Source organism: Epinephelus moara, chromosome 24 (assembly GCF_006386435.1).
Source record: "Epinephelus moara isolate mb chromosome 24, YSFRI_EMoa_1.0, whole genome shotgun sequence".
Taxonomy (NCBI): domain Eukaryota; kingdom Metazoa; phylum Chordata; class Actinopteri; order Perciformes; family Serranidae; genus Epinephelus; species Epinephelus moara.
Window position 1 is genome coordinate 26,193,595 of NC_065529.1, and position 143,720 is coordinate 26,337,314.

General features: G+C 41.1%; 8 protein-coding genes across 10 annotated transcripts; 5 read left to right on the forward strand and 3 right to left on the reverse strand.

Annotated features, from left to right (window-relative positions):
- Positions 1-348: 348 nt before the first annotated feature.
- Positions 349-11,170, forward strand: thumpd3 (THUMP domain containing 3). The gene is made up of 10 exons (XM_050038958.1): positions 349-430; positions 832-1,157; positions 1,345-1,422; positions 1,505-1,933; positions 2,715-2,845; positions 6,028-6,097; positions 6,181-6,296; positions 6,397-6,501; positions 6,730-6,853; positions 10,593-11,170. Exons 2-10 carry the CDS (start codon positions 939-941, stop codon positions 10,773-10,775), a joined length of 1,455 nt encoding a protein of 484 aa, XP_049894915.1. The 5' UTR covers positions 349-430; positions 832-938; the 3' UTR covers positions 10,776-11,170.
- Positions 11,171-13,140: 1,970 nt separating this feature from the next.
- Positions 13,141-21,877, forward strand: LOC126386543 (prostacyclin synthase-like). The gene is made up of 10 exons (XM_050038942.1): positions 13,141-13,244; positions 14,019-14,142; positions 14,793-14,968; positions 15,536-15,679; positions 16,206-16,333; positions 16,991-17,172; positions 19,823-19,976; positions 20,700-20,881; positions 21,291-21,442; positions 21,582-21,877. Exons 1-10 carry the CDS (start codon positions 13,177-13,179, stop codon positions 21,730-21,732), a joined length of 1,461 nt encoding a protein of 486 aa, XP_049894899.1. The 5' UTR covers positions 13,141-13,176; the 3' UTR covers positions 21,733-21,877.
- A 1,496-nt stretch (positions 21,878-23,373) lies between these two features.
- On the forward strand, positions 23,374-78,469 carry LOC126386542 (potassium voltage-gated channel subfamily B member 1-like). Its single transcript, XM_050038941.1, has 3 exons — positions 23,374-23,660; positions 24,356-25,024; positions 72,783-78,469. Exons 2-3 carry the CDS (start codon positions 24,470-24,472, stop codon positions 74,637-74,639), a joined length of 2,412 nt encoding a protein of 803 aa, XP_049894898.1. The 5' UTR covers positions 23,374-23,660; positions 24,356-24,469; the 3' UTR covers positions 74,640-78,469.
- Positions 78,470-86,215: 7,746 nt separating this feature from the next.
- Positions 86,216-90,109, forward strand: LOC126386298 (retinol dehydrogenase 10-B-like). Its single transcript, XM_050038548.1, has 5 exons — positions 86,216-86,705; positions 89,111-89,209; positions 89,312-89,457; positions 89,553-89,684; positions 89,791-90,109. Exons 1-5 carry the CDS (start codon positions 86,256-86,258, stop codon positions 89,909-89,911), a joined length of 948 nt encoding a protein of 315 aa, XP_049894505.1. The 5' UTR covers positions 86,216-86,255; the 3' UTR covers positions 89,912-90,109.
- Positions 90,110-90,264: 155 nt separating this feature from the next.
- cse1l (CSE1 chromosome segregation 1-like (yeast)) lies at positions 90,265-100,128 on the reverse strand. 3 transcript variants are annotated; one of them, XM_050038545.1, is made up of 25 exons: positions 99,989-100,128; positions 99,016-99,114; positions 98,728-98,870; positions 98,416-98,517; positions 98,172-98,317; positions 97,984-98,074; positions 97,741-97,848; positions 96,412-96,504; positions 96,139-96,306; positions 95,922-96,051; positions 95,718-95,783; positions 95,253-95,455; positions 95,041-95,125; positions 94,809-94,870; positions 94,580-94,716; positions 94,104-94,207; positions 93,879-93,976; positions 93,621-93,771; positions 93,298-93,506; positions 93,070-93,167; positions 92,862-92,947; positions 92,235-92,316; positions 91,588-91,734; positions 91,094-91,325; positions 90,265-90,932 (listed from the first exon to the last, which is right to left on the reverse strand). In XM_050038545.1, the coding sequence occupies exons 2-25, from the start codon at positions 99,098-99,100 to the stop codon at positions 90,843-90,845; spliced, it is 2,916 nt and encodes a 971-aa protein (XP_049894502.1). In that variant the 5' UTR covers positions 99,101-99,114; positions 99,989-100,128; the 3' UTR covers positions 90,265-90,842. The 3 variants fall into 3 exon arrangements, 2 of the variants coding, with proteins under 2 accessions (XP_049894502.1, XP_049894503.1); XM_050038546.1 differs by having other exon boundaries at positions 99,964-100,061; XR_007569484.1 differs by lacking the exon at positions 90,265-90,932 and having other exon boundaries at positions 91,189-91,325; positions 91,468-91,734.
- Positions 100,129-100,501: 373 nt separating this feature from the next.
- On the reverse strand, positions 100,502-116,770 carry pbrm1 (polybromo 1). The gene is made up of 30 exons (XM_050038721.1): positions 116,673-116,770; positions 113,401-113,550; positions 113,173-113,270; positions 112,927-113,074; positions 112,673-112,822; positions 112,413-112,529; positions 112,258-112,326; positions 112,072-112,170; positions 111,890-111,975; positions 111,725-111,810; positions 111,420-111,636; positions 109,841-109,982; positions 109,658-109,752; positions 109,291-109,570; positions 109,089-109,194; positions 107,319-107,958; positions 106,979-107,190; positions 106,684-106,869; positions 106,379-106,536; positions 106,027-106,278; positions 105,805-105,950; positions 105,439-105,596; positions 105,157-105,340; positions 104,674-104,875; positions 104,356-104,557; positions 104,111-104,263; positions 103,468-103,629; positions 103,027-103,079; positions 101,206-101,416; positions 100,502-100,914 (listed from the first exon to the last, which is right to left on the reverse strand). The coding sequence occupies exons 2-30, from the start codon at positions 113,539-113,541 to the stop codon at positions 100,751-100,753; spliced, it is 4,917 nt and encodes a 1,638-aa protein (XP_049894678.1). The 5' UTR covers positions 113,542-113,550; positions 116,673-116,770; the 3' UTR covers positions 100,502-100,750.
- Positions 116,771-119,216: 2,446 nt separating this feature from the next.
- wdr77 (WD repeat domain 77) lies at positions 119,217-123,636 on the forward strand. The gene is made up of 10 exons (XM_050038929.1): positions 119,217-119,610; positions 119,998-120,183; positions 120,275-120,416; positions 120,546-120,595; positions 121,669-121,739; positions 122,014-122,071; positions 122,658-122,729; positions 122,814-122,922; positions 123,005-123,073; positions 123,158-123,636. The coding sequence occupies exons 1-10, from the start codon at positions 119,502-119,504 to the stop codon at positions 123,303-123,305; spliced, it is 1,014 nt and encodes a 337-aa protein (XP_049894886.1). The 5' UTR covers positions 119,217-119,501; the 3' UTR covers positions 123,306-123,636.
- A 2,951-nt stretch (positions 123,637-126,587) lies between these two features.
- On the reverse strand, positions 126,588-139,275 carry LOC126386540 (uncharacterized protein C6orf132 homolog). The gene is made up of 5 exons (XM_050038939.1): positions 138,494-139,275; positions 135,379-135,467; positions 132,046-132,136; positions 129,197-131,288; positions 126,588-128,228 (listed from the first exon to the last, which is right to left on the reverse strand). The coding sequence occupies exons 1-5, from the start codon at positions 138,573-138,575 to the stop codon at positions 128,132-128,134; spliced, it is 2,451 nt and encodes an 816-aa protein (XP_049894896.1). The 5' UTR covers positions 138,576-139,275; the 3' UTR covers positions 126,588-128,131.
- Positions 139,276-143,720: the final 4,445 nt, after the last annotated feature.

Genomic DNA, 143,720 nt, shown 5'->3' on the forward strand with positions numbered 1-143,720 from the left:
AATAAATATTGGTGGAACCCTATTGCTACTGCCAAAACTTTTGATTTGTAAATGGTTTGTGAGGCAGGGAAAGACTCAACATGCTTCCTCAATAGCTTCCACTTTAGTTTGGTGTTGTGATGTCAGGATTACTACACAGGAGTGGAAATGTACAGAAAAATGCAAAACTGAGACATGTTGTTCAAATTGCATTTATTCCTCTGAGGAAATCACAGGCTGTTTGTCATCGTCGGACCGTATGTGGCTCATGAACTAAAATTAGTTTGACACCCCTGATTTAGACATTTAGTTTGTTGAAATTCTCAGATTAAATAAGTGGAGGTGAGTCTTTTATTCTGGAGGACTTCCACCGGAAGTCTCCGTGTTGTTGCTGCTGCTCATGGTGAGTTCAAACATCCATGATGAAAACATGTCGCCTCGTGTTTGACAGGTTGGTCTGGCTGTAGTCAGCAAGTTTATTATAAATTACTCTTCTACTATTGTCATTAACTGGTACAGTTCAACCGGTGTGTCCATTATACAAACACGTAGCATGATGTGGCGGCGGTGTCTGAGGCTAACGTTAGCTTGTTCTGTATTTGCAACAACTTTTTAGCTCCTTTAAGCTAACGTTAGCTAGCTAAGTTAAACGGCAACGTTGCGTTTACGACAATAACGTTAACGTTACAGGTTTAATCACCGTGTTTAAACGAATATAATTTATTGCTAATTTATGACGACATGATAGCATGATAGAGGTCTCTATAACACGTTGCTCCCTTGCTAATTATCTTACCTGTGTATGGCAGAATATGCTGTGCTGACAGTTTGAATGTCTCTGTCTCTCTCCAGGTGTCACACATGAGCCTCTGAGTTTGGCACCAGCTGTGATACATATATACATATACATCCTCTAGTTACACCTCTGTGTCTAGTGAGGTGCAGCCCACTTATTCAGCATGTCCTCCCAGGAAGATGTGGCTGCAGAGCCAGGCCCTGCCACTGAGGATGATGCCACCACTGGGGACGTCATCACTGTCACCATTGGAGCAACCGTGCCCACAGGGTTTGAGCACACTGCTGCAGAGGAGGTCAAGGAGAAAATTGGGGTTGATGCACAAATCAGCAAAGATCGTGGCCGTATATACTTTCCAATAACTACTGACAAGCTTTTTCAGGTAGGGAACCTGGAGCCAATGCATGCCTTGTTCTTCCAAGGTGTGTCTCACTGTCAAATTGTATTATACCCTTAGGGAACTTTGCTTTAATGTTGAATGGTTAAAGAGTCAAAACCTCTGTTTAATTTGGCCAGGTGTAAAAACAGCATAGAAATCACAGTGTTGTTCATTGAATTCCGCACTCAAGGTCCATCTTCTGAGGTCTGTGGACAACCTGTTTGTCGTGGTTGAGGAATTCGATAATTACCAGTTCAAAGAATCAAAGGTAACTTGCAGCCAGCTTCGTTCTGTTGTATCTGATGTCGAGCACATTATCATCAGGGTAATAAACTGTGTTTCTTTTGCAGGAGGAGACTTTGATGGAGTTGCAGCAGCTTGCCTCCAAACTCCCCTGGACTAATGCTTTAGAGGTTTGGAAACTAAATGGCACCCTAAAAAAGAAGAAAGGCTTCCGGAGAGGAGGAAATAGCACCAAAGTCAAACCGAATAGTGAGGCCACTGATGCAACTGTGGCTGACAGCGAGCAGCAAGAGCCATCTCAGGAGGCGTCTGATGCTGAGAGCCAGATGCAGGCAGAGAGCACGCCTGACGCAGAGGCCAGCACACAGGACTCAGAGGAGACAGCACCTGAGGCCAAGCTCATCAAGTTTCGCGTGACGTGCAACAGGGCCGGTGACAAACACAGCTTTTCCTCTAATGAGGTAGCCAGAGACTTTGGTGGAGCCGTGCAGGAATTCTTCCAGTGGAAAGCAGACATGACAAAGTTTGACATCGAGGTAGGCGTGCTTGGACTGGCGCAAAGTGAATACCATCACTCTGGCCAAAACAAACTCTGCCTGTTCAGATATTTAGAAGGCATAACCTAATGTTTAGTTTAAGGAGTAACAAAAGAAAAACTAACAACTCCCTTGAGTGATATTTTCCATTAAGATAACCTGCTCACGTTATGTGACAAGTTGACAAATGCTGCATTGTATCAAATGGCATAGATGTCTGTTTTTTAAATTGAGTTAAAATGGTGTTCACACACTGATGACAATCTGTGGCTGTTACAAGATGTTTGTAATTTGACTTCCACAGTAATTTAGTTTTAGTGCTGATTCTGGGTCAGCTGATATTTATATGCATATTTAGATGAATAATAATAATTACTAAATTGCCCTATGTAGGATGGATGCTTTGTGTTTGCTTGTGTATTAGAGATAATAGACTGGAATATCAGGCCTGAAACTATTTTTTTCAATATTAATCAGCAGATTAGTTTCTCAATTTATCAATTATTAATCATCGTCAAAAAATATTTAAAAAAAATGACCATATCAAGTTTTCAGAGCCGAAGATGATGTTTTCAGCTGCTTGGTTTGTCAAAGCAACAGTCCAAAACCACAAGATATTTTATTGACATATATTGAATTCAGAATAAATCCAAACTAAAATAGTTGGTGATTAATTTTCTGACGTTCTTTCAGTTTCACAGAATATAAAACTGTATTCGTGGTTACATGAATAATTGTTTTGGTATTTTTTAATTATGAACTGTATGCTTCTCTACTGTAGGTGTTGGTAAACATACACAATGTAGAGGTGGTGATCGGCATTGCGCTCACAGAAGAGAGTCTTCACAGGAGAAACATCAGTCACTTTGGACCTACGACTCTGCGGTCCACCTTGTGCTACGGCATGCTCAGGTAATTCTACAACACTGTTGAAGCTCTGTCAGAGATTTTATGTGGATGTTGTTGAGATCCTGAATTTGTTTAAAAGTCCACATTGATCAGCCAAAACATTTAAACCACCGGTGGGTGAAGTGAATAACATTGATCATCTTGTTCGTAAAGTCAAGTAAACCCCCTGATGGCAATAGCGCTTGGCAATGGTGCTTGTCAATGGCAGTGCCCCCCCCCCCCCAGCAGGACAATGCACCCTGCCACACCATAAACACTGCTCAGGAATGACCCCAGGAATGAGAAAGAGCTCAAGGTGTCAACCTGGCCTTCAAATACCTCAGATCCCAATCTGATCGAACCTTTAAGGGATGTGCTGGTACCCCAGAGGTACCCCTGATCCATGGTGGGTCCTACTTGGACTGGGCTTGGCTCTGACCAGTCAAGATATGAACGCAGGACCTCTGGAGAGTGTTCTTTGGTGTCTGGCACCAACACATTGGCTTCAGATTTTTTGAGTCCCAAGGGTTGCGAGGTGGGGTAACAGGACATCCCACAGATGTTGGATCAGACTGGAATTTGGGGAATTTGGAGGTCAAGTCAATGCCTTGAGGTCTCTGTCACGTTCCTCGGGCCACTCTTGAGCAGTTTTTGTGGTGTGGCATGGTGCATTGTCCCGCTGGGGGGCCAATGCTACTGGGGAGTCCGGCTGCCATAAGGGGAGGTACCTTGTCTGTACTGGTGTTTAGGTGGGTGGAGCATGTCTGGTGGCAACCAAATGAATGTCCCACCCAAACCCAAAGGTTTCCCAATAGAACATTGCATTGTAGCAAGATGATCAGTGTTGTTCACGTCACCTTTTAGTGGTTTTAATGTTTTGGCTGATCGGTGTAGTATTTAGTTAATATCTATATTATTTAAAGGGATACTTACTTTGCTGATGTTCAGCCAGCTTTGTGTCATTACAATGTGGGTAGTATGTGTAAATGAACTCTGGTAAACTTCCCTCCATCTTATCAGCGCCCAGATCCCCGCTCATCTCCCAGCTCAAATCTGATTTTCAAATCGATTTTCGCTGGCACCGAGGCTGTTGATTAAACTACAGATTGTACTTCCTCACTTCCTAGGCAGCGCTAATCAAATACAAACTAAGAGTCTGTTACTGCGTCCCCTATTTCACGCCTCAGATGTTTTCAGAAACATATTCTAGCTCGCTGTAATTTGAGATCACCAGCTGGCTGTCATATTGTTTCCCGTGTCAGAATGGACATGCGTGCATTTCGTTACCCACCAGTATTTATTGGTCCGGTGTGGCGCCATGCATTCTCGTAGTTGCAGGCTTTATATCTCTTGAGCAAAAGCGAATGCTACAGTCCCTTTTCTCTGTTCTCTCTGGTCATATAGCACCAATTTCAAAAGTATTTATGTCTTTCTACTGAATAGTCAGCCTAGTTATACCAAAAGACCATCTTTCCAGCAGTGAAATACGTCTTTATTTCCAAATTTGATGATTTTTGGTTCACAAAGTGAAGGTCATGTTGATATGACAAAGTTTAAGCCATAAAAACAAATTTCCACTTTCATGATGACACTGTCGATAACAGGTGTGATCACCTTGGACCGCTACCAAAGTTTCGGAGGAAGGAGGAAGAGTTGGTGACAAAACAAGTGCTGAGCAACAATTGCAGACTGAAGGAAAAGGTGCAATGAGCCGAAGATAAGGGACAAACAAACACTAAATTTTCATCTTCGCCTTTGTCTGTGAACACATACAAAGAAAAGTTGACAAAAGCGTAAAAGGATAAGTACACTGTTACGGATCATTTGCAAAGGAATATTTTCAAAACACGTTGATGGGGTTGTGCAACAATTCTTCCATCTAAATGCGACATGACTAAGTACTTCCCCTGACTGAATACCAGGAATATCCAATATCATCACACTAGCCAAGAACAACTCTTCTCTGTTGAGATAAATATGCAAGTCACACCTTGTGGTCATTTTTGGACGTAACAAAATAGACAAAAAAAACACTTCTGCTAAGTAACATTTTCCATAAAGAGGAGCACGTAACTCAGTTTGCTCATGGATTCAGTTCAGTTTTATTACTTGTTCTGGTTCAGACAATATTTGGATGTTCTTGTTTCAGCATCATCAGACTTATAAATGAAGCATGAACAGTAGTAGTGGGACCACAACAGGGCCCTGTGGTGCTTTTAAGCCCACAGTAGAAAGTAGGAATAGCGCTGAGTTTGAATTGGGTACAGTAGTTGGTGGAGATTATTGACAGAGTTCAAAGCCTTCGGTAATTTCAGTCACAATAGAGGAAGGGCAGTGGTTTGTGGTTTGGACTGAGGAAATTAGTTCACACATATGAGTCATTACTGTAATATTCCAATTAGACAGTACGCAAGAACTGTGTTATGAGTCCCTCCCAAGTTAAAACACAAAGTGCTGTTATTAGGTAGTGCTACAATTCAAGTATTTCACATTTAAAGACTCTCCTTGTTCCAATTTTATTTGGTTCTTAATGAAGTGATTGTTGTTATTTTGGAAGTGAAGGGTGCATCAGATACAAATTATGATGTTGAGGGAGGAAAGGTGTGGATGGGTGTGATGTAAAATGTCTTAGGGCAGTATTGTTCACTCATTTATCCACTTTGTTTTTACTAGTCATGTTCAGTGTTCTGGCAGTTCAAACTGTTTCTGCTGGTGCTAAGTGCAGTTATTAGACATTGTTACAAACAATTGAGTCAAGCTCATTCTCGGAACCCATCGGCTGTATTCGGCGTCTGACTTCCGGCAGACGGCGATACACCCTCTGGGGGCAGACCCCCGATTTTTTGGCATTCTGGTTTGATTTGGGTGAAGGAGGCGAATTTCCTTTTCCGACTTCCGTTTATAAGTAATTATGCTGAACCATTGCAATGGATTCAGAGTTTGCAGTGACGCCAATTATGTTCCGCCTCGTTAGTTCACCGCACGGACTGTTTAACCTGGCAACAGCTGCAGCTGGCTCAAACATGATTGGTCAATATCACGCGGACTACAAACAGCCTACAACCGGAAACCAGGGCTCTTCCGCTCTTCTTCTGGAGGCAAGATCTCCGGGGTTTGCTTACATTCACTGAATGTGGAGTCTGTATATAGAGACTAACCATCATATTGCTTTGGTGTTGTATTCACACTGTATCATCTGTTGACAGGCTGTGTAAACCTCGGTTATCAGATATAATATTTGATCCAATGTGCGGGACTGGAGCTATACCATTGGAGGTGAGTCATATCTGTGCCTAGACTATAATATTCTAACAGTATGTTTGCAGTATAAAATAGTGTGTTTTGCTTTTCTTCACCAGGGGGCCATTGAATTTAACAGCTCATTCTACGTTGCTGGTGACAACAACGACATGGCAGTTAACCGCACTGTCAATAATATATGTCACATCCAAAAACGGAGGGCAGACAAGGGCAGGTGAGAGCTGACTATGTCATGACGAGGTAGTTTTGATGTACAATTTTGTGTAGTTACTGACTGTCATGCTCTTCATTCCTTTCTGGATCTTTTCAAACAGCGCATCTGGATTGCCCATTGACACAGTGCAGTGGGATCTGTGCAATTTACCCATAAGGACCGGCTCTGTTGACATTATCATCACTGACATGCCCTTTGGGAAGAGGTAATAACAGTGGTGTACACTACATGGTTGATTATATGTAGAAATGATGCTGAGTGAGTTTTGAATACTTAAATGCCTCAGCCGAGGTCTAAGCTGACTCTAATGTGACCTTGGTGTTTTAGCTGTTGGTTGAAATATATTTTGAACAGAAAATATGTAATAGTGTATTTATCTTTCAGCACTTTCACGCCAACCATGAAGTAAAATCTTTCCATTGTTTTCTTGAAGAATGGGCTCTAGGAAGAAGAACTGGGACCTTTATCCCTCCTGTCTGAGAGAAATGGCCCGTGTGTGCACACCAGGCTCAGGGAAGGCTGTCCTGTTGACACAGGACAAGAAATGCTTTGCCAAGGTAACTGCTGTGCTCATGCACATAACAGGATTTTCAGCTAAGATGTTACACAATTTTTCCAGGAAAGTAAGATACCATTACATGAGAACTTTCTAATAAATCACAGTGCGAGTCCTAGCCTGCCACCGTCTTCCTGATAACGAAATCGTGCTCGCTGTTCTTCACTCGAACCAAATGTTAATCCGGATGTTGGCAGCCTATGCACACAGCAGACCACCTGATAAGGCTGCAACAACTGCCTTTCCCAGTAGCCTTATAATCTATAAAGCAGCACGTACCCCACACTAGTAAACAAACGGCTGAATGAACAACAATAAGTTCTTAAACCTATGTGGACGACACAAATTGGGTGTAACTGGGTGCATCAACTAACACTGAGGCAACATACTTAATACTGTCACCAGCTGCGTTTGTTGTGCCTCTTGACTTTAATTCATAAACAAAAAAAGAATCCAGTTTCTCGAGTTTGAACACGTGTTGCCTCTTTTGAGCCCTTCATTAAGGCTGCATCATATCGGACACACGTGATCACTATTTGAGAGATTCAACATGCAACTGATTCAATTCATGTCATGGAACATGCTCCATACGTGATGCTTTAATCAGTGATAATTAAGGTAAAGATACAACCTTTTTCCTATGCCAAGCTAATAATAGTAATAATAATAGGTATTGCGGAACAAAAAATTTATTCATTACTCTATGGTCACAACGGGTAGCTGGACCTGCTCAGCAGTACAATAAAGTGTTGTAATTATCCTTAACCGTCGCTGGGGGCTGGGGTGTGGCTAAAACCTGCGTGCCCTCTAATGCACTGCCATTTGCGTGGAGTAGACGCGTGTTCCTTGCACAGTAAGACAATGCATAATGTGTTCCGCCCATGAACAGTTTGATTTCTTTGTATCTCCACCCTTATATAATCAGTGGTTGTGCTTTTTCTACATCTCAGTGAGCTTGAGATGGAGGCGTGTCAAGAATAAACGAAATAGTACACTGTGTGTACAAGGACACAACCTGTTGCCATGGTAGCGATTCTAAAAATAAGTCATTTAAAAGTTGTTTGTTTTTTGGTGCTCCTCAGTGGTCAACTTGTCAGCCGGTATGGTGAGGCTGACCACAGTCACTTTATGCGTCTGTATATCTGAGCAGTAATCCTTTTTTGGTAACAAATGTTCACCAACAGGGCTGGACATGACCACAGTTTAAATGGAAGAAATAGTGGTAGCCAGCATGTGTAACATTATTTGCTATATTCAGTAGAAATGAATGACAGGCTGAGGCCACAGAGTGAAGGAGACAAAAGTCTCATTCCTTAAATGGACAGGCTTCCTAAACCACAAAGTGCAACACACGCTAACCATGTTGTGTAGTGTTGAGTAATTTCACAGTAACCACAATGTGCCAACCCAGACAGTGAAAGAACGTTCATCACTGAGGGCTGACACATGCCAGCGTCATAGTATGGCATATGGCATGAAGCACTTTTGTTGCTATGGTTACCTGCAGTTTAACTTGCTGCACAATGCTCCCTGATTTATATTAATGGTTAAACCACTGACTGGAACAACACTTTAAGTGTCCTGATACACCATATCCTCAGACTGCTAGCTACAAAGAGTCTCATCAAACAATCTCATAATCTGAGCAAAGCCTTCCTCTTCCAGGTGCAGTCATTGTTTACAGTCAGATTAGCAACTTGAGGTGCAAGAATTGAGTTGGAGTTCATCTCGCACTAATCTCTCTAAATAGATATCTGCATATGAATGAAGATAAAAGAAAAGAAGCAAATAAAAAGTTAAATCGTCAGACGAGATTCCGGGTGTCCAGATTGCATTTCATTTTATGGGTCCTGCCTATTTTGCTCTCCACACGGACTGTTTACCTGCTTGCAACCAAAGCCCGCTCAAACATGGTCATTAGATTCTACTCGGACTACAAACAAAAACCAGAACGGTTCAGTTACAAAAACATTGTCCTGTTGCCTTCAGATTCTGCATTCATATGCAGATATATGTTAGAAGGATCAGTCATCACAGCACTCTTATCACATCTGTATGAGTATTTGTCAAACTTAAATACCTGTGGTTTTGCAAATCATCAACCAACAGTCTGAATCTGTCAAAAAGAGTGTAAAAAGTGTGCATTTAGACCTCAACAACATACTGTATGCACACCTCTCTCAGTGGTTGTAGACTTTGCTTAGTAACCAGTCATGTCCTATAAGATGTAGACTGAACATCTGTTCTTTACACATAAATGAGACACACCTATATGGCTTTCAGTAGAGTAGAGCAATCAGTGTATCTCATTCTTTCTTAGGATAAGGCATTCTCAGAACCCATCGGCTGTATTCGGCGTCTGACTTCCGGCTGACGGCGATACAGCCTCTGGGGGCAGACCCCCGATTTTTTGGCATTCCGGTTTGATTTGGGCGGAGGAGGCGAATTTCCGTTTCCGACTTCCGTTTATATATAAGTAAATATGCTGAACCATTGCGATGGATTCAGAGTTTGCAGTGACGCCAATTATGTTCCGCCTCGTTAGTTCACCGCACGGACCGTTTAACCTGGCAACAACTGCAGCCGGCTCAAACGTGATTGGTCAGTATCACGCGGACTACAAACAGCCTACAACCGGAAACCAGGGCTCTTCCGCTCTTCTTCCGGAGGCAAGATCTCCGGGGTTTGCCTACAGACTCTTCATTCACTGAATGTGGAGTCTGTATATAGAGACTAAGGATAAGGAGACTAAGTGTCCACTGCCATGCTAGTGACCCTCTGAGGCTGTAATGCAGCACAGCGTTGCTTTGAGCTAAATACAAAGGTTAGCATGCTAACATGCTGATGATAAGCAGGTCTAATGGTCACCATCTTTATTTAGCATGTTAGCGTGCTAACAGTTGTGACTTGGTACTTAACACAGTACAGGTGGGGCAGCTGAAAATTGTATCAGTTTTGCAAGTATATGGTTCTAAACCAAAGTCTTGCGAAAATTATAATTTTGACAAGATAGTGGTGTTAGAGATAAAGTCAGAGGGTTACCAAAGTCCATCATCTGAGGACCAGATATTTAAGTCTGGACAGAAGTGGCGAACTCATAGACAGACTGATAGTGCCAACCAAGAGCAATTTTGCAAAAAAGCTTATCTATAAGGTCAATGAGTTGATGGTGAGTTTTTTTTATGTTTAAAATTAACAATACACTTCTGAGAGTAAAATAGTAAAATGGTAAATCAGGTTAAGAGAAGAAGCTATGAAAATTTTGGACATCGAAATCGGGTCATGAGTCACTTCAGTCAGTGGCACAGTTTACTGCTGACTGTTGTGGTAAATGGGATTCCCCAGATTTGGTCAAATTTAAAAAGTGATTAATATTATATAATAAATGGTGTGAAATGGAAAATTCCAGTGTTACTGGTTTTGATTTCCTCTTCTTCAGTCCATCAATTGTGATCATTTGTAAATGCCACTGAGCTTTTTTATGTTTATGCAGCTCTCCATCAACTTTAAACAATCTAATGTGGCCCTTCTGCTTAAAAGCTTGCGTGCACACTCAATTTACCCCAAAATCATCTCTAAATAATCTCCCCACAGTTTGAGTGATGCAGGTTTAACTCAGCTCAGTCTCTTGAGTCATGGAAAAAGACTTTAACCAGCTGTGTTTGTGCAGAGATCATGTTTTACACAAAACAAATGTCTCATTTGTTAGTTTGTCCTTAAAAGATTTATGTCGTCTCCAGGCTGTCTCCAGGATGGGAGGGCTGTGGAGGAAGCTGCACATTGTTTGGGTCAACGTCGGGGGTTTACATGCTGGAGTCTACCTCCTCAAGCGGACCGCGGCCTTGTTTGGCCAAACTCCGGAGGACGTCTATGAATCACGGGGAACGACTAACGCAAAGGGGGATGACAAGGAGCTCTCTTAAGTCACATCCTGTATTTTAAGTTCTGGAGTCATATCTGAGGCCATGTAGGATCAACATTATTTATATTCTCTTTACTGATTTAATGGGTTTTTTTTGTTTGTTTTTTTCAGGTTTCAGGTTCTCTGGTGAAGCTTGCCAAACAGTTTTAGTGTATCGTTTTTGTATTTCATATTAAGTTCGATGGCTAACTGGAAAGTGAAAAGCTATTGTAATGCTTAGCAGCAGTTTAATGGTTCTCACACATACTGTTTGATTGAGTTCATGTGTCATATTGCTGCTCAGAGACATGCTGAAGGTTGTTTCACTGCACACCTCAGACCTGCTGTGTCCACGTCACAGGACAACTGCACATTGCCATATTGTTCTGATTAACAAATAAAATTAATCAAACAAAATGTCACTTGATCTAAATATTCTTCACATTACATAAGTTTGTCAGTGATACATTTACAACAAACACACCAGTGCTGAGTAGAATGGGAAGTTGTACTTTTATTTTTATTATTTTATAATTGATGTGCTGGGAAACAAAGTAGGGGAAAGCCACACAGTGTGAGTGTGTGCTTTCCCCTACTTTTGCTTTAAAGGTATGCTATGCAGGAAATGTCAGGTACAGTTTGTAAACAGTACGGGCACAGAAAGTGAAAGCCAGCCCCAGATTCACTCTTGTTCACCATGTTCTTTTTCTGTCAAATTCTGTAGCTTCCTCTTAGACGGTCTGACAAGTTTGCTACCTTTTTAAAATAAGAAGAAAATAAGAAAATTCAGGGAGAGGGCAGGATCTCTGTGGATAAACACTCTGCCACACACCTCTAGAGGGATGATTGAGAGGGATAACTGAGAGGGGCGGCTGTAGCTAAGTCCATAGGGACTTGGGTTCGGCACCGGAGGGTCACAGGCTTAAGTCCCCATACCAAATATGGAGGGAGGACTGGCAGCTGGAGAGGTGCCAGTTGGTCTCCTGGGCACTGCCAATGTGCCCAGCCCTCTTACTCTGACATACCTTAATTCATTCCATGTACAGGTCCTGTATGTACACGTGGGCATTTCAGGCCTGTGTGCAAATGACAACAGAGTGGAAAAATTTAATTTCTCCATGGGGATTAATAAAGTCTATCTTCCTCTTCTTCCAGTTAAAACATAGTGTTTAAAAAAAAAAATACTGCATAGTACACCTTTAATTTCCAGCTACCTGCCAGTCAGCACGTCAAGAAAAGGTGTGCCTCTTTTTTTTCCAGTTCCTCCATATTTACGTGCTGACCTGAGCACACAGCAGGAGCACAGGACCTGTGGAGGTAATAAGAGAAAAGGAAGTGTTTGCGTGTGACTCAGAGTGAGTTTCAGTTGCAACTTGCAGGCTTCGTGAACATTTGCATGCAGGATTTCACTTCCTTAAACCTCCAATAAAATATTACCAAGGTTAAAGCCCTGAGGGGAAAACAATGGGGAAAATACAGTAGAATTGTTCAGCAGTTCATGTCATAATTATTAGAAAGAAGAAACATGAGAAAGCCATAACATGTATGCGTAGAAGTTTCTGCTGCGAATTTAATGTAGATTTAATTTGGGTCTTGATAGGAATGAATCACAGATGCAATTTTTATTAGTATTTCTTTACACTGTTGTAGGGTTGACTGTTTTTATTTAGATTTTTTTTTTGCAGTTTGAGAATAACAGATACAGATGGGTGACAAATTAAAGGTAAAATTAACATGAAGTATGGAGTGAGGCCACCAGGAGCCTCCAAAACAGTTTCAGTGCTCGTTGCCAAGTCTGTGAAACTATTTGAGTTCCTCCACAAGATATTTCCTCATTTATGTACCTTTATTTAGTCACATAATCTTATTGAGATGGAGAGTTCCATTGCAAAATAGGGAAAGAAACACTAACTATATTTAAAGATATATGCGTCAGATGGTTTTAGTCATATGGAGATGGTGGCAGAGCGCATTGTTTTATTTGTTGGCCCCAAATCTGCTGATTTAAAAAGCATTTTATTCTCGTCATGTTCCAAACTCACCATTCAGTGATTGGTGCACAGAAACATCTGTATTTGGTGTGTTTATCAACTCTGTTATCCAGGTTTTGCCTTTAATTTGCCTCCCATCTGTGTAAGTGCTTAACTAAAGCATGATGTTATTATAGGATTTAACTTTTCAAAGTCACCACCTTCATGTGTTGGCACAAACAACATTAATAAATAATATCTAACAGCTGCCTGTTAACGTGGTGGGGAATAACAGCGTTTCGTCTCGTCCAGTCAGTCACTGGGTCGAAGGCAGGTTACTCACGAGATGGCGTCAGCAGCAAGATAGCATGACGTAATGCGGGCTCATAAAGAGCCACGTGAGGACCGAGGGGACTCAATTGACTCTGCGCGGCCGGGACGTAAACACACGAGATGATCTGGACCGTTTTCCTGCTTGTCCAAGCTGTGCTGCTTTATTTTATCCTTACACACAGGTCGAGGTGAGTGACTGCTTGGTTCACTTGTGTTATGTGTGCATGTTTAAATACTGTCATGTTTCCCAGCAGTGGAAATACTCCTTATCAACATTTTCTAATACTATATGTGTTTTTGTTGAGTGTTGTGATGTAAATCAGAGGCTGCTTTAAAACCCACTTGACCTACTTCTGCTCCTAAATAACTATAAAACTTTGGTGACAACAATAAAAACTATTATAGTCTAGTAAACTGATGTGTGTTTTCATCACCTCAAGCAAACCCATTTATTTTATTAGTTTAGTTTGGTCCTACTCCAGTCTGAGGAATGTGGTTAAACTACTACAGTGTTAAATTTAGAAGTGTCTCTTCACACTTGAAGTGTTTTTTGTTTTCTTTTGAGCAGATTACAAATAACAAAATAATGCTGTGATGAATCTGTGATGTCATTATATTCTTTTAACTAATCCCTTTTATTGTTATGTATGACCTTTACCTCTGTGACTATAATCTCTTGATAAAAGTTAGTCATAAAAACAGACTGCACTGTGTGTACACTGACAACAAATACTAATGTTATTGCAATGTGGCAGGGAACAAAGGATATGATGTTTCAAAAGACAGAGACGCAGTGTTGTTTGTTGTGCAGGACTGTATGTTTAGTTTGCGTCCCCACCTTTAATACTGTCATGTCAGATAAGATTAAGTGCCAAACAGACATATGTGCCTCTTAAAAGAAGCAACTTTATGTAATTAAAATCAATTTAATGTTGTTGGGGTTTTTTTAAAAATGTTTTTAGATCCAAGACAGATCCACCTTTAGACAAAGGAGTGATCCCATGGTTAGGCCATGCACTTGAGTTTGGAAAAGATGCCTCCAAGTTCTTGAATCGAATGAAGCAGAAACATGGAGACATTTTCACAGTGAGTAGGAGAAACATGATGTTCATTTGACAACAATCTCACATCTGTAGATACTTAAATGTTTATTTTTCATAGCACTTTAAGGACCTCATATTAGTGTAAAAGTTCATCTTTGAAGTCTGTAAAGTACTCAGAAAAAAAGTGGAAGTTTACAGTTTCATGACATGGCAAATTTAAAGGGTTGCATCAGGAGAGAAGAGAAGTCCTGTTTTTAAATTAGACTTTTTTGCTTGGTTTTAGTCCATAAAATCTGATGTGGAAGATGTTACTGTAGAATACTATAGAGATTTAGAAATATGCTTATATTCATGTAACAGCAGGTTACGGATAACATCATGACTTTACATCAGGATACACTATGATTTCCAGTCATCCTGACACAAAATGCAGTTTGATATTTGAGTGGTTGTAAGAAGTTGTTTTCCAGGAAATGTGATCCTGAGTAAAGGAATACTGCACTTCGTTAGAAACCAGATAAACTTGCTTGCTTCAGAACTAGTTCAGATATAAGCTACGTTACAATAAGTATAATAAAGTGTTGTGATATAAGATATTATTGCTGTGTTTACAACATTTTAGGAAACAGTTTAACACTCAGAAATAGCTGTATGCACCTCATACATTTTCCCTTCTGCACTGATGACCTACAGGTGCGTGTTGCTGGGCGTTACGTGACAGTGCTGCTTGACCCGCACTCCTACGACACGGTCATCAATGACTCAGACTCCCTGGACTTCAGTCGCTACGCCCAGGTCCTCATGGAGAGGATCTTCAACCTGCGGCTGCCGCATCACCAGCCAGCCAGAGCAAAAGAGATGATGAAAAAGTATGTGCTGATTTCTTAATGCCGCAAACTGAAAGCTCGTTTTGTATATTTTCATTTTCATTTCATGTAAATGTAGAAACGAAATTTGTCTCTGGAAATCAGGCCACTCCGCTCTGATGAATAGTGTCATTGTGGATATTTCTGAAAAACACCCCACCTATTTTTGGAAACCTATTTTTAAGGCGTCTAGTTTTGTTATTGTTCAGTTGTGTATGACTGAAAGATACAGGGTGAGATGCTGGCAGACTTCAAGGAAATCAGGGGAAAACCACACACTCCATGCCATCATTTTTATTTTTAGACTGACATTTGGGCACACTGCCTTCTTCAGGTTGCATCAGATTGAATGTACAGTCTTCCTTTCCCTTTTTGCTCATTGTGTTACCACCCAAATTTGCTTAATATAAAACCTTACATTACCTCAGGGAAAATAAGGCCAACAAGAAGTTTTAATAACAAGTGTCATGTCAACACCGTCAATCAGTGTGACATGATTTACAAGACTCCCACCTTAATGCAGCGGTAAACATTGATTAACCTTGTTGCCACCTTCTTTTTTGTCCGCAGGCACTTCCAGAGAATGAATTTGGCCGCCCTGAACGGCACCATGAGCAGACACCTGCAGGCCTCGCTGAATGCCGACATGCCTCAGAACCAGAAAGACTGGAAAGAGAAGGGACTCTTCGACTTATCTTACAGCGTACTTTTCAAGTAAGAGTGCCCCTCACTTCCGCCTACACACACTCACACACTTAACTATGTGAAAAGAAGCATGCATTCATGTCAAAAGCTTTCAGCTAAACAGTTTACACACCCGTCAGTCCTGTGATCCTCTGTTTGTAAACAGGGCAAGAAAAATGTAGGATGACTTCGCTGCTTCACTCTAATGTTCGAGGTCACATTTCCGGTGGAGCATTTTGGCAGATTCAAAATGTAGCCATCTCTCATGATATGAAGTGCCACTGGTAAACACAGGAGAGAGTAGATATCTGGGATGTGAAACACTATATGGTAGCAGTGTTTCCGGTGACATGGTGACATCCAGTGTGACGAGATGCTGCACCTTGTGCGGGCCAGTGGAAAAGTACAAGTTAAAAGGGGATTGCTTGTGTGCTTTCAAGAGGAAAATCTGTGTGGGCTGGTAATCTCTCCATCAGGACAAAAAAAAAAAGGGCCACCATTCATCAACCAGAGAGTCCCGCACATTCCCACACTTTGTCTCTTTTTATCTCTGCAGGGCGGGGTACCTGACGCTGTTCGGAGGAGAGCAGAACAACAACGGCACTGATCCCTCAAGCGTCTACGAGGAGTACAAGAAGTTTGATGAACTCTTGACCAAAATGGCCAGAGGCACGCTGAAGCCAGGTAGTGACGCCTTGAACACCTCTCACGTTTAAATGCCTCAAAACTTTATGTGTCTGCTGCAGCCGGCGGTTATCTGAGATCACACATGACAACGTGAATGAAAATAAAAATGTATGTCAGTTATGATGTAGCATGGGTTTGTGTCACCATTACAAAGCATGAGTCAGGAGAAGGTGTAACATGTGTTTTCACTGTTTACGTTGTCACTAACGTGCTTTGACATCATCAATAGATGCTCCTTCACATTTGTTTTGCCGTTGCCATGGCGAGTTTCACTCACTCAATTGCTTACATAGCGTCTACTGTAGGAGCCTGTTTTGTCTTTTAAAGACTTTCACAATACATCATCGCAGCGCTCTGCAGACTCTGATCTAACTTGTACTGGTAACTCACTGCATACACCTTATTTCCCCAGGCTTTGTCTTTCCTTGTGAGCTTTGTTTGTAATTGCATTTGTTCCACACACAGAAGTCAGCCAATTACAATATTATTGCTCACCGCCCCAAATCGTGCCTGTCATACCTGACATAATGTTCCTCTCCCACCTCTTACGCACAATTATATCTGTTTATGTATCTTTCATTCACGTTGAGCTCATCTGTTTATGTTCGGCCTGTGACTCACTCACTCTCTTTGTGGTGTTTATCTGTGCGACAGAGGAGAAGAGGACAGCCCACAGTGTTCGCCAGAGACTGTGGGAGCTTCTGGCTCCAGCAGGTCTGACTGAGGATTCGGGGTCGAGCCCTTGGCTTCACGCCTACAGGCAGCTCCTGCACGAGGAGGGGACGGATGAAGAGACACAGAAGAAAGCGGTGCTAATGCAACTGTGGGCCACACAGGTGAGTCAGATATCAGTGTGTACTGTGTGTGAAAGGTAGGAATTTCAGTTGCTGATCACCTATAGAGATTAGGAAAGCTGCCTGCTCAATCAGGTGAACTTGATGCCACTGTACCTCTGTGGTGTCCCCAGGGGCCGGAAGTAACTGAGAACATTTACTCAAGTACTGTGCGTAGGCACAGTTTTGAGGTACTTTACACAAGTATTTAAATTGTCTGCTACTTTATACTTTGGCCAACAAGTATCAGAATGAAATACTGTACTTTTTACTCAACCACTTTTTCACCTGCTAAGTACAGCACATTGTTTCAGATTTAACCAACAGCTCTTCGCTCTTGCGGAGTGTAACCTTTAACACTTTAACATTCTATTACGTACTTTACTGTGTTGCTTGTTTTATTAACCACGTGTTGTACTTATTATAGGCTTTTAGGTTATTTAATTCTTTAATATAGGTCTGTCTTAAATGTTATTTATTCTATACACTGCAGGACCTGGGTAACAAATAATGCTCCCACATGTTTTTAACATATTTGAATGACAATTAACCCAGGACAAAAAAATAAAAAATCAATCAAGGTCTCAATCAAGTCTCAGATATCTATGGGAGACATTTCCCCTCTAAACGGCTCAAACAGTTTCATTTAAATAGCAGTTTTAGGCCCAAAGATGTAGAATGATCCAATATTTCACAAAGAACAGCAAATATTAGAGAAAAGCCAAAGAAATTAGTAGAATTTTGTGCAGCGGAACTTTTCTTTTTTCTTCTTTCCAGCCCCATTAATTATCTGAGGACCATTTAGATTCATCTTATTACCCTGGACTAAACTAACTGTATTTAAAGCAGTTAAAACTTACTCCACCTTGACCAGCGGCTACAGTAAAGTGCTACTGACACATTTGCATCAGTATGAACAGTCTAGTAAATTGACATCACATAATATGAAAGAATATTAAAGTACATTTTGCTGATGATACTCTTATACTTTTTGTACTTGTCAGGGTTCATATGGAGGACTATGGTATTGGTACCTCTACTTAAAGAATAAAAATGGAGCACTTCCTCCACCACTGTGCAGTACTCTTATTCAGCACATGAGTGTGCTGTTCACTTCTGCTTTCACAGCCGTTGTTCTGCCTCTGAGGGTAAAAGCCAATAAAGGGTTTCAGGACTGTGAGATATATGACTGTAATTGAACTCAGTGTCTTGAGACTACTTTTAATGGTTTTAGACTTAAAAAAGCTGAATGTTGTCATGTCTTGGCTCAAAATATAACAAAATGGCAACTTTACTGATATTCTTCTCTGTCCCTGGAGTACACAGTTTGCGGTATATCTCCTGAAAATGTAAAAACCTTTCAATTGGTTTGTCAGATGTTTTAATGTTAGGTTATGGAACAGTGCACACACACCTTCGTGTCTTCCTTATTTCTTAATTTGCAAAACAAAATCTAGGTTATCAGTTATATTGGTTTTAGTCTTGACCGATTTGACCTGGTCTTGACTTTATACTCACATATAACTGGACCCAGTATGTGCTCCTACAGTCGTGCCTGCAGCCCTGCTGGAGGGGTTTATTGCATCAAAGGCCTTAATCAGATATTTACTTCATGTGCCTTTATCTGCAGGCTGCTTACTCATCCTCTCTTTGTACTTGTCACGACAGTTTATTTCCATTTGATTACGAGTTTTGAGTCATAACTTAAGTTCTGTCTCTGAGTCACATTTTTTATCTTTCCTAAAACTTTGGTGAGAGAAATTAACATGTATTTGCATGACACTTACTTCAGTAATGACACACAGTATTATGATCACAGTCAGTATAGTATTACTAAAGGAATACTCCACGCCCCAAATGACCATGTGTATACAAATCACCCCAAATTTGAATTTTCAACAACACTAGGGTGAGTGACTGATATACACATGGTCATTTTGAGGGTGACGTATTCCTTTAGATTAAAGGTAGTTAAAAGTGAAATATGTCAGTGTCTAAGGAAGCTCTGCCACTTTGAAGTCTGTGATATGTTTGCCCAAAGTCTGGATAATGTCACGATCTTGTGACGTGTGTTGTAATGGATACAAAACTTCTATCATCAGCAGTGTTAATGTATTTTTAATAAGCATTAATTAAACTTTTTGGTGCATCTGCAGTGACGTGAGAGACAATTCTGTGGGGATTTATTCACTGTGTTAAATTTCCAGTGTCATGTCTCTACTCCTGGCAGACAGCGCTGCAGTTTGCTGTAAAACCAAATAGCTTCATAGCTTGTCCTGCCCTTGGATGCAGGCAGATGGCAGGGGACCTCAGGTTTCCAATGGCTTTCCTTATTAAGTAAACCATTACCGCGCTGAGCTTTGCCAGCAGTGAGACTTTCCAGAGCTTGGCTCCTCTCATCCCAGACACATGAAAGGAAGCTGCTCTTTTTTATCTCGTCAGCACTAAAGATTCATTAGGTCTTTTTCCCTTAATAAAATTTAACTTTAATTATAACAACTCTAACTAAAAGACAGACATGAGTACTGTGGGTGTCCTGATGTATTCTTATTTGCTATCACCAAACAAACCACCTGTGCTGTCACTATGCAACGCCAGAGTGACAGAGACAACCTTATCATCATGGTCATGTGAGACTTTGTTTGTTTTTTAGGGTAATGTTGGTCCTGCTGCATTTTGGCTGCTGGGCTACTTGCTGATAAATCCCGAAGCTCTGGCAGCAGTGAAGAAGGAGTTCAGCGGGATCTCGCCGATGGAAACCTCGGAGACCTCATTACTGGACGGACCTGTGAACACCCCTGTGTTTGGTGAGGGCTTGATCCCAGCTTGTGTAAACAGAGAGACATTTACTGGTTGTAGGTAGAAACCAAAGTCTGGATTCACATTTCAAGACTGGAATAATACACATTATGTATGTTTATAGTGCAGAAAAACACAATGTAATGATGCAAAAGAATAATATTTGAGGGAAAATTCTACAGCTAAGTGTTAAGTTTAAAGGAATGGGATTTATAAATCCAAATAGACATGACGTGTATTACAATATAGATGAAATTCATAAAGAGTAGAGAAATATTGCAGATGAAGCTTGTAGAAAAGATGGGAAATTCTTCATTCTGTCAGTATGCAAAGATGGCTCCCTGACTTCATAGACATAGTAAGCATGGAACACTGGGCTGCCAACATGCACCCAAGAAAAAAAGGAAAATATTTCACACTGGAGACAAGCTATAATAAAATCCTAAATACAACTGTTCTCAGTGTCCATAAGGTCAAGGAAAGGTGGGGTGGTAGGGAGCTAAATGGAGGGATATGGATGTTTGTGGTTGCCTTGTTACCAAATCTATCATGATTAATGTATTGACATATATATTTATCTTCTTCATTTGCAATCTATCAACTTGTCATACTCCCAGAAATGTGAAAATATCAATAAGAAATTGATCACAAAGAAATATTGCAGATGAAGAAAAATGCTGCTACTCTTTTGCTGTTATTAACAACATCTCTCTCTGCCCTCTTCTTTCCAGACAGCGTCTTGGAAGAGACACTCAGACTCACCGCTGCCCCCTTCATCACCAGAGAGGTAGTGCAGGAAAAGACCCTCCACATGGCTGATGGCCAAGAGTACCTGCTGAGGAAAGGAGACAGGGTGTGTTTGTTCCCCTTCAACAGCCCCCAGATGGACCCTGAGATCTACCACGAGCCACAGGTTTGTCATCCTGTCTACTTTTCTACAACCTCCTCTCCCTGTCAAAACTTTCCCGTACTGCCAACAGGAACAGTAGTAATTGTCTTTGGGACGAGTTGGAGGCAGACTTAAGTGTAATTAGCGTAGTTGTTTATGCAAGGTGGAATCAACGCCTACACAGAGCTGACCCTGTATTACCCAGTGAGAGGTCAAACCCAGAGCTGTGGACCAATGAGGGATTAGCCGAGCAGGGGAACATAAACAGGGCTAATGGGCGTGGGAAGGACATTGCAGTTCGGCTGCATTAAGAATCTCTGTTTTCCAGAAATGAGGCCAAAAAACAGATATTAAAACTGTGTGATCAAGCTAATTCTCTTAAATAAATCTGCCCTTTCTAATTGGTTCGACTCTGAATGTGTTTCCTTTTCAGAAATACAAGTATGATCGCTTCCTGAACCAAGATGGATCGCTGAGGAGAGATTTTTATAAAGGAGGGAGGCGGCTGAAATATTACACCATGCCATGGGGCGCAGGGACCAATGGCTGTGTGGGAAAGCAGTTTGCCATCAATACCATCAGACAGTGAGTGTCCTAAAATGAGTTCAGCATGTAACTTTACGACTGGTTAAGACCTCAAATATTCCACTCTGGAGGAATTTGTTACGTTTAGTTTCTGCTTCAGTGCTCTAATATCATGTTTCATTTGTGCTTTGCTCTTCAGGTTTGTTTACATGGTGTTGACTAACTATGATTTGGAGCTGTGTGACCCAAATGCTCACATGCCGGAAGTAAATGCCAGTCGTTATGGATTTGGGATGCTACAACCAGAGGGGGACTTGCCTGTCCGATACAAGCCTAAGAATAAACACTAGGACTTTGAAAACAACAACACATTATCTTGTATGCACATTTCAACACTGTTTATAGTGTCAATATGCCATTTGTACTTTTGTATTCCATATTTATATTGTAAAGTATATAATTATTTTGTTATTTATCAATAAATGTAAATAATATGTTGTGTATGAGCTTGTGTTGTCACGTTTCTCTGAGGTTTTGGGGTAATTAATATGCGTTTGAGTTGCACCCCACATTGTTAATCTGTGAGTAAATATAAATATAAGACGATAGATTTATATTCCCTAGGTGTCATTTTTAGGAGCTTTGGAGCATGGGTCTGTGTGTTACATAGAGAGTACGTTATAATGAGGGGACTGTCTGTACTGTAAACAGAGCAGGCTGCACATCTGTCACACTGACACGTGCCCACTGTTTGCAGAATGAAGCTGAGTGGAAAGTTTAGATTTATATGTCATGTGGAGAGTAACTTACTAGTACGGGCAGATCCACCATGGGCCGCAGACTGTAAGGTGCAGTGCAGGTTAGCGGAGGAACAGCAAAGAATATGCTCTTATTTATACTCACAGTTTTAGAAGTTGACACCCTGTTTAAGCCATTAAGGCACAATTATGGACAAAATTGGCCCCAGTAAATCTGGCTTCAGTTTAAATGTGTGTGATAAATGTTGAGCTCTTTTGTGTGGATTAATGAGTAAGTTATCCACGGAGTCTGACTGTGTGCCGCTTAGGTCAGGGGTTCCCAACTGGTGGGTCACAGGCCCATTCTGAATGGACCACAAGTGACTTGCGAACTTGTCAACTTTGTAAGAAAAAAAAAAAAAAAAACACACTTTATTTTGAAGTACACTGAATTTCCAGCACAGAGCTTTTACTTTAAGTATGACGCTGAATATATTAAACTATGTGGACCTTAAACTAATCCCAAAGGAGAAATCTGGACCCTGTGGCTGGACCAGTTGGGAACCACTGAGTTAAGTTATCTCTGCAGAGAACAAACAATTGAACAAACACCATCCAGATGGGACCAAGATCACAGACAGGGGACGACACAATGGACACCTGGTCCTGGATACAAAAAAGTCCCCTTACCTACAGTTTTTCTTTTATTAAGGACTTCTGGGGCTCTGTTACTGACATGAATGACTAAACCTGACATAGGGTCTACCTGAGCCTTTGGGCCCCCGGGCATGGGCCCTCTAGGCCTGTACAGTGATACAGCCATGACAAAGATCACTATAATATTCCTTGGAGGCCTCATACTATGTCTGCCTGTAAGAGTAGGGTGAATGTGTGGCACTTTTTTTTACCCCTGTTCCTAAAGGGATATGTGGTGTATTGAACTAATAGCCTTACTTTAAATTTGATCTATAATATACTCCCTATAGAATTAGTTTTGCTCTAATAGTTATAGATCTGAAGTAACTTCTGAAGACGCCTTTGATCCAGTCCTGCCTAATGATGTGAGTTCTTCCAACACTGTTCACTGACCTATAACACTGCTGCACACAGCAGACACCCAGAATAGATGCACCGAGCTGTGGCTCGCTGGCTCTGTGAGGGTTAAACTCACTCAGGCTGCAGCCGCTGGAGGAGCCTGAGTGAAATCAGCCCCCTGCAGGATCCCGTTCACAGTCACAGGCGCCGGCCAGCACGCACTCACACGGTGAGCAGGTGGAGGAGAGGTACCCACAACATTACTGGCTACTCTCAAGAGTCTACTTGTTGATTCGCCTCCAGGAGGGGTGGACAGGGCGGACTGGACATGCTGATATTTCTGTAAAAGACTTAGGTTTTTCACCATGTCGCCACGCAGCTCATGATGCCTCCATCAGCTCCCAGCAGAGCACCGGAGACCAGGACGGACTTAAGTTTTTACGCGTTTACTCTTGAAATGTTGCTGATGTGCGTCCATGAGGTGAATCGGGATAAACGAGAGACACGTATGTATCATTATCTCTCTACTGTGTTCATGCCAGGTTACTTGTTTCCACTTTGATATTCATCTCCTGTCTATTTGGCGTAACTTCATATAGTTCCCCAAAATGCCCTTGTGTTGCATGACTCAGATATGCGCAAAATAGTGTAGTTATTATTTGCCCAGCTTAAATTAACTTTATAAATTGCTTGAAAGTTGATCAAACAGCCGCACCTGCACGGGCAGACTGCACACCTGTCTCAGAGGCTGATATAATGTGTGACAGGCTCTTAATCAAAGTTGATAATCGGTGTTAGTTGTAGTCCAGCTTAATATCCCTCAAGAGGACAGTTCATATTCACATGAGTCGCTCCTTGGTGCCTTTGCATCGGGATTGATCGCTGTCCCACCCGAGCTGAGGCGTTTCAGCACCGGTGTCTGCGGACAGCGACAGACAGACAGCGGTCCGCAGACTGACAGACAGGCGCTTCAGCACCGGACAGCGCTCACAAGTGGAGTCCAGTTTATCATTGGCCGGGCTCTCCACCCCCCTCACCGCCACCCTTGTCAGCAAGAAAAGCGGCTGTGCCTGTTAAAGCTGATTAAAATATCTATTTGCTTCTCTGATGAGTGGATAAACCACCTGACATTGCTACTGTAGGACACCGGCACTCACTGTGCAACTGCGCCTCAATTATTTCTTTTTCCTTTTTATTGCAGCCACAAGATGAACTGAGGAGAGACCCTGATGCGGTCAGCTGCAGGACCATGTCTTCTTAATCTGCCGGACTGTATCACCCAGACTTGTAAAGTGACCGAGTGACTTGTGTGAAGATGATCAAAGCGGGGGCTCGGTCGGCCACCTCGCTGCCGCCGGATACCATGGACATCATCCGCAGTAAGACCCACACCCGCCGCGTGAGACTCAACGTCGGCGGCCTCCTCCACGAAGTCCTGTGGAGGACGCTGGACAGGCTGCCCCGCACCAGACTGGGCAAACTGAGAGACTGCAACACCCACGACTCTATCATGGAGATATGCGACGACTACAGCTTGGATACCAACGAGTACTTTTTCGACAGACACCCCGGCGCCTTCACCTCCATCCTCAACTTCTACCGCACCGGGAAGTTGCACATGATGGAGGAGATGTGCGCCCTCTCCTTCAGTCAGGAGCTGGACTTCTGGGGCATCGATGAGATCTACCTGGAGTCCTGCTGCCAGGCCAGGTACCACCAAAAGAAGGAGCAGATGAACGAGGAGCTGAAAAGAGAGGCGGAGAACATGAGGGAGAGGGATGGAGAGGAGTTTACAACCACGTGTTGTTCAGAGAAGAGGAAGAAACTCTGGGACCTCCTGGAGAAGCCGAGCTCGTCGTTTGCTGCTAAGGTAATGTCCCAAACAGACACACTGTCAGAGGAAGGCAGATTTTCCAGTGAGGAGTTTTTCCTCTTTCTGTTAAAAGTGCCGTTTGTGCTCAACCCCCACTTTCAAATACTTTTTTAGCCACAAAAATCATGCTTAAAGGTCCAGTGTCTAGGATTTAGGGTGATATACAGGCAGAAATGTTTTCTTTAGTGAAGAATCACCTGTGTTTTCATTACCTTGCAATGAGCTATTTACATCTACATAGGGAGCGGGTCCTTGTCCATGGAGTCTGCCATGTTGCACCGCCATGTTTCTACAGTAGCCCAGCACAGTCAAAACACTGGGGTTAGTTTGGGCCATTCGTGTTGTCACAGCCCCTCTGTGACAAGAGCATCGTAAAAAGGCAGATTTTTTTTTAAACTAGAAACATATTTTTCCATGTTTTCACCGGTTTGAATCACTGGGTGATCTTGATATGGGGAGCAAGAGACCTTTTCGGATAATTTGGTTCATGGTCAAAACCTCCTGAATGTCTGGATCAGAAAATAGGTGAGCACACATTAGCAGGTTCTGGACTAGTGGCCCATCTGCAACATGCCACACAGTGTCATGTCACAGTTTTTTTATGTGAATCTGGACTGAAAGTGTTTTTGTGTTGTTGTTTTTTAAAATATTTTTGCTTGTTTTAATCATCACCTTATTCATTTGTTTAGGAGAGGAAGAGACGTCTGCAAATAATTTGACTCCGACTTAAAATTTCCTTAACATCTAGATCTTAAGTTATAAGAGAAAAATGATGAGCACACAGTAGGTGTTGGCTAAAGACCCGTCTCCGACATGCCGAACAGTTTTAGAGAAACACTGATCTGTAATGTGAAACTGCTTTATTCAGTGTTTTTAGTCTGTTTGTTTGGGAGAGGAGGAGACCTCTGGGGATAACTCATGTTAAAAACATTCTGAATGTCTGGATCCGAAATGAGGTGAGCACAAATTAGCGGGTGCTGGACTAGCGGCCTTTCTACGACATACCAAAGAGCGTCACAGAAACACAGATTTTTACATGACACTGCATTCATTGTTTTTACTAGTTTTAATTACCTGATCCATTTGTTTTGGGAAAGAAAGAGACCTCTGTGGATAATTCGGCAAAATGACCAACATTCAAGGAATTCTAACCAGGAGGGGTTTCAGCTGGTTGCAATGTGCAATCCTCCCCTCTAGATGCCACTATATCCCCCTAAATATTACACACTGGACCTTTAACACACTACTGTTTGGTCAGCTGTCAGATTCTGGTTAAGAATGTGACTTGAGCTACTGATTATGATCTGATATACCCCAAAAAACACCATGCAGAAGTAGAATATATAGCATATTTAGTACTATTATAATAGAATTTAGCATGATGACCAACTTCATTATTTCCCAGATTTTGTTTTGGTTTCTGTGGTTTTTGAATGTATGTTGAAATGCAGGAAATGGGATTCAAATCGTAATTTTTTTTCTGGGGGAGGACTCTCGGACCCACAGTTTTATTGTGCCCCACCACCTCTCAAACCAAAGTTACACCCCTGGTGACAGCAGTAGGTAACCTGAGAGAGGGTAGCATTGGCACACAGCCAACAGGCCTATGTTACTTAATTTTTAAAGAACAATTCATCCATCAAGAAGTAGAGGGACGGTAGCTGAGCAGAGATTGGTCCTGATGAATAGGATTTAATTTTAGAAAAATAGTTAAAGACACAAGGAAGGGAGCATGGGAAATTTTGTTTAACATCCAGAGGCTCTTTGAGATTGGCTTAATCTGATGTCTGACTTTCTTTTAACCCAAACCAGTGCTTTTCATCTGTCACTTTCAGCAGCTGGAGGAAGAGAGACAGAGAAATAGATGTTGTTGTACTCAGAGGTGAACGTCAAAGCTGTCTGCAGCCTTTTGCTCATTCATCAGCATGCATTGAAAAGCATGACTTTGGAAACTATTTTTGTTACTCCACTTTAATCAATAATCTTAACTAGGTGTTCTATCCTGAGAAGAAAAGACCTGGGTGCTGTTTTTCTGGCAAGTCAATTAAAACCCCCTTTTTTGTTGCTGGTGAGAACATGACAGCCCTCATTGTCTCCCTTCATTGGTTTCAGTCAGATAGTTGTTCCTGAGCGAGTATTGTCTGCACGCTGGTCTCTTGGGCTAATTATTGAATGTTTGTTTTTCATTAGCAACACCAGAGAGGACATAAAGAATGGCACTTATTGTTAGAGTTTAATCCATATCACGACCACAATAGACTACTTCACGGAATATATATTTTTAGATCACCACTAACACCCCTGATCCTCCTCTCCTTTTAACAATCACCCCCTCTTGGCTTCATTAGCCACCCCTGCCTCATTTCCAGATCAGTATTCAATCATCCAGCTCATTAACAGGCTCATAGCTCACACTCCAGGAACAAGAGTACTTCACTTTGCTGGATCAATGCCTATAGGCATGTTAACAGCATTTTAAAGTGAAGTGACTTAAAGATGTGACTGGGTCAATATTCAATTAAAAATGTTAAATAACTACAAATATAATCAATACAACAACTGTTTCAAGGATCTGCACATTAAGTGGTGTTTTAGTCACTCTACATTTACCAGAGAGCGAAAAAGAAATGTGCAACAGTTCAACTGAGCACATCAAGCTTATATTTTCAGATGCATTTGAGATTTTTTTTATTTTATTTTTTTTTTACCACTGATGTATCAGTTAAAAATGCCTGAAGCTGTCACATTTGTGTGCACAGAAACATGTAAGATATTATGGTCAAATCATTACTCAGAGACATTTCAAACACCTCCTTGAACAGGAGTTCCTGCATAATTCATTCAGCTCATCTATTGAAAAAAAAACCCTGCTCCATCTCTGACCTTGAATTGCAGAGGCTCTTAATTATTTTTTCTTAAATATTCAATCACATTGCTTCAGGGCATTCTCCATTTATGACACTCTATGCCCCACAGTTCTCTAATTAACCACACAGACAAAGAGTCATCCAACACCAGGTCCTCTGGTATTCATGCCGACTGGCAGACCTCCCGGCATCAGAGGAAATAAGTGTGTTGGATTAACCAGGAAGAACAGTCTGGGTTTTACCTTTCCTTTCTGTCAAACTGTAATGTTAATACATCTTCCCCACATTTTATCTATAAAACAACTCTTGTCTTCAAGAGAAATGACATAGCTGAAGCTATTGATCATCATTTTATGTCTGAAATTTAAATTTAAAGGCCTAGTGTGTAGGATTTAGTAGCATCAAGTGGCAAAGTTGCAGATTGCAACAAAGTGAAACTTTTCCCGTGCACATTCAATAGTTTGTTACATATGAAACAAATTAGCCTTCCACAAATGGCATCATCATGAAATATCAAGTTACATACTTAGCGTGAAGTTCCATAGATTAAGTTTGGGAAAAGAAACATGGTGATGACGAACCTAAAATAACTCAAAGTTCACGTGGTTTCACACAGGACACTAACACCGGTCTCCTTGGGGAACATTTTGTGTCTGTTTGACCCATCTACCACTCCAACCTGCCTCCTTACACCGACTTTCACTCTTTATCTACTTTCCCCTTTACTCCTGTCCATGTATGGGCCACATAATTGCAGCCTTCCTGATTACATGGGTTAAACACAAATTCTGGTGCAGTACTTTTCATAGGTAGCTTGCCAAGCGTGTGGGAGAACTACGGTGGCCGACACGAAAAAACTCAAATGGCCCTATCTGCAGCCAGTGTTTGGTTAGTCTGTTCTGGTCTACTGTAGAAACAACATGGTGAGCTCCATGGAAGAGGACCCGCTCCATATGTAGATATAAACGACTGATTCTAAGGTAACAAAAACAGAACTACTCTTATTTTCAGGTGATTAAACACTTAAGAAAACATAGTCAATAATATTAAATTAATATTAAATTTCTGCTAGTATATCCCCCAAATCCAACACTCTGGACAAGCAAATATTCTCTTGGGTGATCACTTATATAAAGGTTTCAACCACAGGGAATCTACTGCCGTCTTACAAAAAAGCCCTAGAATAATCAGATCATGAATCAGCCACTGCCCCATTAAGATTATAACATAGTAATTTTAACTCTAGAGATAAAAACAAACAAACAAACAAATGATTACCACACTAATCGACCAAAGGCTTTTAATATTGTCCACCACAGTGTTGATGTTGTTGTTGTTGTTGAATTTAATGAGTCACATTGGCTGATTTTGATGAAAGCTGGTGTGTTGCATCCAATAACTCAGGTTATTGTTGCTGATATTAATTTAGCCCCCCTTAAAACTGAAAGTGGCGTTCCTCAGGGATGTATGCTGGGTCCGCTATTACTGCCAGTGTAAATGAATGACATAATCTTCCAACACAGACTCATTTACACACAGATGACACCATCTTGTTTTCACAAGATCCTCTGTTTTAAATGTAGACAACAAATTTTCTAATTCTAAATTCTGCTGAGGTAAGCTCAAATGTAAAATGCGAATATAAGCAAAGTACAAAAAATACAATTTAGATTCAGACTCCAAATACTGTTTTGATCCCTGGGAGGAAATTGGGAGACAGTTACTCTCATACTATGTATAGACACTGAGAAAGAAAATAGTATTAGAAATAAGAAATATGACAATAACAATAACAATGTGCATTATGCTACAATATATAACACAATATAAAAATATAAGAAAAAGATATGTTGTATAAGAAACAAAAAAATGAAACAAGTGCATTGTACCAAAAGTGTGCTAACTATAAATGCAAGAGCAGAAAAAGAGAGAATTAAATGACAGAGTATTGTACAGCTGAGTTATTACTGCACAATATTGCAGAGGGATTCCAGTCAGTAATGTATATTGTAAAGTTTAGCAGTTGAATCAGTAAAGTATTGCACAGTTGAAAGTATAAATAATAAAGTGTTATAGCTGCTGCTGACGGGAAAAATAAGTCCAAGGGCCTAAGTCCACTGATTCAGTGTCTCGCAATCTCACAGTTTACCTGTTGGGTTTTCCTCTGCAAACTTTCACACTAGCACCTACCTGTCCTTGCTTTTAACAGCAATTAAATTCTGTAGCAGTTCACAGAGCTGTCTAGCCTTCGATATTACATCTGTGAATACTGGTCACAGAGAAGCCACTCTGTGTCATTGTGCACCTTATTAATGAAACTAATTATACAGGCTTTAAAAGTGGTTCATTATATGATATTATATCTTGTTGTTGATTTTAAAGTTTTAGTCACCGACTTATTATAACTTATGATAATGCCTCTGACTGTTCCTGAATACAAACACTGTGATCTGTGTTTGTATGCTACCATTCATTTTGCTGTTCTCCCGTTTCTTTTAGCCATTAGAGGCTGCGTGAGTAAATAGATGTTTGAATCTGAATATTTACTCAGCTCTGCTGTGGTTCAATGGGTTCACTGGGAATTATGGTTTAGGAGCATGACCAAATGTTAATAGTTTTCTTATGTAACAGTGTTTACTTTGCAAATTCATAATAGGCTCAGGGCATGGTCCATGGCACAATCATTAATGAATAATCAATAATGATCACACGTTAATTTAAAAAAAACCTTATCAAGCACATTTTCCAGCTCATGAAGTGTGTCTAGGTTCTTTACATGCATTATTGTACATTTCAGCATTGGCTCATGTCTCTCCTTCACTGTGACTACATTATAAGCTTGAATTTAATTACACAGACCAACAGAGAAATAGGAAGACAATTTACATCCCTCTCCAGTGGTCATTCTACCATGCAAGCTCTTGTCCCCAGCTAAATACACAACAGCAATAGAGTGTTTACAATTAAGGGGCCCAGAAACTTTTGAAAAAAGCAAGCATATGGAGGCGGCCATTGTTTGACAAATAGGCCATTTCCACATGGTTTAGTTTTCCCACATGAGACAGAAAACAGTGCAAACAAAAAAAGTCAATCTGAGGTTAAATGGCAGCCATTAAATGCAGTCTTGTTTCTGACGCTTAATTGAAGAGTTGCATCTGTTAAATGGCTTGTTCCCCAACACATATTCTGCCTCATTTATTTTTCAGTGCCAGGATTAAATTTTAATCACACATTAATAAGGCTTGACTTAAAGCCGGGGAGAGAAGGTGTGATCCAGAATATCTATAGCTCCAGATGTCACCTCATCCTTGAACTTTAGGAGTTATAACCTCCCCAAAAATACACATAGGCACCAGCGCTCGCTTGGACAAGCCATTTTTCATTTCAGAGCAGCAGTGAAGGACACCGTGTGTGCTGCGCTCGATAGTCTGTCTTTCTGCTGGGGAGTGTTGTTACTGAATAGTTTTAGACCCACTTGGGTCTGGATTTCCACCATGGGTCTGCCCACTAAATTATTTAGCATAACAATATGGACTCCTGGAAACTCAGGGAAACTTGCAGGTAATCATTTCATCAATAAAAGATAAGCTGCTGTTGAACAGTGCTGCTGAAACTTATGTCGTCATTTTTAGCGTGGCCCAGTGGGAGGAAAGGGTAAGTGGGTTTGTGAGTGAAACCAGCCTATGTAACACAGCATGTCTAAGCTTGCCTCTGTTGCTCAATTCTCCCTAAGGTGCAGCTCGGTCTCCGAGGAATCATAGTCGACCTATAAATCACACTCCCAGGGGTTTGGCATTACACCGGTCACTGCTGTAAACTCTGAAAGTGGCTTTATTTTAAGACCCTGAAAACCTGCTTCCTTAATCAGCTTACTAGAAGTTACAGAGTCATACATGAGCACAAAATACTAGTCCGAACAGAACAGTTTTGTTTATATCACGAGCGATCTCACCTGTTCTGTCTGTGCTTGTTTCACTGGTTTTGAAAAGGGCGGGGCTCAGCTGATAACAGGTGATGGCGTGTACTGACCTGCACCAATCAAGACGTAGCAAAATTTGGAGCATGTGATGACGTGTGAGGTTGTTAGCTTATGTTGACAGGCCACGTTCAGTTAAATCTCATGAAATATTTCAAGCTTCAAGATCAGATGTCAGGTGCTTTCAGGTGAACAAAGGAAGTTAACTTTTACAAAAGTGCAGTATTGTAGCAGGGAGCACTTTACTTGGATCATCTGCCTACAGATAGTTTATAAAGTATTTGTAACATTTCAATAGTTTATTAGTTGAGATTCCACAATTGAACAGTTACACTTTATTTTTTATGTTTACCAGATTATCTAAAGAGTGCATGTGATAATTCATGACATATTCTGAGAATAATTAAATTGAATTTGAACTATTCACTCAGTCTATGTGGTCAATAGTTAAAGACCCAGCGTAAGGCCCACCCTTTGGATTCCCCTGACTGTGAGCCAAGTCCCACTAACCAGGTCCCCAGGAAGTGCGCTAAGCTTTGAAGCCAATTTTCATAGTGGCCAAACAGTGGAATTACAGTTTCCAATCACATGACACCTGAAAGGACTATATTCCAATAGACTTTGCTATCAGGGTTTGATCCATTTGGTCCGGTAACACTTCAGAAGTCTAGCAGTGCTACACAATTAAATCATTTTATCCCCTCTCAAGTTAGCAGAGGGCTAAACTGGAAGTTAGCCACTTGGCAAGTTAGCTTCTCGGCTCACGACCTCACTGTAGTGTGCTTGCTAAATAAGCCCAACGATGCAGAAGATCCAAGTAATTTTATACCCTTGAAGTCGAACTTTTTTGGCTTCATGCGCCACTGAGCAACTTTAATAGGAATAAACGAGGCCTTACCTCCAACACTGTATCCAATTCTCTTAATACATCCATGCCATTAACAGTTAGCTCTATCAGCACTGTTGCCATTGTTAGCACTGCACTGCTAGCCCTCACCATTCTGGCGCAGTTGCCTCATGTTTGCTTGTGATATCTGAGGTGAGAGGTGAGGCGAGCAATCCCAAATGTGACTATTAATGTTGTTTACTGCAAAGTGAAAAATAATGTGGGATTTGGAGCCACTCCAAAAATTAATGGGTTCTTTCTTGGCCCATGCTACACTGTTCCTCCATGTATTGTGAAAGTCAGGCCAGTAGTTTTTCCATAATCCTGAGAATATGTAGTGAACTGTCACCTATACTCTATAGATAAACATCTGCAGACAGAGTAAAACAGTTGAATTGAATGAGCTGTTGAGATGTTGCAAATACCTTATAAAATATCTGTGAGCAGATTACCCAAATAAAGTCCTACCTAATGGCAAATCATCATTCATTGTTAAAATTGGTTCTAAAAGTTTTATATCTCACATGGTCAAAGCATCCAGGATCTAGATCAAATAGCCATTTTTCTTTGTCAGTATGAATTAGAATTAAATGATAACTCTTTAAATGACTTGGTTTTGTTTAAACATTTTAAGCATGAGCCTAAAAAAGATGAAAAACAAACATGTATGTTGTGTGACCTTTTTTAAATGATTATTTGCATTTATTTTATAACACATAACACACAGCACAACAAAGAGATGCAACATAGACAATTACACATACATACACACACAAACAAATTGAGATTGATAATCCATTCCTGGCAAACGCAAATTGCTGCACTGCAAAATCCATACTGTAAGGTCAGCTGAGTTGACTGACTGTGCTGACACCTTACAAACAGGAGAAGGAGCAGGGTGTTATCGTCAAGTTCCTGTTTAGTTTTTACAGACTTTAACTTAACACACTTTTTTTTAAAACTTCTGGGAATTTGAATTCGTGTCTCCTAAAAGCCTCGCAGCGCTCTCTACACCCACTGAAGCTTTGGTCCAGAACAGGATACTGAGCTATAAAAACTGACACTTAGCTCTTTTGCCTTGGCAGAGGCTGTTTGAACTAATTGCATGGAAACTTCTCCTCTCAGTGAGCCAGAGACAGCCATGACTAGAGGCAGTTAACTGCACTTCTTACCACACATCAGATATGCCCGATTGACTTCACTGTAAGTGCTTTGCTTTGTTGGTGAAGATTACTCAGTGCACCCTGGCTCCATGTGGAGATCTCTCACTGTGTTCTCTTACCTGCTGCATGTTCACCCCGTGCAGCAGCCTGGCAGACCACTTTTTGTAAGAATGGGAGGAAATCGATGGCAAACACATTAAGATGTAAGGCAAGCTGGGTTGAGCGAGGACACCCTGACCAGCCATTAGAAAGGGACGTGTGACTTCCCACGTGCCACTGCCTTCTGATAGCTCTGCATGAGGGAGTGCAGTCACTCATGCTAACTTCCAGCACTGTGTCACGGGGAGTGCAGTGGGACCGGAGGAGACGCAGCAGTACAGTCACTATGATTTTATGGCCTCTGTTGTTATTTTCAGAAGTGGCTCTGAGTAGTGGAGCTGAAAGTTTCTTCTGTCTCCTCGTGTTTCTGTCTCTCCTTCCCCTCCCCATCTTCCTCCCGCTGTATTGGTAAGTGTATGTATGCTAGCAGCCAGGCATGGGGCTATCCAACAGAGTGTGTTTTATGAGTTGTTTTCAAGGTTTGTTGCTGCGTGACGGCAACTCTTCCGTTGTGCACGGAGTTTTGAATCGCCATAAATCAGCAGCAAACAGTTTCCCAGCTGCCAGACTGATTGCAGTGCCATATATCGCCAAGTGGGCTTACACAGAGTCACGAGGACCGTTCAGCAGACTGACGGAGGGAAACAAAGTCTCTCCATCTCTTCCTTGCTTTCTTATCACCTCATCTCCCTGATTCTGTTTTCTTCTATTATACTCCCCACTCTCATTATTTGAGTCCGAGTAACCTAATCAGCATGTAAGCTCTCATTATTGTACCATTCCAAAGATAGAAAGAACTTTATAAATATATTTGTTTATGGCTGTCCTCATGCTCCATAACACGCACAGATAATTCCTTTTCTAGCTTTTTATAGTCAGCTCTCAGACCGACAGTCTCTACACCCATGGATTGATTAAAAATTAATATTTAGTAGCCATACTCAAAGAAAAATAGATTATTTGTAGGTTTAATCTACACAAAGTGCTAGCATGTTCTGTTTCATGATATCTCCCTTTATTTTCATCTTCTTTTATGAGCTGCACATGAAGATCTCCGTTGTGCAGTCGCACCCACACCCACGCTAATGAAGCTCTGCTGTAAAGAGAGAGACATTAGCATTATTGATTTAAAACATGCTTTTGATGTCATTTGATCAACGTGCGGAAACACACGAATGGAAATTCACCTAAGGAAGCAACACGTCCCATCAGAGTGGCTGCTAATCGATAGAGAAAATCCACCCCAACTGCAGAGAGGAGGATTAAATTGTTTGTGTGTTGGCGAGAGTGTGCTTCACATGCATCTTATATGCTAAGCCAAAATGATTTCTCTGAGACTTCAAAGACTTGTTGCAATCAGAGCTTCCACATTGCATTGGAGCCAGTTTTGTATACGTTTCACAACTAAATCTTTAGATGTTTCATGCTCTTTCATTAAGCTGCTACTGAAAATTATTATTATTAGTTTTCCCTTTATTTTTATCAATTAAGCTCTGACGCTTTTTGTTTTTTTTTGTCCACATACAACGGTGTTTAAGCTCTCTGAAAACGGACCTTGTGTGAAACTCCGTCCATGGTGAAGATGTTTTTTCGGTGTTGATGTGGAGACAGAGTAGCCTTTCTGTAATGGCTTTTTATCTGACTTCTGACTGGCCAACATCTTCTTCCTTTGCTGCTGTCTGTTGGTTTTAGCATGTTGTTGACAGTGCATCAGTTGTGTTTTTATTTGGACAGGGATATTTTATAACAGTGTTTGTGTGGACAGGATTTTTTTTGAAAGCGAAGGAGGGAGAAACCCTGTTTTCAAAAATTCTTGTGTCCACGTGGACAAGGCCCTTGTGCATTCACATGTCGACATTATGGTCATACAAATACAAAGGCAACAACAGTTGTTATTGATTAATAAAACCTAAAAGGATAGCAAGAGCGTGAAGAATAAGAAATGAATGACAAAAATATTTTTGAAAAAAGTAAGAATTGAAAATACAGATAAATGAAAATGTAAAAATAAATATAAATAAAGAAAAAAAATAAAAATAAAGAAAGAAAAATGTGAAGAAGAAAAGAAAAGAAAAGAAAAGAAAAAGGCAGAAGGAGAAAAGACATACTGTAGAAAGAAAATAAAGGGAGGATGTGATCTGTTTGGATCTGGGTGAATACCAGGCGAGCTTTGAGGGATGGGATAGTTTTAGTATTATAAATTATTTCTGTTCATACATACACATATGCACACTCCAGCATGCACAAACATTTTACCCCAGTTATATGCATACATTTACATTTATATTTGAGCTGTTGCATCAGCTCACCAGCAGCAGGATACATCTGAGGATTGTTGAATATATTTTATTAAACTGTTCAGGTTGTTTTTTTTATGCAGAGCACATTGTTGTTCCATCTGTCGTGTTAGGAGATCCAACCACTGTTAAATGTTAATTTAGTTTCTACTTTTCCAGTTTAGTAATATGTTTTTGTTTTTTTGTGTTGAGAATGTCATGATCCACTGAAAAATATGCAAGTACAATGTACTGAGATGTTGAAGAACCAGTTGGATAGGAACTCAAGTTTTACCCAGGAACTTCTCTTCCTTTGAACGCTGTTTGGAAGAACAGGATTTTGTTCCTGTGGTCTTAAATGACTTCCCTCATTGACGGAGGAGCTGTGTTACCAGTGTGGACAGACTGCTTACTTTGCCTGCCAGAAACTGTCTCCTCCTTCTGGACCTCTTTCATGTTTGACTAATTATGTGACTGCATAAATGGCCCTGCACAGGCTGGCTATGCATTATTCCAGTTCCCCTGTGTGGCTGTATGATGGTTCAAGCAATTTCAATATTGTGGTGAAAAACACGCTGCATTTTGGAGTTCGTCCATCATGCATGTGGAGACAGTCATACAAGATCAGGGGATGTTCAAGGGCATGAAATTCTCCGTCTGAGGTTACAATGTGGAAATCACCAAATGTGGAGTTATGAGGTTCTCCCATGAAAATAGCATTATGATTTTGCACATATAAATATGTTAAATTAGAAGCTCTCTTTTATTCAAAATACTTTGCATACACACACAGTGTCTCACTCAGTGAGAAAAGTGTGTGAAAATGGGCTGCTTGTGATGATTAATTCCACAGCATTTTAGCATCTTTCAGCTCTTTGTTTTGATTTTCTGACTCACAACTTTACTGTTTCAGTCCTGTGGCTCTCATCATCTTTGTTTTCAAGGCACAGCAGGCAGCTGTTTAAGTGAAAGTGCTGTTAATCCAAGTGTGTGCTACCTGCTCAGCACCAAACAGCAGGCAGACAATGTTAGCAACTGGCTGGTGAACAAAGTGGAACATTTAGTGGCTGAAGAGACCCAAAAAAGTGTGTAAAGAGAAGAGAATATTGGACTTAAATTGACAGATGGACAGAGGTACAACTCCAAATGAATGATTACGTTGCTTTGTATCTGTTGGATCGGATGTATAAATAGCAGACCTCCTCCCTCCCAAAATGACACCATTGGTTGTTTGTATAAGAAAATGATTGCAATCATATTTACGTTTAGGGTAGGTAGTGACCTCTAGTGGCTGAAGTAATTATGGCAGGAGCCAAGAGGGAAGTCAGGTGACGAAATATCAAGAGTGACAAAGTCAACATAACGAGGTTGCCAGGGTGGATAGAACACAGGACTTTTACCCAAGAGACTGCTGTTCCTGTCCTGTGTGAAACCAAAAGTCAGCTTCAAACTTGTAATATATGGGTGTCTTTTTGGAGATTGATTCGCTTCCGAAGGCGGCCGTTTGATGAACTGCATTTTTTGGCACTATCATGTTGGCATCCTTTTTCAGCCCTGAGGTTGCCGCTTGGTAGGAACAAATGACATATGTGGTTGTACAGTCTGGAGGACTTGTCAGAGAGTAGAAAACTATATGCTAACAAGTTTGTGTGTGGTGTAATGTTGTATTTACAGCTGCTCTCTGCTGGCCCTAAGTCGCCAAAAAAATCAATTTGTGGGGTTTATGGTTTTTCTTGGAAACACATTGATGTAGTTGTAAAGATAAAGGGATTTCTGTATTGGAGGTGGTTTCAGCTTGTGGCAGTTTTTAGAGTATTTGGGATATCATGATTCAAATGTGTATTTGCCAAATGCTGACATTATGATTTGAGTGGGTAGAATTAAACAATGACAAATCCATCAATCCACTTGGTACAGATGTCTCCTCTCTGCTAGTTGCAGTTTGGAGCATATGGTTTCAGGAAGAGGTATGCAACTGTAACCCCTGCATTGCCCTGCAGTTTCCATGGAGAGAGGTGATCTACTACGCTACATTAGCTTATCTCACAAGCCAGCTGGGGCAACACAGTATGCTTCACATGCACACACCTAGATTCCCACTGCATACTATCTCTGTTTGACAGACCTACAAAACCCTGGCTTTATTTTTAGCACAATGCCTTATCTGACTTTCCTTATATCCCTCACACATTGGTGCAACAGGGTTTTAGGCTGTGAAGGCTGACATTTAAAAAAGGTGAGAGGTCAATCGCGTGGGGACGGAGAGAGGACTACTTTGCTGCAGAACTTCATTCATTATTCAGCCGGGCCTGTCAGCGAGAGAACATCACTCAGGGAGATGCAGAGTGGTGAGGGGCTGAATGGTCAACCGCAGAGTAAAACAGAAGTTTCCAGAGAGTTAGACATTAGAACCCAAAGCCATTGCGTGCTAAAACTACTTCTTAAGCTACAGTTGCACACAACACCAAGGTTTTCATCACTCACTCGGCGGGCCGAGACTGAAAAGGTCAGTTTCCAGCCACCCGTGCGGGCATGACAGACATGACTGAATAATGCAATGAAATTCTGTATTCAGTCCAATACATTTTCTGACAGCAGATATATTTTTCTGTTGAGCCTCAATCTATGTAATCCATCTCAGAGCTTGCACGGATTTGTTCCTTATGACGCTGCTCTCTTACGTTGCTCTTTTGGCTTGTGCTACACATGTTTCACCCTATGTGTCATCAGTTGGTGACAGCAGGACAAAAAGATGACTCGTGCATTTTTAACCAGCCTTCGTCATGTACACCTCATCCTGGGTCACTTAGCTGCCAAGCTTACAGTAAAGAAGCACATTGTAACTGAGGATGTTTAAAGCTTTGTCCCTTTGCGTGGCTGATTTTCCTATATTCATATCCACTCCTCGTCTTTGCTCCTCAACATATCCTCTGGACATGTGAGATGGTTGAAGGAGAAAGCTCAGCGGTCTTCAGAGGTGGCTGAGTCTGGGAGGAAAGATTGCAGTGCTATAATTTGTAATGCAAGTTATACTGAAGCAATTTCCTGCCAAGAACAGTGCTGCTCCCTCACAGAGAATTTCTCCAAAAGGCTTTTTTTCTGAATGACTGAGCATGGTTTATTCTCAGGGAGAGAACATACAACAAAAAATACTGTAATCACACTTTCACTGTGATGGTTTAATGATGAGCAGAGTGCATCCTTTGAATAATGTCTGTGTCCTGTAGGTTTCCTGTTTTAGATGGGACTGATCATGTGATACACGGGGTAGATGCGGTTCAGCAGACATTCAAATCAGTCTTTCTCTTCCTTTTAGATCTATTAGCTTATTGTTGTGTGTGCAGAGAAATGCTTTGTTAAAAGCAAGTGAAGAAGAACGTGTCCTGGGGCTTAAAGGAATATTTCACCCCCCAAATGATCATTTTTCTTTGAACACCTCACCCAGTGTTGTGTTGGATTGGTAAAGAAACACGTTCGCCTCCTGTGAACAAAGAATCCAAAAACAGATAAAATTCTTGAATGAATTAAAGTCATAGTCAACCATGTTTAATAACAGCAAATCTACATATATATACATTGAACAAAAATTTAAATGCAGCCACTTTTGTGTTTGTTAAGACTTTTTCATGTACTCAGTAGATATATTTGTCTTAAATTTTGGTTGCAGATTTGTTAAAATCTGTGTTAGTAAGCAAGAAAGGTTGTGATACAAGTTGGATCTACTGCCAAATTAATTTAAACTACACTGTAGATGGCTTATGGCTTTTTAGCAACAGCTCTGGTGGACATTCTTGCAGTCAGCAGGCTTCTGGCATCCTCCCTCAAAACTTTTGGCATCTGTGTTGTGTGATCAAACTGCACATTTTAGAGAGACCTTTTATTGTGGCTATCCCAAGGCACTCCTGTGTAGTAATCATGATGTTTAATTAGGATATGTCACACCTGTCAGGCGGATGGATTATCTTGGGATTATACCGTAATACTTCAATTAGTAGCCCGGGCTATTATTTGCTTGAATCACTTAACTCAACAGGCGTATATGTAGGACAGGACCTTAATTCCTTTTACACAAAAATTTTGCTCAGCAAAGATTGGAAATATAATCAAATTGTTTATTTGAACCAGCATGAATATTACTATATGATATAAAATTAGGCTTTGAATAACATTATGTGTTACGTTATGACACTTTTTTCCACAGCACTCGAGGATTACAACACCTGGCATATCCTTTTAAAACAATACTCACAGCTTGGATTCATTTTTATGAAAAACACTTTTGATTGGTTTAATTGGTGGACCAATACAGACTAAAGGAATATAAATAAAGTACCAGGTAATTGAGGAATGGACACATATTCTGACTTTATGACAGCTTTAGAAGAAGGCAGTCACCACTTTTTTGGTCATTCAGGTAAATCTGAATGACTTACTGATAAAAGTATAAACATTTATATTTATATGTGTGATCTAAACAGCTAACTAATGTTGGCTGAAGTGGGTAGTCAACAGACTGGTTTTACACATTCAAAGAACTACAAAAATGACTTGCTTGGCAACCAGACCAGGCTTCTAATTGAGACAGGCCTTTATTTGTCAGAACATGTAGTGACACCGGGCTAGTAAAAGGGACTGGGCATTTAATTGAAGTTTTATGGTACTTATTAACTGTAAAAAAAAAAAAATGTATTTAAAAGCCTCAAGTTCAGCAAGGTAACGTTGCCATCTTGTTTTTTTTTACTTTTGTATTTTTTACCATATTTGGGCAAGAGGCTGTGGCTGTGGAGGAGCAATCTGACTGAGGAGCCGAGGACACTCAAAGTGGTCCGCCCTTAATTACCTTTTACCTTAATTACTTTACACCTTAATAAAATGTATACAAGTGGGTTATATAAAAATCAACCCCTCGTACAGTTGTCACAAGTGTTGAAATTAGCTACAGAGATCAAAATCATTTTTCTACCAGGCTGTAAACATGCATGTTTAAGCTTGTGTGAAAACCAAACTTTTCTTCACCAATTTAATGTAACACGTGATGAGTAACTGATATACAAATGGTCCTTTGGGGTCATTTTCTTGGATTAAAAATGTAATACTGTTTAAAGTCCCTCATCTTTATGAAAGCAGGAGAGTCACGTGTGCGCTGCTGCTCGCAGCTACTGCCAGACTGAGCAACAGTAATTACCTAAACTTGATACAGAACCCAACACCTGAAAGCTCCATGGACGAACGGTCAACAACAGGGTTCAATTAACGCAAGATCACCTCCAGCCTCTCACTGTGGAGCATCATGTCTGCCATGGTAGACAGGCCGAATTAAACAAAGCATCTGGTTACAGTTGTGATGAGCATATCGTCTTGCACCATTTGGGTTGATGCCGCTGAAACATTTAGACACAACGGTACAGTAAACATTAATTTCCGACGGGTTTATCCATCTGAGACAAATGCAGTTTCTAAATGAAGTGATATACACGGAGAGAGTAAAGCAGAGGCTGTGTGCGTGGTGTGTGACTGAGTGAAAATGTCAGCAGGAGTAGAGGCAGATGGGTGAGAGAGAAACCCATTGTTCTCCAGACACGTCTCACTCAATAGCTTCTGCTCTTCTGCAAATAGAGTGAGAACGAAAAAGCAAACACGAGAGCTATGTATAAATCCCGTCATCTGCAGCTCTCATTTTACAGCTCGCATTCAGAGCGAGATGTGTGCATTCACGGGTGGAGAAGACAGCTCTAGATCCAGTTGCGTGACTGGTGCACATTTCAAAATATACCTCACAAATGATCCTCTGCAGCGTGAGAAGGTTGAGTTCATCAAGCCCCCACGTGCAGCTTGTGTTGCTCGGTTTCTAAGGAAATTCCCACTGTGGTTTATAGAGATAATGCAGCTGTAGAGGTCGAGGTGGTCTGAGTGGGAGTAGAGGTCAGAGGTTTCCCCTGTGACCCCATCTTTAATGATCATTACAGATTATGCCGGCACAGGGAGATAAGATCGTTGTTGTGACCTTCTCACCTGTGTGGACCAAAAGGAGCAGCTGCTGCGTTAGGGATCAGTGTGTGAGTTCCCAGAACGAAGGCAGTGTGTCTGTCTACTGAGAGAGGAACAGTCCTGGGGAGTTCAGTTCGATTTCTGGATCAATGTGTCCGCCTACTCTCTTTAAATTCTTATGCAACTCAAACCAAGGCAATCAATAACGACAGAGAGTGTAGAAGAACGGAAGATAGAGTTTGTTTCTTTTTACTATTTAATCAAATTTTGTATGAAAACAACCCCAGCATGAATTTACAGAGGAAACTGTGACGCTGTTGTGTTTTTACCAACTGCCATCCCCAGGGAGGTTGTTTTTAATGGTGTTAGCATGAAGTGATTTAGAAGGACACTGCAGAGGAGGTGTGGTTGATAATATTATACAGGGTGTTGCTCATCCTAATGAGGCACAGCCTGCGAGGAGTGATGAAGCCACCTTAGTGTGACATTTAGCACAGCCCCAACAGATTTTCTACCTTAGCACGGTAATGGCACTCTTCTCCCAAGGGGCTCCTATAAATAAATACGCTGTCACACACACACACACACACACACACACACACACACACACACACGTGCGTGCACGCAACTTGCACATTTTCCCATCCTTTCTCTGGCTTTCTCTTAAACACGTTTTCTTTTCAGCCTGTTATTTTCCCACTCATTCTCCCCGTGAAACACACACACACACACACACACACACACACACACACACACACACACACATCCTTAAATAGACTCATTGATGTTGTAATTTTGTTGATTGTTTGTGGCAGGCTGGAACCTTTTCATTGGACTACATCAAACCGGTTGGCAGTCGTCTAATTTCCCAACAGCAGACTGTCAGATTCACAAGTATGTTTCTTTTCTAAATCAGAAGAGGGTTGTGCAAAGGAAAAAAGAGATGACTGGTTGAGATGACTAATCAAACGCAGATTTAAAAAAAATGTGTCGGGCACTCTTGGAAAACGGGGAAAAAACAGGATAAGGCAATCCAGGCACTCCAGAATATACAAAATATATCAATGAGGAAGTAAATATTAAATAACCTTTACTGTGGTTGCTCAATCATGAAAAGAGCCAACATGTGTGAGCCACTGTAGGTCTTTGTCGGGGCTTTTAAAAGAGACAAAATGGGTGTGCCCTCACTTATATATAATAGCAGCAACCAATAAACATCATAAATGAAATATCTGTATCCATATTATATTATACCAATATTTCTTTTCTGATATCATTTCCTTCCCCGTTGATATATTTCCTCTTATATTTTGGAGTGCCTGGGCTGCCTTTCTGTTTATAGGGTACTGCAAAGGTTTTCTTCCACACACAGGGAGACAGAAAGAGAGAGTGTGAGGATGTGAGTGTGAAAGAAAGGTTTGGTGTTAGATAGACTGGCACTTAGCTGATTGGTGTGATAGCAGAGCATCTGTGGTGACGTGAGTGCACTCGGTCGCCCTTGATGTAGCTGGAAATGTCACATAATCTGATAAAAAAAAAAAAAAGAATCATTTATAAAGGTAAGCAGAGAAATGTTTGGGAACATTTTGGGGAAACACGTTTATCCCCTTTTTTGTCGAGAGTTAGGTGAGAAGATCTACACCACTCGCACATCTGTACGCTGAGTAGCTACAGGACAGGGACGATGCAGCCACTCAGCTTAGCTTAGCTTAGCATAAAGACTGGAAACAGGAAAAAGCCAGGCTAGCCTAGGTAACTGTCTACAAACATCTCTGAAGCTCACTCATTCTCACAAGTTATTGCTGTGTCTAAAAAATGTGTAAAACAGCAAGTCGTGTTTTTAGCGTCATTTGTTGACTGACTGTTTCTTGGCCTGGGTGCAGCAACTTTAGGGAGTTTCCATTGTTTGACTGTCAACTCAACTGCTAATAAATTAGCATTAAGGGTCCAGTGTGTAGGATTTAGGAGGATATACATGTATTGGTAGAAATGGAATACAAAATAATAATTATGTTTTTTTGTTTATAATGACCTGAAAATAAGAATCGTTGTCTTTTTGTGACCTCAGAATGAGCTGTTTATGTCGTCATAGGGAACTGGTCCTTGTCTCTTGTCTCTGCTCTGAACGGACAAACCAAACACTGGCTCTAAATAGGGCTCTTCATGTTTTCACATGTTCACAGAGGCCACCATAGTTAGCAGCCTCTCCGCGACAAGCAGGATTTTTTTTAATGTGAAACTGCTTTATTTAGTGGTTTTAATCACCTGGTCCTGGAAGAGACCTCTGCAGATAATCTGGCTCCTGGGTGAACAGTGAACACTGAAGGAATTGGCAGATGGGAACGTTTCAGCTGGTTGCGATCCTCACTACTGGATGCCACTAAATCCTACACATTGTTCCATACAGCCAGAGATAAAGCCTACTTGCTTTTAACTCCACATTTGTGTGCACATGATGGCTGTCTCACATATTCTATATCCATCCAGAGCATTGGTTGTGCACATCCTCAGGAATTAACGCTACGGGTCTGCAAGATGCAACATGCACATGATTGGTCGGGGCAGTGTGGTGTGTAACAGGGCCAGTTGCAACATCAGCATGGACAAAAATGGTGGACAGTTTTGAAGACAAGCTAATAGACCAAGTCCACTATTACCCGCATCTGTCTGATGTGTGTCATTACCACTGCACAGTGACGGTATGCCGGTCAAAATAGCTAGCGAAAGATCAGTACCATTTTAGCAGCTGACATGGAAGCCTGCAAAAATACATGGAAACAAATCTGAGACCAGTACATCTGTGTACGGTGGAAAATATTGGAAAAACTGATACGGTGTAAGTTCTCTGTTGTGCCCTCTGGTAGAATCTTCCAGTGACATGCGTGGAACATAAGCAAGTATGTAAACAGTTCCATTCACAATGCAGCTGGTTCACTATACAAATACGATACACGATATATGATATACGGTGCGATACAATACGATACAATACACTTTATTGTCCTTGTAGGGAAATTTGTCTTGGACTCAGGTGCTGCCTTACAATAATAGTATTGCTGCTTTACAATAGTCCAGAAGAAATGAAAAGCATACAAAATGCAGGGTTAAAAGCAAGTAGACCTGTATTTCAGGCTTTAGAGGTGTTGGTAGGTGGAGTTTGTTACCTTTGGAGCCAGACTAGCTGTTTCCTCCTGTTTTCAGCCTTAATATTAAGCTAAACTGATCAGGTGCAGGTGCTAGTTTTATACTGAATAGACGATTTGTGAGTGGTATTTATTTTCTCATCTAACTTTCTGCAAGACAGCAACTAACCATATGCCCTCAAAAAACAATCTCTTTGAATAAGGATTAGCCAGTGGTGCTCTGTGTGCACTTTATCCAAAAGCACAGGGGCTTGTTTGTGCTTGTTGTCTAATGGCTGCTGTAATTGGTATCTAATGGGTGTTTCATTTGCACTTGATGGCACAGAACAAATAGACCTCTAAAGAATCTCAGAAACCCAGAAACGATTTTCCACAGACAACCTGCTGAAGTGCCAAAGAGTAGACGGTAAGAGGAGGTTATAGACCAACAGAGGCAGTGCTGCTCTGCACTCAACGTCTACAAACTTCACTGCAGGTAACACCGGGTATTAGACCAGAGTGAAATGGGCTTTTGTGGAAATGGTATTGTAAAACTCATAAATTCTCTACATGGCTAAAGATCCCACATTTTATATAGAAATGCACAGATAGATTATCACACCTGTCTGCATGATACACAGTATGAGTGTGTGCACTGTATTTACAGTACCACATACTGTATGTGGGTGTGTGTATTTATCATGCTTGTCTGAGTGAGAGAGAAAGAGAGAAAGAGAGGCACGACGTGGAAAAGAAAAGCTTTTCTGGGTCAACACAGCAAAGAATTGCAGCTGATTTTGCTTCTATTTAAAACTGAATATAAGGACATACTTTCTGTCTCTCTCAAAATGTTACTGCTGTAGAGGAAGTCTGCGTTTGTCTGCCAGCCAACTGTGTATTTAATCTGTCAGGTTGCAAAGTTTACTGTAAACTTTCATCTGGGGATGTAAATGGGACAACAGATGCACTGCCAGGCCTGTCAGTTCCCCAAAACAGTGATGCAGACATTGAAGTGAGAAGAGCAAAAAGTCAGTTTAAAATATGTAGAATCCAGTATGAACACATGGTGATGTGAGGCAGGATCAAAGGCCACATCCTTGCGGTTTTTGTTTGCTGATGTCGGTGGTAATTATGCAAGACTCCTGTGGTGTGCTGACTGAGGAGGAACTAATGTTCAGTTGTTGTAATTACATTCAGCAGTGATGCCTTGGGAAGCAGAGTACTGTAGGCGAGCCATACAATACTTATGAGATCACCTCAGTGGTACATGACTCTGTCTGCCAGGATGACACCACAGAGGAATTCCCTCAGGAGCAGCTAAAGGCAGTACACCTCCTCAGGTAGCTCACCTGAGGCCCCGCGGCCAATCGGCACATCGAATGACTGACACATGCAGGTGCTCCTCATTAAAAAAGACCTCAACAAGGTCGCACGCATTCATCTGAATTTAAATGCTGGCCTTTAGCATACCGCACTGCATTACAGTAAGAACCAGTGTAGCTGATAGTCTGGCAGTGCAGAGTGGGTGGATTGTGTGAGTTTCAATCACTATCCCACTAATCTCCAGGCAGCAGTCCCAGGAGTCCCTGTTTTCCCCAGTCTACTGCCAGAGCCTCAGCCTACTCGCTGCTCTCATTTCTCTCGCTCCTTCCTCCGCCTACCAGACACCAGTCACGAGCACATCACCTCGCCTCTGTCTGGTGTGAGATATAGGCCACAGAGATACATAGGCAGGTTGATCTTAAGTGGGCCGAGCAGAAGAAGAGAGGAGAGGATGTGGGGCAGAGGTTGAAGGTTAGGAAATGATGGGAGGTGAGTGGGCGTAAAGACCAGGGGTGCAAGATGACATACTGTTCATGCTCTGTTACTCTCTAATAGTGCTTAGATGTCCCTTGTAAGATCTACTCTCTCCATTATAGTTTGCTGCCATGTCTTTCTCTTCCTTGCTTTCTCTCCTGTCCACTTTAAATTAGCTCTTATGGTAACGAACACCAGTGGCACGGGGCAGAGTCACATAATATGCGTCTCAAGAAGCCACTTTAAGCCCATAATTGTTGGAAATTCATCATCTGGCCGTCTCATTCTGTGTGCGACATCCATCTCTCAAACCACCACGGCAGCTCCGTCTCCCATGAGAACTGAAGCCGAGAGACGATGGGTCCCTTGTAAGCTGAGTAGCGTGATGTAAATTGAAAGGGTTAGTGATCTGTGGAAAACTTGACTCCCTCGTTGTTACATTAACACATTTGTGGTTCCAGATGCAGCTCTCTGAGGACAGAGGCAGCCTCAACTGGGACAGTTTGGGAAGTCTCATTGTGTAAGTCCAGGGTGCGAACTACAGGGGAGCTAGAGGGAGCCTGGCTTCTTTTAATAAGACATGAGCTCCCCTGAAAACATGACTTGTGACATTTTGGCAGGGTCTCTAGAATATTGATAATATGCTATTTTTGCCTTGCATTTTTATATCATATATACCTTCATCATCATGGATCATGCATAAAATAAAGCTATTATGGATGTATGCTGGTGTGTTGATGCGTGACCCTCCCATTTGATGCCTTAATACTGAATGGGCAAAAGAGATGTAAAAACAGCTGCAAAGAGACACAGTAAGACTAACAACAACCACAAAGGAACATAAAATGATGACACAGACACATAAACAACCACAAAGAGACTCAAAATGACCACTTGGAGACACAACAACTCCAAAGAGATGCAAAACAGCTGCAAAGAAATACAGAGAGACTCACAACGACTATGAAAAGGGGCAAAACAACCACAAAGGGACACAAGATAACAACAAAGAAACTGTGGACAGAGAAGGAATATCACTTTCTACATGCTAAACACATTTATTGATAAAATATTGGCTTTTTACCGGCGAAGATTTTATTGTAAGAGAGTAATCTTGAAGTTATATTCCCTTCATCTGCACCACGGTCTCTCTACTGTCCTCTGACTTCACTCTGTCGTGTGTGTGTGTGTGTGTGTGTGTGTGTGTGTGTGTGTGTGTGTGTGTGTGTGTGTGCGCTGTCTAGAGGAGGTCAGCCTTGACGTGCAGAAAGCAGGAGAGAGGCTGCAGCATGATGACACATGAAACCAAAACTTACTAAAGAGTAACAATAAAAGAGCAGATAACATCGGAGCTTATTAATACTACAGTCTGGATTCATTTTGCCCACGGCCGTTTCATACAGGGTCTCAGTACCATCCCTAGCCGGCCCACTCGGAGGTTGCTTCTGGGCCAGATGTGGCTCGCAGGCCACCAGTTGAAGAGGCCTGATCTATCACTCTGCAGTGTGCCCTGTTTTGGTTGGCTGTATTGCATAACCTACTGTGATATTTGGTTTTGATACCTGTGTGCAGGTTTGATGTGGTCATTAACTGATTATTATAAATATCAGATGTGTTGACATAAAGCAAGTGGACCTACATGTTTGCTATGAATGTTTTTGTGCAGCAAGAAGCACAATCAGTCCTGCGTTAGCCCCTACACCCTTTAAAAAAGGGAGCTCCCCTGAAAGTCATGGTATGGTTCACATGCTGTGTGAGTGTGCCAAGAGCCAAGGCTGAGGAGAGTGAGACAACAAAGTGTTAATAATTCACTACAGCTGATGGATTCATTGATTTAATGTCTAATTGACCGTTCATTAAGCCCTGCTGTCTTACTTACTGTCACACCTATCAAGCTTTCCTTTCTCGCATGGCACATTAAAATGATAACAGTAAAAGCTTCACTGCTTGAAATTTTTAGTCGTCTCATTTCGAGCCGGCGACAGTTGATTTTGTCGGCTGAAATGACAACTGTCGCTGTCGGATTTTATAAGCTGAGCTAATTTAGCTAACATTACTGTAGCTCGATGAATTGGTTGAAAAAGCCGTCTCCAGCTGAATTTTTAATGTTTCCTGCTTGTTATGAAACCAGAATTCTGTGAAAGGGGGCTGAAATATTGAATTAAATATTTATAATATTGATGGCTAGCTACATTGTATTGCATTAAAAGACTGAAATCCTAGTAAAAAGTCAGCGTCCTCATCAGTTAATAATCTATTTATAAGACATGAAAATAAAAAAGGCTTCCACACATTAGGAAAATATTACACAGAACGGGGCTTTTTTTTTTTTTTTTTGCGTAAATGTAACCTGTAATCATTCAAAATAATGTCATTAGTTAATAATGTCTTGCATGTGACTCTAAGTTACTAAAAGCACCAGGCTAAGCTAGTTAGCCAGACATGCTAACGACTGCAGCTTACATTAGAGCAGCTAAACACACTGTTTTATTCCTTCTTTACACTTTTGCTTGTGTTTTTGAACAGGCTAAAAATAGAAACCACCCTCCAAACTCCACCATCATGGCCCCACTCACACTGCTTCAGCATGCAGAGATAAACAGAGCTTGTCAGGCTTGCTGTACGGTTGCTAATTACCTGTTGTCATAAAAAAATAACACAAATAATTATAATTAAAGCTACTTTTTGTTATATTCATATAAATAGGACTTGTAATTAACACTGTCAGATATATACCCCCCTCTGTCTTCTCCATCTAAGACAAAGTGTGATGAGCACAGCATGTCCAAGTCATTTTTTATCTCATTATGCCTTTATGTAATACACTTCCTCTCGTGGTCAGCACAGCGGGTTTGCAGCAGGACAGAGCTTTGAGAAAATGAGACGAGAAGGCTGCTCATTCGAGCCTCCTCATCAACCCTCTGCCCAGATCAGAATCAGTATTAGACGGAAATCCCAGGGGCTATCCCGTGGAAACCTTGGCTCTGTGGTTAATACCAGCAACAGCGTGGCCAAATCACTACGGATTTGCTTTCTAATCTTAGTGTGATCTCTCGCTCTCAGAGTCTAATGCCAAAAAGTGATTACAGAAATGCTTGCTGTGTTGTTGTGAAACATACTCACTTTGAACAAAGCAGATTTTCATCTCAGTTCATGTATCCTTAATAGGGACAAATATAGTATACATAGGGAGTTGCACAACAGTTAATTTCGCCTTGTGCAGAAATGTATCACAGCATATGAAATAGTTTGTAAATAAAACAAAGAATGATTTTATATAATGGTGATCATACTAGAGGATACAGTCAAAATTATCTTGTAGTTAAAGGTGTATAAATTCAAATAGGAGAGCCCAACCTTAGAATAAAGATAAATTAATTAGGCTACTTAAACTCCAACTCATGCACTAACTGTTAAAGTCAGGCAACTTAAGAGATAGAACAAATTTTGTAAGTAAGATGAGACAGTTGAGGTCCTGAAGCACTGAAAGAGAATGATGAGGATAGTGTGAACAGTATATAGATTAGGTAGGGAGGCTAAAACTGAGGAAAGAGTACCCATAAAACAAGAAGCACTCAAATGGAGTGGAAGTTATCCTGGAAAGAGATGGTGATGAATTAAGTGATTTGGGATTAACGACAGGAAGCTGGTTTAAAGGACAGAGAAATATTCTGTAGGCATGTGTTTGGAGTGTCACTGAGATTTGGCTGAATTTTAAGAACAAATCTGACGATACATGTATGTCCCAAGAGATTTCAAAAAGTGCACATGTCACTTTCTTGATCCCCATTGATTTGTCTTTTCACATGCACTCTTAAGTGATATCAAAGTGTCAGGTCACAGCAACAGAACAGGGGAGGACGGTCTCTGCAGCAGCCAGGACACCGTGCAGCCTGTCTTTGGTACATTAACCACTACAGTAGTTTGTGGGCAGGTCAGCAGCTGCACTAGCAGCAGAAGAGGCAGATAGTGGGAAGGATAACAGCTGTGAATTAAAACGTCTCCCTGATTGATTTCTTTCATAAAGGAACTGCACTGTCTGTGGCTGCCCATTGGACAGGCAATAAAGTGCTGTTTACTCAACATAAAGTAAAGTTCGATCCGTAATGTGGCGAGGAACTGGAGGTGAGGTGAGATCATATAAACTGAGGATCACCCTAAATGAGTGGTAGGTAAAACTGATTATTTGCCAAAAAAACTGTTGTGTTGAGGAGAGCAAAGTGAGGGTCAGGAGAAGCAAAGGGAGAGCGTTTAAGTGCGTTTTAATCTGTGGTCAGAATCTCCATGTATGGCAGTGATTGGCCAGGCCAGCGTGCTTGACTGTCGGCCAGTTTACAGCAGGCCTGGATGGATATAGGTAGCGTGTGGAGCATCAAGCACCAGTCTGACATGTGTTTAGCCTTTTTCCTCAGTGAGTGTGGCTCTTTACTCGAGCTCCACGCCAGGGAGACTGGACTGAGAGCGCAGAATTAAAAGTTATTTGTTTCTAAATCATGATTTTGTCTGGCACTGTTGGATTGCACCTATTCAAATCTGACCAGAGACACGTCTCTTTCTCTCTGCCTAATGTCTCAGCTCCAGCAACCCTGAGGATGGCAGCAGCATTAAACACATCCTTCTATTATTTAGGGTTTTGTTCCACTTGCAAATCACCGTCACTGACTGTCATTCCCACTTTATACAACTGGGATGCTCGGCCACTCCAGACTGGAAATCAGCAGTCTGCTGCAGTTGATACTGGCTCTGTGCCAGCTGCTAACGATCTGTAGTCTCATTCCAACAGTGTTATGATGGCAAAATTAGGTCTGGACACAGGGAGCAAATTGTTAAACAACTACATCAACTAACCCATTTATAATATATAACCTATATTTAATATCTTCACATCAGCTGTTTGGTTTTGACTAGTCTCACGTAGCCAGAACTATCTCCACAACGCTGTGTCAGAGCTTGAGCAATGTCTGGAAGCACACATTACTGTATCATTCTGCTTTGGGGAAAAAAAGTGCTCTGAATTGTTTTTATATCTCTAAACCAATCACAATCACCCTGGGTGGCATTAAGCTCGCAATGCAGTGATGGTGCCCTTGCAAAATACTGCTATTGAGGGAAAACAGTGACAGAGCTAACTGTTAGCATCACACAGCTTACATTACCTAATGGTTATTAACAGGTTTAGCGACATAGCCGAGCCATTTCAATATCTGTTGAGTTTGTTGGGACCGTTTAACAGCTCAGTGTTGACGCTGTTGTGGTGTTAGCTCATGCTAATCAGGCAGCAGCTCTGGAGACAGCAGCAACAGAAAGTTTGATGATCTAGCGGAGAGTCGGGGCGGTCCAGATCCAGACTTCCTGCGGAAAAAGGATCAAATTCAAGTATCATATGACTGAAGACATTTTGAAAGATGTGCCAAACAACAAAAAACATCAACATCGGGCAAAAGAGTCCTGCAAGACGGAGTCAAGGTGTGTTCACAAGTTGTTGTACACAACTTATTCTTTGTAGATCTTTACAACAATTTAGCAAAAGAACAAAGCAGGTTGTTGCTGTTGCCTGTGGTAATAAAGGGGATTTTGAGAATGGTAACACACAGATAGCGGTGGGGGAGGAGAATGCCAACTGACACAGCCAGCCAACAGCAGGTTTCTAGCCACAATCCAGTGAGTCAGGCTAGATTTTGACAGGCAATCACCTCACTAAAACAGCAGTAATTGGATCATTATTCTGTGTGTCATATTCTGAGGCAATGCCAACAATGTAGTTGAAGTGGTATATTAGTGATATTTATGTTAAAAGCATGGGTGCTGTCCTTGAATATTGACTCTCTATGAGGCTCTTTTCATGGTTCATTCAGTTTTCTTTTCCATAGAGTTCTTTGTGTTGTTGCTTCGTTACTGTAATTGAGGGTCTGAGCTTGATGTGAGTGTTTTTATCCTTTATTGCACATAACACGGGCACTGTGAAGCTCTTTGATGGTCTTAACCATTATTTAGGGCTGCACACATAAACTTTGAGTATTTGACCTTGTCTAGTAGCAGTAGTGGTAATTGTAGCTTACACTGAAGAATTGTAGTGGGACTGTTCTTGCTGACGCCAAGAAAAAGCAATTTCCCTGAGGCACCTATTAAATACACATTTGTGCGTGAGTGTGTGAGTGTGTGTGTGGGGTTTAGGGCTGCAACTAGCTCATTATTATAAATTATTTTCATTATCAATTAAAGGGGACCTATTACACTCATTTCCAGGTTCATACCTGTATTTTGGTTTTCCATTAGAATGTGTGTACATGCTTTAATGCTCATAGTACAGTTTATTTTCCTCATACTCTTTGTGCTGGAGCACCTGTATTCACTCTGTCTCTGTGATGCTATGTTCCATATCTTGACTTCTCTGCAGCATCATTGTAGGCAGGCTGGGGGAATGACTGCAATGGAGTATAGCGACAGTTTTTACCCTGAAAAATCACCAATAAAAGCCTCTAAACCATAATCTTCATGACCGACATGTTCCAGCAGGAATATGGTCCGAAATCAGGGAGAAATTTACAACATTTGGAACCAAGATTACATGTCTCCCAGATGTTAGCATGGAGCCTATCCCAGCTGACACTGGGCGAGAGGCGGGGTACACCCTGGACAGGTCGCCAGACTATCGCAGGGCTGACACACAGAGACAGACACCCGGCCACTTTAGAGTCATCAATTAAGATCCAAAATCCAGAATATATTTATTTTTATTTATTATTTTTTTTAACCTCTATTTAACCAGGAAGTCCCATTGAGATTGGACACAGAGACCTGGCTGAGGTAACAGCCAATCGAAACACATTTGAAATGCAACAAATACAACATATAATACAAAAAACCCATAATAAACTGCCAACTACTCAAACATAGTGGCCTCTCAAGAAAAACAAGCACATGTCTCTATCACCACATTCTTTATGATGCCCTTAAATTCATCAATGGATATAAGTGTTTCTAGTTTTGATTATTTTTTTCTATGTTAATGGAGGAGATTGAATGTGGGCTTTGAATGCTATTGAGTTTTAAATTCTGATATATGTGTGCATTGTTTTCTACAAATCCGAGAGCTGTACTGTGTAAGTTTAGTGAGCTGACCTCTAAGTGTTAATAAGAGAAATCCTCAGTGTCTATGAACTGTGTTTTCTCCAGTGTGTGGTTCAGTATGATCACATGTCCCCTGGCCTCTGTTTTCTCTGTCCTGTTTTTGTGAATGCTTTGCTGCATCTGTTATGCAAATGATAAAAAGCCTCATGTCACCATGGAAACTACCAGCTGAGCTATACCCCACTGTACTGCAGTCTTCCCATAAGGAGATCTGCATACGCTCTGTGCTGCTGTCTTCCACTTTATGTGTGTGTGTTAAAGAACTTGCATGTGCTTGTATAAGTGTGAATGTATATGTGAGAGGAAGAGAGGAGAAAGAAGATAGTGTGAAAGAGGCAGAGAGTGTAAGCCTGTGTTTTCTTTCCTCCTCCGTCATTACACCATGACAATTAATCCCTCTGCATTCTGCATTGATGGTGCGAGCTCTGTTTTTGATCACCAGTGTGCAAATCCCGGTTCAGTCATTCACGCAGATCGCATGCAGCCGCCTGTTATTGTTTACATGTGCCATATGTTGTGACAGACAGCTGGACACGCTTTTTTTTCTCATTACAATCTCTCTGCACTCTTGTTACAGCATAAATGAAAGGCCTCATGGCCCCGACATAGGCCGAAAACGTCCCATTCTCACATTTCACTGCAAACACAAACACACAATGTGATGTAAGTATAGTATGTTCCCATTCGGCCCTCTTGATTATTTTAGCATGCACTGAAAGGCTCCGGCTCAAAGTCAGTTGTAATGGTTTTATTTTTATATCCCAGGCCTCTAAGCTCAGAGTGGATGTTCATTTTTTAAAGGTTAGATCCCTCTAAACTGTTCTTGTTGTAAATGTCAGACTCTCAGTGTCTTTCTTTCTTTCTTTCTTTCTTTCTTTCTTTCTTTCTTTCTTCTCATTTTATCTTGGTTAAGTTGTAGGCACTGAACAGGCCTACCAGGCACAGGCCCAGGGACCCAAAGTGTCAGGGCCCCACTTCACCTGCAAACTGTCACTTGAAGAGACCCATACTGACCAGGAAAAACTCAAAATGACCACAAAAGAACATAAATGGCTACAAAGACATGCAAAACAGCTGCAAAGAGACACAATAAGATTCACAATGACTTAGAAAAAGGGACAAAACTGTGACAGAGATGAAATGACCACAGAGCGATGCAAAGCAACTACAAATAGACACAAAACGACTCTAAAGAGACACAGAACAACTACAAAGAGACACAAAATGGCTATAAAGACATACAAAGCAACTACAAAGAGAAAAAGGACAACTACAGAGAGACATAAAATGACAAAGACACAATATGACTACAAAAGGGGAAAACAACCTACTACAGAAACACACCAACCACAAAGAGAGACAAAATGACTACAAAGAGATGCAAAGCAACTACAAAGAGAGACAAAATGACTACAAAGAGATGCAAAGCAACTACAAAGAGATACAAAATGACTACAAAGAGATGCAAAGCAATTACAAAGAGACACAAAATGGTTACCAAGACATACAAATTGCCCACAAAGAGACACAAAATTTTAAGACATAAAGCAGCTACAAAGAGACACAGAACAACTACAAAGAGACATAAAATGAAAACAAAGAGACAGAGACTACAAAGAGACAGAGACTACAAAAGAGAAACAAAATGACCACAAAGACTTACAAAGCAACTACAAAGAGACACAAAATGATTACAAAGAGAAACACAAAACTACAGAGAGATGCAAAACAACAACAAAAAGAGGCTTAACAACTACAAAGTCTGTGTGTCTTGCTTGTTTGGAGAGGTGGTGGGGCCTTTTGCATGTCTGTGTGCAGGAGCCCACTGTGTCCACCCATGACTGTAGGACAGAAAACTAATTTTGTTGCATCCCTCTATTTCCAAAGTCGATCGCTATTACACAGCTTTGCTTTAACATTGAGGTGTTTAAGAAAATAGGTCAATTCTCAAGTTACTTATTCTGCCTGTTGCCTCAGGGCCCTTTAGAGCCTGTACATCCCAGCTGCATACATTATACACCATACGCCGCACTTCAAACAACCTTTTTCTCTTGGTCTCTTTCTACATTATGTATCTCTGACCTCGCTTCACCACTGAGGATGAGGGGGTGTCTCAGAGTGCCGTGGCCTCCTGAGTGCAGTGCAGCTGGACAGAAATGAGCAGGGCAGGGAGACATTTAGCGGTCTGACACTGATGTAGAAGACATACTGTACGGGGACGGATGGACACACACACCCACACCCACACACACACACAAAGCTGTGGTCGTCAGTGGTCAGGCAGGAAGTTCTTTGGTCTGCCCTTCCACTCCTACTGAATCATTTAAGAGGAGACGCAGCACACAGCAGGTGTTTCACTTCTACAGAATGAAAAATAGATGGTTTTATGTTACACTTAGCATCTGTGTTAAACCTGTAAGACGAGAATTCTTTGATTGGATTTGCCATAAAGTCTAACTTGAGTATTTAGAATAGTTTTACCGAAGAAAAGTACATATTTTCATCCCATTTATACCTTTCTGAAAACTTCACCTCACCAAAAAAAACAAGCAAACAAAAAAAGCAACAGATCTTGACTGCATCTAAAGTTGCCTCACTGTTACACTGACTTTGGATATTTAGTGCTGTGTCAGCTGAATGCTTAATTCTCAGCGGGGCACAAGTGCTTTTAAAACAAGACTGTGGGCCATTTCTGTCTCTGTGCATCCTGTTTTCTCATCACAGATTTCTATGCAGAGCTGATGATGTTGAATGGAGCACAGCGTGTGAGCCATCTGACGTGACGGCGAGCCATTTGCTATCATCCGACGCTTAAACAGAAATATCTTGAGAGAGCTATGACCAACACATGCATTTAAAGTAACAGTGAGGAGAGAGGTACATAAGGCGATCCTGCCAGCCATCCGGTGGTGCAGCACTTTCTATAATTGCAACCTGGTGAATTTGTTGTCATGGCTACACTGATGGCGGGCCTGGCGCTTTGGGACCAGTTAAGATCATTTTAGTTTTGTTGCATTAGCAATTTCACAGACAGGTGAAATGTGACACACCAGGGTTTCTCTGCTGCTATTATGGCATTGTCAGAGAAGCTTAAATAAAAAAAACTTGAAGGCTGCTGATGGAGTGTGGATCAATACGACTTTCATCAAGGGATGTAAGTCCAGCTCTAAAATGACAGTTCATCAAAGGACAGTTGACAGTAGTCAGGCCATGTGTTGAAGGAATAGTTTGACATTTTGGGAACCATGCTTTCCTGCTGAGCATTAAATGAGAAGATTGATACAACTCAAGTCTGTTTGTTAAATATGAAGCTACAGCCACAGCAGCCAGTTAGCTTGGCATAAAGACAGCTGGCCTGGTTCTGTCTAAAGGTAACAAAATCCCCCGACCAGCACCTCTAAAGCTCACTAATTAGGGCGCTACATTTTCTTCCAAGAAACTGCCATATTAACGCTTAACATGTTTGATATAACATGTTCACTTAGAGTGGGGGTACTCAAGGTTTTGTTGACTGAGTGCCAGTTTAGGTAACTGGCACATGTTCAGGCCATTTTCACCAATCAGTCCTGCACAAACTCTCCATCACATTGCAGCTTACTTAGCAATGTTGTGAGGTACCACATGGCTTGCCTGTGTTACAGCTTTACTACTTTTCACAAGTTTTGTGCAGACTGACTGCTGGGCAGGTAAGTCTCGTTAGAACTGTTCAACCTTACACATGCACCCCTAACCTATGAACTTGTTGTAGAACCTGTTTGCAGATAAAGCAGATCTCTTTATTTGTCCCCCGAGATCCGCTGAAGTAAAGGCCTTTGCACACTGAGTCCATTTTTTTCATTGAAGAAAATGTGGCGGCAGGACAGGACAATCATTTCATGAGTTTCAAGAGTTGATCAGGTTTTCTTGAAACCTCCTTTTCTCCTCAACCATACAGTGTTTATGTCACTTCTGCATTTATCTGCTGAGTTGTCAAATGAAATCACTAACTTTAACCAGCAGCACTAGCATTGATGACTTAGGCTGCATTCAAATGGGGTTGTTTACCTTGTTCATGAGAAGAGTCCATGTGAAAATTTGATAATTAAAAGATAATGCATGTATTTCATTGGCCTGCTGAACACACTTTGAGCAACAATAATTTACAGGTTCTGGTAAGCAGATTTGTTACCTCTCTGAACAGAGCCCGACCAGCTGTTTACCCTGTTTCCAGTCTTCATTACCGAACTGTTTCCTGGCTGTAGCTTCATATTTGCCATGCAGACGAGCGTATTTACCCAATTTTCCCTTTTTTGGTCTTTGTCTGAACTCAGTGTGGCTGCTTCTCCCTGTTTCAAGCCTTATCTTTAACTGTGCTAAACTGAGCTCCTTGCTGTAATTGCTGTGCAGTATTGATCCTCTCATCTAACTCTCGGCAAGATAGCAAATAAGCAGATTTCCCAAAATGTCAAACCATTCCTCTAAAATACATCAGTCAGAGTTTTTTTTCATGTGATTACACCTGAGCATCAGACCTTGTCAGCCTTGAATGTCATTTGATGTCTACCACTGAAACTGTAGCGTTGAACTGATCTGGTATCATGCTAGATTATGGGCAGTGACCGGGCCTCTCCTGTTTCAGGTGGTGTTCACTGTGAGCAGGTAACTCTCTCCACTCGCTGCTGACACCCAATCATGTCACAGGAGCCCAGTGACATCTGCTCTTTATGGTAAACACCGCACAGGACTGCAGCGGCACAGCGTCAGGTCACCGGAGACATTTAGTGAACGTTACTTAGATGTCAGCAGACACCAGATCAGTTAAGGTATCTTATCGGCCTCTGTTTGGCAAAGGGCTCATATCAAGCTTCAGGTCTGGGATCCTACTGTACAGTATGATGAGACTTTGCACTTTGTAGCCATGGAGATGGGGGACATGTAAACAGCAGAGCTTGACGACAGAGAAGAGATATTCCTCTTTGACAGATTGGTGTGGTGGTGTCTAGTCTAATGTTACAGGACCAGGAATAGGAAAGCTTTCACTGGAAGTCACTCAGTCATTTGCTGTCATTTATTCATCGTAAGAAATCACTTGCTCTAGCAGAGGTCATGAACTTGATTGTCTGATGTAATCTCCTGACCTCTGCTCACATCCTGGTCATAATCTGCATTAAAGCGAGCAGTGTCTTATGGCCACTGTTTCTCTTTAGGCCGCCTGTCTGTCTCCTGATGATGATTACTTGCTGTAATTGCAATTAAACCTGACTTGACAAGACTGATTGACATGTTAATTACGCCACTAAAACCTGGCAGCTTATTCTGCTGGTGCTTATCGTCTTGCGTAATGAACACACCAGCATGGCCCTAATAAAAGCTGAAAAATAAAACAATGTTTTTGTTGTGCACTATGCTGCCAAATGGTCCATTTTCACAGAGCTGCTGGTGATTCAGCATGATATATTCTGTTCTTTTTTTTTTTTCGCATTCGCCTGCCAACACTGCTGCCAGTTTGAGAGTGAGCAAAGACCATAGCAACAAGAGACAGCTGGAGCTCCAGCCTGCACAAAACAAGTATCAAGAACAAAGACAGATTTTGAGTACTTGTCATTTTCAGCTGGGTGTGATGTGTCTTCGCTGAGTGGAGATGTGATTGTGCTGTGAGCTATGAGACTTGCCGGTGTGCCGCATTTCAGGCCCACACAAAAACGCCCACTGTATATCAGGATTGTACATCTCAGGATCACGGATGCCATACTTATTCCATTAGTAGGGCTCAGCCGTGCGGGGTGTGTGGTGTTTTTTTTTTTTTTTTTTTTTCTGCAGCTTGGAAGAGACTCTCCCCAGCCTGCTGAGAGTTCCCACAGCATGCTTATACAGACAGACAGGCACATGCTGTGAGGAAGACCTCAGACTCAGCAGAGAGTCCGGAGAGGGACGGCACACAGTTCATTAAAGGTTCAGCTCATTTCACCTCATCTGGATCACTGTTGATGGCATGGAAACAAGTTTGCTCTTTTGTATGAAACCTTTAGTGGTAAACTAACAAGTATACGTCCCTATTCACTAATATATTTAAGTATGAAAGGACAAAACTCCACAAATTCATGAGCCAGATACAGAATGCTGCCTATACATTTTCAATAAAGTCCAAAAACAAAACCAACATTCATGTCCACAACAAATTCATAAAATACTGACAAACCGTGTCAAGCAAATAATTACCGTATGATCTTTTCACATCTAATACTGCCCCCACATTAGGAGAGACGCTCTATTTTAACAGCCTATAGTACTGATATGAAGTCTAATAAAATTATGACACAGGTAAATAATAGAACTTGACCTGTTTCATCAAAACAGATTTGTGTCATCAGCAACACTTTCTTTCAACCGTACATCAAGCAGGCCATTTTTTTTTTGCCACATAATTTGTTCTGTACAGGAGGCAATAGTGTCCATACAAATTTATTTTATGTTATTTATATTTTATCATTTGTTATTTTCATTGATGGTTGAAGGGATGGGGCTGGAGCCTATCCCAGCTGACACTGGGCGAGAGGCGGGGTACACCCTGGACAGGTTGCCAGACTATCACAGGGCTGACACATAGAGACAGACAACCATTCACGCTCACATTCACACCTACAGACAATTTAGAGTCACCAGTTGACGTGCATGTCTTTGGACTGTGGGAGGAAGCTGGAGTACACGGAGAAAACAGTTGACACGTGCATTCAAACTCTGCACAGAGGGTTTCCCCCACCCTGGGTCCCACCCAGGAACCCTCTTGCTGTGAGGCAACAATGCTAACCACTGGGTTTGAATACTTCTGTGAGGAGTTTGCATGTTCTCCCTTTGACAGTGTGGGTTTTCTCTGGGTATTCCAGCTTCCAACAAAACAGAAACTGAAATACTAAAAATATATCTTTTCTTTTCCTGGTTTTTGAGACAAAGTTTGCTAACTTAAACACATCAAACTAAACAGATATTCCAATTTTCAGCATCTGTGCACCAGAATTTTGTTGAGCGATTTAATGGAGCAGAAAATGGGACCCGCTTTCCACCACTCCCAAATCACACACCGCACATTTTACCATGTGTACCACTTTTTATACATTAAAACAAGTATAGCTTACATAATACTGAGATAGATACTGTGTAGAGAAAATAAACAGTAATACATTTTACATTACACAGGAAAGTGATAATACTTGGAAAACACTTGACACATTCTGGTTCACAGCATCGCTTTGGCAGTGACATTTCCGCTGCAGATGAGCTTTGACACCCATATTACAGATAATACGTTTAACACATGGAAAATAAAAAGGTGACAGCAGGAGGAGGCAGGGGGATTTCTGAGTATCAGGGTACAATTTATAGTTTGAAATCAATAGTCTTACATCATGATGATTATGCGGATCTATAAGCCTCTTTTCGCTCTGCCAGTAGAGAAGCTCCTGTCTGGTATTTTATCACTCAATCATCTTGAATCAGTCTTTCATTTCATGCTTAAACTGATTTATATGCTTTAGGAAATGACTCAGTCAGAGTAAGAGGTTCTGCAGCAGCCCAGCGTAGCACACATGAGATAGTTTTACTACTGAATTCTCTGGAATATATAGATATATTTAACAACATACATGAGGGAATCAGTTTATGCCGTGTATTCATCAATGCACACCTGATAACACAGATGTTCCAGATGTTTCAGAGTCAAGGTTTTCTGCCCCAGGCGAAAGGCCGGTGGTGATAGCACAGATGTTTGAGCAGGGGGAAACTGACGCTCAGAGCAACAGCACTGGTTGGTACATCGGCCACAGGGGAGTCATCTCTCAGTCTCATTTCCTCACTCTGTCACTCTCTTATTATGTCTTCATTTTTCACAACGTCGCCTCTTTTCCTTTTCTCTGTCCTCTCTCTGTCATTCATGCGAAAAATGCATCCATGTTCTCCAAAAATACAGACAGCTGGCCTCAGTGGACACCAGCCAGCCCCAGTGATGAGCTTGAGTGCAGTGAAAAGCAGTGGTGGAAGAAGCAGTCAAACCTTTTATGTCAGTAAAAAAAGTAATACAACAACACTCTAATGCAAGTACAATTTACGCAGTCATAATCCTGCCTCAAAGTATTATCAACAAAATGTGCTGACAATATTAATCAGTATGCCTTTTATTGTCATTTTATCATTAAATTATTGTTAAAATTATTGTTTGTTTAAAAATTATTATGTTGTATCTGCTGGAGTTGGAGCTAATTTTATCTACTTTATATTCAGTTTAGTAGATTTGTCCAGTGGTTCTCAGCCTAAGGGTCGGGTCCCTTAAAAGAGTCACAGGATAAATCTATGGGGATGGTGGATGATTAATGGGAAATGAAAAAGTTCTAATGCACGTTGGGATTTTATGGATTTTTTGTAAAGTATTGAAAAACAAAAAACGCAAATGGCCCCATTTAAGTTTGTCTGTTCTGGTCTACTGTAGAAACATGGCAATGCAAAATGGTGGACTCAGTAAATGAGGACCTGCTCCCTATGTAGAGAGGGATCATTCTAACATAACAAAACACAACGATTCTTTTTGTCAGGTGATAATAAACTAAAGAAAACGTATTATACTATCTTCCATTTCTGCCAGTATATCCCACTAAGTCATACACACCGGACCTTTAAACACACATTGAAATCACTCTTTGCAAATGACAAAAAAGACATGTATCAGCGCACAGACAATGCCCTGTGTCTGTGCCTCATCATTTCAGCACCACCTTCACACTTCCGAAAGGACACATCCTGCGCGTAGCCGCAAGCTCAGTAATCCATCTCCCTGTCTCCTCCTCAGCACACGGCACATAGGCACATGCTCCCTGCCATAAGCTCAAAGGTTGGACAGAGAGGGTTGGCAGGCAAGGTGAAACGAGGCAGATGAGGCGGAGGGCACATCTGTGACGGACACAGGGGGTCTTGTCAATTTGGGAGATGCTTTATCAGGTCTAGAAACAGATGGGAAAGTTTGGCAGGGGGCAGTTATGTAACTAGAAAGTATTCAATGCCTTTCATCCAGATTGTGATGTAAAGTAATAAAAAGTAAAATACGTGTTGTCATTACCTCTTAGCTGTTCATTGTTCCTCTTTTTGTTCTGTGGTTGCCAACTTTTTACATCAATTTGACCTTTTGGACATGACAGCTGTGTTCAACAAATACTAAATACTACAGTGCTTTGCAAAACTAAATGTATGAACTCAATTAAAATAAACTCCACAATGGGAAAAAAATCAAATAAATTTGAAATTTAACAGCATTAAAATAAACATATACACTGTAAAACACAATGATTGACAGCTGACCTCTCAATGATCTCTCAGAGTTTGTGTTCATCTGTTCAGTCCCTGACAAGCCTGCAGGAAATAGTTGTTAATCCTGCCATTGACTCAAATCTGTTCGGTCTCTTATGCCTCATCATTTTTGACTTATAATGTCTACATTTATAGTATTAACAGTAAAGACTGTTGCGGAGGTTAAAATCCCTGCAGGTGGGACAGTCATTAAACTAATGCCACCAAACATCGTTCGACACCACAGACTTTTATTTTAAACTCTGGTGGAGACTCAAAACTTTCCAGGGATACTTAATATGTCAGACTACATAATGTGTGCATATACAATTAATGCACAAGACATTTATAATATTTCCATTTGATATAAAAGTGCAGAATTTAAAGGAACAGATTTTTGTTTTTCTACTGCTGCGAGTTGGAAACACCCAGTATAAAATAAGTGATACTGTTGGAGTTAGGTATATATCTATATTATTTTCATTGTCAATAAATCCCATGAAAAGTCTTAAACAAGCAATGAGTTGGTCACACTAGCAAGTATTGTTTGTGTAGCATAGACCTCTAATCTGGGAACCAGACAAATCTACAAGTTCATGTTTTATTTGCTCTGGCACATGCATCTGCTCTCACTCCCGTTCAAACAGATTAAGAGGCCCTGATCAGGCTAATCACAAACGTTTATCTGATATGGGCCAGGTTTGACGTGATGACTGACGTGGAGCCTTCATGCTTTACTCACAGTATGTGATGACATCATTTTTGGCCTTTGCACCATGGCACCAGGGAAACAACAGTGAACATAAACCTAGCTTTGTAAAAATGTTTGCGCCCAGAGGCAAAAATAACCAAGATAACTGCAACTGATGTGGAACTTGGTGTTTAAGAACTATTTTCAAATTCTCGTGCCAAATACGGCAACACTCGTTCACACATAGGCTACATATTGACTGTGACAATACATGTATTCACATTGAACCGCTTGGTATGAGGCTTTCGGTTTGGTATGCATTACAAACTCAACGCTATGTTGAGCTATCCTATTACATTTGGAAATTAAAATATACAGCTTAAACTGTGTTTAATATAACGGCCTCAGTGCCACTGTGCTCAACAAGGAAGCCTGAAGTCAGCCCACTCAATGAATTAGGCAACATGCTGTTTGCCCCTCCAACCCCAAAACCAAAATATTCTACTCCATTGAGACAGGCTGAGAGGCAGCCACACTAAGCTAGCTCGTTGCAAGATGGTTAGTAACGTCATTATCAGATGAAAAATAGAAGATCCTCCGATAACCTACAGGTCTGGTGTTTGGAGCCTCTTTGGTTTCGCTGTATATTATGAGGGTGATGGCAAGAGAATGTGGTGGATAGAAACACACTGAGCCAAAGTACAAGCCACCTCACAGCTAGAGACTCTCCTTAGCAGCTAACCTAGCAGCACAGTAATATAAACGACCCCTGAGCCAAAGTTCCGGCGTACCAAACCATGAAATCTGTGAACCAATACACCCTTAATATTGACATATTGATGCTGCACCATCACAGCTCATCTCTGCATACTGTCATCTGTTTATATTTGTTAGACACTTATGTCATATGTTTTGTTGCTCTGGTTGGTTGTGAGTCTATTTAATTGCATCTAGAGGCATTTTCTTTTACTACTGTTGATAACACCACCTGGAAATCAAAAGATAAACTGAGAGCTTCCAGACTTACTCACATCTGTAATTTTATCTGGCAGTGCCAGGCTAATAGACCTCCATTGTTGACATATTTCTTCATTAACATGAAAATCAGCACTGTAGTTTATTTTGAGTGGACCCAAACATACACCGTCCTGCTGTGATAAACACTCACTAGCACAGCTAAAAAAAATAGTCCCAAACAAATAGTATTGATGTCTGTTTGAGTAACCTTTGCTTCACCCAACAGTGCCCAGCTGTGTTAGAAAATCATTGGGCCTTTTAAAAGAATTTAACTTTGTGTCCTATTTGGAAAGATTCATGCCTCCAGTAGGAATCCACTTGGGGCTGACAGGTTGGGGAAGTCAGTGCACAATACTGTCAGCCTTATTCTTTAGCATCTTTAAAATTGCATAAGAGGAAATAAAAGAGGGAAACTGTATGTTAAGTGTTGTCATTAGTTTATATGAGAGGGCACCAGGTGAGAGTAGTTTATCTGCACCGCGGTCCCTGTGTGGAACTTTCCAAGAAGGTGATCGTGACCCTGGGGAGGAAGTGTTTACAGCTGCAAAGGGCTTCTACAGGTTTCTCAATTTTGTTTACCGGCAGCGTAATTCCATCCATCTTTTTCCATTGAAGTCGTGGCTAAAAACAAAAACACTGACACTGTATCCCACAGAGGGAGCTCTAGCCGAACCACGGCAGACTCTGTAGGAGGAAGGTCAGCTGTCAGGGCTCCCAGCCAGGAAAACATTTATTGGCAAATCACAGACAAAGTAGTACAATAAGAGGATTAGAGATGCCACCTTGCACTCAACATGCCCACAGAAAATAAAGTGAGTGAGTCACCGTGTGACATAATCCCTCCATTGATTCAGCTCATGTGGTGAAAAGGGCAAATCCAGTTACGATGAGGAGGGACCAGAAGTGAATCAACACTTCATACAGCATGACGCAAGGGAGAGCCCTACATACCAGACAGAAACGTTTCTTCTGGTGATTACAGTGCCACTTTGTTCATCATGTCGTCTGTTCTCGGACCCAAATGTCAGTCGTGTGTCGTGTATCTCTGCTTTGATTCATTCCTTACACGCCCCCAGTCTTTAAGTGACTCTCCTCTCTTTTCTTTCATGGCTGCTGTGTCTTCTTCTGTCTTATCTCTGCTGCCTGATCTCTCCCAGCATCTCTGTTGTGAAATACTTCACTATGTAAATCTCTATATGATTCACCAGTAACTACAAATCCTGATCATCTCTCCCAAATGTGTCAGTTTTGTAAATCGGACTACACTGACTGATGTTAGCAGCAACTTTAATTTCATCCAGCAAAACACTCGACAGTAATGATATCAGTATCTCACCCTGATCACTCACTGGAGAGTTATTTTGAGTTATTTATTTTGAGTTATTTTGAGAGTGAGGATGTGATCCTCACAGCGCTGGAGCTGAAGCAGTAAATAATACAAAAGTAAGCCAATGAGTGAGCTGAGTTAGATCAGGCTCTGACTAATCAGCCCAGTCGGCAGAAGAATTGTTGGCTTAATTGTATTCCTGCAAACCACAAATACACTACATTTGCACGTTTCATATCTATCATTATCATTTTCTGAAGTGATGTAGTGTATGAGCTGACTTTGTCATCAGGAGGTGGAGGGGATGGTGGATGGTGAGACATCTAGGTGAGACTGCCAAGGTGTAGACCACTGTTCGAGACCAACCATCGCCAAAACTGATTGTTTTTTAGCAAGTCAGTGCTGCATTTCCAGTAGCTTTTCAGCCACCAAACATGGGTGTTTCTTAGCAACCTGTAGTTGTGTTTCCTGCCAGGATTGTGCCACCAAAACCAAGTTGTAGGCCAAAATGTGATCATTTCCTAACAATAACCAAGTGGTTTTTGTGCCTAGACATAACCACACGTTACCAAAGCATTGCTGGAATGTAAAGAAACTTAAAGCTTCAACATATCCAAAGCATATTAACCTGCAGATGTAACATGTTGTGGTTTGCAGAAACGTATAATGCCAACATTTTTCTGTCAATTGTGTTGGACTAATGGGGCTCTCATGCTATATGCAAATGTCTCTTGTGAGCTTTACATTGTCATAGGTAAGGTCAAGACAGAAACTTTTTATTTAGCCATATTCTGACACAAGAAATTTGATTTTGTCAATTTCAGATGGCCTTTAACTCTACTACTTTGGTCCAGATAAAAAATATTTCAACATCTATTGGACAGACTGCTGTGAAATTGTGCTAAATCATGGTCTGAGTGACTTTTATGATTCCCTGACTTCCCTCCACGCCACCAGCAGAGTCACATTTGTGGCTCTGAGTGAAATGTCTCCACACTATTGGATGAATTGCTATGAAATGTGGTACAGAAACCCCTCAGACCATCATGAAACAAGCGCAACCTTGCTTCACATCAGGTAACTGTTGAACTCCTAATCCCGAGGGGACGCTCCCTCTCAGAGGACTCCTCTGTTGTGTGTTTATAGAAACTCTCCTTCCCCTGTCCATCCCTCCTTTGATCGAGCATGACGCAGAACTAACCTTGTGTGGAGAAAGCAGTGTGAAAACTAGGCTACTTCTCTGGCTCTGCAGTCCGTCATGGCCCAGTGAGCAACCACTCACACACACCTTTTCCAGGACAGGATAGCTTGCACTTCAGGAGAGTATTAAATATTCAGTCCCCTGCCTCCTGGCCTGTGGGGAAGGGAGGCTTGGGGCTAATGAGCTGGGAGTGAATATGTGTGCGTGCGTGTGTATTATGCATGTGGTTTTGTTTGTTGTAGATGAGTGTGTGTCAGGGTTGTGTCGAAGTAGCAGCAGTCTTGATCAGATTTATCTTTCATTTATGCAAACAGGAAATGGGATGGGCTGTCCTCACGACCTCACTGCTCGTCGTTAAGAGCTAATGAGGCAACACAACACTTATCATAACCCTCTGTAACAGTGCATCTGTGTCTTAATATCCCCGCTGCATACTGAAAATATTTTCACCCTAATGTAATTTAGCGTTATTTCCTTTACATTCATATTCTCTTTCTGCTCTGCTCTGTCTGGCAGCTACATTATATTCCATTTCCTCATTTGTGAAACAGTGTCACCCCTGCACACACAAATCATACATTAATCACATCACATTGGCTAACCAAGGAAACTTACAAGTTTCTGCTGCAAAGCTCAGACTGGGTTTGCCACATTCCCTCTGTGTCACAGATTTGTCACTGTGCTGAGTGTGCTCGGTAGACACTTCTTTCTCTCACTCTATCTGTACTGTATCTGTGTGGTGAGATCACATCCCTATAATGTCCTCTCTGGCTGACCCCGCTTTGGAGTACTCGCCGGATGAGAGGGGAAAAGGTGAGAAAGAGAGAGAATTTGTTGGGAGGTGGAGCTGGTCATGCTCTGGTTGTTCTCTGTACACACGACACACCCAGGTTCAGTCTCAAATGCTGTCTTTTGTATTCAGAGTGAATTATCAGCGACGCTCAGGTCTGGTCAGTGCGTCAACATAGATTAGTGCTGATCTGATGAGTGGGGTTTCCACTGGACAGTCCGTTTTAGATCTGAGGCTCAGTAGCCAATGCCTCTCTGCTCTCGTCACTGTCTGTTGGTGTGTCGCTGCTAAATCAATGTACATATGGCACAGTTCCCCTTTACAACCTCTTCAGACTGTGTCTGATCATCTGACCTCCACCAGTGGCGCACTCGGAAATTTTTCACAATAGTGGCCAGATAGGGACACTGAAAAGATTGGGGTGGCACACCAAAACCAAAAGTGGTTAACTGAATTTCAAGAATTCAATAATGCTGTGGAAGTATATAGGCAAGTTGAAAGGTATGTCAGTATGGAGAGTTAAGGAATTGGTCTTTGGTTTCTTATTTTACAGTTAATATTACTAATTATCTGATTTGCATAGACCAATGGTTCCCAACTGCTGGGTCACGGTCCAAAAGTGGGTAGTGGGTCCATTCTGAATTGACCACAAGCAACTTGGGAAAGGGTCAGCTTTGTAAAAAAAAACCCACTTTATATTTATGGGAGACTTGTCGATATCCATAGAACCCGTAAGTGACCCTTTAAAATTGGCCATGCCAGTTGGTCCCTCACCAAAATTTAGCCTACATTTGGAGCATTATGTAACCCCCTTGCCGCCAAGCTGGATGGTACCAATGGATGCATTAGGTTGTCTAGTTTCACAAGATACCAGTACTTTGAGTGTGCCACAGCCTCTTAAGGCCCAGATGCACCAAACTGACATCAAAGAACTGGTGGTGACAAAGGCTGGCAGTTGCGTTGCCTCACGTCACCTGTGTCTCGGCCAAAAAATTGTACATTAGCACATTGCAAAAGCTGCAATCGATGGCCAGCCAGCATGGACGTTCTGTGCCTGGGTGAGAGGAAATAACTCTCCATACCAGCGGACGGCGGTTGTCTGTAATCATCATTAAAAAAGGGAAACCGGAAGACTGTCATGACGCCAGTTAGCACATTAACAACACGATCCAGTGTTAAACAGAGCATATTTACCATGCGCCAGTGAATGATAACACCAACCATCAGGAAACGTTTCTGCTAAAGAACTCAATAGCTAAAAAAAAAAAGAATCCTACCTCATATTTCAAGTTTGTTTTAATCTCACACCCTCTTGACTTTAGCCCTTTGTTTACTTTCCTCACTTTCCTTTCTTTTTGTGCACTGAGCTGAACTGCCAATCACAGTGATTTCATTTACCAACAGGCTCCATGCTACATGCTGAATTGATGGGGGAAAAAGCTGATGAGGGCCAGCAGTTCGAGACACATTGCAAAGACTAGGGTGATACTCAGATGCTGGACAGATGCTCACAGATGGCCCAACATTGATCGATGGCCAAACATCAGCTTGATGTGCCAGGGCCTTTAAAAACAGTTATATCAGCCTCCAATTATTCTCGCCAGGGGAAGCCACTTGGGGGGGTCGTAGCTGTTACTGTTACTGATGATGATAATGTTAGTAACAAGACTTCTACCTTTAATGGCTCGAATTGGCGAGTTTTCATCCATCACTTTGGTCTCAAGGGAGCCAAACTGGGAGGCAGGCTATTTCAGGGAATGCTCTGATAGAGTTAAATTTTTAGTCTGTCCTTTCTCACAGCTGAACTATTTGGCTGCTGAAGTTGAAATGCCTTTACTCTAGACTTTCTCCTGCCCTTTCTCACCTGCGCCCGAGCAGGGCTTTGCTGCTTTTAGTCCCTCTACTTCCCAAAGGCCAAGGTAGGTGTACAAGCAGTCACCTGTCAAGATTAATTAAAGCTTATGGCTGCTGATTTGTGCCAGGGAATAATCCTGCTCGCCACTGGCCTGGGACACAGCCTCCACAGTGACCTTGTGTTGGATTTTACACTGACTCCAGGACAGGAATAATAGGTGTGGCACACCTATACACCCACAAATGTGCAGCCATCTTAATCCCCAGCACTATGACTAGACTCTATTGTGCTCAGCAGATTATATCATTAGTAGGTGGCTCAATGCTTCAGAGGTCTCCAGCAGTCTGTCAGGGAGGCTTACAGACCATGCAGGGTGTGCTTTGTAAAACAAGTAATACAATGTGGTTTCCTTGTAGTCTTGGGCATTGAAGGACTAAAGCAGACTGAATAGAAATGGAGAGTCAGTGAAGAATAAGTGTGGCAGGGGTTTTAAAAATGTATCAATACAATCTCAAACTCTCTCTTTCTCTCGTCTCCCTCCTGTCTGTCTCTGTGACGCATATGTCAAGACTTGAAGAGAAAGAAAAAAAAACATCTGCCCCAGAGATCACATTAGCTCTGACCCCATTTCTTTTGAAATGCTGACATGACATTTCATGAATACTTCCGAAGTTAAATGGGCCATGAACAAATATAATCAGAAAATGCCATCGCCAGTTGGGATATTTTAGCCAGTTCTGAAATGCAATTTGGTGTCATGAATGGAGCCCCACCGGTCTGACACGTTGAAATGGAGTTTCTCATGGGACTGACCTTCCTCGGACATCATTAAAGCGCTATTTCAATTTGATGGAGCGTTTTCACTTTCAGCATGTAGTTCAGGGGCAGCTGCTAACTTTAGCTTCACTGGTCAATGTCACATTCAGCCTTTAATATACATTTAATACTGCAAGCTGAGGCAAAATGAGCAATGCATGCTGTAGAAATACCACCTCAGTCTACTTCTCCTTGCTTGCTATGTGTATAATTATGATCATTTTCAAAATGAAAACTTAGTGCAGTGCCAACTGCAGGTTCAAGGCAATGAGAAGGACCCTCACAGAAACACAAAACAGATGGCTTCAGAGTTATTGCATATTCAGTACAGTCTTTTAATCTTTAAGTCTTTAAATCCTTTCAGTCTAAGCGATCATCATCAGTGCGGCCATGTAGTGATGATCAAACGTTTGCTGCTTGTTTCCCAAAGATTAAAAGACTGGATTGAACAGGCAATTAGACTGAATCCATCCATAGGCATATGGTACTGTGCTAATAGGTAGTTTGCATTTGGTTTGTCACCTCAAGAAAACTTCATCAACAAGACTTAAGTTTCCAGCCGAGAAGAAAATTTTGCCATGATATTCTTCTGCAAACCGCAGATACCATTCCATACATATCATATCAGCGTTTCTAAAGTGACGTAATATATGAGCTGACTTTGTCATTGGGAGGTGAAGGGGACTGTGGATAGCATAACATCTGCCAAGCTGCAGACCACTGTTCAACACCAGCAAACAGCAAAGTCAGGTATTTTTAGCAAGTCATCACTGCATTTACAGCAGCTTTTTAGCCAACAAAAGTGGGTGTTTTTTAGCAACCTGGTGCTGCATTTCCTGCCGGGATAGTGCCACAAAAAGCTTTTGGTTTTTACTGACACACTGCCATGTTTCCAGCTGGGATTGTGCCACCAAAAGTGGCTTTTAAGCTAAAACATGATCTTTTCTCAATCATCACCAGGTGGTTTTTGTGCCTAAACCTAACCACATGTTAAATTTGTTCTGCCAACAAGGTTGCTAAAGTCATGCTTGCGGCTGACAGCCTGCTCTGTGAGGCTGTAAATAGACACAGCAATGTTTTTTGCCTAATGCTAATGTCAGCAAGCTAACATGCTTACAGTGATAATGTTAACATGCTTGTCATGATACATTCTGAAGGGGACGCTAATGTCTTTGCCAAATTTCTTTGCAATTTGTCAAGTGGTTGTCAAGACATTGTACTGAAAACCACCAATGTCACCCCTGGTGGCACTAGAAGAAAAGGGGATCAGCAAAGTCAGTAGGATTCAATCCTCTGGCGGCCATGTTTGTAGAAACCCAACTGCCATTGCTATGCCTAGAAAACAGCACAAAATGGGTATACAGCACTGGCATATATTCATCAAACATTATTGTGTATACTTAAGTAATTTCATTGTTGTTTTCTTCTGTGTTTTGTTTTTCAGATCCTGGCAATTGTCTCCATCCTCTTCATTGTGTTGTCAACCATTGCCTTGTCTCTGAACACCCTACCAGAGCTGCAGGACACAGATGAGTTTGGTCAGTCCACAGACAACCCACAGCTGGCCCACGTGGAAGCTGTGTGTATTGCCTGGTTTACCATGGAGTACCTGCTTCGCTTCCTCTCCTCCCCCAACAAGTGGAAGTTCTTTAAGGGTCCTCTAAATATCATCGACCTGCTGGCCATCCTGCCCTACTACGTCACCATCTTCCTGACAGAATCCAACAAGAGTGTGCTGCAATTTCAGAACGTCCGTCGTGTGGTTCAGATTTTCAGGATCATGCGGATCTTGCGTATTCTAAAGCTGGCTCGTCACTCCACAGGTCTCCAGTCACTGGGCTTCACTCTCAGGAGGAGCTATAACGAGTTGGGCCTGCTGATCCTTTTCTTGGCCATGGGCATCATGATATTCTCCAGTCTGGTGTTCTTTGCAGAAAAGGATGAAGAGGACACCAAGTTCAAAAGTATCCCAGCTTCCTTCTGGTGGGCTACTATTACTATGACAACAGTAGGCTATGGAGATATCTACCCCAAAACTTTACTGGGAAAGATAGTTGGAGGTTTGTGCTGCATTGCCGGGGTGCTGGTGATAGCCCTGCCTATCCCCATCATCGTCAATAACTTCTCTGAGTTCTACAAAGAGCAGAAGAGGCAGGAGAAAGCCATCAAAAGAAGGGAGGCTCTGGAGAGGGCAAAGAGAAATGGTAGCATTGTTTCTATGAACATTAAAGATGCATTTGGCCGCAGTGTAGAGCTCATGGACATAATGGTGGAAAATACTGGTGAAAAGAAGGAAAAGGTGCATGATAATCACGTGTCTCCTGGTCTGCAGAGAGGGACACCCAAACTCAAGTCACAGAAAAGCCCCAGCAGCCCCGCCAAGACCCTTGAATCAGGCTACCAAGAGCAGGCCAAGCCCTCCAGCAGCCCTCAGCATCTTAGCGCACAGAAACTGGAGGAGATGTACAACAAGATGGCCACGGTCCAATCACACCCCAACCTCAACAGCAAAGAAAAAGAGCCACCATCCAAGGCAGTTAGGCAGAAAGCTGAATTAGAGATGGGAAGCATACCTGCTGAAGCCATCTCGAGCAAAGCAGAGGTAGTTTCAGACATGAGGAGCATGTCCAGCATTGACAGCTTCATCAGCTGTGCGACTGACTTTCCTGAGAGCTCTCGCTTTTCCCACAGCCCCGTCAGCAACATGCCAGGGAAGGTCAGCACTAACCCCAGCCTGGAGCCCACCTTGGAGAATGAGAATGAAGGATCCCAGGGCACCACTGCACCCCTGACAGGACGTAGCACCAAGCCCGGCCCATATTCCGACAGCCCCAGGGGTGTACGCTTCAACAACCCACTCAAAAGCCACTCGCTCAAGGTCAACTTTAGATGTGGGGAGGATTCAGGGACAGGGGCCCTCTCAGACAGCTCGTCAGTCCAGAGCCCCGAGGTGTCCGTCTACACAACTGCCAGCAGCAGGACACCCAGCAAGAGCCCGGAGAATTTACTGCCCAGCGCCCTCTTCACATTCCACGATGCATCCATCAGTAAATTCATCGACGCTGACACGGATGAAGAAGAGCACCTGCACGATGGCTCAGGCGCCAACCCATCCCAAAGACTCCTGGAGAGATCCAGCCCCAAGTTTGGCCCTCACTCCAGCTTCCAACAAGGGGCCAACCACATGGAGGGCCTGCAGAGGAAGCTGGGGAACAGCACACTGCCGCTGGAAGGGCAGGAGAACCATGTGGCTCAGGAACTACAGCCACTTCAGGGAGACAAGAGTCACTCTAATGCTTAAACTTACAATAAGGGAGAGACCACGGAGGAAGCGTAAAGGGAAATATGAGAAGCACAGTGACTTAGCAAAATTGAACTTACAAAAAATATGAAAGGCACTGAAAACACTTGTGAACTTTGAGAGAATTACAAAATGACTTGATTCTCTATGGAAGTAGTTGTTGGCAGCGGGGAAGATTTTTTGCTCTTGAACTTTTTCCTGCCATTGACTCTTAAGTTAATTAACTCAGTAGAGGACTCTGATCTAAGAGGTTTTAAAAATGGCGAGGAATGCCCATCTGATAGTTTTTACTATTTATACATTTGTTCTAGTCCAGATCATCATATAATAATTACAGCCTAGTCATAAGAGTATAGGATATCATTTTTATAAGCAAAAACCTATTTTTCTGACATCCCTGGAGACCACTTTAAAGCCACTATAGCAAAAGCTGACCAATCAGTAGCAAACCACAGAGGGCATTGAAACATGGCACTGCAAAATGGGAAACTCATTCAGCTGAGATAGTTCTAATAACATGTGAAGGAGGAACTTACATTTTTCTTTAAGTCATTGGTTACACAGTGTAAAATTACGGCCTTACAAAGGCAAGAGTGTGTTGGGAAAATGTATAGTTTGCTTTCTTGGACTTCCTTCCTCAAAACTGGCCTTAGTTGATGTTGTCACCCTTGTGTTATGTTTGTGTTTGTATGAGTGGGACAGAGAGATATACATAGACATACATATATACAGTATATTTATTGTAGCGTTCTTGATCTCTTGAAGTGTGAGCTTGAGGAGAATCGAGTATTTCAGTTTAGCGTCTTGCTCATCCATATTTTTTTACTGCACAGAACACATTTAGACAACACAGAGAGATACTGTGAGGCTGCGTCCATCGATTTCCTTTTTGTTCCTGTTGTGCCCGACTGCTGGCAAGAAAGAGCACCTTAACGTGATAATTATTTTTATTATGAACACAGGGAAGAAAAAAAAAAACCTCTTTATTCCTTTATTCTTGTTTGTATCGGTGTTTGTATTGCTGTAATCAGAGTTTGAATTTGGAGGAAATCAAAAAGTCTTATGTGTTATTTCAAAAACTTTCTCAAAGGTGTTTCGAAAGGAGTCGTCATTCCTATTGTAGCTGAAAATCCGAACTTCATATTAAACGACAGTGCTGACAAGCATCACCATAGCTGGAGAAACAGCACTGAAAATCACTGAGATTTTCTATGTTGAACCTCCAGTTTTGTCGGAGTGTGAATATTGTACATGTACTACAAGAGTAGAATATTACAAAGAAACACATTTATTGTACAAGGTAAAGAATGCAAATAATTTATATTTTTAAGATATTTTCTAAAAGAATGGACTCTTAGACAAATATATTGTGCTAATCTCGTAGTTTTGCATTTCGATACGTGTACTGCATTATTTTGATGGAGTTGCATTTGTTAGACGATAGTAGATGACTTTGTATTGTTTGCTACTGTCTCCCCGTAAATGTCTGTCCCTCGATCCTTTGTGCAATGTGAAGAACCAAAGAATTGTTGTTTCTGATAACTCGTACAGACGATGGGCAAGTTTTACTTTTTTATCTCAAAAATGTAAGAAATTTTAAGCATTCCTTTTCTAAATCTGACATATTTCAGGGAGCCATACTCGCTCATTCGGTCCAAACATGTGAACAGATGAGAGCAGACTGGCCTCTGAGGAGGAGAGATGTTGACGGGGAATGAAAAGAGAGGATAGACGGGAAATGAAGAGGGAGCATGGCACTTTATTTTACATCCATTTCAAAAGCTAATTTGATTATTTACATGCTGTAGATCTTGGCAAGTGGTTTGGTTCCAGAGATCCAAAACATTACGCTCACATAAGTTCACGTCACATCTCTTTTAAACATAAAGCCACCTCACAGCTCCATACAGCCCAGGCACACAAACAGCATGGAGCACCATGTGTGTCTGTATTCAACCAAATACCCTGCATCATGCTTTCCTGTATGCACCTGACTCCAAACATATGACTGATCTGGGTGTTGATCATCTGGTGCTCGTTACATTACTCATGCAAACATGGTTTTATAGCATTATTAACTTTACAGCATGCACACATGCCTCTATTTTTAGTAGTGGATCTTTACGCTTAAAGAAATAGAAGTATTCACGCTATACGGTTGTTTGCAATCATTAGACTTAATGTGAGTTAGATATTTCCGTGCCTTGCTTTTACCAGACGCTTGCCCCGCACATTGAATCTGTCGCTGTCTAATGGAGCCCAAATGGCAATTAAACAAACTGTACGGCAAATAAACACAAAGAGAGCTGGGTCATTATGCTGTCAGGCTGCTGCATTAGATACCCACACCCCTCCTTCTAATGTCTTTCCTGTACACTTAAATGCATCAAACATTTACATGAAAAAGGCCCAATGCACAAAAACAAACAGGTGCAGACTCACTCAGCGGAGTGAACGACCACTGTTTCCATGGTGATGCTTGAGATGACTGGATGGCTCGCAACTGATGCAAGCACGTAGCCTAATTTGTTGAGACGGAGTCCTTGAAGACTCAAATAACATATTGCAAAAATACACAGTGTTTACATTCTGATCATGAATCTACTCAATCACCCATTCATCTTTTCCCTCCTCACCTGCAGCTGCTGCGACAAGCTGTTTTAACATTTAATCAAACCACACTCCAGTCTCCATTATAGCATTTATTCAAGTCAAAATTGCATTCTCACCAGGCAGAATACGTAAAGATATCAACAATAACCTTCTAGTAGATAAAGTATTTCAACTTTGATTGTGCTAGTCAAAACTAAATTTAAAGTCCAGGTAAAGTAAAATGAGAAATCTGTTTCTAAACACATTATACATGTTGGAAAGTACTTGTTGAAAACATGTGAAAAGACTGTGACTTTGTGTTTACGTTAGCCGCTGTTAGGTGTGGAACGAGGGTCTGTCCCTGCAGCAGCTCATTCTTCGGCTCTGGGAGTGGGTGTGCTTCATGCTACTGGGTTAGCTGCTAACTACAGCCTGCCGGTGCTCAGTGGCTCAATCTTTGTTTCAGGTCTTTCACACCCTCAGTGTCTCAGAGCATAAAATACTGCTCATTTATTCACGACCTAATTTTATATAAATACAGTCTGTATGTTTTGGAACACCCAAGAAACCTCACATCCTTTTACACCGAGGGGGAAAACAAAGCATTCACTTCCATGCTAAAGACTTGCTGTGTGGCATTTCTGCATATCAAATAAACTTAAAGATCCAGAGTCAAAAGGGAATGTTTCAGAGTGACCCAGAAGCTCAGTGGATAGAGCGGGCACCCCAAGTATAAAGGTATTGTCCTTGACGCAGCGGCCTAGGGCTCGATTCCAGCCCGCGGACACTTGCTGCACCCTTGCAGCCCTCTCTTTCCCCCTTTCACGCCAAAAATAATCTTAAAAACCTGGATCATATTTTTCCATGTTTTTGTTTCTAAGTAATCAATGGAAACAGCATTTTTTTTTTAAATTGGTCCAGTTTTGAGTGAGAGCAGTGATCAGGCTGCAATGCAAACGCTCAGGGCATGTTCGCACTGTCAGTTTACTTCCACTTAAAGTGCTTTTTTTGGTCACTGACAGGCTCAGATTGTTATTCTAATTGTGTGACAACATTATGGAAAGGATCCCAACAGAGATAGACATTTTTGTTCAAGAGTAAGATCCTTGTTTAACCAAAAATAGCCTCAAAATTATTATCGTCAAACCCACCAGACTCCATAAATAATCAGTAATTTATTATTGTAAAACACACTACATTAAAAGTTAAAAAAAAAAAAAAAAAAAAAATTCACAGAAACCATCTTGGTTTGTCTTTCCACTGTTCCAACAATCACCAACTCTGGTTCTGTTGAAATAAACATTGAATTTTTGAAAGTTATTTGTGAAAATCTGCTGCTTCTATGCATGCTAAAATGACTGTTTATTTACATGTAGACTGGTGAGTATGGCGATGGTGATTCTAAGGGCTGTTTCTGGTTAAGCAAAGAGAACCTAACTCTTTATCCAGGCAGTGTTAGGTTGTGCTGCCACTGGTAAAGGAGTTGTGAGCCTCCACGAATCTGTAGCTCTTGAGGTTGCAAACCCCTGCCTGGTAATGTTAGGCTAATGGCCTTGAGAGACATTAGCGCTGCTGTAGCCTACTGTCTTGAAACATGCATGGGATTCATTAAACATGATGCTAGCCTAATACATCATAGTGTTAATGTCTATATGGAACTGATATTATGGAAAGTTAAATTAATCATATCTATAGTAAATGTAGTACTGGCTCTACGTGAGTTTAAAAACTGCGCTTTCCAGCATTTACAGGCGAGAAATGGAGGAAAGGATTGTTTTCCCTCTCGCTGACAGGACCCTCAAACTTTGACTAGACATTGACTGTATTTACACTCGGTGATTTTTAATCATTCAAATTTGGCTGGGTTGGTTAGAGACACATTTTTCTGTGGTGTGACAAACTCATTACACATATTTTTTGCTTTACTCGGACTTTAAGATAGCTTTAAAACCTTAAAAGCAAATAGCCCATAAGTGTCAATTTTGATGTTTAATAGCCAGACTGGATATATATCACAGATATCGGTAATTCAGTTCTTTCAAGTCAAAAAAAGTTTTACAGATATCCACGATGACATTCGTCCTAGGACAGATGATGGCACTTTTGCCATTTATGTTCAGGCTTTCAATTTCAGCGTCAATTTTGATATTCAGAATGAACTCTTCTCACTTCTTTCTAGGAAAAACTCTCATTACAGATATCTACAATCCAATTATTACTAGTCATGATTTTAATATCTGATATCCAAAATGAAAAGTAACTCCAGATATCCATAATACATCATCCCTTTAGTTCACTTATTCATAGAAACACTGACACCTCTCAGCAAATTACAAAAGAGCAGCTCATGACTGCAGTAACCTACGTCTGAAACTAAGGTGCCGTTGTTATGGTGTATATGTTCACTTCAGCTATCTACACCTATGGAGGGAGCGAGTGTGAAGTGTGAATTGGAGAGGAACAAGCGGTGTGTGACAGAGAGCTGTGCACCCTGATTACATGTGACATCACTAACAATCAGCTCCTTCACCTTATAACCATCTTCAGCCCAAATCCTTAACGCAGACAAGATGATCATTCAAATCATCTTCTGCGATCTAAAGCATCCTCAGACAGGACAATCGCCACCATGCTCTGTCAGTGACAAAAGTTACGCAGCCAGATTATGCACACTCATGCACTCATGTGTGTTTTTCCATTACAAGTACCAGCCGTGTGTTGAGTCTTTTGTGCAGAATGACAGTGCAGAAAAAGGCAGCTGGGTTGAGGCATCCTTTTGAGGATTTGTGTTCATTTCTGTGATTCTATAAATATCATCCTGGGCATGCAAAGGGAGGGTCTGGGCCAGAAGGAAAGGCTCAGTTTCAGCAATGTCTTTGTCCAGAAGAAGGAACAAACTTTGTAACAGAAGACTGTGGAGAAAGGGGGGGTGACGGAGGCTTACAGGAAACTATACAAACAAGTCACTGGTGTGTGGGATTTGTTACAGCCCAGCCCTTAACGCTGAATGATAATGGGATAAAAATGTCAAACTGACAAATGGTCATCTGACTTTCACTGCTGAATACATTAGAAACACAAGAAAAGACTGGAGAGATAAAAAAGGGAGGGTGTTTTACTCAGCGAGGATTCATTATCATTCATCACACAACAGTCAGACATGCAGTAAATACTGACACATCTTTGGAATCGAGCCTGTCGTCTTAGTGGACTTCCAAACAAGCCATAGTCTATTGAAATGGTCACAACTCTTTCCTCTGTTGAACGTTAACAATGTCCTTATTGCTTTTTATATCTTTGTTTCTTGTTTTCTGAACTGCACTTTATTGATTTGTTCCTGTATTTAATACTCTGCTCTCTAGTGACCATGCAAATAAAAATATCAACATACAAATGTTCCAATACAGTTTCCAAAAGCACAATGTTAATAAGGATCAATGTTTATTTAAGCACAATACGCCACACTAGAGGTTAAAGCCAAAAAGAGACACAGTTCATTTTAATTTAAGAATCTTCCCCCTTCTTCAAGGAATAAATCACCTCTGTTCAACTCACACAGGTCTGTATGCTGCCCTTACTGTGTGTGGGGACATGTTTGTTTTGTAAAGTTTCATACTTTGTACCAGTTGACTTTGTAGAATATTATCTTTGTGGTTTCCTGTTGTTCAACGCATGTAGCGCTATTAAACTTTGACACACAGAACTTGTAAATATCATCTAAGACGCTATAGGAAAAATGTCTATGATCAGCAATTTTGAAGCAATTTTCTCCTTTTACTGACTGATGCTTAATAAAAAGATGATAATCCAGTGCTGGGGCCTCACTTTATTCATGCAAATGTGTTATTATAAAACACTGACAGGAGTGTAAAGCATGAGAGCAAGCAGTGAAATTGTGCAACGACTGGGCTTGTGGTTTGTGAATGTTAAGTGTGTATCTTATACAACAGCTCCCTCCAGTGTTAAGTTTTAAAATCTTGCTTTACTGAGTAAATTATAACAGTAAAAAGATAATGACTTTCTAGACTGGGTTAGATCCAACCTTTACTTTTACAAGAGCCATATTTTGACCAAAAAATCTTTTTTTTGTTTTTAATTTATTTATTTTTTTAAATTCTGTGTAGAGCCTCAAAACATATTTGAGCCTTATAATGAAGGTAACACAGCCTATTAAGTTTAAATTAGCCTATACTAATAGTCTAAATGAGCATTCATTAATATGTTTTAGGACAAGGTGGCTACTGTTCAGGGAACTATTTATGATTATTTGGTACTTTAACTTTGCAGAGCTGGCAGTGGAACCAGACAAATCTGTCTACACACGACTAAATTATCTATTCTATTCCAAGATTTTTACTTTTTTTTTGGCTTGGCATTGATTGTTAACCAGCGAGGGAGACTCCTGACTAGTCACTGCTATCCAGGTTTGCCAAAATTTTGAGGAAAAGGTGCCAGGCAGTGGATGTATTACACATTTTTGTTGTTGAAAAGTTAAAACATTTTTTTAAATTCGGTATATATGGGCTTCACATTTTTACAGTTGGAGAATGTAAGGATTTCTCATTTCTCTAGGCCTACAACACTGATAAATGGAAATTTAAATGTAAAAAAAAGTTAGTCATTTCCATATAATTTTTTTGTGACGTAGAACCACTGGAGAGGGGCTAAGGGGCCACATGTGGCTCGGGAGCCACAGTTTGCCTACCCCTGGCACAGATGTTGAGGAATATATTTCATAATCAGTGTTGGGAACAATTTACAGATCGTTAGTTTTCCTGTTAAAAATGTAATAAGTAATGTAACTCATTAACGAAAGCAATGTAACTTATTACATTTAATTATTTTTTGATTACTTTTTAACAAATGTTTTAAACTGGGCAAAAAAAGCTTAAGAGTCCTAAAGACACAAGCGCATAAGTGTTGCACTCAAATTTGTATCAACAGCTTTGCTGACAACAAAAAGATGCAAATGTTATATTCTACATATAATCTTTTTACTGAGAAGAATATGTTCGGATGTAATCGCCAACATTTTGATTAGTAACTGTAATTTAGTAACATTTTTCTCAGTAACTGTAATGGATTACAATGAGATTTACTTTGTATGTCTGTACATGTAACTAGTTACTCCCCGACACTGGTCCTAATATCCAAGACAGAGGTTCAAACACTGGTGCTTTCACAGGGTGACCAGCAAAATGAGAAACAGTTTAATTTAATCCTTAAAGAATTCAGTTGTAGGGCTACGACTTAAAGTTATTTCAATATCAATTACTCTTTTTTTAAGATTATTATTATCAATTTTGTTGTCCTTTAAAAAATTCAAAATGCCCATTATAATTTTCCACATTGTACATGTCTTGCTTTGTCTGATCAAACAGTCCAAATCCCAAAATATTCAGAAGAGAAGTGTTTGGCATTTTGCTCAATAAGTAATGTAAATGGTCTGCAAACGTAAAATTTTGGTCCAATATAAAGATTATGACTAAATGTCCACTACAACTGCTGTTTTTGTCATGTTTGACCTCTGAGCATGATCCTATACAGTAACGTCTTTTTTTTTTTATCTTATTTTGTTTCATAATTCTTTTTTTAATGGGGGTCAGTTAACTACTTTGGGTCTTTAGCATGTGGGCTAAAGGGTTGTAATCGGCTGATACAGTCAATTACAGTGAAACACAAATACAAAACAGGCTGCAGATTACCATTTGATTTGTTATATTACGTCACACTACGTCTTTGAAGAGGATTACATCACAGTCGATGCCGGTCACAACTTTAGGCTTTTTACAAGACACAAACAATCTGCAGCAAAAGCTTAAACAAAAACACTTAAGTACAGTAAAGTGTTTTAATACAACAGAATGTGATGTGTTATGTTATCTGCAGGAGAAAAACATTTCTTATACAATGTGAGTTTTTGAAGAATGCTACACATCAGGGATTTGTGCACACGTGCTGGGCAGTTTATCACCTTAACATTTCACTCAGAGTTGGATAATCCGCCTCACATCATGGATCAGGAATAACTTTCTATAACAGATGAAAGGAATGTCTGCGTCAGAGCTCACCAGTCACGGATGAAACACTAAAAATATACTTGTGTTAAAGTAGCTCACTGATTTCAGCTGTGGCTGAGGCGAAGATCTTATATAAAAGTCAAACGCAGCTCAGAGTAAAAGTTACGAGTTACTTTTTACACAAACAGAAATTGTTAGGTGTGATCTTTTCCAGGAAACTCTTACTAAAAACATGTAAAAAAAAAAATAAATAAATTAAAAAAAAGATGCATGAAAATTCTAGTCAACAAACACTATGTTCTTTGTATCCCACAGTTACAGGAAGAAAAGGAAGAACACCTTTAACTTAAATATGACTGGCATTTTAGGGTGTAGACACACAAAAAAAAGCTATGACAGTGAAAACAGTAACTGCAGCTATATTCAGTTACATCCACCTGTAAGTGACGCTAACAAAGGAAATACCTTGAACTCAGTCCTTTTGTTAATTTGTCCAGGCGTCTCTCTTTACTGGGCTTTTAAACACTGAACACTCTGCACTACATACCACTCTGATCATAATTACAGGCTGGTTTTGTCTGACACTGAACATTTCGACATGAGAGGACTCTGCTGAATCCTGAGACACAGAAAAAACTAGAGGTACTGCATGCTTTTGACGTCATTACTCAGAGCCATGGCTCTTCATTTTTTTCCAAATAATTAAAAAATCTAGCTTATCTTAAAAATACTTGCATGTTCATGTGTGTAAGTAAAAGTTATTGATTGGTTGGTTGAAGCAGTTCCAAAGTTATGTTACAGGGGACTAAAACCACAGTCCTCCTTTGCTGAGAAAAACACACTATAAGGTTCAGGTTCGACAGCTCAAGTATGGATTTTCCAGTGGTGCAGTATTTCAGCCTTGTCTTTGAAAAAAATGTGAACCTATCCTTCAAGCGGAAAAGGCCTCAAATTAACATGAAAGTGTTTATGCACCTGAAATGTAGGACTTCTGGAACCTGAACTTGAGCCACCCTTTGTTCTGAGCAACCACAGACAAAACTAGTCTGCTTCTTGCTGTTCAAAGAGGTTTTTTTCTGTTCAAGGAGTCATGATTCTTGTTTCCAAACAACTACAGAGAAAAAAAAATCAAATGCGTTAGTGCTTTAGGAAGTTACGACATGAGGCCATACTGTTTGCATGATGTTAGGTCTGAACTGCTGGATTATACACAAGTTTGTTAAAAATAATTTGAGCCATTTGGGGGCGGCAGTAGCTCAGTCCACAGGGACTTAGCTTCGGAACTGGAGGGCCATTAGTTCAAGTCCCGATATGGACCAAATATGGGGCATGGACTGGTAGCTGGAGAGGTGTCAGTTCACCTCCTGGGCACTGTCAATGTGCCCCTGAGCAAGGCACTGGACCCCCAACTGCTCAGGGCACCTGCACATAGGCAGCCCCTTCACTCTGACATCTCTCCATTTAATGTATAGGTCCTGTTTGTGCATGTGTGTGTATTCCAGGCCTGTGTGTGTATATGACAACAGAGTGAAAAATTGAATTTTCCTTCAGGGATTAATAAAGTACATCTTCTTTCTCTTCTTCTCCTTCTACTCCTTCTTCTTGTACTTCTTCTTCCTCTTCTCTTTCTTCTTCTTCGAAAGGCCTTAGGGAAGTTGAACCAGTGGCCCACCTTTGATTTTTCAGGCTGTTCTCATGCACTGTTGCTATGTTTTCCTATGGAAAGTGATGCACCAAAAGTCATACAAATGCTACATAGTCATGAGCCGCTATATGAGGATAAGTTGGATTATTATTAAAGTACTATCCTACTGTAACTCTGCATTACAATCTAACATTTTATCACTGAAATGATATGACATTTTGGATTTTAGACCAGAAACCATCATGCCACACTTCTATAAACAGAGGGGCTTCAACTTCTCTTGTGGATTAGGACAGCACAGTGGGACAGGTACAGAATGGGACGTCCATATGTCAGGTGGCAACATCAACAGGATGACTTTAAAGCCATACATGGATCTGAAAATGGTTGCACTTGTATAGCACCTTTCTAGTCTTCCAACCACTCAAAGCGCTTTTATACTACATCACATTCACCTTTTCACACACATATTCACACACTGATGGCCGAGGCTACCATACATGGTGCCACCTGCTAGTCGGTAACCATTCAAACATGCTCACACACCAGTGGAACAGCCATCAGGAGTAATTTGGAGCTCGGTTTCTTGCTCAAGGATACTTGTAAAAGAAGAAGTAAAAGAAGAGGGTGTAAGATTTTGCCTCATGTGACTCAATTTATCCCTTATCGAGGGCAAGTTGAACCAAGAGACCACTTTTTTTTTTTTTGAAAGTCATGTTTTAAAACAGTTTATTCTATATCCAACATGATTTATGCACCATATCTACCACATCATTAAATTTATGAACATATTTTCATTGCAGACAGTACTGTTATGCACTCACTTTAAAGATGCCTTAAATGAAAGCTGGCTCACCTCACACCACTCAGCATGAAGCATCCAGAATAAATGGGTTTGTGGGGGAAAGCAGTTGCTTGTGTCTGACCAATAACAAGCTATTAGTTAATAGTTAATTAAAAACATGTTGAGTTATATTGTGGCCTGCTCGGGTTTCCACACAGAATGCAGATGCTTAAAAACCACCCTGGGTGTAAATATTATGGGGGCTACACTATGATGTAAGAGTATTACATGCTGGCTTTGGCTTTGGACCTGAGTGTTATCTTAATCCCTGTCTCACTCATACTCAGTCAGTGTTTATGAACCATGAGTTATGAATGTGCACGGGTTAGTCAAAAGCCTCCTAGGTCATCAGACAAAAAGCCCCTCTATTGGTGGCCACCATCAGTCGGCGTCCTAATCCGCACACACACGCGTTATATAAAATGGCCATCCAATCCCGCATCACTCTGAGAAACAACTAATACTCCCAAACTTGGCGGTCTTCTGGTGCAGCTCGTTAACAGGACTGGAGCATCATGATTGTTCTCGTGGACCTGGTGCTGATGCTCATCGACCTGACCCTCTCCATCCTCAGTGCCGTCATCCAGACTTTCCTCCGGCCGAGGCTGAAGTGCGTAGACGGGGAGCTGTGTCTGATCACAGGGGCCGGGGGCGCGCTGGGTCGCCTGTTCGCCCTGGAGTTCGCCAAAGAGGGAGCGCACCTGGTGCTGTGGGACTGCAACACGGCTGCCAACGAGCAGACCGCCAAGCTGGCCCGGGAGTTGGGGGTGCAGGTGCACACGTACACGGTGGATCTGTCCAAGAGGCAGAGCATCTATGAGGCGGCGGACAGGGTGAGAGCAGAGGTCGGGGAAGTCGCCATACTGGTGAACAACGCGGGCGTGGTGGCCGGGCGGAGGCTGCTGGACTGTCCTGACGAGCTTTTGGAGAGGACTCTGCTGGTCAACTGCCACGCGCTGTTTTGGGTGAGACGCACCTTTTACGCACAAACATTTAAAACCGTAAAACTCCACATTTGACACAGGGCAAGCATCACCCACCAGTCTGACATGAATTACGTAACATCACTTCATCAGAGTTGTCCCCGCCGGCCCGGCTCTGTGTTTGCGCACTGATGTGTGAAGGGATCAGAGCAGCCTGTGCCGCTGCGGAGCTACACTATGTGCCTGTGACTGTTAAACGTGTCCAGGTTAACATGGGGTTAAAAGTAGGTGGTGGAAACCTTAATCACTCATCCCCAGAGTAAAAGGATCCCACGCGAGCCCACCAGTTCAGACAGCATGTGATTCTGCCCTTGATCCTCTTACAGCCTCAGTCTCATGCTCATATAATAAACGGTAAGCTCATTAGCTCCAAATATCAAGGATATCAGCAACAGACATACTGTACAGTGGGCAGGTGCTTATTGTTGTGACCAATGCAACTGCTCTGAAGAAGAGTGTCTGTTAGGAGTAGTTGGCAGCTGCACAAGAGTCAACTGTATGTGGGCGCATGGGCAACACTGAGATGCAGGGCTCCTTAATAAACTCTATTTATCCAGGAATATGCACCATATGAGCCCAGTGTAATCTTAATTAAGACACTATGATTTTGACACAAGGCCCCTCTTTAAAGACATGGCCTAAAAAACACGTTAGACCCTGTGTCCTCATGAGGACATCACATTTTGGTTTTTTTTGACTAACACATTCTCACTCTGACCTCGTCACATATTGACTTGCTTGGTCATGGACCTTCCACGTGCACATACAACGCGCGAGGTACCCTGGGTGTGTTGGTTGTTGAAGTCTCTGTGTCAAGTTCTGCCTGTTACATGCAACGTCTTCTTTCAAAATACACTTCGGTTTTCATGGGAAATTTAACATTTACATACAGTCTCTTTCAAAATAAATGCACAACATCACAAATTGATATTTTTAATTCCTTCAACAACAAACGCACATCGTTAGGTATAGGCAATAAAAAACACAGTGTTGGGTTTAGGATAATATTTGTTGGATCCATCCACCACCCCTCCTGGACTTACACTGCCTTAATATCGCCCTTGTCCCGCAGCGTTTCCCCCTGACGCCCCGGCGCCATTAAACTGTAAGGGCAACCAGCTGCGTATCATGCTGACCTAATAGGACACCTTTTTCCGGTGGTTTGATTTCAACTTAACTTCAGAGTGAGACCAGGCTCATTTGACCCCTCTACTTCATACTACTTAACTTAGACCTGTTGTCCTAGTTCGTGGACACCTTTGTGCCATCTAGTGGTAGTGAGAGCACAATACACTAATCCATCTAAAAAAACAAGATGGCAGCCATCTTTGTGAAGTCAGCCTGCAGCTGATCCTGACGAAAAGACGACAAGGATCAAATCCTGATTAAATTTTATGGTTGAAACTTTTTATTTATGATTAATAACATTTATATTTTGATGTTTCATACAAACGTGACTAATTTTAGCAACAGTAACAAGCTAAGAATCTGTTATTTAGGAAGTGCTCCTCTCGTTTGAGGACATTAGGACTCTATCATTGTCAATGCTGAATTTTTTTTAATACTTATTGGGTCCTACTGATCCCTGATAGCTAGGACAAATTAAAAGTGCATACCGAACAAAAGCTCAGGGCTCAAGAGGATAAAGCAGGAATCTCTGAACAATAAGGCCCTCATCACCTGAGAGAATACTGTGTTTGATATTCCCTAACACAGTTGAGATAAATGACACATGCTTCCGGGGCTCTTGGGATCTGAGGCCCTTCAACAGTTGCCCGCTTTGTGCAGCAGGTGATGCAGCCATGCCAATGAGGCCATGGGAAAAACAGGATTTTTACAAGTTTAAACTAAATATTATTGACATGTCAGGGGCCCTGAGAGGGAGTCGGCTGCATTTGGTCTAAGAGCTTAATGGAGTAAAGGGGGGCTGTGACAAAATCTACAGTAGACACAATTATGTTATTTTAATTTATAATAAATACCTGTTTAAGAAAATTAAAGCAAACGTATTGACAGTAAGGTAAACCTGTGGGCTAATATGCTTATGTGCAGGAAAAGTAGCTGGTTTGTCCTGAAATGCTAGAATATTTCAACATATTTGGCCTCTAGAGTGTTTTGTCAAGGTCACAGTTACGTCCACACATGGGAGAAGTTTCCCTTCATGGCTTTCAGCCGGAAAGCCCTGAAGGAAGAAGTCTTTTTATGTCAACCTAAGCCACGATCCTCTCTGCATCTGTGTTCTCTGCATCCTGTTGTTTAAGTTCTCCTGTATTATGCAGCAACTTTTATGTTCGTGTTGTAAAGGGGCTTGCCTCAGGTTGTCACTTATTGTTTCATCAGGGTCATCTTTATTTGTTATACTAAAATAAACTTTCGTAACCCAACAGATGACAAAGGCCTTTCTGCCTCAGATGAAGTCAAAGAACCATGGTCACATTGTAACTGTTGCCAGTGCTCTTGGACTCTTCAGCACTGCCTGTGTAGAGGTAAGACACAGTTAATGACTTCCTTAACTTCAAACTGAACAGACAATTGCTAGAACAATCTATTTAAGAACATTCAAATGGCGGGTATCTTTCTCCCTGCAGGATTACTGTGCCAGTAAATTTGGAGCCGTTGGCTTCCACGAGTCGCTGACACACGAGTTACGAGCAGAGGACATGGATGGCATCAAAACTACATTAGTCTGCCCTTATATTGTTGACACAGGGATGTTTGCAGGCTGTGAAATCAGGTGAGATGCCACCATTCATCAGTCCAACTTTTATGGTCGGTATTACTGGAAAACATAACGCCATATTTTACATTTTTTTGTTGGATATCTACCAGGAAGGAGCTTCGTAGTCTAATTCCACCCCTGGAGCCCCTCTACACCGTACAGCAGTCAATGAAAGCCATTTTAGCCGAACAGCAAATGATCTGCATTCCTCGTCTCATGTACATCCCCTTTCTAGCACGAGCGTGAGTATACTATAGAGCTATTATTGATGAGAAGAAAATACTTGAATAAACACTTTGGACCAAGACGATGCATTAAAGTGGAACTTGTTTCCTTCCTTCTCTTCAGATTGCTCCCCTGGGAGGCGAATGTGGCTACGTATCGTTTCATGGGAGGTGATAAATGCATGTTACCCTTCATCAAGAATGTTGAACTGAAGACCTCCAACGGACACATCAAATCCTCCTAACACCTCTCTGTCAGTCTGTCTAATAACCTTGTTAAATTATGGACCAATGCAGGCACCAAAGGGTCATGCTGTATCTTCCCAATACATCACTTTGTCATATAAAAGTAAAGCCCGATGTCTGCGTGTTTATTTTAACAATGGGCTGAAGGGTAACTTCAGTTATGCTGCATGCATGTTGGGTCATAAATGGATTGTAGGGCAGCCAGGGTGTGCAAATGAAGAGGAAATTCCTTCTCCTTAAATCAAGTTATTGATTCAGCCCTATACAGAGGCCAAAGAGCCAGCAAGATTCACAACCCAAAATAAAATCATCAAAATACCGCTCATAGAGAAGAGGCTGCGATGATAACAGATCTATACAAGTGCCTCTTTTTATTCACATAAACAGTGCGGAAACAAAGACTTGACGATAACAAATCTACGGGAAACATGCAACAGAAAAATATTATGCATTATGTTTGAGCCACAGACTACAGTCTCCATAACCGTGAAAAGGAATTCATACATACAAAAGAAGCGTTAAAGAAATCCCTCCCATATGATTGTTATGTTAAGATGTTCCACAATGCTGCTGAAACATACCTCTGCTGCTGCTGATATCGTAATAACCTCACAATTGTATCCGAATATGATTTCCAAATGCTTGTTAGCTTTCGCCACACAGCAAACAAAGGGCCCAAAGACGAAAATGCAATTCAGTTGAGTCAACGTTTGGTCATGTTTTTAAAAACCCTTAAAAAACACTCTTGCATCAGAGAACACACCCTAAATTCAGGCAAAAATGATCACTTCTCTGGCAAATTCCATCGTAATCTGTCAAGTCAAACCAAATCTGTAAAGACTGAAGCAGGTCTGTCGTGTGACCTGAGGTCACATGTGGCTACCCCTGCAGTGCACTGTTCCTTATTGAGCAAACGCCATCACATCCGTTTCAAACCAGCTGCACTGTGGCTGCCTGTAAGTACCCCTGCAGGAACTGGAGGGCTTCTGCATTCAGACTGGTGCTCAGCATCGAGGGAACCTGCACCAAATGACAAGAGGAAACAATCACTGACTGCTTTCTGAACCGTCGTTATTTCTTTTACTCCAAACAAATGTTATGACTTCATTAATAGCATAAATAACCACAGAACACGACTTTTGGTGTGAGCTGCTTAATATTTCCTGCATGTCTCAGCGTACCCTTCCTGGACAGGCAGTAGAGAGCTTGTGGAGCGACTGAGCCAGCAGGATCTTGGGATTGCCAACAGCATCTCCGATCGGGTCGTGCTCCTTCTTCCCGGCAAAGGCCAGTTGCGAGAATGCCGTCTGATAGCCCGGTGTGTCCTCAATGTCAATGAAGTGCTCATCGTCTGGGATGCTGTCATCTTCTGGCAACTCGAATAGACCAATGAGCGCCTGGAGCAGAGGGGTCCTGAACAGATGCATTAAAAAATCCAAATCACTGTTATGGTTGTACACAGGATGACAAACACAAACACTCAGTATGTATCAGGAGAGTATTTCTGCCATAAAGCTGTAGGAACACCAAATCATTCAAACACAGTCGCACACACCTGCACTGTCCTGATAAGAGGTCTGTGGGTGGATTGTGGGAGTCTAGGGGTTTAAACCAAGGAACTGCATAAAAAAAAAGAAAAAGCAAAAGTCGTGTTTCCATCAAGCTGACTTCTTACCAGAGTTTAGTGTACTCCGTGTCCATCATTGCAGGACATTCAGTAAGGACTTTTGTGATGCCAACAGCGCAGATCTTCTTTTCAACTGGTCCAGACACCTTTTGAACTTCTGGAATAATTATTTTCTCCAACACCATGCCAAACATCCTGCAACACAAAAGGCAAACAGGATTAGTACTGGACAGTTTGTCTCTGGTCTTCTGCACTTACAATACATTTCCAAGAATCGCCAGAGACCTGCAAAGGCATTGACATCTGAAAATATTGTGTAATTAAAGTGGGTAGCCTGTGAAATCCATTTGTAACCGCTGTGAATCCAAGCCAACTAAGGCTTCCACCCCTCACCACGAGCGACCTTTCAAGCTTAAAAAGGGACGTGTGTTTGATAATAAACATATAGCCTGGAGTATTCCTTAAAAAATGTCCTATTTGCTGTGAGCAAGACGTGTTTAAATAACTCAAGCAGGCCATCAACTTCAGAAGAAACAGCCAGCTTATAAATCTTTTGTGCCGTTAAGGTTGACAGAACTTGTCATATTTTCACTGCCTGACTGCAGCGCTGATGGATGAACCCACTAAATAATTGCGGTCAAACATCAGTGCGCTTGCTGTTAACATCTTGTGGCTTATATTGAAAACACACTTACTTTGGCTGGATGCTGTCGAAAATTTCCTGAAGTGCGATGGCTCCGTATTTGACACAATACAAGTTGATAAACACCAAGAAACCTGAGAGAGAAAGGAAAACAAGTGCAAATATTAACACTTGAGATTCAGTATTATATGACTGTAGTTTATACTAGAACTGGTGATAATTTACACCAGTGGCTCTCAACCAGGGGCCCAAGGATCCCTAGAGTTCCAGGGGGGCCCCAGAAAATAGTTAATAGTTTATTTTCACTATTTAATTCAGTATAGAAGTGCGCCCAATGTGAGTAAGAGTTTAAGAGCGACTATTCTGATCACAGGTTTCACGTCCTCCACTGTTATCTTCTCAACTGTAGTTGCCAAATGAAGAATTCTGGCCTAAATCATATTTGTAACAACTGAAGATCTTTTGGACGGCAGTCCCTAAAGACAATCCTATCAAAAAGGGGTCAATGGTCCATGTATAAATTTAGGGGTCCTTGACACAAAAAAGGTTGAGAACCACTGATTTACACCACACTGTCTGATATGACCAGTTAAAAGACATGCTCAGTCACTGACGATGTCTGACAGATTATTAGCTCTGAACAGAACATGAACGTTGAAAATAAGATAACTGTACTAACTCTTGATGAACTTGGTGGTTTTGGAGCTTTGTAGCCTCTGGAAGAGCAAAATGAAGATCTGTTTCCTGTACTGAGTGATAGATTCTCTGGCAAAAGAAAGGACAAACATGTAAAGTTAACAAAACATGTCATGACCTAACTAATCAATTTCACTGGGTATGGCATTTTACAAACATTCCACAGAGAGCACAACTATACATCGACTTACGGGGGCATGTGCTCTATGATGCTGTTGAGAAGGTAAAAACCTTGATGGTCATTGGCCTTAGAGGCAATAAGCTTCTGGAAAACTCCGAGCAAGCCGGGCTGGGAGGGACAGATGAGCAAGACAGGAAAGAAGTGTTAACATACTGGTCGTACAATGAATGAATGAGGCACTGCAGACAACTAACACATTACAGCTTTCCCTGCTGTTCACAACACTACCACCACTTACAATTTTATCTGCAGCTGAGCTAGCGATAGAGGCCCCTCCCTTCTCCAGGTAAGCCTGAAGCAGGCGCACCAGAGGGGGGATGTTTCCTGTCCGTTCCCATAGAACAGGCTGCAGCAGGTGAGGGAATAAAGCCATGTAGGAAGAGGGAATAGAGCTGGTGTGCATCTCTAGGAGGAGGGACATCACCTGGAACACGTACGGAAGAAATTCTGCAACAGAGGACAAAAGGATGATGAGTGGAGTTGCCTCTATCAGCCACCAGCTGTGTTTCTAAGCATATCATCTACATTTATATAAACTGATTCTACAGGTAAATGACAAACCCTGGACATCGTTCTGAAGGATCTCAGTGAAGACAGGGAAGAGCGCTTCCTCGAAGCTGCCGACAGTGGTGGGGTTGGCCTTGCAGGTGATCCGGACCGACAGGCACAGGGACTCAAACAGGTAGTGGTTAAAGTGAGGCTTGCTGGGATTCTGAAAATGGATGACAGATTTTGGAATAATTGACATGCATCCTCTAAAGAAACCAGCATCTTGGTGAATTTATCTGTGTCCATAAATAGTAACAAAGTGTGTATTACCTTGCTGACTAAGAGGAGCTTATGAGTGAGCTGACCAATCAGAGTGGGAATGTAGGGAACAATGGCCTCCTGCAGCAGAGAGAAGCTGCGCATGATGGCTAAAAAAAAATAGAAAGAGAAGAAAAGACATGATGAGGCAACTAAAAATAACTTTGGAGTTGGTCTGACACTGACTGGGACACATTAATGGAGGGCATTTGGATGACAGAGGACAGTCAGGTTTACCTTTCATGATGTATTCATTTTCTGCAGAGCCAGGGAGAGCCAGGGCCTTGAACAAGTTGTTGAGCAACTGTTCAGTAAAAGGTGCCATCTCTGCAGGCGTGATACTGGAAAACATACAGAGAGGTTGAGTGGCTTTGGGGTTGCATTTTTGATGTATGAAAGGCACTATATAAATAAAGTTTGATTGATTGATTGATTGATTGATTGATAAATATTTATTTCAGAGTTAAAAAGTTCACAGTGTTCAATCTAAGTCCAAACGGCCAATGTGAAACTACTAATGTGAAATTGTGACAATAGCCTTGTTCTGAACTGGACTGGGCAAAGATGCGAGTACAGAATTTTAATCTTGTGGATAAAAAGAGAGAATAATACACTATAACTACGGCTCACTTTTTATGCATCTGGAAAAAATTTGTTTGAGCAATACTCTGTCTCAAATATCACTATCTTCGACTGTACTGTTTGATACTTACAGTGTGGTGTTGTTGGGGCCTCTCATGGTGAACAGCCTCTCCAAAGCATGGGCAGCGTACGTGTGCTCCACTGTGCTCTCTGCCTGCAGGTGACTTATCAGGAGAGGAACTGCCTGCAGCAGCTGCTCCTTAGGAAGCTGTGGGACAGGGACAGAGACGAAGCCCTCTGTGACGCGATCAATTTGCCTTTTGAAATCTAACAAGTTGCAGAGAAAGTAAGAACTCATACCTGGCTTCTGAAGATCATGACATACTTGATGGCATCTGCCTTCAGCACTGGGAACTCATTAACTGCAACGACAATCAGTGCCTGATGTTAATTGTGTTTATACCTATAAATTTGGACACTAAATGTCACCACAGTTCACTGATCTTGTAAAAAGCCAAACGCAAAGTGAGCCACCTGTTGTAACATATTTTAAAATCCTACACTGTATTGAGAACTGTAAGAGCGTTCTTACCATTAGGTGATTTTAAGTCCGTGAGAATGTGGTTCACAAAGAATTCATTCAGATTCACCAGCTCGTTGGCTTGGGTGATTCCATGCTGGTGAAAAGAGACAGTAACTTAAGGACTGAGCAAAGTATTCTAATCATATCAGTGTTTATAAATTTTCATTGAACATTCAGTTTTATATATGCAATAATTCTCTCAAAATAAAGGTCAACACTACCTTCTGTGTTTGTGCTTTCGACGCCAGCGATGTGACCAAATAGATTGCGGCGTCTTTGTGTTTCCAGTTCTGCCCAGGGTTCTTGGCGTACTCAGCCAGCATTGAGTTCACATAGCCGGAGAAGATTGCAGTGACAGGGCCCTCGAAAAATTTACAAAGGCCTCTCACCAAGTCACACGCCGCCCTACGACGAGTGTCGATGTCTGAGGAAGGATGGGAAAAGGGTTGACAATGGGGACATGGTCATCACTGGCACACTTTTGTTAGCTGTCCATTATTTCTATGTGGAAACCCTCTATTTAAACGTTGGGTGTAACAAACCAACCAACTACATAGCTGTATGAAATCTGACATCCCACACAACAGTCAAAACTCAAATTGTGAGGAGGAACTACATATCATTTCCTGTATTTACGTGACTCATTTTTGTTACAGGAGGTGATATGCAATAATGCAAATCTTTACCAGATCCTTCAAGGTCCCTTCGGATGTATTCCTCAGAGTTATCTTCAAACGCCTCCTCATCTGCACCTAATCGGGCATTAAAAACAACTTCGTCAGTATCACACCAGTCCCTGTTTGTGTCCAAGTAAGCAGAGCCCTGACTCAGCCATCTGCTAATGACATTTCCAGGCACAATCCTATGATGAGAGCAAAGCATTTACTTACTCCTGAACTCCATGTTGGGCACAATGACCTTCTCACAAATGCTAGTGAGGGTATTCTGGTCCTCAAATAGATGCTTGTAGTGTGGCCTTTCACAGACTGATGCCAAGAACTGGATAGCATTGCTTACGAGCTGCAACAAAGACAAGGTGTACTGTTTGTACAGGGAAAGTAAACTTTAAAAAAAAAAAAAAAAAAGGACGGGGATCAGCACTCTCACCAGGTCGTATTTGACTTCCTGGCCAGTAGAAACTAAAAGGTTCCAGATAGCAGTGACAAAGCGCGGCAGATACGGCTGGAATTCTTCATCGTACTTCTGAGCGTAGAGGGCAGCATTGTCACAGATCTGAGACTTCAGCAGCTCCAGGAGACCTGCTTCCTCCTCATCCTATGGAGATATCATGAGACACAATGCCACAAATGTTAAAAACCACCTTGTAAAACATCCGTGTTGAAAACGTATTGCACGAGTGAAAAAAAAAAACCAACTTACATCTGTTTGTAAAAGTTTATTATCCAGAGTCAGTAGGCCGTGGAAATTTGTCATCCATGTTTCCATGTTGTCTTCAAAAAACTCTGGAAGGTCCTGTGTAACAATACAGAACACAGCTGATGGCAAATGTTTCACATCCTTGATGAAAGTGTTAACGGTTTACTTAAACAAGAGCTGACTTGACCTCTGCATGGGGCAAACTAATCACACACATTAATGGTAGTGCATGATCAACTTGCCACAATTACTAAGAACTTTCTTAAAACTCTTAAAATGACACTCAAACATACTGAAATCACTTTGTCTAACATTCTATTGAGAAACATATTTGAATGCATCACATATACAACACATCCTTTTAGTGAAAAAACAAGCACACAAACTTAAAAAGCCAGGCTTTTCAACAATTTGAAATAGTATCATATCTTTCGACTTAAAATATGTCAATGCTCCATTCAAATCTTTTGCATTTTTTTTTTTAGCTTGGTGCATACACAGCCTGTTTTTGCAAAGTCTCTTTAATTGTTGGTTGCCCAGCAGTCTTTTCACGTGCTCCTGGACACAATAGTCATGATCCCGATATTGTAAATTCACCACGACAAATTTATTTTGAGTGTCTTTAAAATCATATATCGTCCCTTCCCTGTTCAAAATAATAAATAAAGCTAACATTTTAATTTTAGCTTTGGATAAACTTTGGACCTTTTCTGGATGATTTTTATCACTGAGTTTGACTTATTTCTGTTATGCCAAGAAAGATGATTGGCTCTTTAAAGCTTTAATTAGTCCAGTGAAAACAATTCTGATGGTGAAACATCTGTAAAATATTTTCATCTCATCCAAAGTGCCAGATGGCAGTTGTTGATATAGATTTTTACAGCACAGTGGAGTCAAAAAACACTTCATACATGTTGAAGACCGGGTCAGTAACGGAAGCTAAACACACTATAATTTACACAACAGCTACTACAAGCTATACACAAACTGTATGCAACCAGCCAACCCATCAGAAGTTGTTCTTTCATGTCAACTTACAGTGTTACCAAACATTTGATGTTCCCTTAATAATTTGTTGTTGTGTATATGACTACCAGAGGTGCTGACACCCTGGTGTACAATTGTCTACAATATAAGCTTTATAAAAGAGCAAAAGACATGAGACTCCCTGACCAGCAAGAGCCAACAAAAAAGAGCTACTTCATATTAATCTTTTATGATCAACACTAATCTTGGGTGCAACTTCAAAGATGATCACAGCAATGCTACGAAAGAGACAATGCAACTGTCCAAAACAGCAAAGCCTTGAAATACAAGGTAAATTGGACTGACCTGGAAGTTAAGACTGTAGAACAGCTTGGAGATGAGTGTGAGGGAAGAGAAGAGGACCTTCAAGGCATTGACGTCTGTAGCATGAGTCTGACACAACTCAATGGTGGCCTACAGCAAAGAAATAAATAAACTATAAATACTTCTTCACACTGGAATGTCATCATATCTATGTCCAACATTATATTTGTTACACATTTTATATCAACTCTTAAGTATTGTGGTGATTGAACTGCAAGTCATTACCTTGAACAGCTCTGTCAGAGGTAGGGCAAATGTGTCCAGTACTAATTTGATCTCTGACCAAAGCTCATTAGACTTGAACTCATGGCGGTACCTTGAAAAAACATACAAGAGGGGACAGAAATAAATGATGAATTCTGTTTAAATGTTATCATTAAAAGCATTTTAAACAATTAAGAAGTGAGCTGTACCTCTTGAAGAGGGAATGTGCGGTGCGAAGCACTCCATTGATGATGTGGAAGTCTCCGCTTCTGAAGCGGGTCACCATCTCAGTTAGCAGGTCAGGCCATTTCTGAGGGAAATCTTCCCTTCCTATGATACTGATGGCATCACTTAACTGTGGAAATACAAAGAATTAACAGGGGACTGGCTGAGCATCTTCCTTCACACCTTCATTTCAGACCCTTTTGGGCATTGCAATATGCAAAGATGTACCTGTTTCTGAATCTGTTCCGGGCTGCTGAGCATCAAATTTACTATGTTTGCTTTGATCGCTGTTCGGTCTGTATCAGAGACTCTGTTTGGTTCATCTTCAACCTTTAGGAAATACATGTCACATAAACAAGATAATTAACTCAGTGCACAGGTCAACAAAACGTATTTAGCAATGGCTCTGTTCAGACTTCGTACTAAATCCTACTTTATACTTTATTAAATCTAATGCAGGTCATGCAGTGTGAATCTAGTCACACTGTATCTACATACAAGACACTTAAGTCAACAAGATGTAAAGCAGATGTTACTCACAATGCGCCAGTTTCTCTTGATGTAGTTCTTGAATGTAACAGCAGCACAAACACGAATCACGTTGTCTTGGGACTTCTCCAGCAAAGTGAGTAGTAACAGGGGGTAGTTCTGGTTTCCCTCCACAGATTCAAGAAACTTTTCAGCTAAGAAAGAAAAAAGAAAAATAGAGAGCAGGTGTTTCAAAGCAGAGATTTCACAATCAGGTAAATACTTTGTATAAGTAGGTCAATGATAACATTCTTTATAAATCGTGTTAGGATATCATGCTGTGTCATTTTAAAGTATTACCTGGACGTCTGACTGTTGGGTCTGGGTCCAGTGTTTTCCTGAGGAACTCGGTGAGGGTTTGTAGGTTAGCATCATTCAGCTCCATGCTTGTAACGTCAACTAAGGGCGAGAAAGCGGCGAGTGAATGAATGAAAGACATACACCAGTGTCTGGCTGCAATTTGCTAAAGAGGCCAATTGCATTACTACACTTAGATGGACCTTTAACTAAATGCTGAGTAATCTTGTACAAACATTTTAGCAATGGCTTATTAAAATGTGTGTACCGGTTCCTGAAAAATCACACTACCTAAAAGTTAGCAAGTGTGCTAAATTTAACTGTTGAAACAATCCGCGTTGTGATTAAAATACTTTCAGTGTTTCACGGCTTTCTTCACCAAGTCAGGACAGTGCTGGATACCAAGTTTACACATCTGCTAGTTTAGGTCACAGTTAGCTACACGCACTCAGTCTGCCTTTGACGTTAGCTTGCTAATAGCCAAGCTAGCTAAGCTAACGTTACTTAGCCTCAATCTGGCTTTAGCTCAGACGGCTCAGCTGACTCCAGATCAGTTTGTGCAGAGTAATGTCTAGGCTAGCAGTTTAAAGGCTGTCCAATGCTAGTCTTCTATAAGTTGAAATATAAGCACATGGCGGTCGCTGTATCGCATTAACTTTATCTGACAATACGATATATCTAAGGTAAATTGTATCTTAATCCACTGTCCCGAACTATAAGCATAACACCTAAAGTGACATGGAGAGCATTATCCAGTTTCCAGTGAATAGACTGATCCAGCAGCCGGATGGTCCCTTCCAAGTCAGCCTGCTAATGTTAGCGCTAGCTTGCTAATGTGTGTTTATGCTAACCATAAAGTTAGCTAATTCCCGACCGTTACGCATTAACTCGCAAGTTATTGGACTATGACGCAGTTTAAAAGTCTGAATCCCATATTGCTGGATATAATACCTGTTAAAGCACTGGGACGCCTTACCGTTACAGTAAATTTCAGTCAGGATGGGATGGGGAGGCACCACAAACCGTACAACCGTGCTTGTCGTGCCAGCTTTCAAACGTCTGGAGCAAAAGGAACTGCGCGGTCAGTATACTGCGCATGCGCACATGACAGAGGAACTCTGTAAGACACGCCCCTTGCTTGGTCTCAGTCAAGTGCAGGAACTTTATATATATCACTCAATATATCAATTAAATTTCAATAATCATGCCCAATTTATCAAGGCTATGCTGATAATTGAAATGTATACTTTCTAATCATCTAGTTTCAGGCAAGAAAACTGCTAAAGGCTACTAGGTTATATGATGTTAGATGTATGAGGTTATCTTTTATAGTTTCATTGCTTCCAGGGATAGCTTTTAGAAGATGCTTAAATTACAACCTAGACATGTGATCATTATTTGCAAGTTTCAGCTATTGTATATTTCAAGTGATGCATCTCAAACATACAGTAGGTTCCATATTAAGTAAATAAAGATAGCCAAGTTGAGCTCTTCACATTTTAATAGTGAAAGCATGAAGACATTCATAACAGAATGACAGCCATTAACAATAATGCACTTAGAACAGTATATCTGAAAACTAAAACAAAAAAATCCCAGCTTTAACACAGAAAACAGCTTTTATCTTAACCACAAACACATCTTTAACCGACAACACAAAGTTAACATTTTTTAGTGAGCTTGGCCCTCTTCCTGTCTCACAGGCACAGAGGGAACAGAGGCTCAGGAAACAAGCATGCTACAGGTTGTGCGTCTGACGCATGTTTAAGGTGTCTCGCAGCATCAGGTCACGGAGTCGCCAAAGTGCATCTGCCATTGTCTTGTGGGCCCCCTTACTCTTCAGCCAGTGGGATGGTAGTCTGCTCTCTTGCTCTTTTGTGAGGCGCACATCTTGTTTTTGAACTGAAAGTGCACAAATAAAGCATAACAATAATGTTTTCACCATTCTACATTGATTTGTTAATAACCATTTGGGATTAGTAAATATAATATTATTTCAAAGGTTTAATTTGTGTATAAAAATATATTTAAGTGCATGCAAAAAAAACTGAAAGTCTGCTGTGGATGTTAATGCTAAAATCAGGGTTCACTGATACAAGTTGGACAAGCAAAACCAAGAAAGACAGATGTTAGCAAATGTGAACATCATTTCATGAAAATTTAAAAAACAAAACAAAACAAAAAAAGATTTACCTGTGAGAGCTTGGTCCCACTTGCTAATAGTAGGGGACTCTGCAGTAAGGCCCTCGATATATCTGAGGTATGCCTCAGAGTGGAGCAGCCGCTGAGACTTGGCTGGTGGGGACACAAACACTGGGGTGGAGGGCTGCTGGTGCGCAGGTTGTCCCACCTGGCCTTGTCCTGGGTACGGTGGTGGAGCCTGGCCTGAGCCCATCATACCCATCTAATGGAAATATTATAAGAACTCTATTATTTACCTGATTTAGTTTAAAATTCGTACAGCATTTTATCAATATCTTCAGATAATTAAAGCCTAAATCTGCAACAGGCGTGTGAGAAAAAGTCACAAGTATCACATAGTGGTTGTACGTGGTCTGTTGATTAGGGCTTTAAGAACAAGGTTTGCCATCCAAGGAGGCAGGGGTACATCCGACCAGACCCCCACTCACCAGGTGCCCTATAAAGGAGCCCCTAAGATCACACATTAAAAAAAATATAAATTTAATTGTACTGTTTTTTTATTGATTTAAAACATTCACCACTGTAATCTGTATGGCAACATTTAATATCATGCAGTGGGCTGTGCATCTGCCATTTTCCTGTAACTCTGTATTCTGGTGGCATTGTGTTCCTACAAAGTTGTCTGTCCCCTTAAGGGGGCCCCCTAATTTTAATTTTGCTTTATCTCTTTGATTGAGATGGAAATTAAATAATTTAAATTGATTTTTAAAATGCTAAGTTTAACAAATTTTCAAAAATGAATTACTCCATAATTAATTCAGTGACATAAATTAGCCAATTATATAATTTATACATTTGACATAGCTCTGTGTCCCATTTTAAATTAGTGCTGGTGGGATTTTTTTCAGGGATACTGTGCTATAATCTGTAAGAGCTGATGTACTGCAAAATGGACAAAAGAATAACAGAGAATATGAAACTGAGATGGGCATCTACAACTGGACATTAACTTGTGTTCAGGTTGTTGTTTAGAGTTATCTGAATAATTAATTATGTTAGAATTAAACCATCATTGAGAAACACAGAGAGTGAAAGATTTTTTCCTCATGTTTATGAGGGTGTGTTTGTCTGTTTGCGAGTGTGACAGAAATGGATACACTGGTTTATTGTGGGGGATTTATGGCTGCAAACTGTTCTTCTAATCGTAGCATAAGGGTAAGTTGGCAACACTGCTGGTTTTATCCATACTGCAGTCATATTATTGACAATGAGGGAGGTATTTGTTTTTTTTATTGCCAGTTTTACAGAGTAAAATCTTGTTTTGTGATATCATCAGATCTGTGGGCTTTTGCGCTCTTCTTGGTACTTAAGTTATGTTGATATTGTTGCCCACTGGTGGATTAGTGTGTGGATTATTGCCTTGCATGGCCTGCCTGTCTCTGTATTAGTGTATGAGCAGTAAAGGCCTGCCTACTATTCAGCTTTGGCTGCAGCAGCACCTGTGACTGGCAAACATGTTACTATTATGATAAGACAAATTAACACCAAGATAATATGTGGCATGTAACAATAGAAGGTGTAACTACAAAAGAGCAAAATCATAAGTAACTATATAAATGTTTTAAATTGATATGAAGTAAGTACAAGCTAGAGTGTTTTTCTTCAAATGGTGCAGTATTTTTAGCTCATTGTAAGTTACTAAACTTAAACTTGAAGATATTTTAGCACAGCTTGATGTGGCCTTATGAACTTCTGGATGTTATCCAGGTCTTTATCCCTCTCTGAACCACAGATCCATATCAAGGCAGCAACATGTACCCAAACTCTGATCTTAAATATGGTTTGCAATGATCACAGAGCCTTATAGGTTACCTGGGATCCGTGATGGTTTCCTCCTCCAGGCCCACCTCCCATGCCATTGACACCTGTGGGGATATTCAACACCAAGATGCTATAAAAAATGCAGTTTATATTACAAATACTACATCTAAAGGTCCATTATGGAAATTAACAAGTGTCACTTTTATCTACATTAGAACACTTAGGAATGCCAATTAATTTAAAATTTTAACTGAAATATCTGTATATTTTTTGGAGTCACTGAATTTCTCCTAATGTTATATTGCCAACAAGCCAACTGATTTGAGCAGAGCAAATAACCAAGCTCCAGCTGAGGCAATATGCTCTCAACTGACTAGTCATCATCAATTTAAGGACCTCGGCCTATTGGTACAGGTAGCCCCTCCAGCAAGTCAGATTGGTAGACAGGAAGCAACTGCGTGGCAGGTGGGGTGGCTATGACAGCACTCTTACCAAAGTACAGCATTCCAGGGAACCCAGGCATAGCGGGTAGGAGATGTTGGGGAAAGACAGGCACCCCCATGTGATGTGGTGGCATGACAGTCATACTAACCATGCCTTCAACATGGCCCTGCGGGGGCATCATAGCTGACCTATATGCACCCATCATACCTTCTTAGGAAGGAACAGCAGTAACACAAGACAGCAACATGCATCAGTCAGAACATGCATCAACTACATGCACTACCAAGCACTCAAAAATAATATATATGCTTTTGTTTAATCCAGAGGTAGTTATGATGGATATGAATGAAAGTAAAAGCCACACAAATGAAAAATGTACATGCACTACTGTCAAGCACTAATTCATTTTAAGTCGCGATCCTTAAATGGTGTACAGCAACCTTTACACTTCTTTTCTGCACTCAAATGCAGATACGTTGATGTACTGTACAACAATCAAGGTTTGGGCTCATCAATCAAGTAAAATGATGTTAGAGGCAACATAACATTAAATCACGACACTGCAACATCACAAGCATGCTGACATGGGTGTAAATAGGGAACTTAAAATGTGAACACATCAAGCAGTTCAGCTTCTTATTCCAGCCTTCTAGTGTACACTGGGGATCCATCTGCATCTATGAGGGGTTACCTGACACAGGCGTCATGCTGGGATTTAGCATCCCCATGGGGATTGGGGGAGGCACCACACCCATCAGTGCCCCTACTGGGGTACCTGCTCTAGGGGATGTCTGATGCTGGGCCCTGTCACGCTCCTGCTGCTCTGCCACTTTTGCTGCTCGCTCTGCAAAACAATCAGGACAAGCACAGAGTGTCAACTGTATGTGCTTTACAATTCTTGAAACACAAACATTTTGATGACTGATCTAAGCGCACCTTCATATTCTGCTTTCCTGGAGCTCTCCAGGTTTCTCCACTCTGTGCCTACGAGGCGGCTCAGCTCCCCAAAGGAGAAGTCTGGGTGCTGGGCTTTGATGACCGCTCGCATCTCACTGCTGAACAGGATGTAGCCGCTCATGTTGATCTTCCGCTTTGAGCCCTCCTTCTTTGAAAGGCCCTTTATGGATTTTGGTGTGGACTGCAATCAAACACAGAAGAAGTAGTTGCAAAGATAAAATGCTACACACCACATAGCAATCCCCAGTTAGTTTGCAGAGGAAATATACATTTGTAAATAATTTCTTCCACCCTGACCTGCGGAGGAGTGTAAGGCATGATATCCATATCACTAGACATGGAAGACTGCATCCGAGGATGAGAGTGGTCTCCTAGCTCGCCATCATCATCCCCAAGATCCTCAAGCTCCTCATCTGTCATATCAGCAAACTTGGCCTCCAGTTCCTCAATTTTCCTGTCCAGCAGAGGGGATGGCTCCTTCTGAGGCACTATGAGCTTCCTGTGTAAGATCAGTTATAGAAATATACTGTGCAATTTACCCATCTTCTCAAAATAAATCCTTCATTTAGGAAAAACTGGCTGCGATACTTTAAGCTTTTCAATCACGAATGAACACAATTTAAGGATTTAAGCCAGCCTACACGAGAGGATATAAAGTCTCTGTATTTAGGATCAGTGCATGTTTACTTTATAGCTCCTCGACAAATATTTTTGTTTTTCCTCTCCTGCTGCCAACAGTAAAATTAACAGCTAAATGAAATTATGTAAAAGGATTATCACCTAAAATAGTATATTTCATCCTCCACCACTTTCCCAGAGAGAGAAAAGCGCTTAAGACCCTTGAACTTCTTCATCTGCTTCTCACTCTCGATGTAGCGGCTCTCACAGAGCAGGACGTTCTCTTCAGGCACTTCAGTCGGCCGACAGGACAAGTAGTCTTTGAAGGACGACACCACACACTTCCCTGTGAAACAAGAAAGCTGACTCAGTGAATGCATGGAACTTTATCCACTGCAGCATTTAAAGTGTTGGCAACATTAACATGTTCAGTATGAAGGGTACCTATAATGCAGGTCATAGGGCAAGTCTCCTCGAGGTTGCTAAGGAACACTTCCTTCTTGTAGAACATCTTCGTGGGCTCATGCTCTGTTTCCTCTGGATGGATGAAGATTGGACCAAAGAAGTAGCCCGCTCCATCTCGCATCCACATTTTCTCAATCCTGTTCAATACATACGATACAAAAAAATAAGCTGCATTAAATAAATTAAATCAGAAAACCTTTGTATATTCACAAACTGCCATGCCACTGTGCCAAGCTCCATGTCTTCCAACCACACCACAGTATAGCATTATTGTGTCCATTATTGAAGGGAAGGAGGTGACCCACGTGCCCAAAGGCCAGATGAAAAGACATGTATTTACTCTACCTGCCCACTCGGTGGCGCACTAGTCCATGTGAAGCAATGTAAACACAGTCTCCCACTTTCAGCCACAGGTTGTTGTAGCAGAGCTGCTCGTAGTACTGACACCCTGGTTCTCCATTGGTCATATCCATTGGAACATCTTCCCTCTCCTGCAGACACAAGTTGCGTTATTTCATGTGTAGTCTGTCATTTTCTAATGGAAAAGAAGAAAACGAATGCATTTACCTTTTCTACAATACCATCTGTCATTTTGATTTCCTCCACCACTTCTGCCGGTTTCTCCTCTTGTTTGGGGGCAAACATGGAGGCCACACGGACGACGGGTAAGGGGACCTCTCTGGGAACAAACCGCACAGAGCTCAAGGGCATGGTCCACATCTTGATCTTCTTGAAGGACTTGGACTTGGCAGAGTAGCGCGACTCACAGACGTAGACATCTTCGGCTCTGAAGCCTTCTGGGTGAAGTTTGAAGTACTCCTGCAATCCCACACACAATAAATATTTGATCAACACTCGAACAGCTGTAGCTCTGAAACAAAACCTGCACCAAACATATTGGAAGAAAGAGAGTATTTACCTTCACAAACATGACCACACATTTGCCCAGGATCTTGCTGATTGGAGCTTTGTTGTAATAGTCGCTCTTAAAAACTTCCTTCTCCAAGAACTTCCTTGTGGCGAGATGAAATGTTTCATTTGGTCTGTAGAACCAGCAGCCATACAGCCACTTCTCACCTGCATTTATTAAAGGTGAGAAAAATAACATGAATTAGAACTGGTCTCAATAAAAATGATGTCTTACTGAACTGGAGTAGAAAATATCAACATGCCTTTCTTACAAAAATGCTAATTATTGTTAGATTAGAGTAATATGAGACTGACCAGTGTCATCTTGCCAAAGGCGTTCAATGTAAATGATATGAGGCTGCAGGTTCGGCTCTGCAGGCTCCACATACACATAGTCTCCCACATGGTACATGCTGTCTTTAAAGCTGCAGTCCTGACTGTATGTGCGTTGCAGGCTAGACTGCCACGATCCTCCGACAGAGTCCTCTCTCTTCTCAGCTTCTGGGAATTCACAAGTGACTCAGTAAAAAAAATACCACAGTATATGGTGAGACAACAAATGATAGAACTTTTATGTACTGTGACCTTCAATATATATTTATCAAAATACCCCTTTTTTCCTCTTCCCTCTTGATTTTGTCCTCCTCAAACTCCTTGGGAAGCTTCTCTTTCTTCTCCTTTTCCACATCACTGTGCAGATGTTTGGAGGTGTAGCTGAGAGCAGGCGACATCAAGATCTCCCCGTTCTTACACAGCTCGTCTCGGATGCGGATGAAGAACTGCTGCAGTTCCACAGCATCCTCAAAAATCTCTGAATCAGTCCTGTAATATACATATGGTGTAACACAACTTTAGCTTTCCTTTAATTCAATAATCCTACAACATCAATGCATAAAAAGATGATTAGACAACTGATTTGATTTTGTACAGGATGGTCAACAGCACCTCACCTGTTCAATCGTCTGGCCTTTTCCAGCACTTCGAACATGTGGTCCTGAAACACGTCCAGCCTCTTATAACGCCCTCGATCCACATTAGTCCTGATGATCTCAAAATTGAGTGGTGGCTTGTCAGGATTTGCAGGATCAATGGCAGGGATCTCTGCGAGTGAATCACTGTAGCAACGGCCCTCGTCATCTTGGTGACCGAGCACGGACACAAAGAGGCTGCGGATGAGTTCTTGGATGAGGCGGGGCACATCGGGCACATGGGCGTCATCTCCTCCTTCCAGGTCACGTCTTGTCTCCAACAGCACCCTGTGGAGGACGAGGGCGTCGCGGTAAATCAGAGACTCGGGCTCGTTGTAAGTGCAGGCATTGTTGAACATGAGCACCAAGTCCTCCACCAGCGCATCCACATCCTGGTACTTATTAGCCAACATGTGGCTTTTGATCTTCTCCATGTCCACAGGCTTCTTGATCGCGATGTAGTAGTCAGGCAGCTCCGCACGAGACGGCAGCCGCAGGAAGATTGTGCTGAGGCGACGGCCTCGTTTGTCTGTGAAGTTCTTGACAGCCTCGTAAAGCTCATTGAGCTTCTGCTGTAAGGGTGTCAGGTACTTGGACTTCTTCAGAGTGATGCTGTTCTTCCCTGCAATCAAATGAAGTGTATGTGTGTTAATAATAACCAGTCTTTCTATTGCTTGAAAAGAAACAATGTCACATATTTGATTAGACTTCACTGAAGCTGACTGAAGGCCTTTACATAACGAGGGCGTGATGAATAAACAACATGAAAATGCAAAACATTTCGCATCAAAACTATTCATACCAGCAGCAATGCAAATTTGCAACAACTATCAGGCTCCTAATGACTTAGAGCAGCATCTGGCAGTCCATCTGAGGCAAGTTTTTGTATAGCCTAAGTTACTGTAAGCTATTTTATTGGATTTCCTTTTAGTGAAATGCTCTGAGTGAATCTAAGTTCCCTCTGGTAAAAAGTTATGCAACGTATATGTCTCAGGCTTTTATTCTAAAAGGTAAGAAGGTAAGGAGCGGATCTGTTAAGCATCAAGGAGTTTAAAATGAGGAGTCATATGATGACAAATGGAATATAACACACAAACAGTTAAATCTGATTTGCACCTGCCAAAGGGTTTGGTTGGCGCACTATCATTGAACACAAGGCTGATTGATTCGTTTTACTTAGGCATCCGCAGTCGGCCTTGAGCCGGAATTTATTTTATACAAAAAATAAAGACAAGGGTAAGAATTACAAATCCGCAATTACTGAAAAGGTCCTTAATAAAAGATCATTAACACATGGTTTCTATACGAAAACATTCTATCATATATCTACCACCATCCATTTGAGTGCAGCGAAATAGTTCTGTCAGGCCGAGCGCACCCAAAAAGCACCTGAACGGGCACCATCTCTTTATATCTAGTGCCGTCTGCTATAACCCTCCAATATCACAGCTCTAATTACATCATGCCAAAGACTGTATCTGAGCCTTCAGTGAATAGCCTTGGTATGTGTTGCCTTTGTCAAGGTAGAGAGGAGTAATGAAGTTTGCAGTCTTGGTTTGGACTACAGAGCCTCCATGTTGTTGTTTTATAATCCTCATTAATATATTATGATTGGTTGATAGCTTTATTGACCTTGTTCCAAAAAAAATTGTAGCATGAAAAGCAGAAAAAAAGTTCAAATCAATTGACTGGCGTGCAAATTAACTGTATGAAAAAGATGTCCCTGGTGTGTAAAGGCCTTAAGTGACATACTTATTTTCAACTTTGGGGACATCATGTCATCCTCATCTGTGGCTGGCCCAAGATCCCTACGTCTGTCTTTCAGAATCTTCTCTAGGATGTCAGCGTCATTGTAGACCTTGAACACAACAAAGGAGTTCATCATGAGGAGCCTATGCTTCCGGGATGAATCTGACTTACATCTAATCAGATACAAATAGCAAACAGTTCTTACCTGGGAGCCTTCTTCATTGTAGTGTCGAGCATTGCGGAACATCAGCTTCATCTCCTCCACCATTTGATCTTCAGTCACGTACTTGTCTGAGCGGATGTTGTGCTCAATGGTCCTGAGGTCCATCGGCTCCAGGATGACTTTGTAGTAGTCAGGATAGTCCTTCTTCGAGGGCTTCACCATGAAGAGTTCGCACAGTCTCCGACCAGTGCTGGCTTCTCGCGCCTCAGCCACAGAAGCAAAGAGAGCTTTCATTCGGTTTTTCTTTGTATTCTTCTTGTGACTGGGAAAAAAACGCAGTAATCTGTCACTCTGTCTCCATGCACACAAAAAGTAGCTATAGAGAGCTGAGTAATTAAACGTGGCAAACCTTTTTCTTTTTGTGCTGCTGGTATCAGACGTGGCGGAGGAGAGCATGCTGTCTCCATCATCATCATCTCTCTGTAAAAGCTCCTTTTTTTTCATCTACACAGGTAACAGATAAAACACACATCACATGGCTATGATGCTTTAAAACACCACAAAGCTGACGAATGTGTACATCAGGACCGACCTGCTGAATGTGTTGGAGCTTGAGCGCGCGCTTGTAGATGGACGAGTGAGGAACATTGTAGCGCTTGGCATTCTCAAACATCCGCATCAGATCAGAGTCGATATGCTCAACACTTTCATATTCGTTGCTCTTCATCTTGTTCCTGTGGGGAATTACGGGCTCTCACATTTGGGAAGGAGGGCACAGAAATACTGTACTGTACACTGAGTGTGTGTGATGCCGTAGGGGTAGAAAATAAAAAGAGAGAATGTTGGTGAAACAAAACAAATCAATGATGAAAACATGAATTAGAGAAAATGTAGTAAAATGTGTTTCAATCCAAGTAGTATCTGTAAATTCTGTGAAATTTCTGCTTGTAGAGGCTGTATAAAAAGACAAATTCATATATTATTGCCACTACAAAAATACTAATTGTAATGGGTTTATTAAACAAACTCCTTGATGTAGGACATAGTAAGGCTCCCATCACACAGAAAGCATTCTAGCAGCTGGAGGCGCCTTTTTGTGGGAAATAAGCTTTTTGCTGACAGTTTTGCGTTGCAACGCGCCTTACATTTCTGCACTCTAGGCGCCTGGTGTTTTTGACAGAGCGCTCTGAACTTCTCCATTTGAAAAAACTTCAACTCAGAGAGGAAAAGCGCTCCACATCATCTCTTAGCAGTTAGCAGTTGCTGGATACCCAGAGCTATACAGCCTGACGATAGACAGCAGGTTGTCAAACTGCCCCCGAGTCATCCTAAAATATGCCTGGAAACGGCCATCGTCGAGGTGAAGCTCGTGGGCCAGCCGGTGGTACTCCCCGTGATCCACCCTCTTTTTTTAGGGTGTCATGTACCCACACAGATCTCTGTTTCCCTGTGCCCAACAAACTATTTACTGACAGCCTCTCATACTCAACCAGAGCTACAGCAAGCACCCTCTGCCTGAAAATTTTAGGAACTAGATACTAATTACGGTGAAATAAATAAAATACATAAATGGTAGACTGAGTACACTGGAAGGTAAGGGTAAGGAGGTGATGGCGTGGTTGCCTGGCAACCTGCGAACAACTTTCTGTGTGATCAGGGCCTTAATTTTCGGGTAGATATGTTGTCTGACACTGAATTCACAGCATCTAGTGAACACTTCAACCTAGCCGATAAATAAACTTTTTTTTCCAAGAACATTTTAGAAGGTAACCTAAAATTCTGTTGATAGATAAACAGATTTATATTCACCTGCAAACTATTGAGAAAAAAAACTTACCAATGACAATAAAAGCATGCTAATTTTTAGGGGGGAATTAACTGAAAATGAAATAGAGATCTGTTTGGTATTAAACCCCCAAATTAGTACTTTATTTTCTCTGAGACGATTGTTACCAATGGGCACTTTAAATTAACTTTTTAAAAGGGATTTAGGTTAAAGAAAATGACTTAGAGGAAAAAAAAATAAATAAAAAATATCAAATCACCACTAAGCGAGGAAAAACAATAAAGACAGATTTCAATGTTGCTGATTATTAACTTTGTTCGGTTTTTATGGCCACAAACAAATGAAAAGACACACAGGGCTAAGATCAGTTCTAGTTCTGTCATACTTGATCTGATGGAGGCAGATGGGCTGATTGATCTGCTGGTAGTAGTCGGGGTAGTCCTTCCTGGATGGCAGCTGCAGGAAAGGCTCAGAGATCAGCTGGCCCTGGCTGTTCCTGGCTCCCCGCACAGCCTCATACAGCTGGAAGATGGGATTGCTCATGTCCATGTTAGAGGTCATACTCTCCGCCTCAGATTCCCCCTCGTCGTAGTGGACAGAGCCTGAGAGATACAAATGAGAAATGACACAATTCATTATACAGAGCATCTTAATGTCTGATAAATGTAAAATAATGAGGTAAAGATGTACCGGAGAGAATGCCTTCGTCATCACTTTCGTACTGAAGGGCCATGGTGATAGCTGAGAGGCGGTCTCCCTGGGCAGTCCTTCTGTTCCTGACCAAGACAGACAGAAGAGCGACAGTTAAAATCATGACTGTATTCCACGTTATTCAAAGAGCTGTCTTCTATTCACCTGATACGAATGCTGGACTTGATTGGCTCTCCGTGCTCCATCTCAGACTTCTTTTGTGCAAAAATCTTTTTGATTGTGTTCGCATCCTGGAAACAAACGAGCGGGTCACAGGTATGTGTGTCAAGCATAATGATAATGCTAATGATATCCAGGATGTGTCATTTTCTCAAATACACACTCACCTTAAACACTTGAGAACCAGGCTCATTATACGTTTTGGCATTCTTGACCAGCAAGTCTATATCTTTAGCCATGGCACTGACACTCCTGTAGTGGTTCAACTGAAAGCAAATATATTGGACATTTATCAACAAAATGCTGTAAATGATATATGCTGCATATTTGATGTAGGAGATGTAATAGCATACCTGAATCTTTTGAGCGACGATTTTCAGATCTATTGGTTCCTTAATGATGGCATAGTAATCTGGATATTGCTAAATGATAAAAAGCAAACTACACATCAAAGCCAAGTCACTCATTTGACTGCTAACATCTTAAGTCGTACTGAAGATGCTTGTACCATTTTAGAGGGAAGCTTCTGGAACAGCTCGCTGACCACACGGCCAGTGGGCTCAGTGTAAGACACCACGGCATCGAGGAGCTGCTCGAGGACCTCTTTCAAGCAGGTAGGTGCAGTCTGTCACACACAAGCAGTCACACAGTTTTAGCAAGGAAATACTGTATCACCCTCAGTGATATACAGTGTACTGTATATATTCATCTACACTGAAAGAAGAGTCGTATTAAATTTGCGTTATCAATAATGTGTGTGAGTGTCACCTCATCCTCAGTGGACCCTCCTGGATTGTCTTGAGCATCGTACCCATCTTCGTCATCATCATCATATTCCCCTCTCTGAACAAATTCATTCTTGGTTCGCAGGTAGAGGTCCCACAGTTTACAGGCTGCCCTGTACTCAGGACTGTCAGACTAGACAGACACACACAAGCAATACATAATTCATGTAAGTGCACAACCTGAGCCATGCACAGATGCCAACAGACGTATGCATATTTTTAGTTGGGTTTTTTTACCTTGTAATATGTTTTTGCATTGTTGAATAACAGCTGAAAATCACTGGTGAGTTGTTCGACATCATCGTACTCCTCCATCTTTAATTTCTGCTGGATCTTCATCATGTCAATGGGCTGAGACACCACGTGGTAATAGTCCGGTTGATTCCTGTATGAAACATGGACTTACAAATTTTCTGTGTCTAACGTTTGTGTTATATTAATATCGTAATTACATATCGTATGACCACTCATCCTTTTCCTCACCTTCGTTTGGGGGCTCTGATGAACAGCTCACACAGCATCCTGCCCTGGTCATCCTTGTAATCCCTGATTGTGTTGTACAGTTCATGACAAACAGCAATCTGCAAGGCAAAGAGTTAAACACTGAAAAATACACCCATCCTTTCTTGTGTCAACGAGTTAATCTGTGTGGCTGTATAATTCTGACAGTATGTTAAAGGGAAAAACAGAAACAGAAATCTGTAAAATTACAGGATCCACAGTTGGAATGTTTGAGGTCCTTCTCCTCTTTCTCCCAATTGAAGACATTAACGATGAAGTCTGGCTATCGTCAAAATCTCCTCCACTCACACTGCTTGACGGGGATGTCGCCCTTCTCCTTTTCAAGGCCATGGCGAACCCCTGAGGTAAAGAGCCAGTAAAGAAACAAGTATCACTGCATGGAGCTACATTCAAGCTATGACATTACATACTCTGATTTCCAACATTATCTAAACAGGATATAAACAATAGAGATTGAGAGAATGAGCTTAACGAGGACACTGGCTGTGCTTTGAGGCAGTCAGTTACACCTGGTGACAGTGTTGCCATCTACTTAAAATATTACAGACCAGGGCTACAACAATTATTTTCATTAGCAATAAATCTGCCAATTGTTTTCTCATTTATACGATAAATTGTTTGGTCTATAAAATGTCCAAAAATAGTAAGAACAGTCCATCCCAGTTTCTCAAAGTCAAAGGCAATGTCTTTAAATGTCTTGTTTTGTCTAAAGCCCAATGATATTCAGTTTAATATTAAATATAACAAAGAAATGCAATAAATCTCCTCATTTGAGAGGCTGAAACACCATTTTCTGCCATTTTTGCATGAAAAATAATCTTTGCAGCTCTCATACAGAATATAGTTCCTCAATAAACAGTAATGGCATTCCTTTCCTCAAAAACATTGTATAATAATAAAAAAATATTTTAAAACGTGCTAATTTTATAACTCTAACTACAGCAGGCAGAAATTATCTCTCCTATCAGTGTGCTTGCTCACTTCAGATGTTGCCATGTTTGCTAGAAGTCAGAGGCGGGGGACATTATGTACAAATGCCACATAAGTCAATATTTAGCCCCTCTGCTAAGTTTCAGTGTTCAGTGTTTGACTGCAGTGGTTGGTGATGTGGAGTGGGATCTTTTTTGAACATGGTGAATCATGATATGCAGCTGGTGTCTTATTTATTGCTAAAAATACATGGCACTTCTGCTTTGGCTTGCCATGCAGTCATTAACAACACGTTGCGTAATCTCTCTTCCCTGCACAGACACTGTGTGATATATGGATATAGTCATATGTGGTATATACAGTAAAAGTTCAATTAATAGCCCAGGCTATTATTTGCTTAAATCACTGAACTCAACAGGCCTATATTTGGGACAAGCCTTTAATTCCTTTCACATAAAATTGTTGCTCAGCAAAAATCGGAAAATTACAACCAATTCTTGTATTTAAACCAGTATGAATATCATTTGTATAAAAATGAGGCTTCAGATAGTATATCAATTATGAATTATTCACTTGATCTACCTCCGACAGACAGCGCATCAGAAAAAGAGTTACGTCACTCAAGGATTACAGCACTCGGCATAATGAATCAACACCACTTTATCCTGTTAAAACAATACTAACAACTTGGATTAATTTTCATGAAAAAAACTTTTGATTCTTTCGATCTGAGGAACCTTAAAGAAATATGAATAACTTGCAGAGTAATCAAGGAATGGACACATAATTTGAGGTAGCCAACAACCCAGTTTTATACATCTAAAGAACCTCAATGAACAAAAGTGAACTGCTAGGCAACCAGACCAGGCGTCTACTTGAGACAGGCCTTTATTTGTCAAATGTCTCGCCACACCAGGCTAGTAAAAGGAACTGGGCTTTTAATTGGGACTAGGCCTTTAATGGAAGTTTTATGGTAAGCGCATTCACACCAGGATAGTCCATTACCTTCATTTGGTTCGGTTCATTTACGCACTGCACTTTTTAAAGCGGACCAAACCACCTGGACAACGTCACACAGTTACAACAGCTGCTCGTTTGGGGGGTGGTATTGCCCGAAACGACCACTGACCAGGAAGAAAAAAGCACGAGGAAGAAGAAAACTGGCCAGGACCGAAAACGGAAATCCATCCCCTTCAGCCCATAGACATGTAGGCCTATATATGTCTATGCTTCAGCTGGCTTGGTCACCACAAAAATAATGGAGCAACATTAAATTTATGCAGTCTTGGGGCAAGCGCCTGCACCTCCTCACTACTCCACGTCTGCCAACGAGACATTTTCCAACTTTTTCTTTTTTTACCTCTGCTTCTCCCGGTTCGCGCTGTTGGCTTTGGTTTTTTTTTCTACCCAAAATGCACTGCACTCTACATCACTTCCTCTGTTTGGTTCGCTGGATAGTCCGTTTGCATTACCCACTGTAAGCGAACCACACCAGGGTTCACTTGGAAGTGAACCGAGACCCCCAGTTTTCAAGCAGACCATGGTTCGCTCATTTGGTCTGTACCAGAGTTCGAATGAGCGTTCACACCACTCCAAATGAACCGAACTATCCGTGGAAGCGGACCAGGGTTTGTTTAAAGCGGACCAAATAGTGACAGTGTGAATGTGTCCTAAGAGACCAGACATCAAAAGTAGGCTTAAGGTATAAAGGTGGCGTCTTCTTCTTCATGACATGCCCCTGTAGGGAATTGGGGGTACCTTTGAAGAAACTTTAAAATGAAAAATGTTGGAATATCTTACAGTTTATTTTACATTTTTAGTTGATTGTCACATAACGTACCATTAACGTTATAGATGCTCACATTCTGTGTAGTGGAAGCCCTATGCCTTTTGGATAGGAGACACCAACATGTCATCCATGCTGAGTAACTTCATGTCACCCCAAATGAACTTTGACCCTAGGTAAATGCTTTACTCTACACAACTGGACACGGGTGTTAAATTCATATAAATTCTCCTATCAACTGTCAACAGATATAATCAATTCAAGGCTGTTTCCAACAGGCCCTCTGGTCACCTGGTGGGTTTTATGCTCCATATTTTCAGATGATCAGAGGTGACAACCACACCGGTTTATTACCGTCACCTGAGATGACACGTCCCGCAGCGGACACCACTGATGCTGGCATGTGTGGAGGTTTGACTCCACAAAAAATGTTAACCACTTCCTCTATTGTCACCTAGCTAGCTGCGAGCAGACCGCAGCCCGGTGTGCACACATCAGCAGTCATAAGCTAGCACACAGGGCAGCAGCTGTCCACCTACCTGTCACTCAGCGCGGACAGGTAAACTGACCACAGAGCGGCTAACGTTAGCTACAGTCAACGGTTAGCCGTTAACATCACTAGTTAGAGCCGAGACAAAGGCATCACTGTAACAGCGTCTAACGTTACAGAGCTACCGCCGAGTCAAACTACGACACCTGATGGAAAACATTTCAGTGTAACCGCTTGACATAGTTGTGTGCTTACCTTCTGGGAGCACGTTACTAGACTCACAAAATCTTTAATAATCAAGAAAGCCAATCACTTATCGATTTTAGACCGAGAGACAGAAGTGTGAAGGTAGCGGCGAATCAACCGCCACTTCCGGTTGACCGGCTTCAAAATAAGAGCACACATAATGTCTTGGTAGTGAAAACAGCGTTTGACATGATTACAAAGATAATTTCCCCTCTTCTCCCTGTAATGTGGGTCATTTTTATATGCAGGTTGCTTAATGGTGACCACTTAAGTATTTATAAGCCATATCCATGGCACAATTAAAACAAAAAACCTAAGAATGACGACGTTGCTTATAGTGAAATAAGAGTATCACACTTCCTGTTTGTTGAATTCAGCTTTACACCTCGCCATTAAACCGGCGAACAAAACCACTAACCTGCATAAAAAACTACATCAGCTACGTCAGGTAGTCATGTTCGCATACATGCATCCTGTTTTAACCATGTTGTATCCCTACTGGCTTATTTTGCAACCTTCACCATCATCAAGAGAACTAATGCTTGTTTCTCTATGTGCAATGGACAGTTCTATACCTTAAAGATAATTTCAAATCCCTTGAATTCCTGATATGTCTTCTGTCTTCCTTTTTCAGTTTTCAATTTACTGTTGCCTTATCACTAAACTCATCCTGAGAAAAAATCCAAATGACAAAGTACAGTTTGGCTGTCAGAATTTTTCTCTTACTGATATCTGAAGTTAATCAAAATTAAAGCTGCATTCAAGCCACAAAGCCATCGTAACTTTATTTTCACAAGTAAACACTTAATTTTAACAGGTTTTCAAGCCTAAAAGGCTGTAAAACACTGTTCTACAACACTCAAACATGTAACCACTTTAGCACATGACACTAATAATCATTTTTGCTTTGTCAGTAAATTAAAGAGACAAGATTATGGTTACAAGTTATGGTCACTTGTCATACAAAAGGATTAAAAGCTCCAAAGAGTTCACAAAAACAATGAGATGACTTTTCCTTTATTCTTTCATACGCCTTTAAAAAGGATTCATGATTGCCACTCCTACAGTCTTGTGCAGGTTATACCACATTTTTGAGAAATGACTAATTGTAGCCTATCATTTAAAACAAAAATGGTCTATATATATTGTATCAACAAGTGACACATCACAAGAAACATGTAAGACAATAGTTAGCTGTAGTGCCATCTAACATAAGGAAAATGTCAAATAAAACTGACAAAAACTTTCGATCAAAGTAGTTGTTTTCTAATGAAATGATGTTCATGGTTATAACATTTGTATTGCAGGAAGTAGTAAACAAATACTATGCTGACAGGACAAGTTGATGTGTCATTAGGAAATATTCAAAATCAAATTGAAAATTGTACTTAGAGAGGTGTTTAAACAAGGTTGATGTCTGACAAATGTCTGCTATGATAAGCCTTGAAATCTGATGTATTCATGTAAAGCTGTGACCAGAGTAGCCTGGTCAGGCTGAGGGAAACACTGTGATTGACAAACAACTTTTTGTTTCAGTCAGCTTCTGTGTTTTTGAATACATGGCTTAATGTCTTGGTGAAGTCCATCTTTATAGTCTAGGTGAAGACTGATAAGCAGAACTACGATCACAGAAGCCTACGGAGCATATTTCTAAATTGTCTCTAAATAGGACAGAGAATTTTATGTTTTCTTGGCACAAGGTTTGGAATGGATTTCAGGTTGGCCAGGCCCATATCTGACATAGTCAACATATATGCACATGCTCAGTCCCTAAGATCCTCTGACTCAAACCTTTTGATTGTTCCAGAGGTCAGAACTAAAAGGCATGGAGAGGCAGCATTTGTAAATTATGCCCCCTAAGCTCTGGAACAGACTGCCTGAGGGTCTTAGGGGCTCTACATCTGATGAAACTTTTAAATGTAATCTTAAGACACATCTTTTTTTAACATACTTTTTCCTGAAATGTATTTTTAACTGATGGTTGTTTTATCTTATCTTAGCCTGTTGTTTTAACTGAATTTTACTTTATATTTTATTTTTTGGTTTATTATTATTATTATTATTATCATCATCATTATTATTATTATCATCATCATTATTATTATTTTATAAATAATTTAAATAATATACATAATAATTTTAATTTATCATTCTCCATCACAAATGTTTTGTCTTTTATGTGTTGCATTTTATGCATGAATTGTGCTATATATTATAGTAGTATTATGATAATACTACTAGCACTACTACTACTACTACTACTACTAATAATAATAATAATAATAATAATAATAACAATAAGTTCATAATACAATTTTATTTTAATGCTTTGTTTTATACAATTATATATTTTATATGAAAATGTGTTTTTTTGTTTTTACTTGTTGCTCAAGAGTATCATTTGAGTGTTGTTTATGAGTCAAACTAAATAAATCAGAACAATTAAATTAAATTAAATCAATGAAATGTCCTCGGTATCTCCACACGATGGCAGTATTGCACTAATAACAGCACCAACTGCTGTAAACTCTCAAATAAGACGTAGAAGAAGAAGCCGCACCACCACCGAAGAAGAAGAGGAGGCCCCGGGGCAGGAAGTGTCTGTTCATCGCTCCCATGTGTTGCTATTCACTCGAACATTCATTCTTGACACGACAACTTCAGCTAATTCCAGCAAACTCAAGCTAACGTGTTAGCTATCTGCCCCCAAATAAACCGAAGAGGAAACCGGTGCTGTCTCTGCGAGCTAACAGCACCAGCTAGCTAGCTAACGTACAGCTCGCGCTAAAGTTGTTCGGATAATTAGAGCTGTAGCCACTGGAGAGGCGCGGTATCTGAATGAAAAGTGCAGTGGATACAAGCATGATCAAGGAAAACCGGTGGAACATCCCCCCCAATGCTCCAGCGTGCATGGAGAAGCACCTGTGCTCGGCGCAATACAGAGCAGGTAGGTAACAAGAGAAGCTAGCTGAATGTTACACAGGTAAACACGTGGTGCCGCTAGTCGGTTATTGTTTGAGTCTGTTTACATATGTGCTGATGTTCAAGGGTCCTCTGGTGATTTGGTGTGTGTACAATAAACCAAAGTGATAAATAAGACTCTGTTTTTAAAGGTGCACATGCTCAGCAGCCCAGCTAGGTTCTTCAGTTTGTAGCAGGTGTCTTGATGATAGGCAAACAAATTGCATTTTGCAGCTTAGATACAAGATGCTGTGTAGACTGGATGCTAACTGAATTAAAGAGTGACTCTTAATAATGCAGTTTAGTTATCTGTAAAGATAGCATTAAAATAAATGTGTTTCTAATGTTTGTCTTTTATTGTCTCTCCTCACAGATGGTACTCTGCTGCTCGGTGCCTCCAGCCTCACTGGCAGGAGCTGGCAGGGATCTGTGTGGATCTACAGTGACCCTGAGCAGGCCCCCAATGAGGGACTCTGCAAAGCTGGCGTGCAGACTGAGGCTGGAGTCACAGATGTCAAATGGGTGTCAGAAAAGGCTGTCGTTGTTGCATCAGACTCAGGTCAGAAGCAGATTCCTAACAATTTTTATTAAAGCACTGGTCTTAAGACTCGAGTATTAAACTGGATTTTGTTTGACTGGTTCCTGTGCAGGTGCCTTGGAGCTGTGGGAGCTGGCAGAGGATGAGCGCCTGCTGGTGAATCGCTTTACCAAACATGAGCATGATCACATTGTTACCTCAGTGAGCCCAGTTACTGGAGCAAGCAGTGCCGTTACTGGGAGCATGGACTGTCGGTGAGAGCCTGTTTTACATGGATACATGCACAGCTGTAGAACAGAAGCATGTGGATCGATTATGTGTTAAGCTTTGTGTTTTTCCGCCCGTCTCTCCTCAAAATGCATTTTCCCCTTTCTTCACTGCAGAATTAAAGTCTGGGATCTCGGTCAGGAGACAGCTGTCACTACCTACCATGGTAAGGGGACACTGCTCTCAGGTTTTCTAAATAGTAATAATTAGATGGGGGGTTTTTTTGTTAATGAATCAAGTTATCGTCAGTTCAAGTTTTTGTTTTATATTTGTCACAAAGTTTAAATCTTTATAGTGAAATGTAAAACAGAACTATTATATTGATTCATGCGTCTTAAAGTTTCAAAAACACATTTGGTGATTCTCGTCTGGTGCAGATCTAAGATTTATTTTAAATAATTTGCTAAAACTGTGTCTTAGCCCTTTTTTGAAATGTTTCATTTTCTCATAAACGACTTGAATTAAGACAATTCTGCAGTGTTTCCCCCAATTGACTGCTGTTATGTTACGTTTTAAAGCATATTAAATGTTCTATAATTAAAATAAATTTGCAGCATTCTACAGTTTTGGCAAAAGTATGATTGCATAATAAATGTCGTTATAGAGTGCCCCAGGGAGGACATTTCAAGTGTGTGTTGCCCTGGTTCCCTCGTCAAAAAGCCTGTGGGGTCTTTCCATTAGATTTTGGATTATTGCAGAAAATAAGCTCTCTGGCAAACAGAAGTTTATGATACTTAAACATTTTGTTCAGCAAGATAATCTTCAAATAAACACCACTTTTATGATATGATTTTTGAAGCCTAAATGCAACTGCCAGAAGTAAAAAGCTAACATGAGGCTATAAAGAAACTACACCAAGGTTGCATGACTCAACATCACTACCGAAACAAGGCTGAAAAGTGTCAATGACGTCTGTAGTGTCATGTAGCCACTCGTCAACAACCACCTTTTCTAAGACACACAACAGCTTCAGATTTCACAAGGAGGTTATTTACTGACGTATTTTATGTCATAGAAGACAACGTGACAGTCCCTTAAACTCGTGTTAACCACAGACCTTATTTCAGGCATCTAACCAAAAACCATTTCAAAAATCCTGCTGACTTCAAGGCAAGGGAACCAGGACTGCTAAAGTGCTGACTCATTTCTGGCTTTTAGGACTCATTCCTGAGACACTGTATTAACAAAGATGGGAAGAAAACATAATTAAATATGTCCCTTAACTTTTTCTCTCTCCAGCGCACACACAGCCAGTTGTCTGTGTTGCTTGTAGCCCCACAGATGAGTCTCTCTTCATCTCCTGTGGTCAAGTAAGATACTAATCAGCAGTTTGCATGCATAGTTGTAAACAAACACCTAACATACAGTAACTAATGGAACTAGATCTTGAACCACCTTGCTGCATAAAAATGTGCATATTAGTGAGGATGACGTTATTTTTTTTCTTGTGCTGTAACACTAGAAAGCTGCAGTCAAAGCTGTGCACCAACACATAGTCCAGCAGAAACAAAGAGCAGAAAGAGAACTGTAAGATTATACTGGTCCTTATTCAGACTCAACCTGTTGTTATCCTTCATCTCTCAGGATGGCCGTGTGCTGATGTGGGACAGGAGGAAGCCAAATAAACCAGCCTCAAGAATAGGTGAGCAACTTGTCCAAAGAACCAGGACCAGACATTTTTGCCAGTTTGTTGACAGATTTGAAATTAATTTTTACTACAATAAAAATTAGTATTGCTTAACGATAAGTAGGGCTGGGTATTGTTTAAAGAAATTATGGTACCAATACCCTTAAAGTAACGGCCAAATCAGGCCAAAGATTCGCGACTAGACAAAACCGTTTTAGAATGTTGCAGAGAAAAGTTGCAGTAGTGTGAACTGGCGGTCTGAGCTCGATGTCACCTGCAACTCCATTGGTCAAATTGCCAGCAGCTGGTTTTAGAACATAAAGCACGTCACCTGTTTGAACAGCCAATCAGCTTGTTGTGAAGTCTGCTGGTCAAGTCAAAATCGCTTGCTGCAGTAGATACTCCGTCCTCACCAAGCCCTCTATATCCATCCTCACAGTGTGCCGGTGTCGGATGGCTACCTAATGGTTGTTTGTCCAGCTGATTTAAACAAACCTTGATCTTGTGACTGTTCATCCCAGAATCAAATAGTTTGTATAGATAATTTAATGGTAATGCATCTTCTCAATTGTATTCCATTGTCGTCTTTTGCTTGTCTCAGATGTAGAGACCTCCAGATGCTCCCCCACCACTGTAGCCTGGCACCCCCACCACAGAAGCACCATTGCTTTCGGTAAGGCCCAGCAGCAGAGCATTGATTGATACAGACATTAAATTGGCAGTCCCTGTATTTCTGATCATGCTTCCTATGCCTCAGGTGATGAGCTGGGCAGAGTGATTGTGAAGGATTTCCTGGGAACAGAGCCGGCTCGGGTGGAGAACGTCCACAGCCGCAGAGTTAATGGGCTCGCCTTCTCTACACATAGGTAAACATTAATTGCACCATAGCATCATTAGCTCTTACATTGCTCCTTTACAAACTTATAACTAGTTTTTCCTCTCTCCCAGTGCCTCCTTGTTAGCCTCCATAAGTGATGATTGTTCCCTCGCTGTCATGAACTCTGACCTGCAAGAAATGTGAGTCCTTTCACAGCATACTAAAACAAATGCTCAACCTCCTGAAGCATTTCAAAACACTTATCATGCATTCCTGTTCTACAGATTGAGAGATCGGCAACATCAGGACTTTGTCAAAGGTGTGTGCTGGCTGCACGGTGGCTCCAACACACTCACAACCGTAGGCTGGGATCACCTTGTGCTTCACCACACGGTGGGTCCGGCTGCTGAAGCCCCCGACTCCTCCTCTTAGACCCAACAGATGCTCACACTCTTCGGAAAGAGTACATTTTAAGATAATTACTCTCCCCCCTATTTTTGAGGGGCGTCTTTGCGTGTCTCAACAGTTAAATGTAATACATCCGTCAGGAAATATGGACTCATTGTCATTTAGTAATCCAGATATGTGCAGAACATTTAGACTTTTGCTCTTGGCCTCAGTGCACTACGCTACTCTACCGTTACATTCTCTCTCCATCCACTTCCTTCATACTGTATAGCATTTCTGTGTGTACTTACATTTGAGGCAACCCATTTGTATGTATCAAGCATCATTTTACATTAAAGATAACTTAATGTTGTAATAGCAAGAGCATTCTGATATTTCTTTGTGTTCCTGGAATCTGTTGTATGCTGACATAATGCTGGACGATAGGAAGAAAATTGAGCATAGCGTTAGTTCAGGCAGGACACGATGTCAAGCTCAGCTCACATCCCAGCTACATCAGCTGATCTCAAACAGCCCATTCAACTGATGGAGCAGCTGATTGATGGAAGGGAGTCAGCTGATCACATGATTCCTTTCTATGCAACCAGTTGGCTAATCTCATTCAGGGCGCCCTATTTAAACTGCTCTGGCCTGCCTAACGTTACTGTTGCTGCTTCTACTGCAAGCTGCTTTGTAACTTGCCTCCACCCCAGCTCCTCCTTTTCATGTTTTGTCTGACTTATCAATGTCATTTCTGTTTGACATTGATGCTGCTCTGCTCTGTCCATGGGGGGTCTTTGCTGCTGCCCTCTCTGCCTTAAGGTTGAGAGGCCGTTTACACGTACACGGTGATTTTGATAAACGGAGACATCTTCCTTCGTTTGTGCCCTTCGTTTACACGCAAACGGAGATTTCTCCTCTGAAAACTTGTCTTTCTAAAAAACTCCGGCCAGAGTGGAGATTTTGGAAAACTCCGGTTGTGCGTTTGCATGTAAACTGAAATAAACGGAGATAAACGGAGTTATAGGTAGCCGACGTCACAGTATGCGCCGGAACTTGCGCCTCTGTCAAAAGTGCGACCTATGTTGCTATGGTGACAATGGATACATGGAAGGCTTGAGCTTCTCGTTACACTGCCACCTACAGGTTTGGCATGCTCTTGTGTATATATACACGGGTAAGTGTAAACGAAGATCTTTTTGAAAACGGAGACGGTGAAATGTCCGTTTATGAAAATAGCCGGCAAGGTGTAAACGGCCTCTCATTCTCCCTGCCGCGATGCAGAAATGCGGGACGGATTTGCAGAATATTCGCACAGCGCTTTTCCGCGTTTAAACCATACACACAGGTGCAGTGCGGAATTTCGCGTTGTTGTGTTCCAAGTCCGCGCTGCGTGAATGGGTGTGGGTGAACATGGACGAGAGTAGCAGCAGCAGCGACCTAGCAAGCTAACATTTAACAAGCATTAACATCAACGTTCTTTAGCACTTCTCACCGCAGCCACCAAGCTGGACAATGGACTGCCAGACGTTGTCCTTTAATTCATTGTTCATACAATCATCCCGTCTGTTATCAAAAAGGACGGGGTGCTGTGAAACGAGGCTTATCAACCTTTCTCCCATACTATCCTGCCTGACTGGATTTTGGATTCTCCCAAGTCTGTGCAACTTCACTATAAACAAACAATTTCATTGGCCCAGCTGTGTAGTTCCGCGGCGAATTCCGCGTGGGTCTGGGCGGAAACTTTTTTCACCGCACGAAAGTTCCGCCCCAGTGTGCAAACTTCCATAAGAACCCATGAAATCAACTTTAATATTTTTCCGCGAGAATGACCCGCGCAGATATTCGCCCTCAGTGAGAGGTAACAGGTTAGGTTAGTAACAGGTTGTAAAATCATGCCCATACACGTTTGTCAACCTAACCTGTTACATTGAGCGATTGCCCTACACTAGAAGGATGCAGTCGAAAACATAGCTAGATTAAGATACCCTGTGTGTAACTAATTACGTGCCTTACCCTTATTGACCCCGTAGTTGAAATTGTCTAGGAGCAGGAGCACAGATGCAAAATACATCCATGAGCAGGAGTCACCATGGATGCAGGGATCACTTGCAGGTGCCAGGTGGGAGCTTCTCGCGAGATTTTGAAGTATCTCGTCTCCTCGTTCAGGAAAAAAAAATTACCACGAAAAACAGAAAAAAATCACCACAAAAAAAAAAGAAAAAGAAAATGTTTGACACCCCTGCTATACACCATATATTATAAATCATATATAGCTGTATACTGTGTAATAATAAAACAATGTGACTGAGGCAAACCCCCTGCACCCACTGCTGGGTCAACATAGGGTGGTGTGTTGTGTGTTATCTGTTCATGTGTGGGCGGTTGGCTCAGAGGTAAACAAGATTACATGTGTGATTTGTACACTGAGTAGCAGGGACTGTATAGTGTCACTGCTAATCTGTAGTCTGACCTGGGTCTGACATAGACTGAACTTGGATGCCATAGTTTTCACATGGCACCAGCACAGGTGTTGTGGCCAACATAGTACACTTAAACGTAATCATGCTGTGTTTGCCAAGTTACGTGTCTTACTTACAATGTAGCGTTTTGGTGCATTTTAATTACTAGTATCAATATTTAGCTCATCATGCAGGAGTTCAGGAACACTGTCTTGCCTCCATCATTAAAGCAAGAGTTGGTAACTTTTATGAAAATAACTTTTTGTCATATTTACTGAAACTGTCACTATATCCTGAGAGTAGTATGAGACAGAAAATCTGTGAAAAAAAACATGTTTCTCCTTCTTGTGCTGCTTAATGGCATTTGCCAGAGTCAGCTGTGGCTGTTGGAAAACAACCAATCAGAGCAGAGGAATGTCTAACGCAGCCATCAATCACTTCTAATGAATTACTGTCAAACTGTCCAGCTCAGTAGCTTAGAGCTACAGTGTAGCTGTGAAATGAGAAAGTTTGCCTCAGCCAGTGGGCGGTGCTTGGTTTTTACCTGACTGTTTCCAACATGGTGGCAGGGTCACAAACTTTCTCATTTTGCAGCTAAACTGTACACTGAACTATGTTTCTTAAAACTGAGGCAATGCAATGACAGAATCTTGCAAGAACTTTTGACCGCCCTAGGACCTGTACAAAAAAACATTGAGATATATCTGAATAAAGTCTTTATGTTAATGCCTCCCTTCTCTTTTCATATGCATACCCAAAAGCATCATGTCAGCTGAACTGTTGTCTTTTCGAGTAAAACACAAAAGCTTAATACTGCACGGCAAAACAACAACCCAAAAAAACACTCTAGGACACTTGTTAAAGATGCAATTACTGCTTGGATTTATTTTCCGGTTATGTAGTTGTTGGACAACATTTGTCATAGATGAACATCTCTGCTCAAAGACTTTTTATAACCAATATTTTACTTTTTATAACCAATATTTTAAATATTTTGATTATACAACCTTAACATGTACATAAAACATCTTACAATGTCTTAAATTCTGTTGTAATCTCAGATAAACTGATATGTACAGCATAAAAACACAACTATAGATACATTAAAACAAATTTTACCACAGTAAAATAACTATTAAATATCCATTATTATAGACAGAAGAACATTTCCTTGATCAATAAATATGAGAAACTATCCTACTGAGAGATAAACACAGTCGTCTGTTGGCTCCGTTACAGTGGACCTACGTAATACATGTAACAGTGAAAGGACATTTATGTTATGGGACATGTAACTAAAGCATGATGCACCATAATTACAGTGTACATTATTATTGTATTCTATAATCAAGATTACAGATAAATCTGTCAAAGACTTTATTCAGGAATTTGCAGAGAGTAATGTCGATGAAACAGTTGGTAACTTTTCTGAAAGTTAATTTTGTCATGTTTGCTGAAACTATCACTAAATCCAAACGGTATTATAAGAGACAGATAGTGTGTGAAAAACATCATGTCCTCCTCTTCCTCATAGTGCTTCTGATGGCATTTGTTAGAATCTACAGAGGCTGTTTGAAAACAACCAATCAGACCCGAGGAGTCTATAATATATATAATAATATAACACATTTTAGTGTACTGTTTGGCTGTAAAATGAGAAAGTTTGTGACCCAGCTGCCATGTTGAAAACAATCGAGCACTGCCCACCAGCCAGACCCACTTTCTCATTTTACAGCTAAACAGTGCACTAAAATGTGTTTATGAAAACTTCTAAGGTGACAAATAGGCAATACAGTAACAGAATCTTGATTTATATTTGATCAGCGCTGCCAAGTTTGACAGTTTAACTAAAATTATGATCAGTTATTGACATGATTGACAGCTACATTAGAGACTCCTCGGCTGTGATCTATTTCATGTACTACTGTGGATGAATAGTGACAGTTTCAGCAAATATGACAGTTATTTTTATAAAAGTTACCCACTATGGCTTTAATTCACTCACCATACATTTTACAGCTGTGAATAACTTAAGCATAAAGAATTTCATTAATAGAATTTGTTTATGAATAGTATCCATGTGGCACGATTGAATGCTTTTTTTAAAAAGGCAACATATGCAACATATACATCTATACTGAATAAAACAGCAGCAGCGAAAATAAAACATTAAAAAAGATAAAATACAAAAACAGAAAACACTATTTGACAGTGATGGTGTGTTCTCCAGCGGTCGAGAAATACATTCAGACCATTGTTTTAAGACATTCTTAACATATTTGTTAACCTCATTTGTTCAAAGTGCTTTTTCCCCCATTGTTCAAATTCCCTCTGATGCAAAATTCACATTATCCAATCACATGCAATTTGTGCTAAACAGAAGAACGTCTATGTCATGAAGACATCTCACTAAGGGTCCTCTCTTCTGTATGGAGTAATAGGCTGTTTGGTTCCAGGCCGAACTGTGAAGGTCATACCATACTTATGTTTTGACTGCACTCCATTGCTGAAAAGAAGAACACATTTATGACTGTGAGTTGATACTTTACACAAACACTGGGTTTACTGGGCCTCATTCCCAAACAGTGCTTACCCTCAAACCTGTGCTTAAACCACACGTACGAACTTGTTCGTCCTCTGCGATAGGGCTACAAAGATTAATCGATTAGTTGTCAATGACTGAATACCCAACTAATCTGAGAATCAATTAATCGGTTTAAGTAATTCTTTAAGAAAAAAGTCAAAATTCTCTGACTCCAGTTTCTTAAATGTAAATGTTTCTGGTTTTTCTACTCCTCTGTCACAGTAAACTTAATTTCTTTGGGTTGTGGACAAAACAAGACATTTGGGAATGTTTGGAAAACACTGATCAACATCTTTCAGCATTTCATGACTGACCAAACAGCTAATCTATTAATTAAGATAATAATCGACAGAATAATCCACAATGAAAATAATCCTTAGTTGCAGCCCCACTTTGCAAACAAATTTAGAAACCACCTCATTCTATGCGTACGCACATGTGATGAAGGCCTGGCTGTCTTGGAAAATGTAAATACATACCTTCTGACTAAATGCAAAGCGTACAAATCCACATTTATCAAAAAGGCTTTAATAGACAGCAATATTTAAAACTGTTACTTAACTAGTGCAATGGTCAAATGTATCAACCCTGTGAAACCTAAGGAGACATCATTTTATTGTGCTGCATTCAGGTGCCTCTCACAAGCATTTAAACCTCTGAAATCTGAGCAAATTGGTTTGGTTTCTTTTGAAAATGCGCTAAAAAGGCAAAGGGTTAAATAACTAGGAAATTGACACTACAACATGACTACTGATTGCAAGTAGCGGACATGCGCCTGTCAATTCAGAATGATTCTGATTCACTGATATACGCACGGTGATAAAAACATTTCTATGCACATATTAGTGAATGAGGCCCAAGGTGTCATGTTTGAGCGATGGAAGTCTCACCTGTTGGGAACTTTAAGTGAGGAGGTGTCCTGATATTTCCTGGCCATTCTATCCTCCAGCTCCTGCATGTTCATGGCTGCTGCTTTGTTGCCCGCTGGGTAATTCTTACTCGGTAGTGTAGCTCTGGGGAAAACAGGGACCTTATTTTCCTCCTCAGACAAGGGGGTGCCCCAGTCATCAGAACTGGACTCTGCCTCCTTCGCTGGGGCCATTTTGTGGTCCATTTCCAGCATCTTCTTTTGTAAGATGCTCAGGAGTGTGACCTGGCTGGGTGAAAGATTGGGTGGTAGCTGAGCAGAGGCCACCTTGGGTTTCGTCGGTAGTGGTTGCTTTGGTTTGACATCGATTTCAGGAGGTGAGAGTTTTGGAGCTGCTGGAGGTTTGGGTTTTGTAGGAGGAGGTGGAATGTGATTTGGAGGAGGAGGTGGAACTTGAGTTGGTGGAGGAGGTGGAACTTTAGATGGAGGAGGAGGTGGAATTTGAGATGGAGGAGGAGGAGGAGTTTGAGATGGAGGAGGAGGTGGAACTTGAGATGGAGGGAGATTGAACACAGTTGGTGTTGGTGCCTTTTTCATGGGAGGGTCAGGTGGAGGGATGGAAGGTGGGGGCTCCATGAAGTCATCAAAATCATCAAACTCTGGCGGCGGAGGGAGTACTGGCATACTCAAATCCTCTTGCTGTGTGGGTTGAGACTTTGAGGGGCTTTGCACTGCATTTTGTTTTGGCTCAACCAGGTTGGTCGCACTCAGGGATGCAGCCATCCTGCTGAAAGCTGAACCGGGGGATCCTGTCTGATCCTTGACCAGAGCAGAACTGCTGGGTTTTTCTGGAGTCTGAATTGTTTGCGTATGTGCAACAGGACTGACAGACTTAAGACTCTCCTGCACTCTTTCTAGAGATGTTAGAGAAGAGGATGAGCTGGATCTTGGGGTGACGATAAAGGAATTGGGACTGGAGTCACTGGGGTGAATGCTTGCACTGGGCTGCTCATTCTTCTTGCCGCTGTTTTCCCGCGACACAGAGTGATGTGATCTGTGCTTGTCCCTTTCTTTAGCCGCCATTAGAAGAGCCAGCGGGGAAGCTGCAGGTCCATCTCGGGCCCCACTGGTCTCACTGCTCTTCAGGTTGCGCAGTTTGCGATCTATTAATGGACTGAATCTGCGACCTTGACTTGGAGATCCTTCGAGTTTGTCCTCGATGGGCTCTGAATTCACACGAGTACCGTTCAGTTTCTGAAGCTGTGGCGATGTCTGATGTGAAGTGTGGAGAGGCTTGTCTGTTTCTGGCTTTGCTGAAACTATCCTTGTTTTAGCCTCCTTGTTTGGTACAGGCAAGGGTGATTGGGAGGGTTGGGTAATTTGTAAGGTCTCCTTCAGCTCCTGGACATCTTTGTGAACTGGTTTAGATGGTATAGTCACTTCAGGGGCTTTGCCATCAACCTGGGCAGGCACTGGGGAAGACTTACCAGAAGGAGAATCTTCCAGGAGTAACATCTGCTTGGGTTTTGGATCATGCTCCTCATACCCACTGAGAATTGAGGTCTGAGGATTATTGTAAAGCTTTGCTGTGTTTTGGGGATTGAAAGTGGACAGTGTGGGTGTCTGCACAGGTGGAGGTGGGGCAGGAGTCTGTGGTGGGGAGTCAAGTGTCGGTATAGAGGACAGTCTTATGGGTTTTGGAGGAGGTTTCTTATGACTCTTGTGTTGCCTTTCAGAGGGGGGTTGTGGAGGGGCAAAGACTGGATGATCAGGAACTTTGACAAGTGATGGAGTAGAGATGGGTACGGATGATACAGAGCCACTAGAGCAAGTAGATGGAGGCTTTGGTGGGGCCATTGGTGGCGGTTTTATGAAGGTTAAGTCTTCCCCATTCATGAAGGGTCCTGGTGAGGCTGACTCTGAAGAGGGCATGGAAGGAGACTGAAGGGTTGCGTAATTTAGAGTGTTCAGGTCACCCATGAAGTCTGGCGGAGGGATAAAATTGCCTGGAGGGGGTGGAGGTGCCGTAGAGGGAGGAGGAGGAACAAATATTTCCCCCTCCACAAGGTCAGGCACAGATATAACAGATCCATTGGACAAGTGATCTCCACCGACTGTGGAAAGAAAGAAAAGAGAGAATGAATCATGAATTTCCCCTTGGGGATTAATAAAGTATGTAAAAATTAAAATTAAATGAGAAAAGTTCAGCACATGGTGCAGCAGGGGCCTTTACAAAATTGTACATGTTTTAAGCATTTACACACAAGTTCTTGAACTGTCTCTGGATATGATCATGTGCTTTCACTCTACTATCAAAAACTCACTAAAAAGCAGACATCTTAAAAAAAGAAGAGAAAAGTAGATAATAAAGAATCAGCATTTAATGCTGAAATTCATTCTAGAGTTTGAGACCTGATAAACAAGCAATTTTGTAATCATGCATAGATTTAGGATTGCTCACAGCCAAAATTAAATGAATGATATCCACTTCTTCCCATAAACGCAAACACTCCCATTCTGTAAATATGTCTGGTATGGCGGTTTGGACACATTCATAAGGGTTATTGAGAAACAACCTGGACAAACATTTACCTGCCCTGCATTTCAGCCCTTTACAGAGACATTCTTATTGCTGTGATCCATCAACTGAGTCTGAGTAAAGGCGCCACAAATGATCTGGGTCCTTCAGAGTGTAAATAATGAAATTCTGGGGTTTCCGTTAAACATAAAAAAGTCAAAAGAGCTCCAGCAACACTTGTGGTATGGAAAAGAAACTTTATTGACCGACGCGTTTCGGCTTGTGGCCTTCATCAGGGTCATGAGGTTTCCGTTAAACATATAAAGCACATATTTAAGTAGGTAGATGCTCACTTGAACCGTTGATCTTTGGACCGTTGACAGGGGGAAGGAGGGGGACTTTGGGTGTCGGGACGGCAAACCCTTGAAAGCTGTCAGTGGAGGACTGTGAGGAAAAAAACACATTTGAGACAAACGAAACAAAGCAGGGTTCAAGAACAGCAGTAAACATGACATAAACGCTATATCCTGTTCTAGAGGCGCTGAAAAAAGGTTATCTTTAGTGACAAGTTAACAAACCAGTTCCCAACTATTGTGGAACCCAGTGTTCTTTGGAAACAGACTTGCTTGTTCAATACTTGCTACTTTATTGGCATCAAAAGAACGAAAGCGTCAAATAATGCCACTGGCTCTTTTGTCTTGGTATTATGAGGAACCTATGAATAAATGCCTTATTTGCAACTAATTTTAAGTTAAATCTTGTAAAAAGAGTAAAAGCACAGCAGTTCTGACAGAAAATACAACTCTTTGTTTTACTAACCCGTATTCTGTAACAAAAATACTAGGCTATTCTCAGGTTTGCCTTGACTTGATGTGGAAGTTTAGGAATCATTTTCATGCACCACACGTACTTCACTCATGAGGAACATTCGGTGATTCAGAGGATATACCTATTATTCATCACATTCTCCTGATGTTAATATGAGCCTGGCTGGCTGAGAAAATTGCAGGCTGTCACTTAGATACCTGTGTGTTTGTATGTGTGTATGTGAGGGAGGGAGATTTCCTCATGTCTCGAATGCCACCAAAAATAAACACAGACTGTGTTGACACAATACAAGACCAGGAGAGTTAACGGCGTATATGCCCTTCAAAAGGGAAAGGGAAAAAAATCATTGCGGCAACATATTTTTACTGGTGAACCTATTGACATCATCTTGCTGCGGGCTCTTTGAGAAACCTGCTAACACAGTAAAGCAACAAGATGGCACCAGTTTCACTTCAAAAACAGCTTTATTCATTAAGCTGGTAATGGATAACAGTCTAGAAGTTACTGGTATATTGCTTCTCAGCCTTTTAAATGCTTGTACTTGAGATTAAAATAAATTGGACTAATGCCGGATAGCACGCCTTAAATGACACGACTCTCTGTTGGGTAATAATCAGTGATGTAGTTTCTTAGAAAGGTATGAACACTGCCTCACAGGCCGAGGGCGTGTCACTAACGATGGCGTAGGATCCAGTTTGATTTCATGTGTTTGTTCCCTGCACTATGACTCATTTTCACCTGCCGCAGCAGTCCCAGCTGTCCTGCCCATGAGCTGCTGGGTGTGCCACGTCCAGCACATGCCATTCACACAACACTCCCAAACACTGAGGTGTGTGAACCATATCTGCGCCATGACGATGGGAGGCGTGATAGTCATACAGACTGCTAGTGTAAGGCTATGAGTTAAGGTGACTCTCCCCTAAAACAGGACAGTATATTTGGATATCTACAGTGGTGGAAGATGTATACTGTATATAATTTTTTTTACTTAAAGCTGCAGCAGGCAACTGTTATAAGAATAACTTTGCCCTATTTGCGGAAACTGTTACTACATCCACACAGTAGTGTGTGAGAAAGATAACTTGTGAAAAATATCATGTTATTCTGCCTCCGTATATTGTTTTCTAATGGCACTTGCTAGAATGAACATGAACAAAAACAACCAATCAGAGTCGAGGAGTCTGTAACTCAGCTGTCAATCATGTTAATCACTGCTTGTGAACTGCGGTTAAACTAGGCAACGCTGATCAGATATGAATCAAGATTCTGTTACTACATTTCTCACCTCAGATATTTTCAGAAACTTATTTCAATGTACTGTTTAGCTGTAAATTGAGAGAGTTTGTGACCTAGCCGCCATGTTGGACCAAAACAAAGCACAGCCCATCCACCAGGTCATAAACTTTCTCATTGTACAGCTAAACAGTGCACTGAAATATGTGTCTGAAAACATTTGCAGCAAGAAATAGGCAATACAGTAACAGACTCTTGATTCATATTTGATCAGCACTGATTAGTTTGGCAGTTTGACCGCAGTTCATGACCTGTGATTGACATGACTGACAGCTGCGTTAGAGACTCATCGGCTGTGATTGCTTGTCTTTGGTGTGCATCAGTAGATTCTAGTAAATGCCATTAGAAGCAATAAGAGGACGAGGAGGGACAATATCTTTCTTCATAGATTAATTGTCTCGTGTACTGCTGTGTGGATGTAGTGACAGTTTCAACAAATATGACAAAAGTTATTTTTGTAGAAGTTACAAGAAGAGGCTTTAAGTAAAAGTACCAATACCACAATTTAAAAATACAAATACCTTACAGATGTTTATATGTGCTTTTATTTGCTTTTTATTTTATTTTGAAGTCTCGCATTCAAAATTAAGTTAAAGTACAAAAGTATGATTCGCAAAATGAACTTTGATTATCAAAAGCTAAATTGCTTATTATGCTGCAGGAAGGCCCTTGTGATTGTCGTAATGTACATGTGGGACCCCAGCTTGGCATATCTTTTTTTACAAGGGGCCACAATTCAAAAAGATTGAGAACCACTGATTCAATCTATGACAACATATTGTGTTGTATAAGCTAATCATTTAATGTAAAATATAAATATGAAAAGTTACAAATGATTGTAGGTGCCAGATAACTGTAGCAGTAAAGCGTAGTAAAAGTATAATGTAATATAAAATGAAACTACACAAGGCGACTTTACGTAACTCAGTACAGTACTTGAGTTCTGGTGCCCAGTATAGTTGTTTCTATTAAATATATAATTAACTTTGCAGACAGAAATAACTAAATGCATATGGCTCTGTACTGTTTATGACTAACTCTTGATTTTTTTTTTGCAGATTTAGATATTGTTTTACAGTATGTGTATATGTAACGTACCTGGATGGTGACACCATCTGTATTGTGGATAATATGTTGTGAGTTACGCAATCTTTCACAGCCATACTAAAAATGATTTTAAGAAAAATGCTAGCGTGTTCAGCATGTTAACGTATGTTCTAGTTATTAAGGGAAAGTGGCTTTCACCAAACAGATGCAAACATTGCCAGACTCAACTGACACCAGTGCTCTGTCTACAAATTAACAAAGGATTGATCAACACTTGGTAACGTGTCCTGTCCCTGTGTCTGTTTAAGCTGACCCAGATTCAAACGCAGTCAAACACTAAACTGTCCTTTATCAGTTCATTTGCATCTGTGCGGCCCTGCAGATACCGAGCACAAGATGAAGTAATCCTTCATTTGCAGGTGAACAGCAGGGTGGGGTCTGCTCACACACTTATCTGTTGTTATTCCAGTGTCAGAGACTGAGTGATAAATGTGAATATCTGCAGTAAATCTACTCACAGAGTGGTGTTTGACGGTGGGTCTGGCCCGCACGCTGGCAGTTCCTGACTCTGGGATCACTGATGACTCCAGATTCAGCTCCACATTGTCTGAGGGAAAAAAAGGGGAAAAGACTTTTATCACCTTTGCAAAGCAAGTTTTAGTTCATGAATCAATCTCTGCTCAGAGCTCAGTGAGTAATTTGGCCAGAGATCACAAACAATGGGGTTAGTGTGAACACAGATATGTCTCAGTTTAAAACAACAATAACCACACGTCACAGCTGACATAATGCAGTTTTTATGATTTTTCTTTTTTCTCTAGAAATCCATTAGTTTCCAAAATGCCGACAGCCTCTTGAGCACATTTCACCCTCTGAAACTGCACAATGTCCACCTGTCTATTGTTCTCTCAGGTGAAGATTAGCACCTTCATGTCATTTGTGCAGGTAATGAGATACGTTATGCACCAAAGTGGCCTCTTAGTAGCTGTCACTCAACCTAACGATCCACTGTGTGACCCCATGAGCTGTGAAAGTTTAGTTTTGTTGTTGACAACTAATTAGTTACCGGATGACTGTAATCTTTGTTTAAATTTCACTATTGTGTTGAAGGGAAAGCTCAGTCATGGTGGTAACTGAAGTAAAGTACAACACGTGTAGCACAAGACATGATAATGTTAATCATAATTCCAAATAGAAATAGTTTATTTGATGTGTTGCTTGGCAAATTCATTTCATGATTGGTAGATGTCTATATTTTTCACCTAAAAGCATTGGTATCACATGTTTTTAAGTGTGAAACATATTTCTTGTTTGTAGTGCAAACAGCAGGGCATAATGATCCTGCATTTTAAAGTCAAAGTGACAATGAGATATTTAAATAATTCTTCACTGTTGGTGCAAATGACTTGTGTTAAGTTCAAAGGGATATTCAGTCCTAGCGTGAGACAAAGACCCCGTCACTAAACTTTTAGCTCTACACAGTACCACTGACAGACAGCTGCAGAAAACATTCTTCTAACTAACTGATAATATCTGGGGTCGCTGGAGTTATACATTCCTTCGTCGCTCCTTACGTCTCATCTTGTCTGTCCAATAAGTGACTGTTGACAGAAACTTGTCACCGAGACGAACATTAGTCTGCGTGTTCTGTCTGCCTTCAACAGCAACACCTTTCACTAAAGAATGGCCAAAGGCCTTCACATTTTAATCAAGGAGCAGAAAGTGTTTTTCTTGTGCTCTGTAAGTATAACCATTACATCGTCACTGTAATGTTCATGCACAACATATGATGGTGTCCAAATGAAATACAACTGTGGGATCAACTCAGTGTGAGTGACTACAGGGAGTACACTGCCCATGGTGTTAAACCAGTCTAACCAAATCATTAGTTTCCCTTTTGTGCACCTGCCTGATTTAAATAGACAAATATTCTCTCTGATGTTGCAGCTTTGCATAGTAATCCCTCTTGTTTCCTGCTCTGGCCAATCAAACAGAACTAATGCCCCATGCACCTGGGCAATTTACCTGTAAACTGATCTCAACAGGTGAGAGTAGATATTGTCTGGTGTTATCCCACTACAGTGGTGAAGCTTTTAAGTGGACTTAAATGTAAGCATACAATCTTATGAATACATGGACATCATTTCAAATTTTGTGTTTAATTAAAAAAACTGAACTCAAGGTCCACTCAGTATCTATTTCTAGAGCTTTCAACACCATATCATGGTCTTCCTCAGCAAATGGAGATTACTTATTTGTTATATTATCTATTATACACTGTTATATGATGTTATACTATGCTCCCATACTGATACATTTCCCAGTCCCTAAAATGCTGTATTGATATGAAGCTATCCAATCAAAAGTGATGTGATTTTTTTAGGTGTGAAGGTTAGCGTGAATGGTTGTCTGTCTCTATGTGTCAGCCCTGTGATAGTCTGGTGACCCTGTCCAAGGTGTACCCTGCCTCTCGCCCGATGTCAGCTGGGATAGGCTCCAGCTCCCCCGTGGCCCCTGACAAGATAAGTGACTTTTTTCATGTCAAGGACCCCTTAATTGATAACCATTAGGTCACAGACCTCCATTTGCTTCAGGGGCCTCCATCTGAAAAGATCTTGGTTATTAGATATGATTACGATCAGAATTATGTGGATTTATGCTAAAGTTAAGGAGGTAACCGTGGAGGAGGTAAAACCTGTGATCAGAATAGTCACTCTTATGACTTTTACTCACACTGGGCTTACTTTCATCATGAATTAAAGAGTGAAAAAAATATACTCCCCATCTGAAACCCCCCCGAACTCCCTCAAGACCCTTGATTGAGAACCACTGTTCAAGGTGATACCACAGTCACCACTACATACCATTTTGTCATGTACATGAGGTTAATATGAGGTTACTGTGGAAGTGAATGCATTTTTTTAATTAACAAGATTATTATCTCAGTATTATGGGAAGATTTTTTTATGGGGGGAAAAATCAGCCTTTTCTGCTTTTGTCTTTCTTTCATAAAAAAAAACACCACACAACAAAAGTATAATATGGTTAATTCCGAAAAAGAGAGCACAAGTGAATGTAGATTTGTAGATTACAGCTGAATGGCATGTTCACATAAAGTGCACCCAGACAAGCCAGAACACTAAATACTGGTCTATCTAACTCACTGAAACCACCTATTTTAGACATAATCCCAATTACAGCTATTCAGTTACACCAGTTCTCCCACCTGGCTGAAGTTTCCAGCCTTTCTGCCTACACAACCCTTTATTTCCTCCAAGCATTGTTGAGGCAACACTAAATCTACTAAAAACCAAGTGAACACAAGTGGTGTGGGACAGAGGACAGGTCAGTGTGAAGCCACATAGGCAAGGTCACCCAGATTTGCCAAGAAGAGACTCTAACAGGTTTTTAAAGATGACTCATATTCCTGTGTGATGGCACCTGTTCATCTGCACGTCATTAAAAGACTGTTGAGATTTCAACATGAAGTTTGCATAAGAGCTCCGAGGCTTTAACACTTCTGTCCGTGTCCACAGCAGGTACAAAGGTCGTGTTATTCTTCTGTGTATTGTCAGAGTGTATACTTATTATATATGAGGTTATAGTCAGGGGAAATGTCAGCAGTGTACTCACCCATGTCCTTGATTTTGATATTGGTGTCGAAAAGACTGTGGTTCTTTCGACCCAGAAAATTCCGTGCTCCCTTCTTTATCATGATGGATCAGTTAGTGTGTAGATACGACTGGTCGGAAGCGATTATTGACGCATTTTCGATCAACAGGTAAATCCGACGTAAAGCGCAGGTGAGCTCCTTTTGGCGACAGGTGCACCGCCGCAGCGCAGCAGGTAAACCCGACTCCTGTGATTTGGTGCAAACTTTTGGGACAGACGGAGAAAATGGAGCTAACCCCGCCCACTCCCCTTTCACTGTGCCTCCCTGTTTCAAACACTCCCAACAGGTGAGGCCTCGGCTCTCCTATTCACACACATTCCAGCACAAATCTCACCTGCGCACTGAGTCACCTGCTGCACTTCAAAGCTCTGTGCCATATATCTGCACTGCAGGACCTCCTCATCGTGACAGTGTTTTCATCTGGAGGAAACATCAGGCTTATATTTGATTATCACCAGCATGAACATGTTGGACTTTACAGCAGCTTGATTAAAAACCAAATGGGCTTTTATTTTGTAACACCAAGGGGCTGTTTTTATGTGTTCAACAGGAAGTGAGATGCTGATGGGGAATAAAATGGCTATTCTGCTCTTTATAATCCCATGATTATAAATGTGTAATAAAACAATAATTCCTATGATAAGTAAATAAACTTTATTATATTTTATCTCTACAGCGCCTTTCAAAGCTTGAATTATGACCCAGGTGGAAAGTAACAAGCTAACTGAAGTACATTTACCCAAAAACAGTACTTAAACACAACCTTAATGCATTTCTATTGTATGTTTTTTATACTTGTACACTGCTACATTTCAGAGGCAACATTTTGAATACAAAACCTATTATCAGTTTATGAAATACGATGCATTATTATTGATTAAACTCACCAAAAGTATATAGAGCGATTCAAATTAAATCCACTTCAACCACCTACAACATTACAAGTACTGCTTACATGGCATGCATCAATAATGATAATAATAATAATAATAATGATGATTGAACATGGCACATTGGTGCATTGGTCAGTATTGTTGCCTCTCAGCAAGAGGGTTCCTGGTTCCTGGTTCAAACCCCAGGGTGGGGGAGCCCTTCTTTGCAGACTTTGCATGTTCTCCCTGTATCAGCATGGGTTTTATCTGCGGGTACTCCCACAGTCCAAAGACATGCAGGTTAATCGGTGACTCTAAATTTGGTGGTGTGAATGTGAGCATGAATGGTTGTCTGTCTCTATGTGTCAGCCCTGTCCAGGGTGTACCTCGCCTCTCACCCAATGTCAGCTAGAATAGGCTCTAGTACCCCTGCGACCCCCAACAGGATAAGCTGTCACAGAAGATGAATGATCCACTGGCAGTCTGCAAAATAAGTAATTTTACTTTTGATACTTTCAGCACATTTTGTTGATTATATTCATGTATGTTTGTTTAAAGGTCCAGTGTGAAGGCTGTAGGAGCATCTACTAGCATTGATGGTCTGTAATATATTGTTACCATGTTTTAATTCATTTATAATCACCTGAATCTCAGAGTCATGTTTTCTTAGAATGAGCCGTTTATATCTACAGAGCAGGCCCTCTACCAAGGAGTCCGCCATGTTGTACAGCCATGTAACCCGAAACGAACAACCAAACACTGACTCTAAGGTCATTTGCGTTTGTCACCTCAGCTACTGCAATCACATGCTTGGCACAGAAGTTTTAGTTGGTTGAATTTAAGTGAAATTTTAATGTGGAAATTTGCGTGGCATTGCTATTTTTGCTTTAATGACCTGAGTACCACTTCCATCACATCAGATGCACATAAAATACCACAAAATACAACAGGGAGTTCAGGGAATGGTCAAACATGGAGAAATTAAACAAAATAAAAAGAGCAACATAAATCCATAAGAGTGTTTGTTATAAAAATATATATATGAATATATCTTCATTGTACATATTTGACATGTTATAATTTATTCTATAGTATCACATTTTTATTGTATTTTTCTATTCTTTGACGGTACTTTGGCTTTATTTCTTTTTATCTTTACATATTTATTGTGTTTATTTATTTATTTATTTTTTTAAATGTGGGAGTTTGTACAGTGACTCAAAAAGGAGGGAGAGGTTGGACTTTTCATTTACGTTGTCAGTAAGTCATAACAAAGTAATTTACAAGTCTAACCTCTTCCTCCTTTTTTGGTGACAGATGTCCTTGGATCCAAAAGCACCCATTTGTGATACCTACATATATGAAGTAGCACCAACCTGCTTTATAGGAGTTTGTACAGTGTTGGATGTAAAACCTTTGTAAAACTGTAAAAGCATGATCCGCTTTTTGTCCTGAGCCCAGACCAATGACCCTCTAACAACATTTTGTCATACAGTTTGCTAGAAGCCTCAGCATAATAAATCAGTTAGCACTCTGCTATTAATCCCTCTGGATGTTTGCTCAGTTATTCATTAATCTTGGTTGAAACATTAAGTTTTTGTAATGAATCCTTTCTTAATCTTGATTATAGATCTGCGTCCGCACTCAGGTATCACCTGATGAACTCTGTGGTATTATTTACCCGAGGATGGTGAAACATGTGACCTCTGTAAGCAGGATAACTGTGAAGATGATGTTGAAGGCTAAAGAGGATCAAGAAGATCAGACTGAGCTGACCCCCTGACAACAAACCTACAACAGCATTCACAGACTGTCTGTTTATATGAGCTTAACGATCATGTGTGTTTGGTCATGAGGAGCTGAGATTGTGACAGTTGTAACAGGTGTACCATCATGGTAATGTATATAATGTGCCAATTTCCAATTCACAGAATGATAATGAAATGTCATAAAACAGTTGAGCTTCATCCGTTGAGTCTTAGTGCAGCGAAGTTGGACTCCTTTCATTTTCATTTCCTGGTCCTGATGTACAAACTGCTGCGGCATAGAGTAGCATTCAGCTCACGATCTTCAGAGTGCTGTGATGAACGTGGTGCCCTGGGGTTGGAGGTCTTCTTGTCTCTGGAATATCGAAGGAGATGTGATGGAGGAGTGAGGTGTGGAGAAACACAGGAAAGAGGAGGGCTCGTTGTTGCTGTAGGAGTCATTGACGATGCCGGGGTGCTCGGGTATAGTGAGTGTACTCAGCCCTGTTACACTGTCACTGGAGATGCACTGGGAGGATGTCTCTGAGGTCTCAGAGAGCTCAAAGACATACAGTTGAATTGAATTGAATTGAATTGAACTGAATCGAATTGGATTGAATTGATTAAATTAAATTAAAAAATCTTATAACTTTGGTCTACATACTGTGATATCACTGCACTATTTTAAGTATTGGAACTATTTGTTGGTACTGTAAGAACACAGTATAACAACATACTATAAAAGCTTAACCGCTGATTCCATTGTAAGCACCTGAAAAACACAGTAAGGGGACCTTGAGTTAAGGTTTTTTGTTTGTGTCTTTGTTTGTTTTGTTGTTGTTGTTGTCACATGTTTGATATGATGACCATACATTACTTAACTCAGCTTTAGAAAATTATATCACTTAAAAAATGTAATTCCAAATACAAGTAAATAAGTAGTGAGAACATTTAGCTGATAATACTCTTACTTTGGGGTATCACACCTTTTGCTTAAGTAAAGGACCTGAATATTTCTCCACTACTGGTTTGTATAAACAAATAATTGATCTGTTTCCTTGATCAGACTGATACTGAGAAATACTTACATTCCAATATTTATTTAACTGATGTAATCATCCATAAATAGTGTAGAAACTTTATGTCAGCAGTTTGTCCCTGTGCTTCTCATTACATAACAGTAGGTTTGTAAAATATTCATGCTGTCCAGTCACTCTTGTTTTTTTTCTTCCTCTTGGCTACAGTCAAAGTTTTTCTTTCACGTCTGTCTGTCGCACCTAAACCTCATTTGTCCTGGAGACAAACCAGACCGGTCCGTCCAGTTCCTCTGTCCTCGGTGGGAATTTATCACGCCGACTGATGCTGGCGGAAATGTAAAGAATGTGCTGGCAAGAGTCGCTGACACTTAACCAACTTCTCAGTGCTAATCACACAGTAAAGTTCAGCTCTGCCCAGGGTATCATAAAATGTGAGCACACCATCATTCATTTAATCATTCAGGCATTTACTCAGTTATTCATTGCCACATGATGCTCATTACGTGCACAGAGGCACAGTTATGACAGGTTTCTTTTGTCTTTTAATAGCTTAAAAAGTAGCAACACCACTTTACACGATTAATACATTTTTTTATCATATTTTATTGAAACATGGCAGCATCCTAAAGGCAGAGAGAGCTAACACAGGCACCAGTGTACAGCATTTTTACTGATCAAATTCTGCTTTCCTCCTCTTCTTATGTAATTCCATCCACAAATCACACAGGCCTCGACATGTCCATTCTACTAAAGTAAAAGGAAATGAAGATGGAAAGACTGTGAATATTTTTGGCATCCCATCATGATGATATATGAATAAAAAATGAAACTGAAGATGCTTTCATTTTTGTAGTAGTTTCTTTGTGACAGCAGAATTTCTTCAGTAGAGAGTGGCTCCAATGAAAACGGTCCACAGTGGGGTCTGTGTGTTGCTATGTACTGTATACATCTGTGTTGCATGATTCATTTATTATCTGATAATATTTGTTGCCATCCCTGCAGCCTCTGCAGTGGATCTGACAGCAGATGGAAGAGCTTTAAGAGGGTCTAAAGCAACAGTAACTGCCACTCCTCCAGTGAAACTAGGGTAAGCTGAGAGATCACTAGGTGAGAGGATTTGAGGAAAGAAGATTTATGAATATGGCTAATTATGTTTAAACTCTGTACGTGCAGACTGCCAGACTATGTCTTGAATATTCTAAAAAATATATTAAGGCTGCATTTTATTGTTGGCTTCCTTGTTTATGTACCAATATGCATCTCTGAGTTTACCTTCTCTTTTCCCCTATGTGTCGATGACCCCCTCGCTGTGAGGCTGAGGTCATGTCAATATCTGCTGTAACACAGGTAGCTATACATTTACAGTGTTGACTTCCCTCTGAACTGCATCTGTGGCCCCCATTTCCCCTGTGAGAAAGTTAGAGTACGTTGGCGTTAAAGACCATGGCCCAGGGAGGGAGACATAACATCATAAGTAAATCAGGTGAACATCCACATACATAGAGTCAGTCTCACCTTATGATTTATGGTTTC

Coding starts and splice junctions, on each gene's coding strand:
- LOC126386540 (XM_050038939.1), bottom strand. CDS start 138,575: ATGATAAAGAAGGGAGCACGGAATTTTCTGGGTCGAAAGAACCACAGT. Junction 132,137..135,378: donor CCACCGTCAAACACCACTCT/GTGAGTAGATTT, acceptor TTTTCCTCACAG/TCCTCCACTGACAGCTTTCA. Junction 131,289..132,045: donor TCCAAAGATCAACGGTTCAA/GTGAGCATCTAC, acceptor TTCTTTCCACAG/TCGGTGGAGATCACTTGTCC.
- thumpd3 (XM_050038958.1), top strand. CDS start 939: ATGTCCTCCCAGGAAGATGTGGCTGCAGAGCCAGGCCCTGCCACTGAG. Junction 1,423..1,504: donor ACCAGTTCAAAGAATCAAAG/GTAACTTGCAGC, acceptor TTTCTTTTGCAG/GAGGAGACTTTGATGGAGTT. Junction 6,297..6,396: donor CGGAGGGCAGACAAGGGCAG/GTGAGAGCTGAC, acceptor CTTTTCAAACAG/CGCATCTGGATTGCCCATTG.
- cse1l (XM_050038545.1), bottom strand. CDS start 99,100: ATGGAGCTGAATGATGCTAACCTACAAACCCTCACCGAGTTCCTCAGG. Junction 96,505..97,740: donor TCTACAGTCTTAACTTCCAG/GTCAGTCCAATT, acceptor ATTGTTACACAG/GACCTTCCAGAGTTTTTTGA. Junction 95,784..95,921: donor GCCCAACATGGAGTTCAGGA/GTAAGTAAATGC, acceptor ATGCCCGATTAG/GTGCAGATGAGGAGGCGTTT.
- LOC126386543 (XM_050038942.1), top strand. CDS start 13,177: ATGATCTGGACCGTTTTCCTGCTTGTCCAAGCTGTGCTGCTTTATTTT. Junction 13,245..14,018: donor ATCCTTACACACAGGTCGAG/GTGAGTGACTGC, acceptor AAATGTTTTTAG/ATCCAAGACAGATCCACCTT. Junction 17,173..19,822: donor TGCAACTGTGGGCCACACAG/GTGAGTCAGATA, acceptor TTTGTTTTTTAG/GGTAATGTTGGTCCTGCTGC.
- pbrm1 (XM_050038721.1), bottom strand. CDS start 113,541: ATGGCCTTGAAAAGGAGAAGGGCGACATCCCCGTCAAGCAGTGTGAGT. Junction 112,327..112,412: donor AGAAGCTTCCCTCTAAAATG/GTACAAGCATCT, acceptor TTTATCATTTAG/CAATATCCAGATTACTATGC. Junction 103,630..104,110: donor CAGCATGACGCCTGTGTCAG/GTAACCCCTCAT, acceptor TTCCTTCCTAAG/AAGGTATGATGGGTGCATAT.
- LOC126386298 (XM_050038548.1), top strand. CDS start 86,256: ATGATTGTTCTCGTGGACCTGGTGCTGATGCTCATCGACCTGACCCTC. Junction 89,210..89,311: donor TCAGCACTGCCTGTGTAGAG/GTAAGACACAGT, acceptor TTCTCCCTGCAG/GATTACTGTGCCAGTAAATT. Junction 89,458..89,552: donor TTTGCAGGCTGTGAAATCAG/GTGAGATGCCAC, acceptor GATATCTACCAG/GAAGGAGCTTCGTAGTCTAA.
- LOC126386542 (XM_050038941.1), top strand. CDS start 24,470: ATGATCAAAGCGGGGGCTCGGTCGGCCACCTCGCTGCCGCCGGATACC. Junction 25,025..72,782: donor GCTCGTCGTTTGCTGCTAAG/GTAATGTCCCAA, acceptor TTTGTTTTTCAG/ATCCTGGCAATTGTCTCCAT.
- wdr77 (XM_050038929.1), top strand. CDS start 119,502: ATGAAAAGTGCAGTGGATACAAGCATGATCAAGGAAAACCGGTGGAAC. Junction 120,184..120,274: donor CGTTGTTGCATCAGACTCAG/GTCAGAAGCAGA, acceptor GTTCCTGTGCAG/GTGCCTTGGAGCTGTGGGAG. Junction 120,417..120,545: donor ACTGGGAGCATGGACTGTCG/GTGAGAGCCTGT, acceptor TCTTCACTGCAG/AATTAAAGTCTGGGATCTCG.